This window comes from Primulina eburnea, unplaced genomic scaffold (assembly GCF_022965805.1).
Source record: "Primulina eburnea isolate SZY01 unplaced genomic scaffold, ASM2296580v1 ctg567_ERROPOS1000000, whole genome shotgun sequence".
Lineage (NCBI taxonomy): Eukaryota > Viridiplantae > Streptophyta > Magnoliopsida > Lamiales > Gesneriaceae > Primulina > Primulina eburnea.
Window position 1 is genome coordinate 8,557 of NW_027331354.1, and position 128,858 is coordinate 137,414.

At 33.6% G+C, this 128,858-nt stretch overlaps 11 protein-coding genes, 2 long non-coding RNA genes and 1 pseudogene across 18 annotated transcripts; 3 read left to right on the forward strand and 11 right to left on the reverse strand.

Moving 5' to 3' along the window:
- Positions 1-2,615: 2,615 nt before the first annotated feature.
- Positions 2,616-6,831, reverse strand: LOC140821436 (uncharacterized). Its single transcript, XM_073181927.1, has 6 exons — positions 6,212-6,831; positions 4,565-4,730; positions 3,926-4,102; positions 3,761-3,844; positions 3,395-3,476; positions 2,616-3,304 (listed from the first exon to the last, which is right to left on the reverse strand). The coding sequence occupies exons 1-6, from the start codon at positions 6,619-6,621 to the stop codon at positions 2,853-2,855; spliced, it is 1,371 nt and encodes a 456-aa protein (XP_073038028.1). The 5' UTR covers positions 6,622-6,831; the 3' UTR covers positions 2,616-2,852.
- Positions 6,832-8,338: 1,507 nt separating this feature from the next.
- On the reverse strand, positions 8,339-11,104 carry LOC140821437 (protein WVD2-like 3). Its single transcript, XM_073181929.1, has 7 exons — positions 11,019-11,104; positions 9,905-10,373; positions 9,542-9,627; positions 9,354-9,444; positions 9,217-9,288; positions 8,839-8,949; positions 8,339-8,721 (listed from the first exon to the last, which is right to left on the reverse strand). Exons 2-7 carry the CDS (start codon positions 10,367-10,369, stop codon positions 8,554-8,556), a joined length of 993 nt encoding a protein of 330 aa, XP_073038030.1. The 5' UTR covers positions 10,370-10,373; positions 11,019-11,104; the 3' UTR covers positions 8,339-8,553.
- A 7,143-nt stretch (positions 11,105-18,247) lies between these two features.
- On the reverse strand, positions 18,248-23,696 carry LOC140821422 (ureidoglycolate hydrolase). Of its 2 annotated transcripts, none has more exons than XM_073181909.1 (12): positions 23,439-23,696; positions 22,727-22,812; positions 22,480-22,554; positions 21,970-22,098; positions 20,983-21,069; positions 20,586-20,782; positions 20,247-20,349; positions 19,549-19,640; positions 19,269-19,331; positions 18,937-19,177; positions 18,777-18,817; positions 18,248-18,449 (listed from the first exon to the last, which is right to left on the reverse strand). In XM_073181909.1, the coding sequence occupies exons 1-12, from the start codon at positions 23,631-23,633 to the stop codon at positions 18,352-18,354; spliced, it is 1,407 nt and encodes a 468-aa protein (XP_073038010.1). In that variant the 5' UTR covers positions 23,634-23,696; the 3' UTR covers positions 18,248-18,351. The 2 variants fall into 2 exon arrangements, with proteins under 2 accessions (XP_073038010.1, XP_073038009.1); XM_073181908.1 differs by having other exon boundaries at positions 20,983-21,064; positions 21,962-22,098.
- Positions 23,697-25,759: 2,063 nt separating this feature from the next.
- Positions 25,760-27,124, reverse strand: LOC140821420 (syntaxin-related protein KNOLLE). Its single transcript, XM_073181907.1, has 2 exons — positions 26,392-27,124; positions 25,760-26,297 (listed from the first exon to the last, which is right to left on the reverse strand). The coding sequence occupies exons 1-2, from the start codon at positions 26,995-26,997 to the stop codon at positions 25,968-25,970; spliced, it is 936 nt and encodes a 311-aa protein (XP_073038008.1). The 5' UTR covers positions 26,998-27,124; the 3' UTR covers positions 25,760-25,967.
- Positions 27,125-30,132: 3,008 nt separating this feature from the next.
- On the reverse strand, positions 30,133-31,313 carry LOC140821428 (polygalacturonase inhibitor-like). Its single transcript, XM_073181916.1, has one exon. It carries the CDS (start codon positions 31,287-31,289, stop codon positions 30,291-30,293), a length of 999 nt encoding a protein of 332 aa, XP_073038017.1. The 5' UTR covers positions 31,290-31,313; the 3' UTR covers positions 30,133-30,290.
- Positions 31,314-34,362: 3,049 nt separating this feature from the next.
- LOC140821424 (polygalacturonase inhibitor-like) lies at positions 34,363-35,534 on the reverse strand. Its single transcript, XM_073181914.1, has one exon. It carries the CDS (start codon positions 35,479-35,481, stop codon positions 34,489-34,491), a length of 993 nt encoding a protein of 330 aa, XP_073038015.1. The 5' UTR covers positions 35,482-35,534; the 3' UTR covers positions 34,363-34,488.
- Positions 35,535-40,774: 5,240 nt separating this feature from the next.
- LOC140821423 (protein DETOXIFICATION 21-like) lies at positions 40,775-46,731 on the reverse strand. 3 transcript variants are annotated; one of them, XM_073181913.1, is made up of 10 exons: positions 46,645-46,731; positions 44,425-44,708; positions 43,364-43,905; positions 43,090-43,176; positions 42,959-43,015; positions 42,617-42,855; positions 41,500-41,618; positions 41,323-41,409; positions 41,079-41,160; positions 40,775-40,909 (listed from the first exon to the last, which is right to left on the reverse strand). In XM_073181913.1, exons 2-9 carry the CDS (start codon positions 44,683-44,685, stop codon positions 41,083-41,085), a joined length of 1,470 nt encoding a protein of 489 aa, XP_073038014.1. In that variant the 5' UTR covers positions 44,686-44,708; positions 46,645-46,731; the 3' UTR covers positions 40,775-40,909; positions 41,079-41,082. The 3 variants fall into 3 exon arrangements, with proteins under 3 accessions (XP_073038014.1, XP_073038012.1, XP_073038011.1); XM_073181911.1 differs by having other exon boundaries at positions 40,775-41,002; XM_073181910.1 differs by lacking the exon at positions 40,775-40,909 and having other exon boundaries at positions 41,032-41,160.
- An 8,835-nt stretch (positions 46,732-55,566) lies between these two features.
- Positions 55,567-71,974, reverse strand: LOC140821417 (uncharacterized). Its single transcript, XM_073181904.1, has 10 exons — positions 71,722-71,974; positions 71,540-71,635; positions 71,308-71,453; positions 59,155-59,355; positions 58,913-59,077; positions 58,161-58,559; positions 57,363-57,442; positions 56,905-57,268; positions 56,222-56,434; positions 55,567-56,024 (listed from the first exon to the last, which is right to left on the reverse strand). Exons 1-10 carry the CDS (start codon positions 71,972-71,974, stop codon positions 55,695-55,697), a joined length of 2,247 nt encoding a protein of 748 aa, XP_073038005.1. The 3' UTR covers positions 55,567-55,694.
- On the forward strand, positions 60,599-61,966 carry LOC140821427 (uncharacterized). Its single transcript, XR_012115734.1, has 3 exons — positions 60,599-60,747; positions 61,132-61,185; positions 61,805-61,966. It is a non-coding gene; the product is annotated as an uncharacterized lncRNA (long non-coding RNA).
- LOC140821425 (uncharacterized) lies at positions 64,929-67,906 on the reverse strand. The gene is made up of 3 exons (XM_073181915.1): positions 67,875-67,906; positions 65,784-66,352; positions 64,929-65,374 (listed from the first exon to the last, which is right to left on the reverse strand). Exons 1-3 carry the CDS (start codon positions 67,904-67,906, stop codon positions 65,304-65,306), a joined length of 672 nt encoding a protein of 223 aa, XP_073038016.1. The 3' UTR covers positions 64,929-65,303.
- A 13,816-nt stretch (positions 71,975-85,790) lies between the features above and the next one.
- Positions 85,791-90,312, reverse strand: LOC140821435 (uncharacterized; annotated as a pseudogene).
- Positions 90,313-95,700: 5,388 nt separating this feature from the next.
- On the forward strand, positions 95,701-105,042 carry LOC140821426 (uncharacterized). Its single transcript, XR_012115733.1, has 3 exons — positions 95,701-96,353; positions 103,142-103,325; positions 104,361-105,042. It is a non-coding gene; the product is annotated as an uncharacterized lncRNA (long non-coding RNA).
- A 1,054-nt stretch (positions 105,043-106,096) lies between these two features.
- Positions 106,097-107,352, forward strand: LOC140821418 (uncharacterized). Its single transcript, XM_073181905.1, has 3 exons — positions 106,097-106,458; positions 106,602-106,625; positions 106,710-107,352. The coding sequence occupies exons 1-3, from the start codon at positions 106,097-106,099 to the stop codon at positions 107,350-107,352; spliced, it is 1,029 nt and encodes a 342-aa protein (XP_073038006.1).
- Positions 107,353-113,931: 6,579 nt separating this feature from the next.
- LOC140821434 (uncharacterized) lies at positions 113,932-123,353 on the reverse strand. Of its 3 annotated transcripts, none has more exons than XM_073181926.1 (11): positions 123,163-123,353; positions 119,901-120,033; positions 119,169-119,631; positions 118,937-119,082; positions 117,989-118,186; positions 117,750-117,911; positions 117,000-117,398; positions 115,754-115,833; positions 115,296-115,659; positions 114,613-114,825; positions 113,932-114,415 (listed from the first exon to the last, which is right to left on the reverse strand). In XM_073181926.1, the coding sequence occupies exons 2-11, from the start codon at positions 119,943-119,945 to the stop codon at positions 114,086-114,088; spliced, it is 2,400 nt and encodes a 799-aa protein (XP_073038027.1). In that variant the 5' UTR covers positions 119,946-120,033; positions 123,163-123,353; the 3' UTR covers positions 113,932-114,085. The 3 variants fall into 3 exon arrangements, with proteins under 3 accessions (XP_073038027.1, XP_073038025.1, XP_073038024.1); XM_073181924.1 differs by having other exon boundaries at positions 117,989-118,192; positions 118,940-119,082; positions 123,163-123,352; XM_073181923.1 differs by having other exon boundaries at positions 117,989-118,192; positions 123,163-123,351.
- Positions 123,354-128,858: the final 5,505 nt, after the last annotated feature.

The window sequence follows — 128,858 nt, forward strand, 5'->3', positions numbered from 1 at the left end:
ATAAAATTATCCCTCCTTGTCAAGCTTTTCAATCCGTGGAGACATCCCACGAGGGATGATCAATCTCCACAACTTTGTTTCTTTCACCATAAAGGGATTGATAACGACGGTCTTTTAATTTACAAGTGATAATTATGACTCCGTAGGTATTTGTTTGATGACCACTTCAAGACTTAATTAGTTTGAGGGTTCTTTCTTCATAAAAAAATCGAGCCGACTCGAAAAAATATTTGATTCTTTTAATTGTAGTACAAGAGTAAAAGAAATATAAAGATATAAACAAAAACTTGTGTGAGACAGTTTCATTAGTCGTATTTTGTGAGACAATTATCTTATTTGAGTTATCAATGAAATAATATTACTTTTTATGATAAGATTATTATTTTTTATTGTGAATATCAGTAGGGTTGACCCGTTTTACAGATAAATATTTGTGAGACAGTCTCACAAGAGACTACTCAAAGATATATATACAAAATATATATATATATATATATATATATAATCTAACATACATATAAATATATGACTTCTAATTGTGAATTTTTCAATATACCCTTATTCATTTAATGTAGCAAATTAAATCAATAATTTTTTTGATGAGTTCTTTTATAATTTATTGTCTATCTTAAATGCCTTTGGATATTAATGCATGTTGAATTTATCAATTTACCCATAATTTTTCTTTGTTGCTAACTAAAATTTGTTACTAAAATTAGTGTATATCTTCATGGTTGTTAATGAATATTTAATATTTATATCTTATCTTTTCTTTTATTTTATAAATTGATGCAAGTCATAATTAAATAAATAGTTACTCAATAATTTAGTGATTTCATTTATGATTTATTATGTATTATGATAATATTTTAGATAATACTGTTTTTAAAATTAAAGTTTCTATTATTATATATTTTTTTATCAATTTTCAATTGCGTTCTAAACATAATACAAAGTATGAATATATTAGCATTATTCTATTACGAAATAATCATATATAATATATTGATTTGTTATCTTGTTTGTTCTTTTCAACCTATTAATTAATTTCTAATTGTATATGATGAAATTACGTACATAAAAAACAATTTTTTCTCTTTTCTACATATATTAATTAATTTATCATTATATATGATGAATTTATATATATAACTATTTTTCACATTTCAAAATAACAAAATTGTTATTTAATATTACCCGCTTATTAAATTAAATAAGTTATGTTTACCATTTCATTGTGCATTATATCAGGTGATTAAACGTATATATATATATATATATATATATATATATATATATATATATATATATATATATATATATATATATATATATATATATATATATATATATATATATAGTGAATAATTGCTCGTTACTCGACCAAGAATAAAGTCACTTAAAATAGAAGAATAAATAAAATTTTGGATAAATCTTGGCCATAAAATTTAAGTTGACAAAGAAGAAATACGTGGTCCACTCACTTATCCCTTATCAAAGTAGACACCAGAAAATGAAAGAATAGAAACGTGGCAGGTTGATGAAAATTTTATTAACTTTTCTGATATTGTCGACTTCTCCGGTTGCTTTGGTCTCTCTTGTTAATGATTAGTCCATGATCGAAATTTTGAATGTATGCGTTTGATTGGTTTTTAAACGAATCGAGTCGAGTTCAAAATTTATTTAAAAAATGCATTCATGATTCATTAGTTTATTTGAGTTTTTATCGGTTTTAAACGAGATTAATATATATAAACTCTAATTTATATATTTTAAAAAAATATAATATTTTTATTAAAATTTATAATTTTATTCTAATTAATAAATTTAATAGATTTTTATATATTTTTCATAACAAAAGTAAAGAAATGATTAATCAAAACAATTATTTTCATCTAAGAAATGATTTGTGAGCCTATCAATGAATCTGTTCACGATCTAATAAGATGAATATTGTAAATTTTGAGCTTAATTATTTTATCTTAATGAGTCTTACTAAACGAACTTTTATCAATTCGAAATTCGAATAACTTACGAACGATTTGATTCATTTACTTATTTAATAATAATATTGCAGTCAGTCATAGAGTATTAAAAAGATAAAAATAATATTAGTAGTTTTTGGAGGATAAAATGTTTTATTTTATTTTTAAAAAATTTAAATATAAATTCAAAAAATTCGTAGTATAAAATTTAAAGGTAAAATGATACATTTAAAATAGAAAAAATATTAATTTTGGTACTAAATTGTTGCTTGTTTTAATCATATATGTTGTCACATCTCATTCTTAGTTATGTATCTTGCCATTTTTTGTAATTTCAATCATTTTTCATTGAGAGTTTCGATATAACACTCTATAAGTCATCATCGTGTTAAGGTTATTGAAACTCTGATTAAACGACGACTCGACTAATATATTTTAGAAGGGAAACGACGACTCGAAATCTGAGAACGTCCGAATTACGATGTTCCAAAGATTATGGAAAAAAAATGAAGCATAGATCAGTTCTCGCTGATTAATTTACCAGTTTTAGAGAAAAAAAATTGTGAACAAAATGACATGAGATAACATTGACGACTAATCAACCTGACCAAGGTAAATATATCAGATATATGTATGACAATCATGCATCATCCCTACAATTATATCGATAAGCATCGCGTGGAATTATAGACCTCGTCGGAAACATACATTCTCGTTACGCAGCGAGTATATGCGCCAAATACATGAACAGACCATAAACAAATATGGAACACCATATGGAACATATATGAATAGTAGTAGTACCTATACTTCACTGCTCAAGTCTCGAGCATCATCGGGTGTAAATAAGGCAGAAAATATTACTAATTACCTTCGATTCCCTTGTCTCCGAGCAATTCTATGCCCTGCTCCGACCAGTAAGGCTCTTCCGATCAATCCTGTTTTAAGTCCACAAATGAGAGCCACAGTTCCACCAATAGCCACCCATTTCCAATCAATTCCACCAGAATCTTTTGGTGTTTCCATTATCACAACCTCGTTCTTTCCTTCTTCATCCGATGCTTGTGCCACAGGATCAGTCCCTTCATCGCATGAAATTTTGGTTGTGATTCTTGCCATCAAAGCACATCTGGTTAATGATGTGTCAAATTTTCTAGCGTTTTGATAGGCTCTGAAGCCTGCATGTAGTTTCTTGACCGTTCCCCACATTCCATGACGAACCCCTAATTTGGCAACATCCTTAGGGATTCCCATGTCCTCGTAGTGAATAAGTGTGACCTCGCATGCAGATAACAGCCCATCTGGTTTACGTGATTCAACTGCACAGGTTTGTCCATGTGAGATAAGGATAACATTTTTACATCAGTGTCATCTGAAAAGAAGCCATTGAGTAAATAAGTAATACTCACCTGGCTTGATAACCCAGCTTGAGAAATAAAAATCTACGCGCCTGGGCTTGTCACGTTTTGGAAAAGCTGGATATGGCACCCCCTGCAGCCATTGTGTTCGTAATCAAAATATAATGTTAGTCTAAAATGAAATTGGAATTCTGTGGAAAAATAATAGTTCAACAATGCAGGGGTGCTAGACAAGGAAATAAGTCCGTTTGAGATATGATGTACTAGTTCAAACTCCTGTATTTTGACTCGCGGGGAAAACAAACTCGAACAATATGTAGCAACACAAGATCCTAACAAGTCACTGACTATGTAAATGAAACAAGAACTTGTAATGGTGTAATACAGGTAAAAGTTACAAACTTAGAGCCATCATACCTTTGTAACACAATAATTACTTTTTCCTGATTCCCATATCCTTCGACCAATGATATACTCTCGATCACTGCAGAAGAAAGGGAACTGCACATGAAAGAACAATGAAGTCAACATCAGCTGAAGGTGGTTTGATAAAATACTGTTATGCACCCCAGTGTAACATACCTTTTTAATCCAGTGGACGATCATCATCCCCGTATCATGGCATTCTTCCAATATTTTGACATACACAAGCATAGGATCCCATTTTGGCCGAAATTCATCATCCCAGAAAAAATCTCTGACCAGCTCAGGAGTTGCATCCTCAAAAATTGTTTTGCTGCGATACACTATTGGACCCACCTGAAAAACAAGTTACCCCACAAAATAAATGTCATAACTTTTTACTGAATAAAATGCAACCATGAAGATAATTTATTATCTTAAATTGAGATCAAGAGTATGCAAAGCAAACCACATAAAATACAAAAATAGGAAAATTTTGAAAAATAACCTTGGTCAAAGTTTGTTTTTTAAACTCAAATACACTTGGGAGATTAATTTTGCAGAAACAAAATTTGATCAAGGTTATTTTGCTAGCTATCCCAATGAAAATATTCCCTAGGGGTTCAAAAAGTTAGCACTCATATGTGTTGTCCGTTAGATGCATGAATACAAATATATTACATCAACAATCAGTATGGTGATCACTAACAAAAATTCATTCACTGCATAAAGCTTTTCATTCCTCTGTCTACAAATCTTAGAACTTAGGACTTCTCTGGCCTGTGCAGATGGGACATCCAACTGCCATGCCAGTTGTACCTCAGGCTCATGGCGCCAAGCTTGGTATGTTAAGTTTGATGTCGAGCGCTCCATCATGCTTTGCCACGCCATTTCTCCATCCTTTCCGTCCAGAAGATGCAAAAGGTGTTCCAAATCTTTTTCGGTGACACTACTTAATTCTCGATCTGGAGCCCCGTTGACAATCCTGTAAAAGAAGACCTAAATTATAGTGCACATTTTTTTTATTGGTGAGATCTAAACGAAAAATGAAAATATAAACATCAGAATCATGAAGGGTATGATGTTGATGGTTTGTCCAGCATATAATTCAAAGCATGATGTTTTTCTTGGTCATTCATTAACCATCAAAGAAGCATTGAATTTTGCTTTGGTTCCCGAATGAGGAACTAATGGAATCCACGACAGTTTTAATACAATCTCAGTAACCCACCGTCGATCTTTCATGAACTAGAATACATGAATCATGACATTATCAAGTTTCTTAAAGTTCAGCATTTCAAGATCCCAAACATTTTTTTTATTTACTCTATCATCTTATTACCCCCTTCTTTCACCTTAGAAGTTTCTTATTCCTCACAACCTTTCTTAGTTAAAGCACGTAGACTTAGGAAAACAACATTTTATTTCAGTTTGATTATAAAAGAGAAAACTAAAGAATATAGTTTTTTGAAAGATGTATACAGTAAAAATAATACAACTGAAACATATTTGCTTATCCATTCACATACTCAATTTCTTTTTCACAGCTCTCGAGCTGAAATTGTTATTCTCTACTTAACACTAGTTCTCCACCCGGTAACAAGCCTTCATAGCTTTGGTGGCTAGTTTAACGCTCAAGAGATTTGAGAGAAAACGGAGAGAAACTGTGATCCTCGCAGTTAGAACAAGAAGAAACTGCAGCTAAAGGAATTTCAGTTCATTCATTAGCCACCTCCCCATTTCTGGCTTCACCACTTCAAAGCCTAGGAGCTGAAGTTAAGCTACACTTGGGGAATAAAATAAAGGAAGGTTTGTCAAATAGACAATGTATGAAAAATCAGGTAGACAAGGTTTAGACTGAAACAAACATTGCCAAAATTTCTGTAGGCTCCATGATTCATTCAGGCATGTAAAAAAATCCGCAAAGGAAAACAATATTGCTTCTTTAATTTTTTCCCCTATAGTTGAGAAAACAAAACCTCAAGCTTCTATACAAATCCAGCATTAAACTGATGTACTGTCATTTAAAGTCAATTCCCATTAGAAAAATAACATTTCTTTGACTGCATTTTGTTTCCTGCGCAGACCAACCTAGTTCATACATTTCTTTGGAAACAAATAATATGAAAAATATCAAAATTGACTTGCGGACTATTAACTGTTACTATCTTACATTGGCAAGCATTAAGAAATGATTAATAACTTTAACAGATACCAGGCCTATTAGGCTAATGTTCTGCTTCCCATCAAATGCAAAATTCAAACTTTATGCGTAGTTAAATTAAGATAAACATAAGTCAAACTTTATGCGCAGTTCTTCCCAAAGATATATTCAGTCTATAATGCTCGTACCCTATCAGTATCGGCATTTACTATGCAATAATTCACATTTCACAATTCTAAAGGAAAAAAAATCAAAAGATTCATCAGAAGAAAAATAAATCAGACGTAAAATATAATAGCTACCCGATGTCATCACCGGCTACATCATCCCCAGCCTCCACCTGAGTCGCCACCGACGCCTCCAAAGCCGAAGACGCAGGTTCCTGAGCTGGTATCTTGCGGCTCCTCCCTTGGAAGCTGAACCAAAGCCCACGGCACACGGAAAAGGCCGACAGAGCCGTAAAGGCAAACCAGAACCGCCGCGCACCAAGACCCAGGGGAACCGTCCATAAAAACCGGAACTTGGACCGGAAACCCAGGAAAATCAACCCCGTCCATCTCGGCCGCCATGACCAACCGATCAGAAGCCCAATCATCACCGCCGCCCAAATCGGAACTATACAAACTATTATGTCGACGAATGTTTCCATAATCGCTGGCTTGCTGAGGAACTCCACCATATAATCGTTCAATTCAGCCCAAGCCCCCTCCATTTCGTGGAATTTTCTGCAGCAAATCTGGATTCAGCTACTTTTTGAATAAATTCACATAAAAATCACACAAAACAATAAATCTTCCACGGAAATTGAATTTTTGGAGAAATTTATTAATATATATTTATTATTTCTCTGCTGCTACATGATTGTGGCAACAGATTGGGCGAGAGAGGGAGAGAGAAAATTGATTCGCAAAGTCAAAAAACGAATAAAAGGGGCATCGATTCCAACACAATGTTTTTTTACAGTTCTGTACAGTTGGTGCTAAAAACAATGGTAACAATTCTAACATTAATAGAAAGAAGCGTGGTTTAAACATGGATGAAATACATTTTTTTTTTGAAATTTTGTCCGACCATAATTTTTATCACAAAAACTCCTACGAAAAAACCGTGTCAATTTTGTTCGACGGATCTGACGTATGAAAAATATTATTTTTATATTAAAAATATTACTTTTCATTATATATATGAACCGGAATTCATAGACTCGGTTGAACTTTTCACTTTCACCGTTAAATTTAAAGAAAGCCAAATTTATTGAGCAGCTACAAACATAGTAGGATGCTAGTTGACATAACAAGGGGCACAAGCATGTGGTTTTTGAGATGAATGATTGGGTTTGAACGGTTTCCTATTGGCATATATGGATATATGCTGTCAGAGTATTAGAATCCTTCTTATTCTAATAATAACAAGAAGAAGAGAGTGAATCAAGTTCAAGAATGTAAGAAGCCTACTTGGGATCAGGGGTGAGTATTCGGTCGGTTCGGTTACCGACCGAACCGAATTAGCTATAATCGAACCGAACCGAACCGAACCGAAATATTTATCTATAACTGAACCGACTGAATTAATTTTCATAACCGATGAAAACCGAATCGAATTAAAATCGGTTAGTTCGGTCGGTGACTGAATTAACTGATTAGTTTTTTTTAAAAAAAATTGATTTAACTTTAATTATATATTTAATTTTTCTTGAACACTTACAAAAATGCATAAAAACATAAAATCACACACATCACAAATGTATAAGTTTTGTTTGAACACAATTAATACATATTATATCAATTTTAAAATTAAAAATTAAAATATATATAAAAATTGATAAATAATAAAAACTTGGTAAATAATAATATTTATTATATCGGTTAATTCGGTTAAATGATTTCAAAATTTTGAAAACCGTAACCGAACCGAATTAACCGATATAAGTATAACCGATTTTTTTAATTTGAAAACCGAATTTCCAAAATAACCGAACCAAATTTCCGAATTGGTTTGGTTCGATCGGTTAATTCGATTAAACCAATAAAATCAAAATAGACAATTTTCGACTGACTTGATCTATGAATAACATTATTCTTTATGTCTAAAGTATTGTATTTCGCTGCAAAAGTATCTTTTTTTTGTTAATTATGTTGTTAACAAATATTGCGTAATATATATTGATTTGAATGAAAAGTATTATTTTTTATATCCAAAGTATTATTTTTCACTTGAAACATGTTTACAATCGATGTATATTTGTGGGGTCGGTTTTTCAAGTCAAATTGCGATACGGTTTACCCATTCTGTGTTTTGTATTATGGTTTTTGTGTCTATGGACTATATTCTGATAAACTTATCAAAGACTGATACAAAATCCCTGCTGTATGTTATTGGATTTCTCACTGGATTCTGTTCTTAGACAAGGGAGAGCATTTGCGTGGCAATATTCTCAAGACTTTCCATTCCATTCAAGAATGAAATATTGTTTACATTTCGACAAAATGTACCGAATAAGTTACAGAAAACTTACAGTTGAAACACTAAATTAAAGCAAACCACTCAAAGGGCCTTGCTGTTTTGACATATGCAGTCAAAATACAGCACTTGAAAGGCATAAATTAAAGTCGTTCCACCATAATTACTACTAACCAAGAGCTGATCAAGAATGAACAGCAATGTCACCAACAATCTTCGATGCAAAAGTCTCATCCATCACCTCCTCTCGTTGGATCGTTTCTATGATCTTGCAGGTGGTAGTGCCATTCTGTACAGTGATCTCGAGTTTCCTTCTACCCAACTTTGGCGATTTTGCACGAGTTGGAGGCGGCTGATACAATGATGTGTAGGCAAAAACAGCGAGTTTATGTTTCCTGAGTATGATGTTCTATAACTATAGTTACAGAAAATTTTGAAAGTTTTCATGATCATGGCAATGTTCCGGTACCTTTTTCAGTTCGACCTGTGGTGGAGGTTCCTCGTGGTAGAAGCTTGGCATCGGACTTGCCTTAAACATCAAACTCTTTCGCAGTTGCTTGATTGCGGCTTCAGTCTCTTCCTACAAATATGCAGAAGCCAGAAAAGACAGGTGTTCAAGGATTTTGATGATACTGTTATATTTGTCATGGATTTTTAACTTGTCTTCCGTAAGTTACAAGATTTCAAAAGACACAAATAAAAATGAATCTATTATCATAGACTATATATAGATGTGAAATCAATGATTTTTTTTAATGATGAATAGAAACTAAGGAACTCAATCTATAACAAAATCTTGAACTTGAAAATATCTGTTATTCTGTCTAACATAAGAACATGTAATCACCTTCTTTCTTGCCTCATCTTGAGTTCTCTCAGCTTCCAATGCTTGAGTTTTCTCCTCCAATTTCAAGTAAAACTAACGAAGAATAGCGAAGATAAGTAAGAATCAAAACAAAGTTAAACTAATCGTTTGAATTCTACCTGCTTCCTTCTCTCAGCTCGTTCACTGCTCTTAAACACCGGTGCTGATGCGATAGTCGTCTTTTTGAACTTTCTTGATGATGCACCAATTCTTATGTGATTTGAGAAAAAATAAATTTAGAGAGTCAACGTAAAGAGAAAGAAAACATAAATAAATGTAATGGATAGTTCAATTTGAGATTAGATACGATGAGGTGAATGAAAAATCATCTTCATCAGGATGCTTCTTGTTATCAGGTTGCAATGGCTTCCTTGATTCCATCTGTGCGACTATCTGAACCGACATAGAGAACACAGTATCAGTTGTTGACATTTTTCTCGTCCATTTAAGATTTCTCATGCATCAAAGTGTGCATATGTTGTCTCAAGATCTTGTTGAAGATGGAAATAAAAGTTGAGCAAACTTAGACATGACTACCAAATTCACAAGACCGATCGGAAAAATCCATTTCATTTTTTTAAAAAACAACCTGAGAATTATGGGTCGAAAACAACAGCAGACCTTTTACCGAAATATACAGTGAAGCATAAAGATGGTAAGACAAATTTACAGGTTTATATCCAGCAGTAGCATCCTCAAACTCGGAACCAAATGGACGAGTTCCACAGAAAGCGCGCCTTTCAGTTTCAAGAGCAAAGGGCTGTGGAACTGTACGTTTAGTTTTACGGTTTCCAGCAGCAGATTTGGTGGCCTTTTTGCCACAAGCTCCCATCTTCTTGTCATCATTCGTTACCTTTCGATCTTCAAATGTTGCATCCTCCTTTGACATGAAAGTTTCAGTGTTAAAGATTGGAAAATCTTGTTGATGTTTCATGTTTTCACAAATCTTTGGAATATCCATGGCCTTTTCTTTGTCGCATTCTTTTGTTTCAAAGTCTTTCCCTTCAGAATCACTACTCAATGCTTCTAGCAGACTGGAAATTCCATGTGTTGAGTCATCGGAGGCACCACTTGAGTATATTATGACACCTTCCCCTTCCTTGTTCATGTGAATGTCACGAACTTCCAGCTCCATACCACTGAAACAAAACGCAATCGCAGCCATTCAAATCTTTCGGTCTGAATCAGGACCCACATAACAAATCAGTAAAGGAATCATTTCAAAGTTTTTAGAATATGATTGTCATTTCAATTCAATCATTCCCTTTCTCTTAAGAACCGTAAAAGCAATGATCTCAAATAAAAACAAGAGTCTTGTTCAAGGTAGAATCTAAAATACTTGAGGCAGATAGAGATGGAGCTGATAGAAAGCTATATAAGTAGAGGAACGTGAAGAAATCTCACAGTTCTGTCTACTTTCACCAGAGCACATGTTTTCGCGATATAGAAACTGTGACTCTTTGATTAAGCCAACAAGGCCTCACAATCTCAAACGAATGAAACTCTCATTTTCAGAGCAGGAATTTCACACCCAAATACATAAATTGAAAAGTTCAAAACTTTAACCATCCAACCAACTCCATGGCGACACAATCATATGCAAAACACAACCTCGGCAAAAATGACAACTTTTTAAGCTCCAAAGCGACCTAACAACTGAGCATGGACAATCACTACAAGCTTGAAAAGCGTGGCATACAGCGTCATACACACCACGGAAATGAAAACCCAAATAACACATAAAAACTTGTTTCTCACAAAGAAAACATGTTATTCGACCAGACCCAATAATTTCTTTTCCACGATAAAGGCAACCAACTTGAAAATCCCGACATCACCACCAAATCAAGAATCCAGAGATAATTCTTCGAGACCATTTACTTTTGGTCTTTTGGGGGGAAGTCATCAAAAATATAAAGACATGATTTATTTTAAAAACTTCCTAAATAGATAAATATATCTACCATCCAATTCCATCTCTTTCCGTCGATAATGACGTCATAACCGATCGTTAAACCACTAATTAAAAAGAATTTTTAGGTAAAATTTAGTTATCATTTTAATAGGCACTTATGACTTTACTAATCCGTCTATTGTCTTAATCAAAGGAAAATAATTTCTTTTACTTTTTTCTAAAAAAATCCATTTTTATATGACATCACCTCTTTTTTTATTTTAAAAAAAAATCTATTTTTCGTATTAAATATGAACTTTAAAATTTTAACTTAAATTATTATATAAACAAAAAATTGGTGGATTGGTGAACTGAATCCAGTCATTTGAATTTTGAAAACGCAAAAATTTATGTGAGCTTGTCTTACAAATCGTATTTTGTGAGACATATCTCTTATTTAGGTCATCTATGAAAAATAGTATTTTTATGCTAAGAGGATTACTTTTTATTGTGATATCGGTAAGGTTGACCCGTCTCAAAGATAAAGATTCGTGAGACCATCTTACAAGAGTTATACTCTGTTGAAAATTGGAAAACAACTCACATTGTTTAAAAATTATTTCATTATAGTTATTTAATTTGAGAAACTTGATTTTTTTATAATTAATTTAAATTTTTTAATACCTATTTATTATTCTTTACTATTTTAAGAACATATTCGGAGAAAGATAATGAGCAAAAGAGATTTATTTCGAGGATTTATAATTTTTGTGCTAAAATTGTAATGTTATATTTTTATTGTCATTTATTATATTGTTAAATGCTTTAACATATGTGTGCTTATTGATATTTACATATCCGTAGACTATAAGGACTAATTTAAAAAACTTAAAATTTGTTTTAAAATAATCAGAAGATTTCATTGGAAAAAATTCAAAATTTAAAAATCGGTCATTCAAACAAAACATAACCTAACCAAACAAAAATTTAGGTTTAATTTGGTTTGATTTTTAGTTATTAGTAATTGCTTTGGTTTGATGTTAAGTAAAACCAATAAATTTTTAGTTTGGTTTTTTGTGCGGTATATCCAACTTGCTGGGAGGTCATGCTGAGATATTTTTAGGCTTAAAATATATTTTAAATTCTTTTCCCTACTTGTAATAATAAATATTTACTTACAAGTTAATTTAGTATGATCAGAGTGACATAGCCTCATATTTATGTGCAATTACTTTCTTCCATTTCATTTACTTCTATTATTTGTTGATTTCTGATTTACTGATTTCGAGAAGTTTTGGTTCACTAAGTTCAGTTAGACTTTTTACGTACTGATTATTCCAGTTGTCAACTGCACTCAAAAAATCGAGATTTGATCTTTACTATTGACACCAATTGAGATCTCTTAAGCTCGGGAAAATAAAATTTTGTGGGATGTTTATTCTCCTCGTCTAAACAACTCCATCAAAATGTTTATATAATACCACCCCTTCGGATTATCCATCCCCGGTCAGAGACATGATCTTATTTTTAGAAATCTTTAAATATATAGATTTTATGCAATGCAAATATTTTTGCATATAAATCATATAGACTCCTCTTATATATCCCTTCCTAATAATTGTTTTTGTTGCGTTTCATTACGATTTGTCTGTTTTGTATATGCTTTCGACGTTGGGAGATGGGTTTTGAACATTATAATTTTGACCGATATTGTGAAGATCCGGACGCTAATCATTTTTTAATCATGATTGGGACTAATTAATCAGTTATAGTAAACAGGGTCTAATTTTTTTTTTTTAAAACGCGGAAGGTAATGGAATCAAACTCCTATATATATCAGTATAAAAATATAAATCTGATCAAATATACAAACATACACACTCAGGTTCAACAACTACTATCAAGTGTTTAAACCCTATCTCTAGTCCAAGTCCGGAATCACCACTCTAATCTCGATCTGTCTTCACCTCTGTGACCATGTACCTGTCCCACCTGTTGTCATGCACACATACAAACAAGACAACAGCCGGATAACTCCGGTGAGATATAAATATCTCAGTATAAACAATGTATTAAATGCAATCATATAAAACATATATAAAAGCATAAACAAACATCAAAACATGTATCTAGTCTGACTACATGAATCAATGACTCGTGATCTAATCTTATCTTATCTCAAATCTAGGGATCCCGATCTAATTTAGACTCTGGTATTCTGTATCGAGTGTCTGAGATAGACATCGATCTACATCTAAGGCTCTTCGATACACCGTAAGTCTAGAGTCTTATCGGTTCTGAGAAATACTCGGCGGTCCTGCCCTAGCTAGGCTGATCTGCCCTAGACTTGGACTCTGACTCTGTTCTAAGTCAATACATTAACATATCAATCTGATAATCTGCAAATATCAATGCAATAATTAAAGTATGTGATTTAGGGAAACTCAAGTCAAACCTCACTTGAGTTGTGCAATCCCAACTCAACATTAATTTATACATTTCTTGTTGTCGATCTGATACAATCAAAGTCTGGATTCAAAGTCTGTCATTGTTCAATCTGACAATGACAATATCAATATTCTGTATCAATATTCTAATCAATAACAATCTGATCAATCTGGATTTAATTCAAAATCAACGGTATAACGGTACAAACTCAGTATCCCCGTCAATACCACGTCACCAGATAACAACTCTCTCAATTCATAATCGATACCAACACAATCTGATATCATATCTCAATCAATTAAATTCAGAAAATCACAACAATTCCATAATCAGTCCGTTTCTTAATCTGACTTCGATTCTATGATGTCTAATATGTCAAGAACAACATATATGAGTTCCATTCAATTCTGACAATATCATAATTTCAAAGCATGTCAAAACGTAGTAAAACTTACGTCCAGTTGTAGCCTACGTTGCTAGGAACTCGATACCGAAGTCGGATTCAAAATCAGACGGACGAATTTCTCACAAAAGGCGTAAGGATTTTCGATACAATTTCTCAGACCCTTTTCTCGACTTTCCTTACTGATTTTCGAAGGATTTCGTACATATATATATATCAATGCATGCAACAGCAAGGTGGCCTCATTTTTGCCAAACACGTCGCACCGCGGGTGCGGTAGCAACGGGACCGCGGGTGCGCTGCGTGTATTAATCCATATCCATTTTCCAGAAGTCAAGACTGCGGGTGCGGTCTTGTTTTTACTGCGGGTGCGGTCTCACTTTTTCAAAAATTGCTACCCTACTGGACATGCACCGCGGGTGCGGTCTTGTTTTTACCGCGGGTGCGGTCTCACTTTTTCAAAAATTGCTACCCTACTGGACATGCACCGCGGGTGCGGTATCTTCTCGACCGCGGGTGCGGTATTGCTTCGGCAGTAAATTCCAAATTCAGAATAAATGGTCGCGCATTATCTTAAATCGTGTCTCCGTTGGCCCTTTCGTAATCACGTTAATTATAAATCAATACTCTTTGATTAACAGTGACTAAATCTCGGGCATTACAGATATATTTATTATTTTGTAATTTTAGTTTTTTTTATTGAAGTATATATTTATAATTTGAGATTTTAGTTTTATTTTATGTTGTCATATTTTAATTATTATTGTTTTTCTCCCAATTTTAGTCATACTTTCGGAGTTGCATCGCTGTGGTGCTGACTTATACGTGACAATATCAAAACTCTTTACGAAAGGATTATAATTGTCAAAAGAGTAGGTCTTTTGTGAGACGGTCTCACGATTCTTTATGTGTGAGACGGGTCAACCTTAACGATATTCACAATAAAAAGTCATACTCTTAGCATAAAAAGTAATACTTTTAATGGATGACACAAATAAGATATTCGTCTCACAAAATACGATCCGTGAGACCGTCTCATATAAGTTTTTGCCTTGCCAAAAACTAAAATATAAGTTACTAAGACCAAAATTTGATGAGATTGAATCGATATCATAAAAAGGACATATTTAAACTCACACGAGGCATTAATATTTCGAAAGCCAAACTTTGGATCATGGGTTAGTAATTTTGCATTATTCAAATGTAATATACAGAAATCTTGGATAAATTAAAAGGTTGTGTATTTGGATTAATAAATTGAAATTTTGAAACGATTTTCTTCATTTGATAGAGAAATTTAGTCACATTCATCTCTCAATTATTTATATCATTTAGAAAATCCAAAGATATATAAACCATAAATACATAAATAATAGGTATATAGTCATATCGTTTCACAAATCTTTATCTATGAGACATGCCAATCATGTTCATATTTACAATAATAAGTAATACTTCTGACATATAAAATAATATTTTTTCATGGATAACTCAAATAAGATATCTCTCTCACAAAATTGATCTGTAAGTCCGTCTCACAAATTTTTTTATGATAAATAAATGATTTTGGAAGTCTTGAAAACATATAGGGTTAGTTGCATAATCCTTATAGGAATTTGAATGGTTTAATTTAATGAAACGAATTTATGCAATGATAAGACTTGAAAGACAACCACATGTCAACGAAAAATTATATTTTCATTTGATTTTTGATGTATATGATATAGTTTTATCAAGTTTTATATTTATTTTACAAAATTTTAATATATCCATTTAATACTAAAGGATTATATTTTATATACATTATAACACCAAGTTATAATCTAATTCACTATTTTCGATTAAAAAGTTTTTAAGTTAAACATAATAATTTTAATGTTACTAGGGTCCTCTGCAAGCAATGTACAATCTACTAAATAAATAATTCAGATTTTTAAATTATTATAAGTAGAGAAAAATATAGTAGTAATATTACTTTGATATAATTTAGATAGTAATATATTTTAAACAATCAATCAGTAAGAACATAACGTAAAAGATCCTCAAATAAATAAAGTTTTTGTAAGAATATTTAGTATATTTGTTTAATCGATAGTCATGATTGATATAATGATGTAACTTAAATATTTTAAATTATATAACGTTTTTGTAAGATGGAAGATACTTCTTTAATGATAATGATAGATACAACTTAAATATTTTATATTATAGCAACTCAAACATTACTTTTCTGGTTGTATCTAATTTCTATGAAATTTTTATTATTATGAAGAATTGCAATTTAATTTATGTATATTTGTCCTTTTTGCTATTTTATTCATTTATTTTGTCAAATTTCAGTGTTATTTCAATATCTCTGTTTATCCCCCTTCCAATTTTGACTATGTCTCCAACACAACGCTGATGTGGCACTGACATAGCGTTGACATAACACTTACACGTGCAATGACATGTTAATACCCCGATGAAAATGCCAAAACTTACCAAAAAATTAAAAGATCTGGCACTATGTTACGATTCCAACAACATAAAGGATCAAAATTGTAAAGAATAAGTCTCATATGAGACGATCTCACATATCTATATTTGTTAGAAGGGTTGACTTGATCTATATTTACAAAGAATTTTTTTTATTTTTGACATAAAAAGTAATAATTTTTATGAATCAAGTCGGATATTTGAATGTTGAAAATAAATGATTTGAATATTGAAAAATAACAGTTGAATATTTGAATGTTGAAAATAAGAGTTGTAAAATTAGAAATTTGTTTGTGATGATGTATGTAATGATGTATTTTATTTTTTGGATTATATGTAATGAAACTCTATAAATAGATCTCTCATTTGTGAAAAAAATCACAATTGAGTAGAGAGAAAAATATTATAAAGTGTTTAATTTGGTAAATTTTGAGAGTTTGAGATTTTTACTTTTTAACATAAATTTTTACTTTTTCACAACATAAAGAGATTATTAAAATTACATATTCATATTAATCAGATAAATCGATTCGACTCATATCAATCATAAAAATTAACATATTTTTCATAAAAAATAATATTTTTCATGACTCGGGAGATTTTTTTATCAAAATTGACCCGTGAGATCTCACAAGATTTTTTTTATATATAATTTGTTAAAGCAACAAAACAAAATAAATAACAAAAATCGAAAAAAAATGTTTGAGAGAGTTTTTGGGTCGCATATTTTTCTTGTTCCTCTAAAATGAGTTGGTCTCTTATGAGACGGTCTCACGAATCTTTATATGTGAGACTGGTCAATCCTACCGTTATTCACAATAAAAAATAATACTCTTAACATAAAAAGTAACATTTTTTCATGGATGACCCAAATAAGATATCTATCTCACAAAATACGACTCGTGATACCGTCTCACACAAGTTTTTACATTATCATTATTATTTTCAATACTTGAGAGAAATAATAATCATGCGTGATTTGCAGTTTACATCTAATAATTATTTTGGACACTTTAACGATAAGAGAAGTTGGATTGTCAAATGATGTGAATGTGTGAACTATGAGAGACAAAGGCAGTTGGGGTCCATTATTTCCTCTGATTGATTACTCTTCCCTAACCTTCTTGATAAACCCCACCTTTACTTTATTCACATTAATTTCCCTTCATTTAACACAAATTAACTTAATTTGGACTCATAAGTAATATTTTTTTTTTAAAATTTCATGACTATACCATTTTCAAGGTAAGGTAATGGCTTAAAGATTTCAGATAACTTTAATTAAAATGTAAACTTCTCACACACGCATGTAAGTTTTGTATATTGCACACCCACGGTACACATTTATGTCCTATTGAATATGAATTTTTTTTATATTTCATCACGTCCGATAGGTGAGTGTCACACACATACATACATATACATACATATATATATATATATATATATATATATATATATATGAAAAATACTAACATGATATTATATAATATCATCGTAATCATAATATTTTAAAATTATTTTATACATAGAGCATATTAACATATTCAAGAGCTAAAACATGCAAGCAGAACTTATAGTTTATGCTCGCCAATATACTTGTGAAATAATGCTTAGTAACAGAAGTATTTCTAATTATTTTTTGTATAGAGAGTATTGACATATTCAAGAGCTCGAGATTGCAGGCCAAACTCATGGATTTAAACACATAAGCCAACTCGCGAGTTGGCGAGCTTAAACTCGGTTCTTTAGCTCGAGCTCGATTTTGATTTCTAGAGCTCAAGTTTATGATTGTCTTGCAATTAATGAAATTCATGCGCACACATGTGTTGAATAAGACCAAGATTACATGCGTAGCGTAGATTATACATGCAACATCATAAATAATTAAATATCAGGTGAGGGACAACTTGGCCAGTGTTAGAGCCAACACTCTAACCCCATTTGCGACATCGACAGGAGCTGCAAATTCTTCGGGTTTATGGCTGTATCCTGACCACAACATCAAAGGTAGAAGATCATCGCAGATGCCGAATATGTTCAAACCTCCTACTTTAAACATATGAAATTTGTTTGTCCTAATCTTGGAAAAGTGAACACTAGATACATTGATTGCTATTAGATCTTGTTGGACTTGCATGATTTAAGGTTAATTGACCCTGCTTCCCAATGTGGCACTATGGTACAAGACTTTTAAGTACAATGACAAGTGATCCTCGTAACCATATATCTATGCTTTCGATACAACATAGATTTCATTTACTGTCGTTTATTTGGAACAGCAGCAAATGCTCGATTATATAAAGAGCTTGAAAGTACCTTTATAACATGGAATGAAGATCATGCCCATTGGAGATATTCTGCAACAGCATAAGATGAAGGTAACCAAATATGTTGTAATAAAGTCATTAAGCAAAATTTTTGGGTGAAAAAGGTCAATTGATGCATAGATAATGGTTGAAAAACGAGAGAGTCTGACCTTGCCATGAATAGGGAATCATGATAAGCTCGGCTGATCATCTTCTTGTGCGATAGAGTTAATTCCTTGCAAGCTGATTCAGTAGCTTTAATGATCAAGTCCTCAGACAACGCAGGTGGATCTTGATTTATGATTTTGAACTCGGATAGTTTCACACCACGGTTTCTGGATATGTTAAGAGCCGATTGATGGATTTTTTCTATCACCTTGTTTCTCCGCTTCTCATCGATGTCTCTAGTATCTTGAATGGATAAAGAACATGTGATAAAATATTCAAACGTTGAAGCAGATTATGTATTGTTCAACACAAGATCAAGAATCACATTTTGTACCAATCTCAAGATGTGATTTGCTCGGAATGCTGTTTATTGCTCCAGGGTGCAACTCCAGAATACCTTAAATTCAGCATACATTCAGGCCAAATTCTGATAAAACTTTAGAAGACGTTCAACCTTAGTTCGCACACATATATTTAATTACAAATTACTATTGCTCGAGCTAACTCGGAGAGCTTGAAAACCAGTTCTATTCTTTTGCACCCCCACTGTTACGCTAGGAAACAACCACACCAGACTGACTGACTGACTCACTAACGAATAATAGAAAACTTACCAACTGTTCCAACAGTGTCGATGGATCCTGATTCTAGAACATGTTTCTCCACAGCCAGGGACAACTCTGCAGCTGCCAGTCCTGCGTCATTTCTGCTCCAAATAATTTTAACATGCAACACTCATACTCTAAATTATTCCCATAGAATAATTAAAATGAAACATCGGGCAGAGCCCATAATGGATAAACCCCCTCAAGGATACTTGTGTTTCAGCAGTTGCTTTATTCATTGAAGCTCCGGAAAACTTAGGATATTTAAATCAGATCCACATTTTAGTTGAGAATTGTAAAAAATCGAGCATTTTGTCTAACTTTTCATTCCTATCCTACAAACAGAGACAAAAAATCTCAGTGCCATATATTATCCGTCCAAAGAAAGTGTTTATATATATATATATATATATATATATATATATATATATAAAAAGCATTTTTAGTCAATGAACAAACTACTATTTGTTTGATTGATCATAAAGAAAACGGGAAAATGTGTGTGCACAAAAATGTATCTTTGCTAAAAAAAAATTAATTTACTTATTTATTTTTATCACATCGAGTATATGTTAATGTATTTTAAAAGTTGAATTTGATTTTACTATCACGGACAATGTGATAGGTATCAGTTCCATCCGACTTTCTCTTGATAAAATCTTAGATTCAAACATAGCATATGCAAATCGAACAAGAGATGTCATCACCTCATCGGCATAAGAACAGCTCCAGCATGGCCTCCATTGCCTTCGAAATCCACTTTAATGCTTGCCGGTGATGCAATTGCAGTCACAACACCAATGGATATACCTAAAAAAATACAAACAAGATTAACATGCGACAGCCGGCAATTTACGGGTGGAGCTAGAATTGAGGATAAGGGTGATAAATAAATGATTTGAAAGGCAAGACTTGAAAACTTTTAGAGAATTAGATACTATTTCAATTTTCTTAATTTGAGGGTGCAGATCAACCCTCGCCAGAAGGGATGATGGTACACATTATCAAAATAATGAACATCCTTTTCATTTTTTGACAAGGCTAACCTTCCTCTTCCAGAATGGGACCTTGCTCTATGTGCAATTCAATGAAAGCATGATAGTGCCCTTCATTCAGGAACACGGTAGAAACATCCTCGTGTGCATATCCAGAAAATCTTGCAGCATCAGAAAAGGATATGTCTTGATTATCGACTGTCGTCTCGAGACGTTCTGCCAGTTCTTTACTTCCTGCTAATAACCGGCTGCAAATTTAAGGAGAGTCTCAAAATCAATAAGAATAAAAGAAATATCAAAAACAACAAAAAAAAATTATAAAGATTTAAAAAAGATCATAAATCTACCAGTCTAATGATAGATGGTGACTTGGTGGTTAAAGAGAATGTGAGTGAAAGGTCCTATAACATTTTTGAAAATTGCGATTAAGAAAATCTTTGGTCCTAACCTTCCCAAGCAGCTGATGCCGAACCTCGTAGGCTCTTCTGATGTGAACATGATCACCTCCAGGGACCTCTTTGGCTTAAAACCTAACCTGTTTTAAGTTTCATTAATATTATACAAAATGAAATGAGATCTTAAAACAAACTAGTAATTAGTGACGAGGCCGCGGAATCAGAAAAGTATAAATCAAAAAGCTCGTACAATCTAAATCTTAATAGTCAAATATCCAACTAATTGCTTTTACATGTGTAATTCTCAAATTAAAAAAAAAAATTTACACATTAAAAAAGGTAAAATTTTTAATTGAGGGACTATGGCATTGTCTGCATACATTAGTTCATCCACTGACTTGCATTGTCATTTATTTTTCAGAAACTAATATCAAATATTTAGGTTTATTCTAGCTTTACCAACGGTAGCTGACAAATCCTAATCTACGTAGTACGGATAATCCTAATTTCTTTTCTTGAAGTATCGGATACGAATACGACATGGATATAGATACGACATGCCGATAATAAAATTTGTCGTATCGTCTTATCCATAGCATGTTTATATTTCAAAATTTGTTGTATTGTCGTATACATATCGTATTCGATACGATACTCATACCCGTAACCATGCGACATAGATGCTAACGTCCCAAAGGATAATTTCATAATTTGAAATTGTTGCTGCAAGCCTGCAATAACCAGTGATATCTGTAATTAGGCTCTTATAATAACATAAGAAAAGGTAGAGGACCAGCTACCAAGTCAGGTCAATTTGGTTTCAACTTCTTGTCCAAGAAGAAACATTGTTATAGCTTGGTTTGATTTAAAAAAAAAAGAGATCATTTAATGTATCCATTCACATTATGAAAGAATTTCGCAGCAGCATAACTACAATGAGCCAAAGTAATTAGTTGTTTTTCGAAATCTGCTAGTCACAAACAAAGATATACTAGAAGCAAAAAGTGATGAATCTAAATAGGGATCAATCACCTGCATACCGTTTCAGTGCATTAATTGCTTCTATGGCACCCAAAACACCAACAACTCCATCATATTTCCCTGAGTATGGTATCGCATCTATGTGAGAACCAGTAGACACAGCAGCAATCTCAGGCTCAGAGCCCTCCCTGCATAAAACCAAATAAAGTTGCATTGAAGAGCTAGAGTTTAATGAAGGAATAGGGAACCAAGATCGTTTCTATTTCATGCTGAAGAAGGCAAGTCGACGGTTGGATGCCTTGTCAAATGAACCCAAAGAAAAACTGTCATGTTGTACCAAAAGGTACAAGTGGTAAAGGTGATTGAATTCAAATATTTTAAATTGTATGATGACCAAAATACTACATTTCAATTAGTAAGCCACCTAGTCAGTTGTACACAACAAGAGTGACAATTATTGTTTTCCCAAAAGTTGGTATATTATTGTTTTCCCAAAAGTTGGTATATTATTGTTTTCCCAAAAGTTGGTATAGAGCAACAAGGAATGAAGTAAATGAATTTTGACTTACCAGCGACCGAAAATGTTTCCAACGGCATCCTCTTTGACAGATAGACCAGCAAGGCCCATTAAGTTTTTAATGTACCTGTTCATCATAATTCAGGAAAAGTAACATTTTAGACCACATAGCACAGCGTGTATCAATTGACTGGTCCAACTAAGCATCCTATTGTTGCATGACCAATCCAAGGCATATACATAATGCAGACTATTAAACTAAATTTGTGCACATAATTAGTTATGTTCTATTTTTTTACCTCCTTGCTAGCACATCCTTCTCGCTGTAAAGGACTCTAGTGACCGAAGGTGCAGGCGTATCCGAGAAACTTGCTAGCTCATCGATCTAGAATATTTTAAAATTACAAAGGCAGATTAAGATCCGTATCTTTTAAATAAACTGCAACAGGAAGAAAGGAACACAAAAAAAATACATTTTCATGCTTCAAAAACACAATTTACGGCTCATAAGAGCTACATATTTGTATTAATATGCCAGCATTTAAGGTTATACCAACCAAGAACTACTCTCTCTTTTTCTTTTTTTACTTCAATACATACATTTTGCACTCTAATAGCAAGATAAGATGCATACCATACAACCTTACGTTTTCCAAAAAAATCAATAATCTAGCTATTTAAATGCGCCAGGGATAGAATCTTCATGATTCCACAATCAAAATTCCAAATACCCGAACTGCATACAGTCGCTTCCAACTATTTTAGATCCAAGGCTAGCCAAAATTAATTTTTAAATCCACTTTCAAGCCAAGCATATAAAAAGCTTTACCAAGATCACTAGTTTGACACTAAAATCCAAATTCCCAATTGCCCAAGTGCACCGGTCCATCTCGTTCTCACTTACAATCTGAAATCTTTTCCCGAAGACCAAGATATCGAGAAAGATTAAATCTTTACAATAGAACCCCGCTCAAATAAATAAATTCCATATTCGAAGATTTCAAGGGTAACCTGTCTCTGCAAACTTTGTATGTCCACTGAAAGTGCGGATGACGAATCTTTGAAACCGTGCTCCTGAAAAGGGTACCCAGAAAACTCTTCCATGGTTTTGATCGTCGAGTCATATTCATGTTTCTGAGATAAGATTAGGGGAAAAGAAGCGACGAAGCATAGAGGAAAGAGGAGAGTGGATAGATTGACGAACATTTTCTTTACTGGAATGGGTGGTGCGTGACTGCGTGGCGCGACGGAAATGGATCCTCTACTGTGGGATCTGTGGCAAAAAACACATTTTTAAAAAGTTTTTTTTTTATCTTTATTTAAATCTTTTTAGTTTTAATTTTTTTTTGAGTTTTTTTGTTTTAATATTTCTTTTACTCACTCACAAATTTTCATTTTAACTACTGAATTTATTTATTTTGAGAATAAAATATATAATTATTTTTTTCCATATTGACATATTTAATCAGTTGGTATATTAGTATACAGTATATAAGTTAAGTATAAATTATAACAAAAAAAAACAATACAATAAAAATTGACAAGATAAAAAAAAGAGAATAGAAAATACTTTTTAAAAATTAGAATGTATACACAAAAAGGTCAAAAAAGAAAGTATTAATTAAAATATATAAAAAGACAAAAAAAGAAAAAAAAAGAAAAAATTGTGATTGTTGCTGTAAAACGACATCACAGTCTCTTTTGTGAAGATGTCTACAATAAATTTGAAATTAATTTTTATTTACCACATCATCCTCTACGGTGAGAATGTCAACAGTAAAAGATTCATTCCATGGTGCGACTATTACTCAATTATATAACAATTATCTCAATATTCAATTAGCTATGAATTTTCAATATGGAAAAAGTTTAGTTAAAGTTCTAGTGAAGATCGTGACATAATCGAATACACGCGATGCCTCTTGTATAATTTTTGGTTTTTGAGGAATTTTTTTTATAACTAGTTCGATTAATTTTCCAACTAGATAAGTAGAATTCCACTCTCATCTTTCTTGTTAATATCTGTACTAGTTTATGCATTGTTTGGCTCGTTGATGAATGTTACATAATATAAGGATGATAAATCAATATTTAGATATTATCGTTTTACATGACATTAATTCTTTGTATAACTTGAAGCAAAAATTTGACAAATCAATAATGAGTAATCAATCAATGTTTTATCATTTGTACTATATATAGTTTTGTTATATTATTCACCAACTGTGTTTATTTTTGTGTCCACCAATGAAATGACACTCATTTTGTGGACAAGTGATAATCTAGTCGAAGGTTCTATAGCAGTCGAAATTGGATGGTGTGTTTTTCAATTTTTTGATTTTACATCTTTCTAGTGCTTCGATTTTTTACATTTTTTTGTTCCAAAGGTGAAATCGCTCACCTTAGGCGCCTCTCACTCCCGGCCCGACAGGATTGTGAGAGGAGGTAAATCATGGTGACTCAGCCAACCAACAGCAGCTAGACCTTATGCTACGCTGCGCACAAGGAGCTCCCTCTCATTGGAGAGAACTTAACTCCCACACTGCCGCTTGCGAGACTCGATCCCTGGTCATTGTTCCAAGATTTATTGTTGCTGACCAACTGAGCTAAGCCCATGCGGGCAGATTTTTTTTTTCTTTTTTTACATTTTTTTATTAATTTGTTTGGTGAAACTTTTTAGTTTCTATGATAGAGTGATAAATGAAATTTGCTTGACACTTAAAAAATTAATCATGTCTGATTTTCATTTTTCTTTTCTGTTTGGGTTATTGGATAAATTCTAGATATAGATAAGAAGCGGCTCGAATATGCATTTGTTGCAAAATAACTTCACTTATCTCAGAAAATTGGAGATTTTATAGAGTAAAACAGACATAAATATCGATGGATGTGAAAGGAAAGATGCACTCATTATCCCTAAAATAAAATTCAAGTTGTATTTGAAATTCCACGTTATATGTAATGTGACAAAACCTACAATTCAAAGTTTATTTGTTGCCAAGGAAAAAATATAACTTCAACACCTATGGTGAAAATTGGATAAAAAAAAAGATCAAGTATCTAAATAATGAATTTTTTTTAGACATAAATCAAAAGTAGAAAAGATATCTAACCAAAACCAAATTCATCAATTTTTCTCTTATTATTTTTTGAAAGAAAAAGATGTTCTTTTTTAGATGAATTAGAGAAAATATAATCCATTTTTGATTTGAAAAAATTTGCATCTTTGTTTTGGAAATTATTTCAATTTTGTTGAATTGTTTTTCCAAAAAAAAATATTTAATATAAAAAAACTAAAGTAAATTATTTTTCAAAAAAAAAATTATGATATGTTTTTATATGTTCTCAACCTCAAGTTATAACCCCATTTCACAATAAGCAAGCAATCCATTTACCCTTTCAGCACAAAACCCAAAATGATACAAGGCTCACATAATATAGTGCGAGCCAGCCACAGCCAACAAACAAAGAATGAATCTCGAGTCGAATCCCTTCTCGATTCGACTCGCATCTACGCGAACCTCGAACCCGATATCTCATTTAAGATTTACTAAAACTAGTAGCAATGGGGATGACACCAACAAGAATGAGCACAAGTAGCAGTATGATCCCAAGACACAAGCACCTCCTACTACTCCTCTGGTACTCCTTTGCTGTCTTTAGGTTCTTAGTCCCATCACCTACATATTGTGCTGCATTCGTCACATGGTGCTCGATATCGTCCATCTGCTCGCCCTGCGCCTCCACCATCACCGCCATGTCTAGGAAGATCTGGTGGAGCTCGAGTAGGCTCCTCTCGATTTCCTTGGCCGCGTCGTGCCGGTCTTGTATCTCCACCACTGTCTCGAGCACTTTTCCCCTCCCATGCTCCTAAACAATCGATAAATTCAAGATCATCACGCTTTAAATGAATCAAGATCGATGTAAAGTTCATAAAATTTCATACAAACCCCCAAAAAATTACCTGAATTGCTCTAGATAAGAATTCCTCACCACCATTTCCATTTCCACTTGAAATGATCTTGTCAATAATTTCTTCATCGGGATTTTCCCCAGTGACTGTAAAATACCTCCTCCCCACAGTTTCTTTATACTCGCTCATCATCCTCTGCCTCAGCCCCTGAAACTCCATCATCAACTCCTTCAACTTCTTCCTCAACCCGTTCGTTACGGCCGAACGGGTCCGGTCCACCGGAGAGCCCGCTTTGCAGCCCGAAAGCCTTCTGCTCACGGCATTGGACTTGTCCATTTCCTCCAGCTTGGCCCGAATACCCCGGGCCCGTTTCAGCACCGATACAATGTCAGCATTCACGCGGGAGCGTAGCGATTTGAGGGCTTCAGGCTTGTGGAGGGACTTGCCTTCTTCGCGAGATTCTTGAAGCCGGAGCAAGATTTCTTTGACCGAGTTCATTTCTTTCTGTACTTGATCCGCTTCTTGCAGGAACGCTGTGAGGTTCTGGTCCATTTGGGTCATGCCTAATTCGAGATCCGGGCCGCATTCGAGATCTTTCATGGCTTCTTTCTTAAGATCGACATAGCTTGTGAAGGATTTTGTCATCAAATCGTTCATCTTGAGTTTCTTCTTTTTTTTTTTAAACTCGCTGAGAGCTCAAAGTTTTGCAACAAAACGAATGAAATGGGAAAAGGTTTTGGAGGTAGAATCGATTTGCAGAGAGCAGAAATTGCTGAAAAATATTGGCGATATATTTGTAAGAGAAATAGCCGTTGCTAGTTCGACCAACGGCTAGTTTTCGATTAAATTAATGTTTTCTTGATACAACGTTCTTTTGCTGTGAACAATGATTGATGATGTCAATGAAATTTTAGACAAGTAATATGTAAAATAAAAGTATTTTTTTAATTAATTTTATATTTCAAGAATTGCATAACATAATCTTTATATGCAAAAAAAATATTGAACAAAAATTACTTTGTATATAACATAATCTAGATAACATTTATTTAGAAAATTCGTTAATTTTGATTTAGCATATGAATAAAGAATTATTTGGATATATTTCCAATACAGGAAACAAATAAAACTAGAATAATATTTTTAACTTAATTCAGCGTACATCATATGATATTTCTTCATAACGTGAAACTAACAAAAAAATAGTACAATATTGTAGTATAAAATACTAATCTGGACGTAAAAAATAATAATTTTCATGGGTATGTCGGGGTCGGGTTGGGGAGTCATGTCACAATATCGACTCGTGAAGCGATTTCACTTTAGTTTTTGTGTTTAATTTGTACGAAAATATTCATTTTTTATTGAATTTTAAACTTATGTTCCAAATGACATCGCTCATGATTCCCAAATATGTGTGAAGTCAATAAAATATCCATCTATCTTTTTATTATACAACAAAACTAAAGAGATGTGGTATTATAATTATAATAAAAAAAACTTATTTTTAATTTATAATTACTTCAATTTATTTTATTTTAGATAATTGATATTAATTAGTTGGATGATTTGAAGAGTCGATTTTTTTTTTTTCATTTTTTAATCGTTTATCGATGTTTCGGTATAAGTCGATCAATCAATTCTCCTGAAAAAATTATAAATTCTAGAATATATTCGGTGTAGGAGAAATTAAATTTGAATTCAAATGTCAATATCGGCACGGACAATATAATCCACTAGTCATGTTCTACGCTTCTGATATGACACAAAAAAACTCGTGTTTTATCGTATTGTTTTGTGTTACAATTTTGTGAATCAGATTTTTTATTCGATCGGATCCATAAAAAATATTAATTTTTATGTTACAAGTTTTATTTTTTTTTTACAAGTAAAGATCAACTATGTTCGAAATTATATATTTTTCGATCCGATCTCGCAATAAAATATACAGTTTTTAGAAAAGGAAAAAAAATCAACATATATAAGCTCACTTACCGTAATCAGGTAAAAAACCGTGCAAACGTGTTGCTTGCGAGTACCGAACCAGAATTGCTTCTAGTGATCCGAACGCAGGTTGATCGAGACTAGACCTTCTCGGACCAACTTGGACAATGTTTTGCTCGAGGTTATGTATAAAATTTGTAGAATAACCACTTAAAATTGGTCTCGTTGCTGCTAAAAAATGGGCTTGGTATGCACGAGTTTTGGCACCCCGAACAACTTTACTTTTTGGAGAGGTTTTTGAAAGATTTTGAGTGTCATTTTTGTCCCATATTTGAGGATATTTATAGCCACAAATGGAATATCAAAGATCAGCCTTACACGATTCCTCGAAGTCCAACTCTTATTTTTTATTTTTAGGACAATAATTCAGTGAGTTTCTTTAGCTGAAATCTTGAGTTCATGAGCACGAAGGTTTCATGTTCATGAGTCGCCATCATACGAGTCAAGTTCGTGAAAATTCGAGCTTAGAATTGGATGTTCCATAAGAAATAAGGTTTGAGTTTTATTTTTTTACACGATCAGTGCTTAAAAAATGGGGATCATCACAAAAAGATTGTTCTTGAAAAAGAAATCAATTAGTGATATATATATATATATAAGAAAATAATTTTGCTGGGAAGATTGAATTTGATTTAGTTATTTTTTTAGTAGAGTGAGTGAAATGTTAAAATTTGGGTTTCAGACCAGAGAAGTAATTAATCACAAGCAGTGTTCTAAAAATCCTCGCCTAGGACCGCCTAGGCATTGGGCGGTCCAAAATCGCCCCGATTTTAGGCTAGTCGAAACTTCTAGGCGCCACCATATTAATCGACTGCCTAGGCAGCGTCCGGACCGCCTAGGCGATTTTACAATAAAAAATCCGCCTAGGCGGTTTACACTTAAAAAAAACAAATTATGACGTGGATTAAAAATCCGCCTAGACGGTTTAATTTTCATTGTACAACGGTTGTAGTAAAGTAGTAAACTGATGTGGATGATTCATATATAAAAATTTATTAATATATATATTTATTATTACAATTTTAAATTTTATAATAATATATATTTCATATACAAACATAATACTCATGAACCACTTAATGAATTTAAGCTTTAAAAAAAACCGCCTAGACAACCGCCTAGGCCCCGCCTAGTAACCACTCGCTTATCGCCTACCGCTTTTTAGAACACTGATCACAAGATCGAGATATGAAATGGCATATGAAGTACAAGTCCTCGTGAATTGAACATTATTTAGTATGATTCTACAAGTGTGATCCAACAAAGAAACCAATAGCGCATTAAACTCGTGGTCCAAATGCCATCCATCCGAAAATTTTGCTTATTTAATCTAAAAGTCCAATTAAACCATTACAAAAATTTGTCTTGGTTTGGTGACACGAGTCATATTTTGTGAGACAGATCTCTTATTTGAGTTATCCATGAAAAAATATTATTTTTAAAGCTAAGAGTAATCAGTATTACTTTTTATTGTGAATATCATAAGGATAAACCCTTCTCATAGATAAAAATTTATGAGACAGTCTTACAATAGACCTATTTTTAAACCATATTCGATGTTGGACACAAAGGACAAAGCAAATGTCGTACTCATGTTTGTTTGATTGTTTCACATTAACTATTCTTCACGTGTATGTGTGTTCATAAATTTATGAAAATATACTTTTTTTTTGTTATATAATATTAAGTATTAGAATTTATTTAGTATTAAATTGAAAAAACATATCATGGCGATATTAAATTTAATTAGTATAAATTGTGTACAATTGTTTTTTTAATAAATAGTAATATTTAAAATATATATTTTATTTTCACTAAAATCATAACAACACAACTTTTTATTCATCACATAAGTTCCAAAGGCGAATAATATTTCAAGAAAATACAGTTATTATTTTTCTTGAACCATCAAGAAAAATACAAATTTGAAACCATAATTCCGACTACTAATGCTTGCTGCAGTCGGGCAACGGATCACCACACAAGCATTTGTTATGGAAAAATGCCGAGTACCCCCTTTCTTGGAGCCTCCCGCCCACCGGAATCTTGCCACAAAGCCTGTTGTAACTCACATTCAGATGAGCATTATCCAGTTTCACCAAACTCTGCGGCAGACTCCCGTAAATCTTGTTATGGTTGAAATCCAAGTTAAACAAGCTCTCGGGGAAATCGGCATCCGACATATCGAACTCCAACTGGTTCCTCGAAAAATCGACACGCTGTATATCTTTGTTCTTCTTGAATAAGAATTTCACATCTCCTTCAAGTTTGTTTCGTTGGAGCTCCACAATCAAGAAAGGCAGGTCGCCCCATCCTTTCGGAAGGGTCCCGGAGAGCTGGTTGTGTGAGAGATACAAATACTGCAGACTCGGGGTTAAATTCCCGAAGGATTCAGGTATGCTTTGGCTTAGTTTGTTCCTGTCTAATCGAAGCCCTTCAAGGTTTCTGAGCTCGGCCAGCGACGGCGGGATCGAACCGCTCAAGTTGTTGAACGACAGGTCAAGAAACGTCAGGCTATTGACTTCTCCGAGGTATGATGGGATAGGGCCGGAGATGTTCGTCCAACTGATTATGAGGCTCTTGAGCTTAGTCAGCTTGGTGATGGAATGTGGGATTGTTCCGATGAGACCCGGGATCTTGTGCAAACTCAAGGATTCGAGGTAGGGGAGATCTCCGAAAAGCTCGGTGATGTGGCCGGTGATGTCGGGGGAGTACGAGAAGTCGATACCATCGATCCGGTCGGTCCTTTCACCGCACGAGACGCTGTTCCAGCCGCAGCAACCGGTGCTGGGATCCCACGAGATCGTTTCGTAAGCGTTGTTGTAGTATTTCTTGATTGCAAGTAGAACTTTCTTGTCTTCGGGGTGGCATTTTGCCGAGTGAGAGAGATGGAATTCGGACAAGAAAATGAGAAGGGGAAGAATGTAAAGAACTTGGATGTTCATGTTTGGTTGTATTATTTTTCCTGCTTTTGTTACCTCATTTTATATACAGTAAAGTGAATAGAATATCATTATGATATTTTTGAAAATATAGAAAATTACATGATCGATTATTTTTTCCGTCGGTGGTAATTTTAGCACATTTTTCATCGAATTATTGATTTTGGTAATATAACTATTATTAAAACACATGTTCCATTTTTGTGATGAGTAGGTCTCATGTGAGTCCGTCTCACGGATCTCAATCTGTGAGACGGTCTCATGTCAATCTGTGAGACGGACTCACATGAGACGGGTCAATCCTGCCCATATTCACAATAAAAAGTAATACTCCTAGCATAAAAAGTAATACTTTTTCATGGATTATCCAAATAAAAATCCGTCTCACAAAGTACGACCCGTGAGGCCGTCTCATACAAGTTTTTGCCTTTTGTGATTAATTTGTTTAATAATCTATTATTTATTTTTAAGAGTTGATTTAACATTTGTTCTGTTTTATTTAATTTTTTAATATATTAATTTTTTTAATACTACTTACTTATATCAATAAACATATTTTAATAAAATTATGAACTGTTGGTTTGAATTATTGCATACGAAACCACCAATGTTATAATATTTTGATTACAATTGTTGCTCATCTAAAATAATATAAACAAAATCACCAATCACCATGGTTATGAAACGTAATAATTACATCAATGTGAGTTTACATGAATATAAACAAAAAATCTAATGGTCTCAATTAAATCTCTACTGTATTTCATGCTAACAGTTTATGAATATGCACAACAAACCTTCAAAAAATAAAATGCATAAAAATGACACTCGACAAAAGAATTATCTTAAATTATCACTAAGCTATGTCCAAATGCATGGAATTTATAAGATTATTCGAGAAATTGCGAAAATCAAATAAAAAGTTTGAGATAAAGAAATTGATGGTGAATGAAGTTAAAATAATAGAGGATATCTATGTAAATTTGATATGATAAAAAGACTATTTTGATAAATTAATTTAACTGAAAGCTAAAATTCAGTATGGTAACTGTGTGAAGTCTATTTAAGAAAATCTCGTTTTTTTATGTTTTGCATCAAAATATAATTAAGGGTCGATAAATTTAATTTTCGTCGTAGCAATAGTTACTCTTATTAATTTATTTATTGAGCAATTCTTATATTGGCAACAGGAAATTCAGAAAACGAATGGACGAAGGGTCCCCTTTCCTAATTTTTTTTTTTAATTTATGTGTTTTTCAACTGACAAAAACTTATGTGAGACGGTCTTTTTGTTTGGGTCATCTATGAAAACTATTATTTTTTATGCTAATAGCATTATTTTTTTTATTGTGAATATCGATAGGGTTGACCGGTCTCACATATAAAAATTCATAATATCGACTCACAAAATACCTACTTCTTTCAACCGGTGAACAGATCATCTCTCGCTACCACCTCACCCACTGATTTAATTGAAAATATTGGTTCCATCATCGAATGTCACCCCACTAAGGTTGGTCTCGTCTAGCATATATATATGTATTAGTTATCTAATATTGATTGGATAAAATTCTTGAAAATTCTATATGAACTATAATAATCATCTCTTATTGACTTAATTTTTGGGATTGAACTAAGTCACAGTTTCAATCTTAACACAATATATATATATATATATGTTTATGTAGAAAAATGGTTAAAATTATATATATAAAAAGAGATTCGGGTAGAGTAAAACAAAATTTTGACAACATAAAAGACTAAAATCGCAACGAGTGTTGTAGAATATATGATTTGCGAAGCTATCATTTTGTTCATACTTTTACATGTTATTTGAATCGGAGGAGGTATCAAACGTATTGTGTATGATACTAAAATTTATAAACTCGTCTCTTCTTAGAGCATCTGCATTGGTGTTAAAAGAGGTGTTATAACACCCCTTTAACACCCTCTCTCCAATGTGAATGGTACGCCATAGAGAGAGTGTGGGACGTTCATATGTATGAACGCCCCTGTGTCAGGTTTTTTTTAAAAAAAAATTCGCTCATTAGCGACGGTTTCTATAAAACCGTCGCTATTTGCGACATATTTTTGAAACCCGTCGCTCCACGCGGACCCCACACACGTGATGAATTTTCCTTATTTAATGTATTGGTTTAAATTTCAACTTTGTATGTTTTAAAAAAAATTTCGGAAATTAAAATAAATTAAAAAATAATGTTAAATTTAAAATATATTATTATTAATATAAAATAATAATAATTCAAATTTCTTAAAAAATTAGAAAGTGAATATATTTAATTTAAATTAAGAGTAAGATGAATGAGTGGACAGCGGGACCTACAAATAATGAATGTGAATGTTAAAATGAATGTGGGAGAATAGATGTGTTAATGTAATGTGTATGTGGCATGTGGACCTTACGATTTTTGATGAGGTGGTGGGTGTTATGTAAATGCCCTTAATGAAGAAACCAAAACTTTATAATTATTTACTCTCAAAATAAAAATTTATAATTATTTGGTGGACTGAACACTGAGGCCATTGGTAGTGTCAAGTTGACTTCTCAATCCAAAAACGCGTCTCCAAATATATCAATCGTGTAAATTTATGTTTCTATCAATGAGATGCAATAATATATAGACGAGTGTCACATCATTGATAGACATATATATGAGAGATATTTTTAAAATATTTTTATTTAATTTTTTTTTAAAAAAATTAAAAATCGAGTTAGTCTAGTTTATCGGGTTGATTCGGGTCCAAGGGCCCGAGTTAGAAAACACTCACCCATAATATAAAAAAAATAAACGTAGTAATTCCAGCACATTTTTTTTATTAAAAAAAACAATTTATAAATGACAAAAACTTATGTGAGACGGTCTCACGGGTATTATTTGTGAGACGGATCTTTTATTTGGGTCACCCATGAAAAAGTATCACTTTTTATGCTAAGAGTATTACTTTTTATTGTGAATATGGGTAGGGTTGACCCGTCTTACAGATTATGATCCGTGAGACGGTCTCCCATGAGACTCCCTCTTTATAAATATCAGCAAATAAATTAGGAGATAAATAGTTCACAAATATGATTTATTAATGACATCAACATATTTAGAGTTGAAACAAAACAAACTTCCATGAAGCTTATTTATTTCCATGAGTTCCGTCACACAATTGAGCAGTCAACAACGTTCCACCCTCATTTGCAATCCGGCAGCGGTGCGCCGCACAAACATCTGTTGTGAAAATAAGAAGTGTAATCCAATTCCTGCAGCTGCCCGCCAACCGGAATCTTGCCGCAAAGCCGGTTGTAGCTGACATTCAGAAACAGCCGATCCAGGTTCACCAAATCCTCCGGAAGACTCCCGTAAATCTTGTTGTGGTTCAAATCCAGCGTACCCAAGTCGTCGGGGAACTGCAAGTTAGAGAAATCAAACTGCAGCAGATTCCTCGAGAAATCAGCGACTTGTATAGACTTGTTCTTCCCGAACAAGAACGAAATATCCCCTTCAAGCCTATTTCGTTGCAGGTCGATAGATACGAAAGGCAACTCGCCCCAACCTCTGGGAATTGTCCCCGAGAGCTGATTGTGCGAGAGCCACAGATAAGTCAGACTCGGCGTCAAGTTCCCGAACGAGTCTGGTATGCTGCCGCTGAGCTTGTTCCTGTCTAACCGAAGCCCGCCAAGGTTTCTGAGCTCAGCCAGCGACGGAGGGATCGAACCACTGAAATTGTTGAACGATAGGTCAAGAAACGTCAGGTTCTTGAGTTCACCGAGGAATGATGGGATTGGGCCCGAGACGTTCGTCCAACTGATTGTCAGGCTCGTGAGCTTAGTCAGCTTGGTGATGGAACGTGGTATTGTGCCGGTCAGATTCGCAATCTTGTGAAAGGTCACGGATTCGAGGTACGGTAAATCACCGATGATTTCGGGGATTTGGCCGGAGATGTCGGCGGTGAAGAGGTTGAACTGGGAGATCCGATTGGTCTTCCGGTCGCATTTGACAATGTACCAGTAACAGCAGTCAGTGTCGGGATCCCACGAGGCGAAGTGGTAGGCGTTGCCGAAGGATTCTTTGATCTGGAGGAGCACTTTCTTGTCTTGGGGATTGCATCTTATTGAGTGGCACACATGAGATTCGGTCAAGAAAATTAGGACACAAATTATGTAAAAATATGTTATCTTCTTCATGCTCGGAGATTTGCACCTTTTTTGGGGAATTGCAAGAAAGCTGATTGTTATATACATACATGCATATACATATACATATACATATAGTCATCAAAAGTAAGGTGTGCCCAAATTGGGTTTTTCTATCTCCATCAACCCCCATGATATTTGATCTATTTTACAAAAATGGTGCTATGAAGTAAGATATTTCTGGTTATCTCAAAAATCATTTGAGAATATATATAAATTTAAATGATTAGGTATATTATGAGCAGAGCCGTACCTGTGATTCAGAGGACATGAGGTGATATGTTAAAAAAAAATCTTGTTGTGATTAATAACCGTAAAGTTCAGTTTGTAAATTAAAAATAACCAAACAATATATATAAAGAAAATATAATTTACGAGTTATATATTTATCTCTTTGCGATTTTTTTCTTCATACGCCACAACATCAACATGGTTTTACCGTAAGTGTCATATGAACAATTACATTGGAAAAAGATTGAAATTGACAAAAATAGTAAGATATGTTGCTAAAATTGAAATTTATCAATATAAACTATCAAAATAACAAAATGATAAATATAATGAATCAATATTATAAAAATATATGATTTGTTTTAAATAATAAATATAATATTTTATTCAAGAAAATAGAAAATAAAGATATGTAATATGTAACCATCACAATTTTTTGTTTTTTATTTTTTGAAATGGGTTCAACTACATAAATTCAAGAAAAGAGGCCAAATAATCGACAAGTAAAGTATAAAATTTAAACATGAATTGACACAAGATAATATAATAAATGTATTGGACTAACATTACTATTTTATGCATACAAAATTTTTAAAAAATTAATTAATGAGCCGTGTAACTTTATTTTTTGGGTCTACATAATTTGATTAAATCCCAGTGAACATAATCATCATATTTAATCATGTTTTCAATATGTCAATATCTAATTTTTTTTAAAAAAATGTCCAATATACATATTATTTAGGTGTATGCCTCAACAAAATGAGACCAATGATTTTTTTTTTGTTCCCTGTGAGGGCTGGGCCTTGAGGCGATGGCCTCTCTCGCCTCACAGGAGGTACGGCCCTGATTATGAGACGCCGTGTTAAATCCATATTTATGATAAAAAAAAAATAATATTTTTGACATAAAAAAATAAGATATTTTCATGAATAGTCAAATAGAATATTCGTCTCACATAATTGACCCGTGAGACTGTTTGATATTATTTTTGTGAATTTAAGTATGTTTTAACAAGATGTACTCGAAGAGACTTTGATTAGAATGCCGGTTACATAAGATCACGTGTATTATTTTTTTCCTCTCTGAAAAAATTTGTATTTATTTATTTATTTTTTCAATTAAAAGTTATAATAAATTACAAAAATCTGATGTCATTTTGACGATCATTTGATACTCTACATGAAGGAGATAATCATCCATGGGAGGAAGGTAATTGTTCTTGTCTGAAAAGAATCGTATTCCTTGTCATCTTTCTTTTTTTAATTTTCTTTTTTATATCTTTTTGTTTTGCCTTTCTAGACATTTAGTATATGATCTCATATAGATTCTATATTTGATATGAGATTATGATATATATGACCGATAATATCCTCAAGATATAATATGATCTTTAAGATATGATATCCTTGATTCAAAAGAGTTTGTTTCCTTATAAAATTGTTTTTCGATATTTTTATAGAAATATGAAGACAAGTTAGCATAAAAGAGGGAGAAGGAGATACAGAGGGTTGTGTACACGAGTGAAGAGAATTTCTAACGAAGAGACGTTTTCTGAGTCAAGGAGTCTCGTGTCATCAATAAGAGTGTTGCTGTGAAGTGCTGACCACATCCGTCGATAACACCTAATCACTGTTTTGATTAGTGTGTTGAGTTTTGAAGATTTGACACTTCTCAGTTGATGCATCCTATATAGTTTTGTTATACGGTTTGTTAGAGGGTTAGGATGCAATTTGTTACTCACCTTTATAAGGGAGTTGTTTGATTCTTTCACTAGTATTGGTTTTTATAAACTTACAAGTTTTTCTAGTGAATTATTTTGCCCTGAGGCACCGCACAAGTATTTGATACTTGTGCATAATTTATATCTCGTCTCTCTTATTTTTAGTATAATTCAAGTTGTGTGTTAACTTCGTAAACTGAAACTTCCGCTGCATGTTGTAAGTGGGTGTTACAACACCTACGCACAACACCTACGCACAACACCTACTTTCTGATACACACAACACTCACCCTATTTACACACACTGTGGAAACAGAACTTTCATTGTCAAATGAGAAATTTTAAATATTTATTTAATTTTTTTATATACATTAATCAAATTATAAATCAATATATTAGTTATAATATAATTATATATTGAACTAGGGGAGGTGGGATGTATGTGACTAGGAATATAGACAACTGGATTTTTGGAATTCAAATGCGTGGCTCTAAATTATCGGCTGTCTTTTTTGAAAAGCAAAATCGTTTGACATGTGAATTTCGATTATTACATCCAATTATTGCTTCTAGAATAAAAGTTTTTTGGTTGCTTCTATATCACAAAATTAAAGCCGCAAAATATTAAATTTATAATATTTTTTGTTTATGCTCTAGTCAACTAAATCATTCCGTTGTACAGAAATGAAAAATAAATAAGTATGCATGCACATTATGCATACTCTGTATATATATATAAATATAAACATGTATGAGACGATTTCACGGGTCATATTTTATGAGACATATCTTTTATTTGGGTCATCCATGAAAAAATATTATTTTTTATGCTAAGAGTATTATTTTTTATTGTGAATATCGGTAGGATTGACCCGTATAACAGATAAAGATTCGTGAGATCGTCTCACAAGAAACCTACTCATATATGTGTTGGTTGTATATAGGAAATAATGCGCATTTATAAATTATTGTGCTAATTTTGTATGGAAATAAATACTCTATTTTATATACAAATTATGTTAAGTTAGTGCAATACACATTGTAGCAATCATTCTTTTTACATTTACAATTTTAATATTATGCTTGCATTTATTATCAAGCTTTTTAAAAGCAAATCAAGTTGAAAAATATTTGGCATCTCAGTATTCACATTATAGTGTTAGTCTATATTATACTGTGAGTGTTTATCTCCCTATTCAAACACAATTAGATAAGACAAAAACTTGTGTGAGACGGTCTCACATGCCGTATTTGTTAGACGAATATCTTAGTTGGGTCATCCATGAAAAATTATTACTTTTTATGCTAAGAATATTACTTTTTATTGTGAATATCGGTAGGATTGACCCGTCTCACAGATTAGGATACGTGAGACGGTCTCACAGATTAAGATACGTGAGACGGTCTCACATGAGACTCGCTCATTAGATAATGTGTATCTCACTTATTTTTTATGGAAGTTGACATAGAGAAAGACAAAGAGTGTATTTCTGTTATGATTTGGTGAAAACTATTTTCTAAAATAATTTCGACATACACATATATCATATATATGTACAATTGTATAATAACATAAAATTTTACAAACGCTTTATGTGATACACTTGTCTCACATCTGAAAAATTAAAGATTTAAAATGAGTTTATAAAGGGCTACAATGGACCTTTATAGCAACTTGGGTTAATCATTTTCGTAAAGCGAGGAAGAATACGAAGTAGTTGCTATAGGGGCCCATTGTGCAGTCACGCAGGCGCGGGCTCGGGCTCGGGGCGTGACAGAATGGTATCAGAGCCGGTCACCGGCATGGAACACCGAGAAATAAGTGCTATGCAGGGCAAAGTGCTACGTGCATGAGAGCCACCTATTGAACCTACGGGGCAAAGTGCTACATGACGGGAGCCATCTCTTGAACCTGTAGGAGCCACCTCTAGATTCTCGGTGCTGGTGGATCGAGTGGTCAGGCCGCGACGAGGACGTCGCGTTCTGAAGGAGGGGTGATTATGATACCCTTGTCCCATATCTGAAAAATTAAAAATTTAAAATGAGTTTATAAAGGGCTACAATGGACTTCTATAGCAACTTGAGTTAATCATTTTCGTAAAGCGAGGACGAATACGAAGTAGTTGCTATAGGGGCCCATTATGCAGTCACGCAGGCGCGAGCTCGGGCTCGGGGCGTGACACTTTATACTTCAATTTTAAATAATGGCTTTCATTTTAAAAAATATTTTTTATATTAGAATATTTTTTTGGCTTGATTATCAAAATGAATGGTATTACTTGCACTTTTGTTTTTAAAAAAAATGAAATTCATTATATGAATAAGATTGTTATTTTCGAGGAATGTGAATATGATAAAATGGAATATAAATGTTACCCTTAGGTGTAAAAATATCCATCTTTGAGTGTCATATTTATGTTTGCCTTAAGAAATCTTTTTGACGTACTCAAGTTTGGTTTTGAAAAGAAAAAAAGTATTACTCTTGCCTCTAAATATTATTTGACTCGTGAAATATGATGATAAATATATAATATACAGATGAAAAATCAATATATACATAGAACTTATGACAAACGTTAGATTATAACTCTAAATTTTTCGTACAAATCAGACAAATGTTACATTAAATAAATCAGTATAATCAACTAACGTCTCGTAATTCGCAACAACATTACCTTACAGATTATTTTTGGAGCACTTGATGAATTCGTATTTAATTATTTCAGTTTTATCATTATTATGTAGTGTAATGTTCCAAATCTTCCTGGAAATTCTTGCTCCCATTGGACCATTTGTATCTATATGCATCAGGATCCCCATCCATGGATCTCTCGGTTCGAGAAATCAAGATAAGAGGATCGAACCATTTCTTCTGACTCTTTTTCAAATTCGATAAAGGTTGGTTGATCGTATATTTCATTATAGTTCTATGATTCAGAGTATCCTTTCCTATTTGATCCCTTTGAATTCCATATTCGAAGTTGCGATCGGATCTATTCATTAAAAAGACTCGATTCAATATATTTCTTATGTACCCATAGGTACTATATTGGATTTGAATCAGATTTCGGATCAATCTATATTGATTGACTGCCTCCATTATGTTGGCATGCTAATATATTAATATTTTACAGTAATTATCATATGCACCTTAATCTCAAACCCATTCTCATCAACAATTTTTAAATAAATAATTTTTATAAACTCTGTAATAATTAAATATCTCATCCATACATTTTTTTAATGTTTAAGAAATATTTTAAAAGGTTGCTTAATTTTAGTGACACATGTTTAAACCACTATTCAATATATAAAAAATAAAAAGATACATCATAAATTTAATATTCAACTTCAATATATATCATTTGTCTATCAATAGTTGCGACACAACTTCCTCACAGTGCGCGAGCCATCGGTGAGACATCATTTTGGAAGAACTAGAATTCTAACCTTGTATCAAGGGACCTCCAGGTCAAGAGACAGTCTCAGGTAGAAAGTTCTGTTTCTAAATCCTATTTAGATTGGATATTGCCACTTCGTTTCTTTTTGTCCAAATCACTCCTTTTTTGTCCAAGTAACATTACAAAAAGCTAAATTAATAAAATAGAATGCCGGTAATCAAAGTTAATCTTACTCCTTCAGGCATCTAGCAAGCCATCATCTTTCATTTCCGGTTCCACAAACCACTTGTTAACTCGTGTTTTAGCTATCGATACCTACGAAAAAAGACGAGCAATTAACCGTGGAGGTCATAATCGTTAACAAGTTGAGCCTCTGCTAGTTTTCTAGAGCCTTGTGAAACAACTCAACTCATCTTACACTCGTATGAATCCGACATAAGAAAAAGGAAGAGAAATAGCGTGATAAGTAACCGGTACCTGTTTATCCCAATCAGTTTTACAAGTTATTATGACGAGTATAATAGTTTGGATGAGCGTGCCAGTTAGCATTCCAATCCAAACTCCCTGTAAACAAAATAGAGACTGTCGTGAATCTTGCATGAAATTTTTTTATAGTCGACGGAAAAAAATTCGACGAAAGAAGTGAATGCGAACCTGGACTTGTAGTTCGATCACATAACCAAGAATGGCTCCGAAAGGAATTCCAATAAGGTAATAGGATCCTAAGTTAACATATACTACCGTGCTCTGCCATCCAGCACCAATGGCAACACCTGTGATGGCAGGAAAACATGTAGTTATTCGCATTTATTTACTTGGTTTGATCTGAGGATGTTTCTAGCTTTCAGTTCCTAAAATATCGGAGCGTAAATCAGCGCGAGGCATTTTTTTTATCGTAGAACATGAAATTCAAACCGAGATAGAAATTGTTATCTGAAAGTAGACATGCTTAACGGCCCGAAAAACCCTGAACCGGTTCGTCCGTACTGGTTCCGGAACCAGTCCAAAACCATATTTAAATGGAGTGGACCGGTTCTATATAAAAAAATCGTCCAATGAATAATAACAAATACCAATTGTGTTGAAAATATTGACGATTCAAGATTGACTGCAAAGAAATATAGAATAAGATTGTTGGGTGAACATTATGAAAAACAAGCATATATTTATAGGGGTAGAAAAAAAAAATTACAATTTTACCCCAAAAATATTTGCTATTTGGCCCCAATTGCTATCTCAAAATTATCCGTTGGACAAACGTTGCCCAATGGATATGTTAATTTTTTTTTCGTTTTTTAATTATTTAATTATTATTTTTTAAATTAAAAAAAAAAATTGGTTCCGGTTTGGATTTTAGGATTCACCGGATCCGGAACCGTTTTTGGACGGTTTTGTTTAGATAGAACATGTCCACTCCATTTAAATATAGTTTTAGACTGTTCCGGAACCGGTATGGACGAACCGGTTCCTGTTCCGATTCCGGGTTTCCCGGGTCAGTTCCATGTCTAACCGACCCGTTAAACATGTCTAGCTAGAGCGATCGACGAATTTCGAAGCTCAATCTCCGACGAAGGTCCAGAGCATTCAAAATATATTTTAACAAATTGTGATTAATTTTAGATTTTAATTATATATTAAAATATAATAAATTAAGGTTCGGAATCGGTCCGACCCAACTCGAACCAAACCCGGTTTATTAAAGACCGAACCGGTCTTGGGTTTGGATTGGTTCCTAGGATTTCAAATTGGAACCTGAACCGGTATGCCTTACCTGAAAGAACAGGTTGAACGCTGTTCATAAGAATGGAAATGGCAAGAAGAGGAGACAAGTCGGCCACTTTCGCCGCAACTTCAGGACTATTTGTGAATATGTAAGCCAGACGCTCCCGCAAGAAGAGGAAAACTGTGAAAAGAACGAGTCCAATGGAGAATGACGTTATGACTATCACCGCAATCGAGAACTTTGCAGCTTTAGGATCTCCTTTTCCGAGCTCATTCGAGATACGAACACTAGGATTGAGGAACACACGACGTGTGTTGTAATAAATTGTTACCGAGTTCTTGTAGAGTTAATATAAAATGAATTTTGCGTCATTAAGAAAAACAATAGTACCTTGCTGCAGCAAAGAAACCCAGAGATATCATCATTTCCCACCCATTGATGTTGAGGCTGCAAGAAAAAACACAGTTCTAGTTTTTCCCACCAAACGGATGAAATCGAGAAGAATAGAGGAAAAGAGCTACCATATGGAGAGTGCATCAATTTCAACCTCAGCATTCTTCAAGTTCCCTGTCAAGAGAATCAATATGGAATTGTACCAGACTTCAAGGCTGACAGTGAATAAAATCAAACAAAGAGTTAAACTCCGTGTATCAAGGGCATAGAGAGTTGAATATATAAAAATTGTAGATGACAAGATGGAGATGCCACAACGGAGTTGGCTTCTGAAAGCGTTTACGATACGAACGAACAATGAATAAGGAGTATATTCAAGAACACTGAAAGAAAAAGCCTAACCAGAGCATGGCACCAGCCGACAAAGAAAGCTTGCATACAGGCCAAAGATCTTTGAATGCTAACATCGAGAAACCTTTCCACGTTTCTTTACACCCACCGGAGATTATAAATATAAGTTGACCTATATTGGGGATCCAGTACGCCAAGATAGTGGATATGGCCACACCAGCAATTCCAAACTTGTATTTGACTGTCAAAAGCCACGAGAGAAAAATGTGGATGCATAGTGATAATGCTGCCAAATAAGAGATGATCCTGTTCTTGCTCTGTGCTTGTAGGAACATTTGACAGCTGAAGGAACTGATGAAGGAATATATCACGGGAATGAACCAAAGAGAAATAGTTCCTGCCATGTCCGCAATGCTTTCATCCTGTCCTAAAGCTTTGAAAATGGGGCCAGCAAAAACAAAAAAAGGCAATAACAAAGTCGATGTTAAAACCAAAACCACCCATGATCTTTGAAGATATATCCCAAGCATGTGATATTGTCTTGCACCATATGCTTGCCCACATAGAGTTTCCAGTCCACTAGCAACACCCAGCTGTAAATTACGAATTTTTATAAATAAGACAAAGCCGAAAGATGATCATCAAAGAAGTTGAGGTATATATGGATTTCTCAGCCCTCATAGACGGCCTGATAGCTCGATTTCTAACAATTTTTATCACAAGTTTCGAGCGTCGAATTTGAAATGCAAGCATTTTCCATTCCCAAGGTCTCGCTCATGCTTTTCATCTTATGAAGAATATTACAATTTATCAATAGCTCACTAGGTGCATATCTAGTCATACTGGAGCAAGCATTTTTGACAGGTCCAAACGCTTGATGGATTGCGATCGTGAAGGCAACTTGTTTGTACACTACTGAATATTTATGTATTGAGGTTTATTAGTTTGAAAATTACATAGGGAAGGCGGTGTGCATTTTAACGTGAAGCGCACATTTGATTGGTGTGATCCAGATCACATATAAAGATGCTCAATCACATAAATTGGCCATATTTTTCTTAAGTTTAGAGCTGTTTGCTATTTCGTATGGAAACTCATAGAGGATCATTTACCAACAATCCATTAGCAAATTTGATAAGGACAGTAATAATCAGAGCAAAGGCAGCAAGCTCAGTGGCACCGATGTGTCCAACAAACGCCTGGCTGATGACATTCACCCCAAATGTCGAGAACCGAGTGAATATGGCAGGGCCAGCCACAACCCACATTTTTTTGCTTTCATTCCAGATCTTATGTTTAAGATTCTCATCCTCATTCCCATGATTTTCACCTTCTACCTTCTTTAACAACAGTTCGCTACTACTGCTTTCCATCAACTGTCCTTCGTGCTTCTCTTCTGCAACAAATGGCAGAAATGGATTTATCATCATATTACACGATCACTCAATTCTTATACAACTACAAAGACCGTATGCCAGTACTTGACATAAAATGCGAAAAAATGGCAAAATTCACATAAGATGCAATCCAAGTTCTTGGCACAACAGATTTTCATAATGAAAAACCCCAGAATTAAAATACATCCGAATTTCATCCTCATTGAGTAATGTTGTTTGCTCCTTGAGGATATGGTTTCCATTCAAGATCATATTAGAATATATAAAATTGTGGTTTTCTAGAGGATAATGGTTTTCAATGATAAGCAGTTTATTGGCATCGAGAATAATCGTTTTCTGGTAAGAGGCAGATCAAATTAGACTTTATAAAATCACAATCTTCTTGGCTACTAGTATAGTTTTCCATGAATAGTAGCTTCTTTGGCGTTGACGGTGTTTATTCGACAGACATGACGGCCGGCCACCTAGAGTACTATAGTTTTCCGGTTAGAATTCATAAAATTGTTAAGTAGTAACACTATGAATGTCAGTGTTCTAAAAATCCCCGCCTCGGACCGCCTAGGCAGCGCCTAGGCGTTGGACGGTCCAAAACCGCCCCAATTTTAGGCTAGTCGAAACTTCTAGGCGCCACCATATTAACCGACCGCCTAGGCGGCGCCCGGACCGCCTAGGCGATTTTACAATTAAAAATCCGCCTAGGCGGTTTACACTTAAAAAAAAACAAATTATGATGTGGATTAAAAATCCGCCTAGACGGTTTAATTTTCATTGTACAACGGTTGTAGTAAAATAGTAAACTGATGTGGATGATTCATATATAAAAATTTATTAATATATATTTATTATTACAATTTTAAATTTTATAATAATATATATTTCATATACAAACATAATACTCACGAACCACTTAATGAATTTAAGCTTTAAAAAAAACCGCCTAGACAACCGTCTAGACGCTAGGCGGTAGGTAACCGCTCGCCTACCACCTACCGCTTTTTAGAACACGGATGAATGTTCATTGTTTGTTCAGTTTCTGCATATGCCTGGATATAAATATCTGAGGATCTTGGGGTAACACCTCTTACATCATCTTAGCAACCTAGTGTCCACGAGACATGTCATGTTATGACACAGTTAAAAGTGGAGTTTGATACTGCTGTATCATGTATCACGCTCATATTGGTTAATATATGATTGTGTAGCCGTTTGGCTTGTGTGTATATATATATATATACATATATATATATATATGTTCAAGATTTGAAATCGTGAAAAGTTAACAGATATTTTTTTTCATGGAAGATTTTTAACAATCTCGTAATTTCAGATGGGAGACACTTGCAATTAGGCAAAAACTTGTGTGAGACGATCTCACGGATCGTCTTTATTAGACGGATATCTTATTTGGATCATCCATGAAATAGTATTACTTTTTATGCTAAGAGTATTACTTTTTGTTGTGAATATTAGTAGAGTTGACTCATCTTACAGATTAAGATCCGTGAGACGATCTCACATTAGACCCACTCTTTGCAATTAACCCTCAAACAAACAAAACCAGCAATCGTTATTCTAAAATCTAGAAAACAATAATAGTTTTAAAAAAGTAGAAAAGTATCGATGACATGAAACTTATCTCTACAAACAACATCACCACATGTAAATAAAAGATTAGGGAACAATTCCAAATTAAAATCCTAGCCAGAAGAAACCAAGAAATGGAAAAAGACGACAAAAACAGAAAAAAAGACAATAAAATAAAAAGACCAACAAACCCGTGATTTACTCAAAATGAAAATACTTTTCTTTAACAAGAAACATACATACACAAGCACAAGAACACAGAAATAGAAACAGAGTACAAAGACACTTATAATTGAAGAAACCAATGGCTAATAAAACTCAGAATATAAACCAAGAAAATACAAAACTTACCTCTCTGATGCACCAAAGGACGATTTTGAAATGGCTTTGAGAGATGATCAGATGGGTTTCCGGGCTCTGCCAGAGAGCAGAAAATAGCTGAATACGATTAAAAACGAGAAAAATGACGTCAATTTTATCGATATTTATAATAAAAAATAATATTTTTAATATAAAAAAATATATTTTTTATAGATAATTCAAATACGAGATTTATCTCACAAAATGCTACTCGTTCGTGAGACCACTTCACACAAAATAATATAGTTTCTTCTAGTCATTTGAGGAAAATATATATATATGTTTCGTTGCTCATTGAATGCCACTCAACTGCCTCTTCATTGCTCATTGAATGCCACTCAACTGCCTCTCTGTCGTGTGCTTATCATTCATTTAGTTTCATTCCCTCGTATGAGTAGAAGAAAGATATATATTATATTATATCTGAGTTTGGTTCAAAATCTACAAAACGATATTATATTTTATTTCCCTTTGGCAAGTTGCAAAAAAATATTATATTTTAAGCAAAAAATTGTGTGAGACAGTCTCACGGATAATATTTTGTGAAACATATATCTTATTTGAGTCATCCATGAAAAAGTTTTACTTTTTATGCTAAGAATATTACTTTTTACTCTGAATATCGGTAGGATTAACCTGTCACACAGATAAATATTCGTGAGACCATCTCACAAAAAACATATCCTATATTTTAATATTCTATCTTATTTCTAATATATAATTTTCCGTAAATCAGTTTCATCCGGATATTTCTATAACCACAAAAATAATTTAATAAACATAGTTTTTTTATATAATTTTAGTGTAACTAATTAAAATACTTTTGCATGTTAAGTAATGTTTATTATATAGATTCGCAAGGAAATAAAGAGTATTACATATGGTGACAAACTGAGAAAAAGTCATCAAATTCTTTTCATTTTATAACATTTTATTATAATAAATCCACGGCTTAAATTTTTAATTTTAATCGAGAAACTTTATCAGTATAATATAAATAGTAGTTCTTTTTTTAGATGATGTCACAAATTTTTATTCGTGAGACGAGTCAACCATATTCATATTACAATAAAAAATAATATTTTTGACACAAAAAATAATATTTTTTATGGATGACCAAATAGAATATATGTATCATAAAATTGACTTATGAAACCATCCCACAAGAGTTTTCAACTAATATAATTTTTTTAAAATACTTACAGGAATGAGGATTGCTAATGAGAAACTGCTTATGTTATGGTAAATTAAAGCAAAAGTTAGCAATATAAAGGACCCGAGTTTAGTTCAACATATCTTGAGGACACCTAATCTCAAGATAGGTTCAAATATTGAACCTACATATTTTAATCAGTCGGTTGACATGCATTAAGGACATTATCGAGTAGTCGCTTGATAAGACGAGATTCATCCTTGTGCCAATCCCAAAACCAGACATTCCCAAACTTACTATACACGTGAATCACCCACTTGATTCATATGCTATCTTTCTTCATGTGTATCTTCCATAATGTTTTTGCTAATAACATTTTGTTCCACACTTCCAAGTTCTTTAATCCCAACCCCCCATCCTCAATTGGTTTGCATAACATTTTTCAAGCACCGGTGGGTGTTTTGTTGGTCATACAAACTTCCTGCAAATGGCATAAACATGATGGATGATATTGGACGATAGCGGAAGGATCGAAAGCCAAAAACATTGTGTGTTGTGTAATGCTGCTGATGAAAACATGGCGCATTTGTTCTTCATGTTCCCGATTTCTGCGCGTATTTGGAATGAAATTCGTCACTGGCTTGGCATGAAAAAAATTATCGGTTCAAAAACAGCGGTACTCAAGGCATTTAGAGGTGTGTATCGAGGGAGCTCGACGTTGACAAAGATGAGATGCTCGGCTTTTGTAACTACGGTTTACCATGTCTGAAATGTAAGAAACATAATAATGTTTAAAAAGGAAAAACTGGACATTGACGCAACAATTAAGAAGATCAAGATTCTCTTGCTTCGATATTTTCCACATTCTATTGATGTACCTTAATTGCAGTTTAAATAGTTTGTTTGATTAGGTGTGATTTGTTGGGTTATATTATCTACTGGAGTAGCCCAATGTTATTGTATAATTACTTTTTTTACTTTATTAATGGAAGTAATTTCATTAATAAAAAAAAATCAACTTTCTCGTATTATACTCAATCTATTTTCTTGGTCTCCTAAATTTTGAAAAACACGTGGGAAATAGTTTTTGGAAAATAAAGGAAAAGGAAGGAGTAGCCAAACAAGGAGTAGCATAAACAAGACCAAGTGGTGAATGACCACAACCATATTTTCCTCGGGGACATAAAAAATATAAAATTCCTCGAAAAAAATATGTGGACATGTGACTACCATCACTTTTTCTTGGGGATGACAAAAGATTCCCCGACAAGAGTTAGTGGACATGTGATGAACCCACTAAATAATCAAGAAAATTGGACCCAAATAAGCCTATAAATAAAGAGTAAATAAAAACCAGTAAAATACACAAGAACAAAGTCGAAATCTGAAGAAAATGTATTATACATATTTGAAAGTTTCTAAAAGACGCATCAAGTCAATAAGAAAGCAGCTGATAAACTTCAAAGATTTCTACAAACAACTAAAGGAAGCCGGAAATGAAATATTAGCTGACATAATCCAGACACATATATACTATTTATGCCAGAAGAAAAAAAGAGAAGAACGAGCTGTTTCTAGATTAATAATCTAGAAGATATACTATTTATGCCAGAAGATAAAAAGAGAAGAACGAGCTGTTTCTAGATTAATAATCTAGAAGAAAACAATTTAAGAAAAGTGGAGAGACCATTCAACCACCCACTCAAGAGATAATGCCAAACATAGCTGGAAGGCATTAAAGAAAAGTTATGGCAAGAATTTGAAGTATGTGAATCAAATCCGATAAGGGTTTCTATAAATAAGAAGGTAGAATGAAGATGAAGACATCAATCAACTTCTTCGTTTTTCTTCAAAACAATTTGTAATATTTTCTTTCAAGTTTATGTATGTTTCCATTTCGGCTACTATTAGTAGCTAAACAAGTTTCTGCTCCTCTACAGGAGATTACTATGTAATAATATTATGTATGTTTGAATAAAAGAACCAGGCTTTTGCCCCTCTCATATATTATTTTCAAATTAAGCTTTTTACTATACACCCTGAGGTAAGGAACAAAACATGGTTGTGCTAAGTGCTGCTGAAGGAATCCGTGTCTGAAATTATCGGTTGCGATTGTGTGGTTGGATTGTGAGGAGCAGTCTGTAAAATTCGGTGGATATAACCTGACGATATTTTGGTCAAATAGGTAAATAGTTCAATTTATAATACGGAAGCATGGTGGAACATTTAAATAAAAAAAGGATGTTTTCGAAAACAGAAGGAAAAACTTTATTTAGAACTTAAATAAATCAAATTTTAATTTAAAAATAAAAATTAAGTATAAATATTAAGGGGTTTTTAAATAAATATTAAAAATAAAAATATTTAAAGAAATTGAAGAAATTTTAGTTTTAAAAAAGTTAATTAATATGAGAGAAAAGGCAGAGATCCCATTTCATTTAAAAAGTTCCGTCATTCTGGAAAAAAGTCTGTTCTATATGTATTTTAGCTTATCCCTTCGGAAATAGAAAGATAATTTTTAATGCAAAATTTGAAAATTATTAAAAAAAATTTGTTAATGTAAATCTAATTTTTTAAATTATTATATAATTATTTAATTTTTTAAATTTTTATTAAACTAATAAAAATCGTATAACAGAAAGAATAATTCAAATTTTAATATAAAAATATAATTTATTAATGTTTTCATAATTTTTTATTTGTAATATTTATTTTAAAAAAACCCCAATATGAATCATATTGTTATGTCTGAAACTATTATTTAACACAAAAATTCTTGTGAGACGGTCTCACGGATCAATTTCGTGAGGCGGATCTCCTATTTGGGTAATCTATGAAAAAATATTATTTTTTATGCTAAGAGTATTACTTTTTATTGTGAATATCGGTAGGGTTAAACCGTCTCACGGATAAAGATCCGGAGACCATCTCACAAGAGAGACCTACTAATTATTTAATTAGACGAGAGAAATTTGGGAATGTTCACTCACCCAAAATAATTATTTTTTTCTCTTGTTTAATAATATATTTCGATTGGTAATAAATTTTTAGATGTATAATCTTTGAATAATTGATTTCGATCATTTTAATCAAATTGAGCTAATTTTCCCACAATAAATTTTTAAATTTAAGTCCATACTACATCATGAATTATTAAAATTTTCATATACATTTATCTAAATAAAGTTAAAATATTGAGTGTGTATTTCAAAAATTTCTACATAATTTACTCTGAAATTCATTTCCATGGTTTTTCATAGAATAAATAAATTGTACGTGACTATCAATTTTATTCTGATATAATAATATTTGGTAAATTAATTTTATATAAGGAATTGTGTCAGGGTACTAGGAATTATAAATATATTTTAAAAAAATTGGTAAACAAAATTTTTTACATTTTAAAAACAACAAGCCTCGTAGCACTGTATAAACCGAAACCAATTTATTTCATAAATACCATAAAAATGGAATATTCTTTACAATAGTAACTCTGAAAACGATAAAAATATGCAAAATCGTTTATATTTTGAATTAAAACTCACAATAACATATTCATAATTAAAATTCTCCATGCGTCCACTATCAGTCCAAAAACTGGTGTCTGATTCTTCTTTCTCTATTTCTTCTTCTGATTTATCTGGGGATTGTAGAGTAAGGGGTGAGTATTTTGGGAAATACTCAACAAGTGGGGGCCGTTCAAGCACAACATAAAAATACTTACACAATTTTCGAAAATGACACATAAACATAAACATATCATTGTTTTTCATAACATATCATCATATTCATATCATAACAGCACTGTGATTTTCCATCTTCTATGGTTTACTGATATCAGTCTCTAAGTTTTAATCTCTAAGTTTTAATCCTCTAAGGGGGCGAGGTCATAAAACGATTCTATTCCACCGTGAATGGCTATATGTTGGAATTCCACCTATTTTCAGGGAACCCTCACAGTGCCAACACGTAACGTACCAAATTTCATAAAAAACGTAGAGACAGAAGGATGGTACTCGACCGAAACTTTCGAAAACGAAATAATTCATACGCAACATATTTTAAAACAAGCCCACTTACCTTAATCCTAGAAGAAAAACACGAAGAATTCGAAAATCATAGAAGAATCATGTAACCGACACTTCGAAAACGCAGCAGCACCATCGCCCAAAAAATCAGCCGTCTTGAAAAATTCATTGCTCCTTATTGAACCATTGGATCGGGCTCCAAATTTCACAGTACGTTCAAACATTCGTCCAATAAATTATGTGTGGGGACCCGGACGCTAATATTTCTTCTTAATCATCTTTGGGATTTAATTATCAGTTAAGATAAACAGGGTCTAAAAATTTTTCTTTTTAAAATACAAATGCGGAAGGTAATGGCATCTAATAATATATATATCTGTATAAAGCTACATTTCAGTATCAAAGTACAATAATGTACAACAGTCTTTCAATTAATCTAAGGTTCAACTACTAAGATCAAGTAATAAAACCAAATCTATCCAAGTCCGGAATCACCACGCTAAACTCTTCTTCTCTCATCATCTTCTCGACCCCGATCTTGCCCCACCTGTTGTCATGCACACATACAAAACAAGACAACAGCCGGATACTCCGGTGAGAATAAATCCCAGTATAAAACATGGTAAGCATACATATAAATAATCTAAATCATAACACATGCTATCATGAACATATTCAAAAGTAATAGATCTCATAATCTATGAAATCTACTCAAAATAAACATGCAACTCAATTCAGATAAACATGCAATTTATATCAAATCATATAAACACAGGCTATCATGTCTGAAAGCAATAAACATGGGTTTCATAGTCTATGAAACCACATCTCTAAACACATGCAGTTCTACTCAAATCATGTCTAGACTCGACTCAACTATAACTCTAGGTATCCCGGTGTGAATAAGACGTCAGTGGCTGTCACCTACCCTCCCACTCGGGGTGACTGTACGTCTTATTCCTAGACTTCGGTCTGAGCTGTATCGAATAATCTACAATAGGACGATGTCTGCTCCTATGTAACGATACACCGAACGTCTAGAAGTCTGACTGTTTCTGTCAAACTTTCCTATCTTAAATGTAATGATTAACAATCTGTAAACAATGCATAATCATCTCAACATATAAATAAAGCATATTCAGATCAGAATATAAAAATAATCTAGTATGTGATTTTATTGGGAAACTCAAATAAGATCTTATTTGAGTTATGTCTTCTCGAATATCACATGAATTATACCTTTGTCGTCCCTGTCTGACGAAGACGATGACCTGTACTCAACTCTGTCCATATCAATCTGAAATGACAATATCGAATACAATATGTCAATGAATAACTCAATATACACTCTGTTCTGATCAATACTCAATTCAGTATATAATCTGATCAATATCTGAACAAGATACAATCCGATTCATATCATCGATATCACAATCTAATCGAAATCATATCTGAATCTGATCAATCTACTCAACTGATGTTTCGACGGCATAACAATACAATCTGTATAACCCCATCAATTCTGAACATCACAAATATAATACTGGAATTCATAATCAATACTGATATAACTCCCAATCTCAATGATAACACAAATCTGATATCAAATCTTAGTAAATATCTTTCAAAAATCATAACAATTGCATAACCAGTCTATTCTGAAATCTGACTTCAATTATGCCATGTCTACTGTAGCAGAAACATCATATCTGATTCATATTCAATTCTGACAATATCATAAATTCAAATCATATCTAAACGTAACAAAACTTACGTCCAGTTGTAGCCTGCGTTGATAGGAACACAGCACCGAAGTCGGATTCAAAATCTGACTGACGGATTTCTCACAAAAGGCGTAAGGATTTTTCACTCTTTTTCAGAAACCTTTCTCGATTCTTTTGTTTCTGATTTCTGAAGGAATTCGTGCATCTATATATATACATATATATACTCGCACATGCAAGAAGGCAAGTGGCGCGATTTCGTTTTGCATGATTCGCGCTCGAGCGGTCAATCTTTACCGCTCGGGCGCGAAACCTTCTGTCCAAGCTTCGGCAGTTTACACCCTGGCGCTCGGGCGGTCATTTTCTACCGCTCGGGCGCCAGACATTCTGTCCAAAACCAAATCTGGTGGTGCATTGGCGCTCGGGCGGTCTTTTTCTACAGCTCGAGCGCCGAAGGTTCTGTCCAATTTCTTGGCTAACCATGCAACGACGCCCGGCCTCATCATTTGAGTTCTTATAACCTCAATCATGTTAATGATCAACGTCTGATTATAATAATTAATTTTCGGGCATTACATTATGAATGGTGCAGATCGGGTTTGGAGTCGTTTTAACCTGTTTATGGATGAAAAACGTAGGTATACTGTTTCCCGCCTAGAATCGGAGCAGTTTTCTTGCGAAGGCTATAACAAAAAACTAACTGTTGGATATGACCGAAATTTGGATATGTTATTTGAAACATATGGAAGCACATTCTGAACGGTGGAGATCGGATTCCGACTACCCGAGCAAGAGAAACGAATTTCTGAACTCGTACAAAATTTTGATGACTCGTGCCGAATTTTTGAAGAGAAATTTCGAAAAATATGAGAGCAAAACTCGGAATTTGATGTGTAAATTATGAATGAGAGCTTCTCCTGTTTATATGGGTTGACTGCTATCGTGATCGAGTGATATCAAGCGTTTGAATTCTATATCAAATCTTTATCTAGAATCGATATCATATTGAATCTTATATCATTATCTGGTATCAATATCCTATCAAATCTTAGATTTTGGTTTATTTATCCCAAAATGAGGCTTATCATAAAAATTCTTATCTCCACAAAATATCGGGGTTTCACAATTTCCCTATGCGAAGTTGGAAAAAAAAATTATATGACGAAGGCCTTTATATTTTAATATTATATCTTATTTCTAATGTATATTTTTCCGTAAAACAATTTTCATCCGTGTATTTCCACAAAAATAATTTAGTAAATATAAATTTTTTAAATTTTATATATCCATTAGATATAACTGTCAAAAAATATGATAATAAATTATTATTTAAGACATCAATAATTAATTGTGTAAAAACACATAAGTCAATAAATCATCAACATTCCCTAAATAACAACCCGTCGTCTTCCTAATGATTGCTATTTTTTATTATTCTTGGTTTGTAGGTGATGTGTTAAATTCATTTCCTTTTGCTCATGTATATAATAATCAAAATAACTATAATGTCTAACCACAAAAAAGACATAAATATATATATATATATATAATCAACATTTTTACACTATGATAATTTTGGAAAATCCTAGAACTTTTGGTGTGTATTATGAGGGAATGTTGCATTGTTCATCGAGTATTTGCGATTCCGATCATTATGTTATTAAATTTTATTATCAGCTTACAACCAACAAACAAAAATTACAAATATTTTGTTTTATAACTCAATCTATTTTCATGGTCTGAAAAACATGTGGGAAATAGTTTTTGGAGAATAAAGGAAAAGGAAGGAGTAGCCAAACAAGTTTTTAATATTTATTATTGACTAAAAGTAGGAAAATATGACTTGAGCCAATCAACCAAACGATAAGATGGTTCAATATATAATAAATTTCTATATATTATTTTTATTTAATATCATTTGGATAAAAACAAACAATCAAGGCATAAACAAACAATAAATTTGAGGGTAAGAACAAAGAAAAAGATGATAATTTGGGTATTATTAGATAAGTATCAATGTCGAATAAAATTTATATGATCAAATCTCTTTACTCGAACATGTAAAATGCAGGCTGGTTTTCTAATTTTTTCAATTTAATAACCACAAAAATACAACTTAAAGTGCTGGAAATATAATTAGTCGAGCTGCTTTGTCCAGTCAAAAGGTTCCCAGTCGCTGGCAAAACTAGCGACAGCTTGTTTTTGCCTGTCCAAAGACTCGTGCCTCCAGCGTCGATGCATGTCTTCTGCTGGCAATTGTAACATACCTCTTATAATGTCGAGACCGAAGCTACTTTTGAAACCCTTTTCATCATCGATAACATGAACAAATCCCTTGTCGAGGCCGAATTCGACATGAAAATAAGGGAAATTCTTGGGAACTGAATTTCGTAGACCTTTGACGCTCGTGTCGATGAGCTTTTTGGCGTTGTGTTGGCTCCATTCATCTTCAGCTTCATCAATTGCCTGCAAAAAACAAGAATCTACAAGATTATACTCTCTGGACACACTTTTCCACGATATCCTTAGGCGTATAAATCTCAAGAATTATACAGTGCGAAAACGGGAAAACAAAAATCTTAAGAAATGATCCTTTTATTCCTTTCATATTATTATTGCAAGGAAAATCAGCGTTCACGAAAGTTCATGCCAGACGAGCTGACCTTCTTGAAGTAAACAGGTGCCTGCTTTGCGATTTCCCGAGGCAAAGGAACACACTCTACCAAACAGTGGCGCCTTTGACGCGCCAAACCCAATACTGTCTCAAGAAAAACAACATCCCTTTCCTGCTTTGAGAACATCATTATTAAGCATTTCTTGAAGTTTCGAATTTCGTCCCACACATTGTCGTCAAGAGTCCTTGTGGAAGATTCATGCTGCACAGGTGAAAAGGCCGGAAAACAACAATTTAAGTCGTCTCCATTTATCACATTTTATCACAAAACAATAGAACATGTAACCATCTCCTTTCTCGGGTAAAAGAGTGGTTAACTACTTACAATAGCAGAAATTTATAGAATTATGCAAAAGAGAAAGCAACTCAACACTTGATATTGTATTCTGATTAATATAACACTAAACACACTCTTCAACATTAGTTGAAAGTGTATTTGAAGTCCTCTGACTATATGAATGCGCAAACAATAGTTAAGAATGAAGCCAACAGATCCAGAACACGAAAGAAAAAGAAGAGACACGGCTTAACACACAGAAAAAATTGCACTAAAACGACAATATCTCGGGATAGGTCAGAACCCAATTAGTACAAATATAATAAGTTGAACACTTCTGATTGGAAAGAGAGTAAAAAAGAACACATATTTTCTACACAAACATACGAGTATACCTGCAAGGTCACGATGTAACAATGACCTGCGACAATAGGTTGCATTTGAGGCAGTGACAAGTAGGTAAAGTTTGCAATGGCAATGGCCAGATGCTTGGGTCTTGTTGGATTTTCAAAACAGAACTGGCAGCGGTCCTGTTGAGTCATTAAGCGCTTTGCGGAATTAGTTATCTCAGAGGATTTACAGTTATCACCCCCTCCTTTCTTCCGAGTCTTTGTCCTAGGACCATCATCATAATCATATTCGTCATCTGCCTGACCAGATATGCTGAATCGCTGATTATGCATTATTTTTTTAGCTAGATTCAAATCGGCATCCTCCTCTTTTTTCTTTTGCCTTGAAGAGACATCGTGCAGGATGCGCCTAAACATAATACCCAGGTGGAGAGAGCAATATAAGATTTTGAATTACAAGATATAAAACCGCAATATTAGACATTATTTTTAGGGTACATTACCGGCTTGTGGTTCCATCAATTGGCATTTTATAAGACGAATTTTCAGTATCATGCTTCACTTTCATCTTCTCAGCTTCTTTCTGATTAAGAATGAAATAGAAACAAATTAGATTGCTTAACACCCGGGTTCTAGAAATCACATTCAAGTTTCTTAAAAAAGGGAGGATGCAAACGCTAAAAAGCTGCATTACTTACTCACCGACATTTTTGTATTACTACTGCAAGGGCGTATGCAACACTGTATAATTATCTAACAACTCTTTCTAAATCAATCAAACGGATATAAAATATACTTCCAATTACAACTGCAATATATCTTTCTCCTTGTTCATCCTAACCTATAGCACATGTAAATAAGAAGGGGATCCTTCATTATTAGCATTTTAACTTATTCCCACAGTTTGAGTTTGTTCATTTGAAAGGAATGAAATAAGTAAATCTTCCAAATACGCCAGTGTTCAAACAATGCATGTAAATCTGCACAACACACCGCCTTTAGAAATGTCGGAAGATCTCTACATTCATGACCGTGAGAATTCAATGAGCACCGGAATCATAGATGATAAAAACAACATATAAGGAAGCAAGTTGACAAAAGTTTCTTAATGTGAGCCATATTGGAGTCAAGCATTGACTGAACATCAACAACACTTAAAGACACATGTTTGTCTCCCTGTACAAATTTGAGAAGTATCATATGTGAATAACCTTCAGGAAATTTTTCAGGGGAATGCCATGGAATTTGTAAAGCATTCAATGAAGACAAGAAAATACAATAGTAAAAGCATCAATTTATACCAGCAGCTCTTCTGCTTCCTCGTGTTTTCCTTTCATTCGAAGCTGCAAGGCTTTGGCAGCCAACTGATTAGCACTAATTGATGGCTTCACTGATACATCTTCTGTTGTTATCTCGTCTTCAAATTTAACAGATTTATGTTCTACTCTGTGTTCAAACGCTTGAGATGAAGAATTGCCACGACCACCAGAATCAGCATCTTTCTGGGGCATAAATTTATCCATGAAACTTCCATCATTGGAGAATTTATTTAATTCCGACATAGCAGCAGAGACAAGAGCAGTATCCTCAGTTGATAGATTTTTATGTCCCCGCTTCCCCCAAGATAAAGAATCGTGAACTTTGGGAACTCTCATTTTATGTCGAGGGAGAATATCTTCCCCATTTCTCCTCTCAGAATCCTGATGCAATCCAAAGACTTAAAGTCAGTGTGAAGAAATCATCTTTCTTCAGGGCCTTGGCTAATAATGAAAACAATATTTTAATGTAGTTTCAACTTTCAAAAGGCGAAAAGACTATTTTCATTTGACTTATACTGGTAAGAGAATGTAACAAGTTATTTTGCCGATTCATGCAACATAGTTGAGAGTGAACACCCATTTTAGGTTGGACAAAAAGAAGGAAACAAAATCATAATAACTTGGTTCCAAATACCATAACTTTGCTGTGATGAAAATATTAAATGTGATTTGAATGATTATACAACATGTACAAACTAGCTTCAATGATATCTTGAGATCTGGTGGACCATTACCTTCTGCGAGGTTCTACCAATTTCTTCAGCTATATTACCCCGTTCCTCCTTTACCAACCCTTTCCTTTTCTTTATAGCATGCAGATGAGCAAGAGTCGGTGCAACATTACGAGAAGCCACTGATGCGGCCAATTGACCCATAGAACCCCAACGATCTTCAACAACCTGTTGACGAACTAATAGATTAAGAAGAAACGATAATAGTCAATAAATTGTTATGAAATCAGGTCATACTACAATACCTCCTGGAGTTTCTTTCCTTCACGAGCTGCTTGCTCTTGGGCTCTTTTCAAAGCTTTAAGCCTCCAGCTGGCACCTCCATCGCCAACAATTGAAGAAGATAAAATTTGTTTGCCTTTAGTCTTTATCCTTTCCGTTTCTTCTGGATAACCACTCTCATTATCTTTCAGATAAGGATTTAGTTCCATGGGATTGTCCTTTATCTTTAAGAGAGTCAAAACGTGAATATTATCATAAATCATAAACTACAAAAATACAAAAATCTTGGCATCCTTCACACAAAAAACTACAATGTTGATGATACAAGCGACAAAATTGCACCCGCGAAAGAAACACAAATGAGCAGTTATTTATATGGACAAACTAAAAGGTCGAGGCATTAGTTTAAAAAATATTTCAAAATGTCAAAAACTCTACTCTTATTTCTTTCCAGCACATAAAACATGGTACGTAAAAAGGAAAAACAACAAACAAATCTTTAGAAGAGGTAGGGCCAAAAGCAAACATAACATAACTAGTGTAAAATTCAAGATTTTTGCATGATCGTGATAATATTTTGTAATTTAATGGTACTCGGATTTACACAATTTTCGGGTATCTATCTCATTATAAGGTATATGATTTGATATGATATTGATACTAGATAAATATATAAGATTTGAGATGATATTGATGTTTGGGTAAGGATAATGAGATAGATAAGAGATAATAATATATCTTAAATTCAAGTTTGATTCGAAAGTTCAAACGCAAGAATAATACACGATCAGGATAACAGCTACCTCCCTATAAATAGGAGAAGTTCTCATTCAGAATTTACACCTCATTTACACTTAAATTTTCGAGTTTTTGCTCTCATAATTTCGAAATTCCTCTCCAAAAATTCTGCACAAGTCATCAAAATTCATTCCAAGTTCAGAAATTCGTTTCTCTCGCTCGGGTACTCGGAATCCGATCTCCACGGTTCAAAATGTGCTTCCATATGTTTCGAATAACATATCCAAATTTCGGCCAAATCCAACGGGTAGTTTTACATTTATAGTTTTCGCAAAAAAACTGTGAGACCCCGAGACTAAAATAGCTTTGATGGCATTTTGGTAAATAAGTTGAAAAATATTCAATTTATTTTGATGGAATTTTCGTAGATAAGTTGAAAAATAATGAATTAATTTTATGGGCAAAATGGTAAATAATGACATATCTTTTTCATATGAATCCCAAATGATTTGAGATTTGAATATGATGTAGAAAACTCAAAGATAGAGAAGTTTCATGTTTTGAGTTTTGGAAAATTTGATTGTTTGACTTATCCGAAAGGATATACCGAAGTTAAAATGTTAAATAGTATATATTATATTATATTATATTATTAATATAATAATAATATAATATTAATATTTAAAAAAAAAATTTAAAAAAAAGATAACGATGAGACTCACGTTTGTGAGTCTCATTCTTTCAAAATGGATAACAGAGGTAGAAATTGGGGATAAATGAGTTTTTGATTTTCTTTTCGATCGTGCGATTTATCGGTGTATTCAATCGACGAACCGACTTCAGATCTGGGATCGTTGACACGAGGTCTTCGATTTGAGGTATAAATTTTATATTTTTGGTGATGTTTGAAATTCGTCGATTTTTGGAATAAATCCGATAAATTGTTAAATCATACTGGAATTGAAGATTGTTGAATAATGTATGATTTTAACGAAGAAGAGATGATTATAGTGATGTTATTTTGAATTATTCTCAATTTATTATAATTAGATAATTTTAATTGTTGGATTGAGATTGCAGAATTATGTGTCGGTTATATATGCAGTAGAATAACCGACAATAAACTCGTATTCGAAGTCGGAATTGATTTATGATATGATTATGATTTGATATGAATTTTTGAAGTTTCAAATAATATTTGAAACTCATATTAATGATTTTGGAGTATGATATTGATTGGAATGAATATGTTATTGATGTAGATAGATTATTATACTGCAATCTAAAGCTACATCAACTGGAAACGAAGAATTGAGGTATGTTGCGACCGGGTAACATACGACAGGTATTTGTATTATATGATATATGTCGGTTTGATTGGATTGATTGGATTGGAATACGTGTCTATGTGCCTATTTGATGATTTGATGTGTCATACATGACATTGAGATTTGGGTATCGATGTACAAAATAAATGTTTTGTTAACACACATTATTTTATGCATACATCGATACATGACATGCACGTTGAGCTATGATCCTTGGATACCCTGATATGATTTGATTGGATTCCGGGGTTTGTGAACACAATCGCTATGCTGGTATTATATGACCCGTAAAGCATAGACAATTGTGGCCCCATATGATTGGATATGAGATGTGGGATTGATGGCGCTTCGTCGACGCTATCATATGTGTATTCCCATATCGGCCGGTGTGCCAGCTCGAGCATTGATTTGATTTGATAGCGATTCGATTGATTCTGACATGTGTTCAGTGGATGGGCATTTGACCTGATACCTCCACGACATACATGCATTGCATACCATATATCATTGTTTAGATATCTGTGGTATATATGATTGGTTGTTCCATACGGAGCTTTGCTCACCCCCAAGGGGGGCTGTTGTTGTCTTTGTGTGTGGACAATGGCAGGTACTCCAGGATATCAGGAGACCAGAGAGGGTACTTCTGGAGGGAGCCACAGCTTGGGCTGAGGTTTTATGTTTATGTCTTGTTCCCAGTATATATGTATATGTATCTATATACCGGGGCATGTCCCGAGGATATGAGTTGTTTGTATATGATTGGTTTTGATTTCGTGTGGGCATGTTTTATGATTTGAGATTAAATACTATTTTTAGTATTACAAATCTAGGAGAGATGTTTTGGGCTCGTCGTAAAAGAAATTTTAAACCTGTTTTCCGCTGTGATTAATTGAATCCTAATCTGATTGCATTGTAATAACGATTAGGAGCTAAGGGCCCCACACAGAGTGGTATCAGAGCATAGCTGGGAATGCTCTATTGAGTCTTGTGTACACTTGAATAGGTACAAATGAATTGTGCGTATGTGTTTGACTTATTTGTATTACTTGCTTTTATGTGATTTGATTTGAGTAAGTATCTGATGAGATTGATGATATGAGATGATGAGATTATGAAATTGATATGAAATTGTGATATTCATCTTTTGATTTGTAGATGGATCACACAAATGAAACTGCGAGTAGCAGTACTGAGAGGATTGTTGGGCAATTTGAAGGGTTGTCCATAGATGTTGTGATGGCTCGATTCCAGGATCTGAAACCACCGAGGTTCTTTGGCACCGAGAGTGCTGAAAGAGCCGAGGCATGGCTAAAGGATATCGAGCACTTGTTTAATATTGTCTCATGTCGAACGGTCTCCTTGATTTTTATATGTGATATCGGTTGATTCGGTCCATTCTTAGAGTGAAAAATAATATCTATGACATAAAAAAATAATTTTTTCCATGCATCGAGTTGTATAAAAGAATTTTATCATAAAATTGACTCATAGAACAATCGCATATAAATTTTTGTTTTTAATTTTATTGTCCCATTATGCACAAAAGATCCCACATCATGAGGTCACAGCATCCATCCATTTCCCAATCTCTTAATTGGAGTACAATTTTTCCCACTTGCTAAGAATTAATTCAATTTCATGTTATAAAAATACGAGAGACTCATATTCTCTGATGTTGAAAACATGGGAAGAAGATCGCATTAACTCGAATTTGAGTGTTTTTAAAATCGAGTTTGCATAAGTATATAACTTCAGATTTGAGTGTTTTTAAAATCGAAACTCTAATATGTTCAAAAAAAAAAATTAAAAATTATATAAATTAGATTTATAAAATAATCATTTTAGCTGGCTGGTGAAATGATTGGAAATAGTTTTGGATAATGGCGAGAGCACTTGCAAATGGTTAATCCGCATGGAAGTCACTTGGACCCCCGACCATTATCAATGCAACAACGATTCTAGATTTAACTTTGTAGTCTTGTTCCGAGATTTGGGCACTAGCGGGGAGCTGCTGGTCTTGTAGCAGAGCTGTGCTCTAGTTGGGAGCTAGCGGCATCAGCGGGCTAGCGACGGACGAAGGTTTGGAATTTTATCAGTATTTATCTCAGGATTATCTAGTTAAGTCTGGTAGATAAGTTTAGTGATGGTTTTCACTTGATGAATAGGCTTGGTTTAGACCTGTTGTCTGGTTGTTGTTCCAGTGGATTAGGATTGCTGTGATAGAGGTACGAAAGTACTATCCGAGATATCCTGGTTGAGTATACATTCTTATATGTGTTGCATGATTATGTGGTGCATTGATATATGTCATATGATGCATGCTATTATGTCACGTTTATTACTGCACGTTGCATTTCATGTTGAGCCGTATTCTCCTTCGAGATAGCCTTTGCTGTTGAGCTGTATCTCTTTCGAGATAAGCTATATCTTGGGGCCGCTCAGCCCTGTCTTGTGGACTATAGAGTGGGTTCATGTGAGACCGTGGATACTAATCTGTGAGACGGGTCAATCCTACCCATATTCATAATAAAAAGTAATACTCTTAGCATAAAAAATTATACTTTTTCATGGATAACCCAAATAAGATATTCGTCTCACAAATTCGACCCGTGAGACCGTCTCACACAAGTTTTTGCCTTGTTTATATTGGAAATTTTGTTTTCTCGAATCATATTGTCCCTAATTAGTTAATTAACCATTCTTTAAAGTGCTTTTGTATTATTGCTGACTACTACCCAAAATCAGCAATAATTACTGTGAAGGCGGAGACTGATTGAAACGTAATATTTTGGCTGTTATAAAATTTATAACGATTTGAGTTGTATTGTCTCTGTCAACTATATATTTTTTGTGAAAACAACGACGTTCGATCCTATCGTCGGTGTATTATAGCAAAAAAATGAGAGATAAAAGTATAAATTTGTACGTGATAATTTAATGCTCTACGGCCAAAATTAAAGTGATGAAAAATATGACGAAAAACATATACAACAGAACAAAATTATCAATAGCCTATCTTGCGTAATATATAACTAGTGTATTGTGCATGTGTTGTGTGATATTGTAGTCTTTTTTGTAATCCATTTAATTTATATTTAAATATGGACAATATCATAATTTAAAAATGAATTGAGAGGTAATATTGCAATTTTAACTGATATAAAAAGAAAAGATAGTAAGAAAACAACAAAAAAATCAGACCAAGACATCAAATTTGTCTTTATTATCCAGATTCTTAATAATAATATAATAATAATAAATAAAAGAGAAAACAATAATTTTAATCTTAGATATTATTTTCATTGCAAACTTGGTCATTTATATTCTTAAATTTTAGTTTTAGTTCGTTACCATAGTATTTATCATATCAACACTCTCATGAGAAATTAGATAAAATTGTTCAAAATTTGAAATATGTATAATTAAAACTAATATTTAACAACATAAATGACCAAATTCAAAATAAATAAATATACTGAATTTTTCCCTGAATGTAAATATAGATATTAAATTCAAATATAATGAATCAAGCTCCATTCAAAACTGAAATCTGAGATAAACTGGAGCTTATATCTTTCGAGCTTCGAAACGACCACGAGAATTCGAGCTCAAGATCAAGTACAGAAACATTGACTATTATTCAGCTCGATTTGGTTAATTTTTCCCCCGTATCAGGACCGTGTATTATAAAATTCAGGATGCTCAAAAGAAACAGTAAGCCATTTAGGACAGAAAAATTATGGGTTGAAGGCTTGTCAAGGATTAGGAACGAAAGGATGGCGTTTTGCATTTGCTTACATTTATGTAGAATAAGTAAAGTATGATACACAACTCAGGGAATGCATGTCATTTTATGGCCTGTCACCTCTGTGACTTTGACCTTAATGCACTTGCCCTCTTTTAATTTTTGAACAACTATTTACAACCATAAGACAACATGTATGCACTCACTCAAAGGTGAGGCGTGCACTTTTCGCATCGGCCTCACCAGCAAAATTCCTGCAGTTTGATCTGTTCGTCAGAAGAGAGCGAAGAACAGACGCGCTTTTTGAAGTTTTAGGACAGTATGGCCCGGGCTGAATGATGTGTTTCCACATCTCCAGTTGCTACAAAAACAATCCAAGAGATATCAAAAGTGGCAGGGCCAGTATATTCGGGGAGAAGATACCTGCACAAGCTGCAAAGAAACCGCATATACATGATCAAAAACAACCCAACCACGGGGTAATTCTTGTTGAGCGTGATGTTACATCTATATCTGGATATTGAATTCCACTGGATCATTCATTTTATTGTATTAAACTTTGTTTAACAATTTTAGAAACACTAAGATTGATTTTGTTTGTATGAAACTCTTATGGATATTTGGTTTTTCATTCTCATGTTCATCCTTGACATCTAAGACGCGCGAGCATGGCTTGCAGTGTTGTCCACTTAAAATACTTTCTTAATTTATAAGAGAAATAAAAACACAAACCTATGTGAAGACCACCGATCCGGATCCATGATTTGACCCCTATCTCGTGCAACATTCTTGCACACATTTAGACATGCTCAGACAACTCTAGAGAGAAGTATATACTCACATGGCGATGGTGATGGTGAAAATAAAGGCATTGCATTCGGCTGCCTGCCATGAAATTCACCCTTTGATGGGGGCTGGCTATGAGCAGAACCTACATTTGGCAACGGACTACTTGCTGAAACAGGATTCGAATTGGGTGTCAAGGGATCTTCTTGCTTAGGTTGTGGTGAAGCAGCATGTGGTGCAAGAGCCGGTGGCGTGGAAGGTGCTGTACCAGAATGCTTATTGTGCTTCCAAGGAAACCAATTCCTATAGCGAAAATGACAAGCAGGAGGTTCTGCTGCTTTTTTCTTTCCTGGTGCTGGTGCAGACACGGGAGCAGATGTAGGCGACCTTTTCCCAATTACATATCCACCGTTCCTCGGGGATAGTGAAGGAGCAATAGCAGGAATCAGAGTGGCTCCATGCCGTTGGTGGGGGTGGCGATGCGGGAATCGTGACAGAGGAGACGGTGAAAGTGAAGGTGACGGCGATGGACTACTTCCATCACTTCCGAGGGAGTGCTGCAATATTGATGAAAGGGTATCAGGAGACCGGAGAGGGTACTTCTGATGGAAGCCACAGCTTGGGCTGAGGTTTATGTTATGTCTTGTTCCCAGTATATATGTATATGTATCTATATACCGGGGCATGTCCCGAGGATATGAGTTGTTTGTATGTGATTGATTTTGATTACGTGTGGGCGTGTTTTATGAGTTTAGATTAAATACTATTTTTAGTATTATAAATCTAGAAGAAATGTTTTGGGCTCGTTGTAAAGAAATTTTAAACTCGTTTTCCGCTGTAATTAGTTAATCCTAATCAGATTGTATTGTAATAACGATTAGGAGCTAAGGGCCCCACACTAGATGGTGAGAGGGTCCTTAGGCGAAATCCCACATCGCCAAACAACGGGAGAGATGCTGGGCATTTAAATGAGCGAGTAGCAACCCTTTGTGACGCGTTTTAAAGCCGTGAGGCCCTTGGGCCAAAGCGGACAATATCACAAGTGAGCTGGGCCGTGACACATGGTCTTGAGGAAAGTAAGGTTTAGTGCAAATAAGATTTAACAAAAAAATTAATTGAGGATTAATTTCATTTGTAAAAGGTTGAATAAGATTTTATTTTATGAAGACTGAGTTATAATTTTTGGGATTTAAATCAAGAGGGTATAGATTGATATTGAGTTAAGTTCCAAGATTTTATATGAGTTTTAAGTTTTGAGATAATAATTGTGATAATTTCAAGATAAAATAAAATCAGTATTTATTCGCATATATTCCGTGCCGACTTGATTCCAAGTACTTTGTAGATTTCGATGTTATCATATGGATGGTGTGGTTATCTAATAGCAGTGCAATAGCAGATTGCCGGAGTAAGAATTTCAATATCCAAACCGCGAACCAAGAAGAAATCATGTATCATGGCAATGCCAAGAGATAAAAATACATTCTTTCTGCTTCCCAGGCTCGGAAATCCATAAAATTCGGGAAAGAATTTACCTGACAATGGTGAACAAAGTGCAGGAAGAAATTGAGCTCAAGCTGGAAGATACTCTAATAATGCGAGAATGCCCGAAATTTTTTCTGGAAGAATTCTCGGGATATTCTCGGACCACGAGGTTGAGTTCAAATCAATGTGCCTCTCAGTGCTGCATCAATTTCAATAGCACCATACCGAATGATGCCAACTGAACTCCAAAAGCTAAAAGAACAACTCCAAGAGTTGATAGACAAAAAGCAGAGCTCCGGTCCTATTAGTAAATAAGAAATATGGAAGTATGAGATTGTGTATAGATTTTAGATAACTCAATAAGATCACAATCAAGAATAAATATCTTCTTCCAATGATAGACGATTTTTTCGATCAACTTAAAGAAGCTACAACTTCTCCAAACTTGGCCTGAGAACATACTACTACCAATTGAATGTCAGGGCTGAAGATTTTACCAAAACAGCCTTCCGAAAAAGGTACATGCATTATGAGTTCACAATAATGCATTTTTTCTTGAAGAACGTGTCGACAGCCTTCATTGATCTAATGAACAGGGGTTCAAGCCATTACTTGACAAACTTTTTAGCGGTGTTCATCGAGGAGATCCTCATTTACTCACCAAATGAAGAAGACCACAAAGAACATCTCCATCTCACTTTTCATAGGTCAATGGAGAGAGAATTTTATTCCAGTTCAATAAAGGTAAGTTCCGGCTACAGAACGTCACTTTCTTAGGTCACATAATATGTGAGGCATGAGTATTTGCAAATCCTAAGAAAGTAGAGGCAATCAAAGACCGGCAAAGACCAAGGACAATGGCAGAAATTCAGAGCTTCTTATAATTGACGAGCTATTATCGGGAATTTGTCCAAGATCTTCCCTCAATAGCAATACAGCTTAAAAAACTCATAAAAGAACTCTAAATTCAATCGGAGCAAAGAATGTGAGAAAAGTTTTGAAACCTTCAAGATGAAACTTGCAACCACAATGGTGGTAGTGCTGCATTATGAAGGCAGTGATTTTTTTTCAATTACAGAGATCCGTCAAATAAATGTCATTGTCCGCTTTGGCCCTGTATATAGTGCATGATTAAAAAAAAAAGAAATATCTAAGATATGTGTTTATGCAAGAAGGAAGAGTAATTTCCTTTGCATCAAGGCAATTGGAACTATATAAGCAAAACTACCCAACTTGCGACCTTGAGTTAGCCGCAATAGTTTTTGCATTAATGAAGCATTACGTTTACGATGCCAAGTGTGAGATCTTCACTGACCATCAGAGCCTCGAGTATTTGTTCACGCGGAAAGAATTGAACATGAGGCATAGATGATGGATTGAATTATTTTGACATAATGATAAGCTAAATTTCAGGCAAGGCGAATGAGGTAGCCGACGCTTTAAATCGGAGAAAAAACACGGGTAAGAGGATTCTAGCCTCACTATCAACGCAAATGTGCTTTGAGAAATGGTTAAGCAAAACCAGTTTCATGGTCTTGATGGGAAATTAAGATTTAGTATTAGAAAAAGAAAAGAAAAATTGCGATTAGAGTTTATGTGAAATAATCAATTGGAATTTTGATTTTTATATTTTAAGATAATACTTTTTAGGCTTACTTTAAGTTGACCGTCTTGGGTTATAGTTTGATTTTTGGAAATTTTACATTACTACAAGCATTGGGATATGAAACAATAATAATTGGGATCCAGCTTATGCATTTCATGGTTGATATAAAAGTTAAGAAATGATTTTTGAGACTTATATTAGATTGATTATGAGATTAATCTTTATATTAAATTTTCAATGGAAATGTTGATATTGATTTTTTTGATTTCAGTTAGAGTGACATTATTGAGCTACATTTGGATTCAAAAGGTTTTTATTTGGGTTTTCCTCTCTCATAAGACAATTAGTTAATCAAATTATGATTATGAGATGTGCGACTATTGGTTACAGTAAGTTTTTGTAGAATCAATGATTCTAATAATTATGGTTCAATAGAAGTCATATTATTGGATGCAGTAATAGAAGTAATAATAAGAAATTATAATGTTACAAGTATAATTCAAAGTATGAGTAAGTCAAAACTTTAGTTATTAAGATGTCTGGCAAGAATCATTGGATATGATTTAAGAAATTTTAGACGATTTTCTAATCATACTGAAAGAGAAGTCACTTGGGAACTAGAATAGAAAATGCGCGAGCAATACATGTACTCTTTCTAGACCAAATCAATCCAAGTTTCAAGGACGAAACTTCCCATAAGGGGGAGGAATGTAAAATCCAAGATTTTTGCATAATCGTGATAATATTTTGTAATTTAATGGTATTAGGATTTGCGCAATCTTCGGGTATCTATCTCATTATAAGATATAAGATTTGATACGATATTGATACTGGATATTGATACTAGATAAAGATATAAGATTTGAGATGATATTGATATTTGTGTAAGTATAATGAGATAGATAAGAGATAATAATCTATCCTAAATTCAATTTGATTCGAAAGTTCAAACACAAGGATAATACACGATCAGGATAGCAGCTACCTCCGTATAAATAGGAGAAGCTCTCATTCAGAATTTACACCTCATTTACACTTAAATTTTCGAGTTTTTGCTCTCATATTTTAGAAATTCCTCTCTAAAAATTCATTCCAAGTTCAGAAATTCTTTCTCTCGCTTGGGTACTCGGAATCCGATCTCCATCGTTCAGAATGTGCTTCCATATGTTTCGAATAACATATCCAAATGTCGGCCAAATCCAATAGTTAGTTTTCGTTTATAGTTTTCGCAAGAAAACTGCTCTGATTCTATGCGGGAAACAGTATACCTACGGGTTTTCATCCATAATTAGGTTAAAACAACTCCAAACCCGATCTCCACTGTTCATAATTTATTTGACAAATGTTTGAACGTACTGTGAAATTTTGAGCCCGATCCAACGGCTCAATAATGCGCAAAGAATTTTTCAATATGGCTGATTTTTCGGGCGACGTGCTGTCGTGTTTTCGAAGTTTCGGTTGGCTAATTCTTCTAGGATTTTCGAATTCTTCGTGTTTTTCTTCAAGGATTAAGGTAAGTGGGCTTGTTTTAAATGTGTAAATCTCGGTTATGCATTTCGTGTGTTCTAAAATTCGGTCGAGTGCAAATTCTTCTTCTACTCCTTCTGGTTATGATTTTTGGCATGAATCTCAGTGTCTAGTTAATGATGTGCACGTGGTATGAGTCATGTTATGAAAGACACGTGTTTCGAATTTTTATGCATTTTGTTATGTTGTGCTCGAACGACCTCCACTTGCTGAGTATTTCTCAAAATACTCATTCCTTACTCTACTCTCCCAATATAAATCAGAAGAAGAAATAGAGAAAGAAGATTCGGACATCAGTTTTTGGACTGATAGTGGACGCATGAAGAATTTTAATTAAGAATATGTTCTTGTGAGTTTTAATTCAAGTTATAAACGCTTCCGCAGATTTTTATCGTTTTCAGAGTTATTATTTGTAAATACGATTCCATTTTTATGGTATTTATGATATATAAACTGATTTTGGTTTATATTGTACTACGAGGCTTGTTGTTTAGCAATTATGTGATTGTTGAATAACGCCGGTGTCGACTAACCCCGGTCTCGGGACGTGACAACTAGGACCGACCACTGCGAAATTTTATGAAAATAGAAGATGAAGCTTCTTGTTTTGGTAAATTTACATAGCCATACCCAGAACAATATTTTGCCACCGTGAACACTTCCAATTCAATCAAAAAACTATAACCCAGAGATCCACATGAGATGTAAGCATTTTATCTTTTGATTCCTTTGTTGTGGGGGTGGGGTGTTTTTGGGGGGCTAGATTACATATTTTAGAAAACAAACATATAACATGATAGGATTGAACTAGGCGTGTTACCATAAAGAGAAGGCAAGTGGTTACAAGTTAGGCTATTTCTGGGTTTTACAAACAACAATATATACAAAAGTTCCAACACAATGTAACACCTTATTTTGTGGTAGAGTCACGACAGAGACCTGCAAAGTTTTATAAGCTCACCACTTTAGCTGGAGCTTCCTCTGCCTCAATTCGAGTTGCTTTCTTACAAGTCTTCTCTATACTGTCTTTTGGCTGGAGTAGCATCCATTCCAATCCCATTTCTTTTCTCACAGTATCATTGCCTAATTGAGAACTTCTGTTGTCATCTGATTTAACATATCAAAGCAGACTCATGTTTAAAATCATAAATATTAGACATTATGACAGTGTTAAAGAATTGAGTAAAACTTACCATTCAAGTCATGGTCCAAGGGATTATCATCACTTCCGCAATTCTCAACCTCCTGTAGCCTACTGTTACTCCACTTTTTTTTGTTTCTCTTTGTTACTTAACCTACCCAAAGATTCATCATGAGATGAATATTCTTTGCTTACAATTATTGACTTATTCCTCAAACCGACATTTGTGCTCACTCTCTGATCTGTCATTGTGCATCTTCTTTTCTCTTTTCCTAATCCTATATTTCTTCTGATCACATTCCGATTCACTCTGACTACAACTGTACTCGGACTTAGAAGACAAGTCCTCATATGAATCATACCATTTCTTTTTCTTTCTAGATCCACTTTTTATTCTTTCTAGGTCTTCGTCAGAACTACTGCAGGAGTAATGCTTATTTTTCCTCTTTTTTTCATGCCTCTGGGTAAATTTTCCTCTCTTCTTCATAGAATCAACCAAGGCTCCATTTTTTGACTAAATGTCAACACAGTTGTTAACAATTAAAGTTCTGGTAAACTCGGTGAATGACATAAGTAGTAGGAAACATCATGACACACTCTCGAAACCACTTTAACACAACAGAAAATTAGCAGTATTTCCACTATGTTAAGCTTGCAACAAACATCATGACACACTCTCGAAACCACATTAACACAAAAAAAAATTAGCAGTATTTCCACTATGTTAAGCTTGCAACAAGGATTACAGTAAATATGACTCGATTTATATACTAGGCATATGCGTAAACTGTCACCACAAATATACAATCAATCAAAACAATTACTTTAATTTAAGACATAACAAATGAAAAGTTTAACTTACTTCGTCGATCTGATCCCGAGGTAGGAACTTAAGTCCAGAAAACTTTTCTGCCAAAATTGCAATCTCAAAAAGGCTTCCCAATATTAAGGATCCCGTAAAAACTTCTCTCGAGGAATGTGTGGAGTAAATTTCACAATTCAAAAAACCCAGAAATCGTAATTTAAGTCATGTCAATATAGTTTTGAAAAAGAGATGGGAGAAGTTAGTTGTAGCAACTGAATGGGCAAGGATAGCTTGCTTCTTCACAAGATTGTCAACGGTAACAACCTCACAATCCTATGATCGAATATACCATTCCAGAATTGAGGAGGAGAATTTTCTCAAAAATTAACATGAATCCGGACACGGGTTCAAGATTAATTATTTACAGGATTCATTCCAGATTTCTGGAAAATTTACAACATGAAGATATAACCAATGTTAGTTATCGAGAAGGAACTTATCAGAGTCGTGAGGTAAACCTATGACTCAAAATAATAGGTTTTTAGAAATAGTACTGGATTCCTCTAAGATCTCAGGAGATCTAAGAGAAATTCAAAAGACGGTACCAAATTATGGAAATATGTCCCAAAATGTGGAGCAAATCCTTGAAAACTAGGAAAAAATTCTTAGAATATTAAAGGATAACCGAACAAGAATTCAAATCATAGAACAACTACCAAGTTCTAGTAAAAGAACTTCGGAAGGAATGTTACCACCATATTTTGGTACTGAACCATTATTACATCAAAGAGGGAAGGCCAAAGTGATGCCAAAACCTTTAATTAAAGAAGAAAAAATGATCAATCTAATTAAATCTGTCTCAGAAAAGAAATTAATCTGATGACAACTTTAGAAAGGATTGGTTTAGAGAATCTACAAGAGATTGCGGAATCTTTTTCAAACCTCAAGGTTGTAGATATAAAGATGAACACGTCTGGAGGTAAACAACCTACCATAACCTGGTCTTCTTCTCAAGAACCACCAAGGAAAAGTGTAGGATCTCAAAATATAAATATGAGAGAATCTCAACCCGATTTTTATACTGGTGGAGAATCACACCCGCATGAACAAGGACAAGGAGGAATCAAATTCTCTTGCACCAAACACCCTACGGGAAATCGTTTTAGAACCTATACATCCTTATTTGGTTATGCTTAACCTAGATGTATTAGATTTCAAAAACAGAGAAGATCTCATAGATGACTGAATATCAGCTATGAGAGTTGCAGCAGGTATACTTGATCTCAACAGAGAAGAATTCATTAAAATTTTAGAAATGAATCTTATGAGATCAGTTAAAATTGCTTGGGATATGACATCGATGGAAACCAAAGAGTCAGTCCTAGCTGGAGAATCTCTTAGTGAGATTGCTGAAAAAATGGCTACCCTATTTAAGACACAATTTATAGGGGTAGACTATTTTAACGATCAAGATACAAAGAAGAGGAATAAATACACTCAAGCTTTGTATAGCCTTGAATCACATGATATGTTTAGTGGGAGAATACATTAGGTTATTCACTAAATATAGATGGAATTCCGATGTCGAAGAAAATATAGCAATGCTACTTTTCTTCGCCAAGATGCCAAGTCCCTGAAGAGAAATGCTAATAAAGGAATATGTCCCTGGCAATCCAGATACATTGGCAAGAAGAGCATCTTTCCTCAAAGGAAAATTGGCAGAATAATGTCATATGACAGCATTACAAAAGAATTACAAACGGTTAATGGGTATCAACAAACGAATTCCTTTGTGTTGTAAAGAAAATGATCTTCCAACAATAATTGGAAGTAAACCACAAAGGCAAAAGAGGAAGAGTTTTAGATCTCATCCTTATGCCAGAAGTGGAAGAAGTTCTTGTAAACTGAGAACAATTTGGTCCAAACAAAAAGACAGATCTTATAAATCTGGGCAAAGAAGTGGACCATCAAGAAGTAGGACATCTTCTCAAGCATCGAGTACATCTCGAAGCACATGAAGAACACCTACAAAAAAGACTTTCAGAAGAGCTCATACAAGAATTAATGAAAGTTTTAAGGATTGCAATTGCTGGACACGTGGATCAAGAGGCCATATTTCGACCAACTGTCTAGAAAATGAAAAAAAGGGAATAAAGTGCTTCGATCCAACCCTGGATATTGAAGAAGCAGTTTATATAAGGATCTTATTCAAGTATGCCGATTTGAGGATATTAACTCAGAAGAAAGTATATATGAAGAAGAAGTCTTAAGTCAGGGAGAATCTGATGGAAGTGAATCGGAATCTGACTAAAGACGAGGTGTTTTGACACGAAACATATGAAAATTTGTCTGGTTTCTTTAGTCAGACAACAATCTCCAATAACATGGTTCAAAGAATCATGAGAGAAAATCCTAGTTTACAGAGATATCAAGGATTCTTTGCAGGACATGTAGAAAAGTTCTTAGGAAGTTTTGGCCTAAAAAACAGAAAGCATCATCTAATCTATAAAGTTTTCAGAAGGGAAATGACAATCCCAATGGAAATTACAGGAAACAGAATGGAGATGCAATTAATTCGTCATGAAGAAATTAAGGAGGAGTTAATAAAACTCAAGATAGAAGTAGCAAGAAACATGTCTTGGATTCATATCGGAGCAATCCAGATCATGATAAAAGCTACATTCAAAGAAAAGATAGATTCACCCATTGATATTGCTATATACGATAAACAAATGGGTAATCTTCAAGACTTAGTACTAAGAACAATACCAGGAAATCTCTGTGCAGGAAAAATTGTAGGAGTAATTTATCGAAGAATTACCTACAACCTGAAAGATCGAGATTTCAGCCGAGTCTCGATGTTACATCAGAACTTCAAGAAAAAAAGCTGATGAAAGAAGGTAATAGACCATGCTCTATTACCTATCAGATTTTATATGATCTATTTAATACACATCATTCAAAATTGTTTATTAGAAATGAGTTTATTGAAATCTCTGAGATATTTGGAAAATTTGCTTTTGTAATTTATCCAGAAAGAGTTGAATTTCCTTTAATACAAGAAACAAATATCCAAATACAAGACAAATAGATTCTGCAGAGGAATCAAAGTCTTAGATTGGAACAAAGAAGACTATCTTTTCAAGGAGATAGAATTACAAGTTATATATAGGGAGAAACTCCTATTCAAGAAACCAAACAAAATCAAAAAGTTTTTCAACAATAGGAAAGCTTAGATTTTCAGAAGGGTGGAAAGAAGTTGAAATAGTATTTGATATTACAAAACAAAGGAATCAATTCCCTTGTAATACCATATACTATTTAGAACAACCTATGATAGGAACTTACCAATGAATGATCAATATCGGAGAATTAGAAGTTCATATAAAAGGAATACCAAGAAAAGAACTAGACAAATTAGTTCTTGGATTAGAGTTTCTCGAAGAACATAAACTTTGAAAACGTTTAGTACATGGAATGGAGTTTATGGCCAAAGACAGAATGTGGAAAATTCAATGACCACAAGTCTATTCTCAATAAATAGGGATGCTATACGAACAATATAAAGCAGAATACTTTACTGTTTATATTGATTCAGGTGCGGGAATCTGCACAGCAAAGAGATGATTTTTTTCAATAATTTGAAAGAAGAATTACCCAAGATTGATAGAAGAGATTTCTCTAGAAAAATCTTAATATTATGTAAAAGGATTAAGATGATTGAAATCATTATCGGCGATGATAGAAAAACACCTTGGTACAAGGTAAAAACACCCCCGATTTATTTTCATGATACATGAGCTGACATTCTGCTAGGAAATAATTTCCTACAAATGTTTAAATCATATACACAAGAAAATGAGACTAGAAGATTGGTGTTCACAACACCTTGTGATCATAAAATCATAGTCCGACGATTACGAGAGGCATTTTATAGACAATTGCCAATTCAATTTCGTAACAAGCGTGGTGATAAAGAAAAACTTATATACCCAAAAATGAAAGATTCTAGACAGTTTAGAGAAACGATGCTCCAATTAATAGCAGATAAATAGCTCCAACCAAAAGAAATAGAATGCCTAAAGATAGCTCTACCGAAAAATGAGGTAGAGTTTGAATCTAAGGTATCATTAGAAGATGTCAAGAGAAGTATAAAAGAAAATTACAATGAAGATCACTTGGAATGGTGGGATAAAAATCAACTCAAAGCTTGCCTTTAAATTAAGAAAGGCAAATAATATGAATTTGTCCGACGCAAGCCTATCCTAATGAACATAATTGATCAAATGGATATGCAGATTATAATCAAGGAACATTTGGACTTTGGTTTAATCAAAGCAGGAATTTCATCATACATCAGTCCAAGATTTATGGTAAGAAATCGTGGTGAAATTAAAAGGAACAAACCGAGATTAGTTAATAATTATCAAGAAATTAATAAGATTTTGAAGTTTGATGGATATTTTATTCCTAGTGGAGAACATCTGATTAGTTGCATATGAAACGCGAAGATATTCTCTAAATTCGATTGTAAGTCTGGTTTTATCAGATCCAGATGCAGGAAGAAAGCAAGAAATTTACAGTTTTTCCATACTACAAGGGCACTATATCTGGGAGGTATTACTAATGGGACTGGCTAATTCACCTCAGATATTTCAATGGAAAATGAGTAATATTTTTAAAGATCATTTCAAATTTATGTTGGTCAATATTGACGATGTTTTAAAAGCATCTAAAAATATAGAAGAGCATATTAAGCATTTAGAGATTTTCTCTAATGTTTGTAAAAATAAAGGACTGGTTCTATCAGAAAAGAAAGTAGTCATTGCTACAAGAAAGACTAAATTCCTCGGAATTGAAATCGATGAGTCTGGAATAATTTTGCAAAATCATATTGTAGAAAATTGCAAAATTTTCCAAACGAGCTAAAAGAAATGAAACAAATTCAAAGTTTTCTAAGAGTTGTTAATTTTGCTGGGATGTTTATTAAAAACCTAGCAAAACACATAAAAGTGTTTAGGCCATTATAAAGAAAGATGCAAGATTTCTATGGATTAAAGAACACACAGAAGGACTAGTTCATTTAAAGGAGATTTGCAAATATCTTTCGAAAATGGCTATTCCTCAAGACGAAGATGATCTGATATTATATACAGATGCCAGTGATTATTGGTGGGCGGCAGTTTTAACAAAGCTCACTCCAGAAGGAGAACATCCATGCAGATATTGTAGTCGATCTTCTCATATACAAAAGCCATAAGAGATGACATATCAATGAAAAAGAATTTTATGCAGAAAGAAGAGCTTTTGAAAAATGACCATTATTTTTACTTACAAAAAAATTCACTTTTAAAGTTAATAATACACAGGTAAAAGCTTTCTTAAGGAATAGAATAGAATATAAACCTGAGAAAGCTAGATTGTTAAGGTGACAAGCATTATGTCAAAATTATAGTTTTGATATTGTGATAATTAAATCTCATAAAAATATTCTTGCAGATTTTTTAACAAGAGATGGACATCGGTGATATCGATGTCATCACCGATGTCATCGTGAAAATGCAGATGCATTTGATGGAACACCTTGAAATGCTTCAAACCGAGTTCAACAAGTTGGCCTTAAACACAAAAGTTTCGAGAAGGCTACAACAAGCAGATAAGAGAGTTGTCTCTGATCGAATCACAAGATGTTTACAGGCTTATACTCAATTATGGTCTGTAATATAAATGCCTATCCTCCAAGGCATTGATAAACAACTGGTTTCCCAAATGGAGAGTTTTCGAGTACAAGACTTTATACCTGGAGCATGGGATTCAAATAACCTTAGCACAAGTGTTAAATCGATATCATCTCCATGTGAGTCGGCTGAAACAAAAATTGAGAATCCAGATCCTTATCTCGAGTCTTCAAGTCAATCCTTCACCTCAGGGATTGAAGAAGGAAAGATCAATCTTAGACTCAATACTGACAAGGGTAAATTTAAGGTTGGTACTAATGAAGTTACAATTTCTCCATTTCAGGTTTATCAACAAATGTCGGAGAAATTAAAAACAAGAGTATGCATTAACCCCGCTACAAACAAGATTGATGTTTCAGAGAAATATCCAAGGGTATGGATGAAACCAAATTAATATACAAAGTAGATCAAATCATGGTATGAATTTGGGGCTCTTGTCTCAGTTTATACTACATCACTTAGCTTCTCGGAAATTTCAGGACTACTGAAATGGATTCAGGAAGCAATTCACGAGACATGGGCGAATAACGATTATTAGTCCAGATAAGATATTCTGGAGTTATATTTTTTCAGTACAACACCAGAACCAACAGGAAAAGGCTCTCATGAAGCCTTTCATTTTAGCAAGTTAAGGAGGCCAGATACAAATGTCCAGAAATTTATCAAGGATCCTCCGTTAGAAGAAACACCCCTTGTTGCTTCAATAACTGAAGACGTCATTTCCACCAGAAGAGCATGGGGTCTTTTGGTATGTCTAATTCAGATGGACAAAATCAAGTTTCCGTTTAAGTTTTTATCATAATTCATTAAATTGATAATTTCTGTTAAACACTATGACATGAAAAGCAACAAGTTTTGCATAAGATTTATTCGGGAAAAAAAAAATAAATCTTTTGTAGAATAGCAAGCTGCTGAGAAGTAAAGAAACTCGTCGAAAATTCTGCAACATGGCTCATGTGGGAAGATGGTCAGAACATATCTGCCGAGAGCGCCCAAATCAAAAGGGGCCAGAATTCGGCAAGGGCTTCAGACCTCGATCAGACAGGAAGCATCTTGCAGAAACAAGACCAAGTGGTGAATGACCACAACCATATTTTCCTCGGGGACATAAAAAATATAAAATTCCTCGAAAAAAATATGTGGACATGTGACTACCATCACTTTTTCTTGGGGATGACAAAAGATTCCCCGACAAGAGTTAGTGGACATGTGATGAACCCACTAAATAATCAAGAAAATTGGACCCAAATAAGCCTATAAATAAAGAGTAAATAAAAACCAGTAAAATACACAAGAACAAAGTCGAAATCTGAAGAAAATGTATTATACATATTTGAAAGTTTCTAAAAGACGCATCAAGTCAATAAGAAAGCAGCTGATAAACTTCAAAGATTTCTACAAACAACTAAAGGAAGCCGGAAATGAAATATTAGCTGACATAATCCAGACACATATATACTATTTATGCCAGAAGAAAAAAAGAGAAGAACGAGCTGTTTCTAGATTAATAATCTAGAAGATATACTATTTATGCCAGAAGATAAAAAGAGAAGAACGAGCTGTTTCTAGATTAATAATCTAGAAGAAAACAATTTAAGAAAAGTGGAGAGACCATTCAACCACCCACTCAAGAGATAATGCCAAACATAGCTGGAAGGCATTAAAGAAAAGTTATGGCAAGAATTTGAAGTATGTGAATCAAATCCGATAAGGGTTTCTATAAATAAGAAGGTAGAATGAAGATGAAGACATCAATCAACTTCTTCGTTTTTCTTCAAAACAATTTGTAATATTTTCTTTCAAGTTTATGTATGTTTCCATTTCGGCTACTATTAGTAGCTAAACAAGTTTCTGCTCCTCTACAGGAGATTACTATGTAATAATATTATGTATGTTTGAATAAAAGAACCAGGCTTTTGCCCCTCTCATATATTATTTTCAAATTAAGCTTTTTACTATACACCCTGAGGTAAGGAACAAAACATGGTTGTGCTAAGTGCTGCTGAAGGAATCCGTGTCTGAAATTATCGGTTGCGATTGTGTGGTTGGATTGTGAGGAGCAGTCTGTAAAATTCGGTGGATATAACCCGACGATATTTTGGTCAAATAGGTAAATAGTTCAATTTATTATACGGAAGCATGGTGGAACATTTATATAAAAAAAGGATGTTTTCGAAAACAGAAGGAAAAACTTTATTTAGAACTTAAATAAATCAAATTTTAATTTAAAAATAAAAATTAAGTATAAATATTAAGGGGTTTTTAAATAAATATTAAAAATAAAAATATTTAAAGAAATTGAAGAAATTTTAGTTTTAAAAAAGTTAATTAATATGAGAGAAAAGGCAGAGATCCCATTTCATTTAAAAAGTTTTAAAATAAATATTAAAAATAAAATATTTAAAGAAATTGAAGAAATTTTAGTTTTAAAAAAGTTAATTAATATGAGAGAAAAGGCAGAGATCCCATTTCATTTAAAAGTTCCGTCATTCTGGAAAAAAGTCTGTTCTATATGTATTTTAGCTTATCCCTTCTGAAATAGAAAGATAATTTTTAATGCAAAATTTGAAAATTATTAAAAAAAATTTGTTAATGTAAATCTAATTTTTTAAATTATTATATAATTATTTAATTTTTTAAATTTTTATTAAACTAATAAAAATCGTATAACAGAAAGAATAATTCAAATTTTAATATAAAAATATAATTTATTAATGTTTTCATAATTTTTTATTTGTAATATTTATTTAAAAAAACCCCAACATGAATCATATTGTTATGTCTGAAACTATTATTTAACACAAAAATTCTTGTGAGACGGTCTCACGGATCAATTTCGTGAGGCGGATCTCCTATTTGGGTAATCTATGAAAAAATATTATTTTTTATGCTAAGAGTATTACTTTTTATTGTGAATATCGGTAGGGTTAAACCGTCTCACGGATAAAGATCCGGAGACCATCTCACAAGAGAGACCTACTAATTATTTAATTAGACGAGAGAAATTTGGGAATGTTCACTCACCCAAAATAATTATTTTTTTCTCTTGTTTAATAATATATTTCGATTGGTAATAAATTTTTAGATGTATAATCTTTGAATAATTGATTTCGATCATTTTAATCAAATTGAGCTAATTTTCCCACAATAAATTTTTAAATTTAAGTCCATACTACATCATGAATTATTAAAATTTTCATATACATTTATCTAAATAAAGTTAAAATATTGAGTGTGTATTTCAAAAATTTCTACATAATTTACTCTGAAATTCATTTCCATGGTTTTTCATAGAATAAATAAATTGTACGTGACTATCAATTTTATTCTGATGTAATAATATTTGGTAAATTAATTTTATATAAGGAATTGTGTCAGGGTACTAGGAATTATAAATATATTTTAAAAAAATTGGTAAACAAAATTTTTTACATTTTAAAAACAACAAGCCTCGTAGCACTGTATAAACCGAAACCAATTTATTTCATAAATACCATAAAAATGGAATATTCTTTACAATAGTAACTCTGAAAACGATAAAAATATGCAAAATCGTTTATATTTTGAATTAAAACTCACAATAACATATTCATAATTAAAATTCTCCATGCGTCCACTATCAGTCCAAAAACTGGTGTCTGATTCTTCTTTCTCTATTTCTTCTTCTGATTTATCTGGGATTGTAGAGTAAGGGGTGAGTATTTTGGGAAATACTCAACAAGTGGGGGCCGTTCAAGCACAACATAAAAATACTTACACAATTTTCGAAAATGACACATAAACATAAACATATCATTGTTTTTCATAACATATCATCATATTCATATCATAACAGCACTGTGATTTTCCATCTTCTATGGTTTACTGATATCAGTCTCTAAGTTTTAATCTCTAAGTTTTAATCCTCTAAGGGGGCGAGGCCATAAAACGATTCTATTCCACCGTGAATGGCTATATGTTGGAATTCCACCTATTTTCAGGGAACCCTCACAGTGCCAACACGTAACGTACCAAATTTCATAAAAAACGTAGAGACAGAAGGATGGTACTCGACCGAAACTTTCGAAAACGAAATAATTCATACGCAACATATTTTAAAACAAGCCCACTTAACTTAATCCTAGAAGAAAAACACGAAGAATTCGAAAATCATAGAAGAATCATGTAACCGACACTTCGAAAACGCAGCAGCACCATCGCCCAAAAAATCAGCCGTCTTGAAAAATTCATTGCACCTTATTGAACCATTGGATCGGGCTCCAAATTTCACAGTACGTTCAAACATTCGTCCAATAAATTATGTGTGGGGACCCGGACGCTAATATTTCTTCTTAATCATCTTTGGGATTTAATTATCAGTTAAGATAAACAGGGTCTAAAAATTTTTCTTTTTAAAATACAAATGCGGAAGGTAATGGCATCTAAATAATATACATATCTGTATAAAGCTACATTTCAGTATCAAAGTACAATAATGTACAACAGTCTTTCAATTAATCTAAGGTTCAACTACTAAGATCAAGTAATAAAACCAAATCTATCCAAGTCCGGAATCACCACGCTAAACTCTTCTTCTCTCATCATCTTCTCGACCCCGATCTTGCCCCACCTGTTGTCATGCACACATACAAAACAAGACAACAGCCGGATACTCCGGTGAGAATAAATCCCAGTATAAAACATGGTAAGCATGCATATAAATAATCTAAATCATAACACATGCTATCATGAACATATTCAAAAGTAATAGATCTCATAATCTATGAAATCTACTCAAAATAAACATGCAACTCAATTCAGATAAACATGCAATTTATATCAAATCATATAAACACAGGCTATCATGTCTGAAAGCAATAAACATGGGTTTCATAGTCTATGAAACCACATCTCTAAACACATGCAGTTCTACTCAAATCATGTCTAGACTCGACTCAACTATAACTCTAGGGATCCCGGTGTGAATAAGACGTCAGTGGCTGTCACCTACCCTCCCACTCGGGGTGACTGTACGTCTTATTCCTAGACTTCGGTCTGAGCTGTATCGAATAATCTACAATAGGACGATGTCTGCTCCTATGTAATGATACACCGAACGTCTAGAAGTCTGACTGTTTCTGTCAAACTTTCCTATCTTAAATGTAATGATTAACAATCTGTAAACAATGCATAATCATCTCAACATATAAATAAAGCATATTCAGATCAGAATATAAAAATAATCTAGTATGTGATTTTATTGGGAAACTCAAATAAGATCTTATTTGAGTTATGTCTTCTCGAATATCACATGAATTATACCTTTGTCGTCCCTGTCTGACGAAGACGATGACCTGTACTCAACTCTGTCCATATCAATCTGAAATGACAATATCGAATACAATATGTCAATGAATAACTCAATATACACTCTGTTCTGATCAATACTCAATTCAGTATATAATCTGATCAATATCTGAACAAGATACAATCCGATTCATATCATCGATATCACAATCTAATCGAAATCATATCTGAATCTGATCAATCTACTCAACTGATGTTTCGACGGCATAACAATACAATCTGTATAACCCCATCAATTCTGAACATCACAAATATAATACTGGAATTCATAATCAATACTGATATAACTCCCAATCTCAATGATAACACAAATCTGATATCAAATCTTAGTAAATATCTTTCAAAAATCATAACAATTGCATAACCAGTCTATTCTGAAATCTGACTTCAATTATGCCATGTCTACTGTAGCAGAAACATCATATCTGATTCATATTCAATTCTGACAATATCATAAATTCAAATCATGTCTAAACGTAACAAAACTTACGTCCAGTTGTAGCCTGCGTTGATAGGAACACAGCACCGAAGTCGGATTCAAAATCTGACGGACGGATTTCTCACAAAAGGCGTAAGGATTTTTCACTCTTTTTCAGAAACCTTTCTCGATTCTTTTGTTTCTGATTTCTGAAGGAATTCGTGCATCTATATATATACATATATATACTCGCACATGCAAGAAGGCAAGTGGCGCGATTTCGTTTTGCATGATTCGCGCTCGAGCGGTCAATCTTTACCGCTCGGGCGCGAAACCTTCTGTCCAAGCTTCGGCAGTTTACACCCTGGCGCTCGGGCGGTCATTTTCTACCGCTCGGGCGCCAGACATTCTGTCCAAAACCAAATCTGGTGGTGCATTGGCGCTCGGGCGGTCTTTTTCTACAGCTCGAGCGCCGAAGGTTCTGTCCAATTTCTTGGCTAACCATGCAACGACGCCCGGCCTCATCATTTGAGTTCTTATAACCTCAATCATGTTAATGATCAACGTCTGATTATAATAATTAATTTTCGGGCATTACATTATGAATGGTGCAGATCGGGTTTGGAGTCGTTTTAACCTGTTTATGGATGAAAAACGTAGGTATACTGTTTCCCGCCTAGAATCGGAGCAGTTTTCTTGCGAAGGCTATAACAAAAAACTAACTGTTGGATATGACCGAAATTTGGATATGTTATTTGAAACATATGGAAGCACATTCTGAACGGTGGAGATCGGATTCCGACTACCCGAGCAAGAGAAACGAATTTCTGAACTCGTACAAAATTTTGATGACTCGTGCCGAATTTTTGAAGAGAAATTTCGAAAATATGAGAGCAAAACTCGGAATTTGATGTGTAAATTATGAATGAGAGCTTCTCCTGTTTATATGGGTTGACTGCTATCGTGATCGAGTGATATCAAGCGTTTGAATTCTATATCAAATCTTTATCTAGAATCGATATCATATTGAATCTTATATCATTATCTGGTATCAATATCCTATCAAATCTTAGATTTTGGTTTATTTATCCCAAAATGAGGCTTATCATAAAAATTCTTATCTCCACAAAATATCGGGGTTTCACAATTTCCCTATGCGAAGTTGGAAAAAAAAATTATATGACGAAGGCCTTTATATTTTAATATTATATCTTATTTCTAATGTATATTTTTCCGTAAAACAATTTTCATCCGTGTATTTCCACAAAAATAATTTAGTAAATATAAATTTTTTAAATTTTATATATCCATTAGATATAACTGTCAAAAAATATGATAATAAATTATTATTTAAGACATCAATAATTAATTGTGTAAAAACACATAAGTCAATAAATCATCAACATTCCCTAAATAACAACCCGTCGTCTTCCTAATGATTGCTATTTTTTATTATTCTTGGTTTGTAGGTGATGTGTTAAATTCATTTCCTTTTGCTCATGTATATAATAATCAAAATAACTATAATGTCTAACACCAAAAAAGACATAAATATATATATAATCAACATTTTTACACTATGATAATTTTGGAAAATCCTAGAACTTTTGGTGTGTATTATGAGGTAATGTTGCATTGTTCATCGAGTATTTGCGATTCCGATCATTATGTTATTAAATTTTATTATCAGCTTACAACCAACAAACAAAAATTACAAATATTTTGTTTTATAACTCAATCTATTTTCATGGTCTGAAAAACATGTGGGAAATAGTTTTTGGAGAATAAAGGAAAAGGAAGGAGTAGCCAAACAAGTTTTTTATATTTATTATTGACTAAAAGTAGAAAAATATGACTTGAGCCAATCAACCAAACGATAAGATGGTTCAATAAATAATAAATTTCTATATATTATTTTTATTTAATATCATTTGGATAAAAAACAAACAATCAAGGCATAAACAAACAAAAAATTTGAAGGTAAGAACAAAGAAAATGATGATAATTTGGGTATTATTAGATAAGTATCAATGTCGAATAAAATTTATATGATCAAATCTCTTTACTCGAACATGTAAAATGCAGGCTGGTTTTCTAATTTTTTCAATTTAATAACCACAAAAATACAACTTAAAGTGCTGGAAATATAATTAGTCGAGCTGCTTTGTCCAGTCAAAAGGTTCCCAGTCGCTGGCAAAACTAGCGACAGCTTGTTTTTGCCTGTCCAAAGACTCGTGCCTCCAGCGTCGATGCATGTCTTCTGCTGGCAATTGTAACATACCTCTTATAATGTCGAGACCGAAGCTACTTTTGAAACCCTTTTCATCATCGATAACATGAACAAATCCCTTGTCGAGGCCGAATTCGACATGAAAATAAGGGAAATTCTTGGGAACTGAATTTCGTAGACCTTTGACGCTCGTGTCGATGAGCTTTTTGGCGTTGTGTTGGCTCCATTCATCTTCAGCTTCATCAATTGCCTGCGAAAAACAAGAATCTACAAGATTATACTCTCTGGAGACACTTTTCCACGATATCCTTAGGCGTATAAATCTCAAGAATTATACAGTGCGAAAACGGGAAAACAAAAATCTTAAGAAATGATCCTTTTATTCCTTTCATATTATTATTGCAAGGAAAATCAGCGTTCACGAAAGTTCATGCCAGACGAGCTGACCTTCTTGAAGTAAACAGGTGCCTGCTTTGCGATTTCCCGAGGCAAAGGAACACACTCTACCAAACAGTGGCGCCTTTGACGCGCCAAACCCAATACTGTCTCAAGAAAAACAACATCCCTTTCCTGCTTTGAGAACATCATTATTAAGCATTTCTTGAAGTTTCGAATTTCATCCCACACATTATCGTCAACAGTTCTTGTGGAAGATTCATGCTGCACAGGTGAAAAGGCCAGAAAACAACAATTTAAGCCGTCTCCATTTATCACATTTTATCACAAAACAATAGAACATGTAACCATCTCCTTTCTCAGGTAAAAGAGCGGTTAACTACTTACAATAGCGGAAATTTATAGAATTATGCAAAAGGGAAAGCAACTGGACACTTGATATTTTATTCTGATTAACATAACACTAAACACATTCTTCAACATTAGTTGAAAGTGTATTTGAAGTCCTCTGACTATATGAATGCGCAAACAATAGTTAAGAAAGATGCCAACAGATCCAGAACACAAGAAAAAGAAGAGACCCGGCTTAACACACAGAAAAATTGCACTAAAACGACAACAACTCGGGATAGGTCAGAACCCAATTAGTACGAGTACAATAAGTTGAACACTTCCGATTGGAAAGAGAGTAAAAAAAACATATATTTTCCACACAAACATACGAGCATACCTGCAAGGTCACTATGTAACAATGACCTGCGACAATAGGTTGCATTTGAGGCAGGGATAAGTAGGTAAAGTTTGCAATGGCAATGGCCAGATGCTTGGGTCTTGTTGGATTGTCAAAACAGAACTGGCAGCGGTCCTGTTGAGTCATGAAGCGCTTTGCAGAATTAGTTATCTCAGAGGATTTACGGTTATCACCCCTTCCTTTCTTCTGAGTCTTTGTCCTAGGACCATCATCATAATCATATTCGTCATCTGCCTGACCGGATATGCTGAACCGGTGATTATGCATAATGTTTTTAGCTAGATTCAAATCGGCATCCTCCTCTTTTTTATTTTGCCTTGAAGTGACATCGTGCAGGATGCACCTAAACATAATACCCAGGTGGAGAGAGGAAGATAAGATTTTGAATTACAAAATATAAGACCGCAATATTAGACATTATTGTTAGGGTACAGTACCGGCTTGTGGTTCCATCAATTGACATTTTATAAGACGAATTTTCAGTATCGTGCTTCACTTTCATCTTCTCAGCTTCTTTCTGATTAAGAATGAAATAGAAACAAATCATATTGCTCAACACACGGGTTCTAGAAATCACATTCAAGTTTCTTGAAAAAGGGAGGATGCAAACACTAAAAAGCTGCATTACCAACTATCTTGACAAAAGCAAACACTAAAAATCTGCACAACACACCACCTTTAGAAATGTCGGAAGATCTACATTCATGAGTCATGACCGTGAGAATTCAATGAGCACCGGAATCATAGATAATAAAACCAACTATATAAGGAAGCAAGTTGACAAAAATTTCTTAATGTGAGCCATATTGGAGTCAAGCATTGACTGAACATCAACAACACTTAAAGACACATGTTTGTCTCCCTGTACAAATTTGAGAAGTATCATATGTGAATAACCTTCAGGAAATTTTTCAGGGGAATGCCATGGAATTTGTAAAGCATTCAATGAAGACAAGAAAATACAATAGTAAAAGCATCAAATTTATACCAGCAGCTCTTCTGCTTCCTCGTGTTTTCCTTTCATTCGAAGCTGCAAGGCTTTGGCAGCCAACTGATTAGCACTAATTGATGGCTTCACTGATACATCTTCTGTTGTTATCTCGTCTTCAAATTTAACAGATTTATGTTCTACTCTGTGTTCAAACATTTGAGATGAAGAATTACCACGACCACCAGAATCTGCATCTTTCTGGGGCATAAATTTATGCATGAAACTTCCATCATTGGAGAATTTATTTAATTCCGACATAGCAGCAGAGACAAGAGCAGTATCCTCAGGTGATAGATTTTTATGTCCCCGCTTCCCCCAAGATAAAGAATCGTGAGCTTTGGGAATTCTCATTTTATGTCGAGGGAGAATATCTTCCCCATTTCTCCTATCAGAATCCTGATGCAATCCAAAGACTTAAAGTCAGTGTGAAAAAATCATCTTTCTTCAGGGCCTTGGCTAATAATGAAAACAATATTTTAATGTAGTTTCAACTTTCAAAAGGCGAAAAGACTATTTTAATTTGACTTATACTGGTAAGAGAATGTAACAAGTTATTTTGAGTGAACACCCATTTTAGGTTGGACAAAAAGAAGGAAACAAAATCATAATAACTTGGTTCCAAATAACATAACTTTGCTATTGTGAAAATATTAAATGTTTGAATGATTATGCAACATCTACATACTAGCTTTAATAATATGTTGACATCTGGTGGACCATTACCTTCTGGGTGGATCTTCCAATTTCTTCAGCTATATTACCCCGTTCCTCCTTTACCAACCCTTTCCTTTCCTTTATGGCATGCAGATGAGCAAAAGTCGGTGCAACATTACAAGAAGCCACTGATGCGGCCAATTGACCCATAGAACCCCAACGATCTTCAACAACCTGTTGACGAACTAATAGATTAAGAAGAAACGATAATAGTCGATAAATTGTTATGTAATCAGGTCATACTACAATACCTCCTGGAGTTTCTTTCCTTCACGAGCTGCTTGCTCTTGGGCTCTTTTCAAAGCTTTAAGCCTCCAGCTGGCACCTCCATCGCCAACAATTGAAGAAGATAAAATTTGTTTGCCTTCAGTCTTTATCCTTTCCATTTCTTCTGGATAACCACTCTCATTATCTTTCAGATAAGGATTTAGTTCCATGGGATTGTCCTTTATCTTTAAGAGAGTGAAAAACTTTAGTTAGAAGAAGAGTCAAAACGTGAATATTATCATAAATCATAAACTAGAAAAAGTCTCTACAAAAATACAAAAATCTTGGCATCCTTCACACAAAAAACTACAATGTTGATGATACAAGCGACAAAATTGCACCCGCGAAAGAAACACAAATGACCAGTTATTTATATGGACAAAGTAAAAGGTCAAGGCATTAGTTTAAAAAATATTTCAAAATGTCAAAAACTCTATTCTTTCCGGCACATAAAACATGATACGTAAAAAGGAAAAAAACAAACAAATGTTGCCTAATTGAGAACTTCCTCTGCCTCAATTCGAGTTGCTTTATTACAAGTCTTCTCTATACTGTCTTTTGGCTGGAGTAGCATCCATTCCAATCCCATTTCTTTTCTCACAGTATCATTGCCTAATTGAGAACTTCTGTTGCCATCTGATTTAACATATCAAAGCAGACTCATGTTTAAAATCATAAATATTAGACATTATGACAGTGTTAAAGAATTGAGTAAAACTTACCATTCAAGTCATGGTCAAAGGGATTATCATCACTTCCGGAATTCTCAACCTCCTGTAGCCTACTGTTACTCCACTTTTTTTGTTTCTCTTTGTTACTTAATTTAACCAAAGATTCATCATCAGATGAATATTCTTTGCTTACAATTATTGACTTCTTCCTCAAACCGACATTTGTGCTCACTCTCTGATCTGTCATTGTGAAACTTTTTTCTCTTTTCCTAATCCTATATTTCTTCTGATCACATTCTGATTCACTCTGACTACCACTGTACTCGGACTTAGAAGAAGAGTCTTCATCTGAATCATACCATTTCTTTTTCTTTCTAGATCCACTTTTTATTCTTTCTAGGTCTTCGTCAGAACTACTGCAGGAGGAATGCTTATTTTTCCTCTTTTTTCATGCCTATGAGTAGATTTTCCTCTCTTCTTCATAGAATCAACTAAGGCTCCATCTTTTGACTAAATGTCAACACAGTTGTTAACAATTAAAGTTCTGGTAAACTCGGTGAATGACATAAGCAGTAGGAAACATCACGACACACTCTCGAAACCACATTAACACAACAGAAAATTAGCAATATTTCCACTATGTTAAGCTTGCAACAAGGATTACAGTAAATACGACTCGATTTAGATACTAGGCATATGCGTAAACTGTCATATGTGGTGACAGTTGTGGTGACAGTTTACGCATATGCCTAGTATCTAAATCGAGTCGTATTTACTGTAATCCTTGTTTCAAGCTCAACATAGTGGAAATACTGCTAATTTTTTGTTGTGTTAATGGGGTTTCGAGAGTGTGTCATGATGTTTCCTACTACTTATGTCATTCACCGAGTTTACCAGAACTTTAATTGTTAACAACTGTGTTGACATTTAGTCAAAAGATGGAGCCTTGGTTGATTCTATGAAGAAGAGAGGAAAATCTACCCATAGGCATGAAAAAAGAGGAAAAATAAGCATTACTCCAGCAGTAGTTCTGACGAAGACCTAGAAAGAATAAAAAGTGGATCTAGAAAGAAAAAGAAATGGTATGATTCAGATGAAGACTTGTCTTCTAAGTCCGAGTACAGTGGTAGTCAGAGTGAATCAGAATGTGATCAGAAAAAATATAAGATCAGGAAAAAAGAAAAGAAGAGGCACAATGACAGATCAGAGAGTGAACACAAATGTCGGTCAAGGAAGAAGTCCATAATTGTAAGAAAAAAGAATATTCATCTGATGATGAATCTTTGGGTAAGTTAAGTAACAAATAGAAACAAAACGAATGGAGTAACAGTAGGCAGAATTGCGGAAGTGACGATAATCCCGTGGACCATGACTTGAATGGTAAGCTTTACTCCATTATTTAATACTGTCATAATGTCTAATGTTTACGATTTTAAACATGAGTCTGCTTTGATATGTTAAATCAGATGGCAACAGAAGTTCTCAATTAGGCAATGATACTGTGAGAAAAGAAATGGGATTGGAATGGATGCTACTCCAGCCAAAAGACAGTATAGAGAAGACTTGTAATAAAGCAACTCGAATTGAGGTAGAGGAAGCTCCAGCTAAAGTGGTGAGCTTATAAAACTTTGCAGGTCTCTGTTGTGACTCTACCACAAAATAAGGTGTTACATTGCGTTGGAACCTTTGTATATATTGTTGTTTGTAAAACCCAGAAATAGACTAACTTGTAATCACTTGCCTTCTCTTTATGGTAACACGCTTAGTTCAATTCTATCATGTTACATGTTTGTTTTCTAATATATGTAATCTAACCCCCCCAAAAAAACCCCACCCCCACAACAAATGAATCAAAAGATAAAATGCTTACATCTCATGTGGATCTCCGAGTTATAATTGTTTGATTGAATTGGAGGTGTTCACGGTTGAAAAATATTGTTCTGGGTATGGTTATGTAAATTTACCAAAAACAAGCTTGCAACTAGGACTCGGAGGAACACAACTCTGTGACATGCTTGCAACTAGGACTCGGATCTACTCATCTAGTGACGCCATGCAATCTCTCAGCATGGCGTTCTCCGCCTCTGTAGCCTGCATCTTCTTGCAAAGCTCATCGTAAAAAATCTATTATCAAAAACTATAAAACGAAAAGTTAAATAAGTATCTATAAAAATAACATTAACTTAATTATCTAGTAAAAAAAAACTCATGCATTATTTATAGAATAAATAATCAACTACGCTAAAATTCATAAATAAACTACTATGCAGAAATTAAAATTAAAATTAAATATTAAATTTACAGTAAAGAAAACGCTTTAAACCTGACGTGCGCGAAGATATGCAGATCCACGTAACACTGGAAGATCACACCGACGAGCAAATCTACAAAATTAATACGAAAAAATGTTAGTACAAAGTAAAAAAACCGAAACTGCGAAAAAAAGTGATAAGAGTTTCGCTACTACCAGAGAAGAAAGGCGAAAATCGCTGAAGATAATGTTCGCGAACCTCGGTATATATAGACATCTTGCGACGGTTTTATCAGAACCGTCGCCTTTAGCAACGGTTTTACGTTAAACAGTCGCCACTAGCGACGAGGTAACATAAACCGTCGCCGATCTTGATCGGCGACGGTAGTTTTATATTCGTCGCCCATGGCGACGGTATATTAAAACCGTCGCTAATAGCTTGGCTGCTTCACCTAGCAGCACGACGCTTGTATCAATTTTTCGCGTCAGCCCGATTCAGATGTCATTGAAAGCTCTTTCGATCTTTGAGTAGGTTATTTCGCCTGTCATATAAGATAATCTTAGGACAATGTTGCAGGAATTTTCTACGATAGGTCTCACAAGACTAAGTCAATTTCATCTCACTATTAATCGAGACGGGATGAGTCGATGTCAGGTGCCATGCTTATCCGTTGTTAGCGCTTTTTTTCTTCTAATCTCATATGTCGCCTTGAGAGTTCCATTCTCACCCGGTCCTTGGCTCATTCCTGATTTTGCGACGGGCTTGTCCCGTCGCCTAATATGGCAACGGAGTTATTTTCGTATTTTTTCATTAATTTAATTGACTGATCAATTTATTAACTCAACCTTGCAACGATGGTCTACACACCCAACATAGAATAATATTCAAACTTTGTTTATCCAACATTATTCCTAGTAAGAATTTATTATTAGCTTGGACTTTGCCTCCAATCAATTACATGGGTGTATTCAACCTAGAGATTTAACGACTTTTAATGACTTTTTTTAATAAGAGACTTTTGTGGATTTGACAGACATTTGTAGAATCTCACAGATTTCTAAACAGAATTCCATTAGACTCCTGTAGACTTTTTGCAAGACTTTTGTAGATTTCTGTTAACTTTTTCATATGAAAATCCATGACTCTTGTAATATTTTTATGGGGATATATTCAATCTAGACTCTTCATTTGAAATATTATTATTATTAATGTAAATAAGATTTATTTAAAATGTAAATAGATTTTATTTGTGAAAACAAATAATGAATCACTAGTCAATTTAGAACTCAAAATTGAACTTCTCGATCCTAACCAATTCAACATAAATTATTAATTAATCAAAAAATTTAGAATATATAACAATTTCTTTTTGTGAATATTAGATTAAAAAATCAAAATAGTATGACAATTTGATAAAATTTCAACAATAGTTTATGAAATAAAATCTAACTTATATTGACAATATGATCAACATCGCTCCACATTTGATTTGCTATAGCATCTCTCCATGCATTAGCATTTGTCCGTTGTTGTTCTTGTGTATCGAATAATTCACCAAAGTTGTCATCTTCGTAAACTTGTTCTTGAGTATCATCAATAGCTCCAATGCAATCCTATAACAACAATATAATAATAATAATAATTACAACAACATCAATAACAAAAACAACAAAAAAAATTTCATTACTTACTTTGAAATAAGGATAAAATCTTGTACTCTCTCTTATTTTTTCGGACACTGCAGATCCAGGTTTGACCATCATATCTGCTGCAATGCTATTTAATGCTTTCAACACCTTGTTGAAGTTTTGGCTTGTATTGTAGTGTGATCGTTCAAAGGTTTTACGAATTAAGCAATATCGGGTATTATGACCAACATCGAGTAAAAATACGGCAAATTAATAAAATACTTGCAAATTAATAAAATACTTGCAAATTATTGATTATACTCATAACAAACCTAAAACGATGCAATATACATATATTAAAAACATGATATTAAATGACAATAAAAAACTTACAAATTATATATGGATCAAGTATGTTCATTATTAAATAACTACTACTACTGTTCCAAACTGACCATTATAAATTTAGTGAGACATTTGATACAATTGTGAAATTAGATTTGTGTGCATCAAATTATTCTCAATAGGATTTGTGTGAATGTGTAGACAAAATCGTGAAATTATATAGATTTATGATAAATAATCATGATCAAGCTGGCAAAGAAAAAAGAAAAATGAAACACCATAATAATTGAGAAGTCAACTTGAATTTGTACAACAACAAAAAAATCGTGACTGAAGAAGGGAATAATACCTTTGAAGGAAATTGTGCAGGAGGAAGAAGAGCGGCCGCCGATATGGGGTGCAAAAATTTGTTGATAAAAGTCTACCAAAATCTCTAGGGTGAGTAGAAGAGAATTTTTTATTTCTAATTGTTGTACCTAGTGTTTTAAATTTTGTACATAAAGAAATCTATAAGAATCATGGAAAATCTATGGAATTTTGGATACTTATAGATTTTCATAGAGTTTTCAAAAATCAAATTTGAATACCACTTTTACTTTTAACAACTCTACAAATCCTAATTTGGATACCCCAAAACTTTTATAGAGTCTACAAAAATCCATGTTGAATACCTCTAGATTTCTAAAATCCATTAAAGTCATCAAAAGTAATTAAATTTCCTAAATTGAATATACCCCCATTAATGTCTCATTAATTTGTTTCCCTCTTCAAATATCAAATGTAATGCAAAAGCAAAACATTGGCAATTAGTTTAACTAATATATCAATTATATTTAATGACATTTATTTATAATTAAGTTTTCAAACCTCAGTACATATTATTTAATATCATTTATATCTTTAAGATTAACTTGATTTTTCAAAATTTATTCTTTAGAAATAATCAAATGGACTTAATGATTGTAATGTTTTGATATTTGAAAATAAAATTTTAAAACTTGAACTAGTATATTTTGAATTATTCCAAAATTTATTATTTTGATTACAGTCGGAATAGCGATTTCAAAATATGTAATATATTTCAAAAGGTAAATTTTAAAACTTTTTAAAAATTATATATATAATTCAAAGTTTTTACTATTATATGCCCTTGGTTTTTCAATACTAGTATTAGGTCATGCATTGGAACGTCAGGCCTAATTTTTGGAAATAATTGCAACTGGATTCAATTATTATTATTATTATTATTGAAGTGCAATAATTGTTTTATTACGAAGAGATCGGCATGTGATGCAAATGGATTCGATTATTATATGTTGGTTAAGCGTGCATGAGTGAGAGTAGTATTGAGATGAATGATCTCCTGGGAAGTTCTCACGCGTCAAACTGTTGACGTTGTGTCGCTTGATCTGGTTGGCTAAATGGGCCGTAAAATAGTGACATCAGATCTTAGTGGGTAATAATGTCTCTGTTTGGGACATGGCCGACGGTAGGAAAATGATAAGACTGATCTTTAAGTGATATGAGATAGAACCAGTAGATAGATACGTACCTCCTCGGTACACATGGAATTTACACATTTCGTGCCCATGGAAATGGAAATACAACTTTGGATCATATCACTTCTCTTATTGAATTGCAAGAGTTGTATGCTGCGGATAATGAGGAAGGCAGACATTTTCGTCAGTTCATCAGGGCATACAATCATGTTTTCTCTTTTACATCGATGAGAGTCAACTTAGATGAGTCCTTAACAACCGGTACACATGGAATTTACACATTTCGTGCCCATGGATCAATATATCACTCGATTGGAAGTCTTCTACCAAATGAGAATTGTAGGCCACCATACATGCAGATGTGGATTGTAGACACAGATTATGATATAGACAATAGACTTCATTAAAATCCAGAGCTAAGGCGAGAATTACTGCTTGAGATACAAAACATTCTTGATCAACACAATCCATTTGTGCACGTGTTTTGACAAATTGGCAAATGTCAAGACATACCTAACTGTAGGCTCATCATCAGGCAACAAAAACCTAATGAACATCAATATAGTTTACCAACAACATCTCAAGTAGCAGCTGTAATTTTTGACAACGAATTTCAAGAAACTTTGAGCGGTCGAGATATTACTATACAAGGTATCGGTGGTAATCTTATCAGCATTCAAGATGTAGTTGGCTATTATGATCCTCTGCAATATCAACTCCTTCTGCGATATGGTACATATGGTTGGGACATAAATATCCGAAATATCAATGGTACCCGGTTAACATGCTTAAATTACTATGCATATATGCTATAGGTCAGTGAAAAAACATTTTACGTCATGCTTCATTTTTTTATTAAAAACAATTAAAAACTTACATATAAACCTATACTCATATAGTGTAAATTATCTTCTTATTCAGACACGCGAAAATTCGCCATCTTTGCTACTTAGAGAAGGCCGTCTACTTCAACAATACGTAGTTGACAATTACGTAAAGATTGAAACACAAACATTACGATGGATACGTTCAAATCAACGTGATATACGTTCTGAACTTTACCAATGATGGCAAGATTGTTTACATGGAGGTGAAAATAATGCAGGTATTATAACTTAATTATTATAATATTATTTTTCACAACATATATTACAACTCATAAATTATACATATCTTCCAAATGCATTACAGGAAATGTGGGTACCAGAATCGTTTTGCCATCATCTTTCGGTGGAAGCCCACGTGATATGTACCAACGGTATCAAGATGCCATGACTTTGGTACAGAAATATGGAAAACCAGATATAATGTAACGTCCCGAAAATCGGAAAGTCCACGTGAACCACATGCATGCAAATTATTAAATTCTTTGGTATTTCATTAAATTATTTTAAAGCATAAAATGTATTTTTATTTTATTAAATTGTGTTTAAATATTTTTATGCATTATTATTGCATGATATGATTTAATTTACGAAATTTTAAAAGTTCATGCACTATGATTTTTAAGTTTCATTTCGCGCTCGAACGAGGAGCGGAGACTGGGAGAATTTTCAGAAAAATTATTTTAATTACACGATTCATTTTATTAATTAATATAAGATATTTTAAAGGTATTTTTCAAGAATTGAGATTTATTGGGTATTTTTACCCGCATGATTTTAATTTTTAACGGTGCGCAAATTTTATCGAATCGGGGAACTTTTTGAGAGTTCGGATAATATTTTTAAAAACTTTCAAACACGAAATATTTTTCGGGAGTGTGTTTGGATTTAATGAGCCTACTTTTAAGCTTATTGGACTTAAACTCTTTTAATATAAAATAAAAGCTAATTAACCTAATTAACCCTACACCTTTTATTTCACAACCCACCAACCGACACCCCTTCATTACACAACCTCCACTCTGTTTTCCTTCCATTTCCAGCCTCCCCCAGCTGATTTCTTTCCTCGGCTTTCACAGCAGGAAATTCAAGAAGGTTTCGGCCACTTCTTTTCATGCAAAGGAAAATTCTTTCGGGTCTCCATCATCGTTCTTTTTCTTCAATCATCAAGGCACGCATGTATCACCCTTTTCTCTTCATACACTCTGATATTATACTGATCTTTATGAAAATGCATGAAAGTTTATCGATCCAGCCTTGTACATGCACGATTTTTCGGTTTTTCTTTGAATGCTAGCATTTTTCGGTTTGCTATTCATAAACTTGATGATATGTGGTGCAAAGGGCTGCTGTATAAGGTTTTCAAGGGCCTTTACAGACCATGGTTGTAGAGTTTTAGGTGCTGGTGTGAGCAGCTTGTTTGGGTTTTGATGATAAAGGGTGAGGGCCGATCGGTTGTGAGATGTTAGGAGTTTCGATCCATGTTTTCCTGCTACACCAGCTGTGCGAGGGCTTTCTCCAGCCCTGGACCAGACCCTGGTGGGTTTGAGTCGGGGCCTGGAATGGCTCGAACCATGCTGGAAACGACAGAAGGAGCGATCGAGCAAGGGTGATATGGGTTAGCCGCGGTAGGAGCTTCTTGTTGATTATCGGTTCTTAGCAATTGGCGGCTTGCGTGGGACTTGTGGCGTGGGTCTGGTAGATCCATTAGTGTCTGGTCTTGGTCCCTAGTGGGTTGGTTCATAGCTGGGAAGAGTTTGGGCGAGCCGGGAAGCGCTAGGAGGCGAGTGGTGTCATTTTTGGGTTTGGGTTAGGGAAGTTGCAATTTTCCAGCAACTTTCCAGCAGCTGTAAGTGGTTGGTCTCATGAGTTTAGGGGCTGGAATTGTTGTGTTTTAGGACCTTTAAGTGTTTGTAAGATATGGTAAAAAGTTGGGAGAAATTTGGTTAAGTTTCGAGTAGATTCGGGTTAAAACCGGGACCTCAGTCCAAGTTTTAAAACAATTCGGTTAAGTTATGAAATGAGCTCAAGTTTACGTCTAGGAATATTTTTAAATATGTTTTGAGACATTTTTAGGAGTTTGGTAAGTTTCGGATCAAAATAATGAGTTTTCGATTTATCCGGGATTTAGTCGCCGCACGAAACGTTAATTAAAGGATTAATTGAAATGCCTAGATTTAAGCTTAATAAAATTATGGAAAATTATATTTAAGCTCAAATAATTATTAGAAGTCTAAGTTTTTAATTTGGGAATTTTATGCTAAGGTTTGGTTTAATTCGGGATTAAAGCGCATTAATATGTTATATTTAAAGTTTAATTTAAAATTCATCAATTTAAGCCAAATAAAAATATGGGAAAATTCTTGTAGGCTTAAATAATTATTTGGGACGTGTTAGAGTCAATGGAATTAATAAAATGTCAAAAACGTGGAATTTTACGTCTAGGGGTGAAACGATAATTTTTGGGTTTCCGGGGGCAAAATGGTCATTTTGCACCCGAGGTGAGATTTTGGACATGGCAGCGCCCAGAGCACAAATTTATGATATTTTAAATTTTTATGCATCATGATCACGATTTTAAGATTTTATAAAGATATACGTCGCATGCTTGGATTTAAGATTTTATCATGATTTAAATGTTTATGCATCGTGTTCATGATTTTTTTTATGAAATAATGATAAATATGATGCATGCTTGGTTTAAAGGGAAAAAATTACGTATATGGATTCTTTTATTAAGTGATGAATATGATGACACGTTTTGAAGGAAGGGATTTAGTTGTGACTAACACGATGACACGATGACATGTAAGACCCGGGCTCAGTGGGCGGGTAATGCCGTTGCTGATGTCCCTCGCCGCCGGATACCGCGGTTACACGTAGGTGAATCCATCGACTGACATGATGACATGATGATACGAAAGTCACAGCTAATGAACGGAATTCAAATTAAGATTTTAACACGTATATGCTGATACGATGATACATGCTATGATTATTAACATGTTTTGACAGGACACGTTTACGCATTCGATATGATAATATGATGGGACAGGTTTTGACACGTTATGATTTTTACACGATACGCTTATGTTCATGTTTTTAAGCTCATGAAATGTATGTTGATTATGTTATTTTTCACTGTTGTGTGCTACGTATATGTACTTGTTATTACTGGTACATGTGTGTTGAGTCTTTAGACTCACTAAGCGTGTGTGATGCAGATGAGCATTTTGATCAGGGGACCGGAGGTGCCGAAGACTGAGTAGGCAGGCGAAATGTGTGGTGACACGACCCGAGGACCGTTATTTTTCCGCATATTGATTCATGTGTTTTGAGAGGAGAGGAATATTTTAACACGTTGATGATTTTAAGATTTTTCTACGTTTACGTTTACATTGATTTTGGATGACGTTAGGTATTTTTAAACTGCGTCATTCTTGTTGGCAATTAAATAAGATTATTTTAAATGTTATTTTGTAATTGCGAGAAAAAAAAATATTTCCGCATTTTTAAAGAGGAGACGCTACATATAATGCTTACAATGACATGCAATCCGAATTGGAATGAGATAAAATATCAACTACTTCCTGGTCAATCATCTCAAGACCGCCCAGAATTGATTACAAGGATATTTAAATCTAAATTTGAAGAGTTTAAAAAAGACATTGTGGATAGGGGGGTTTTGGGTAAGGTCTGCTCTTATTTGTACGTCATTGAGTTTCAAAAAAGAGGGCTTTCTCATGTTCATATGTTAGTCATATTTGAAAATAATGACAAGTTGTGTACTCCCGATCACTTTGACTCAATTGTGCGTGCTGAAATACCTTCACAAACAGAAGAACCCAATCTACACAAAGCAGTTGTCCGCCATATGATACATGGGCCATGTGGATCAATCAATCCAAATTGTCCATGCATGGTAAATGGTAAATGTCAGAAGAACTTTCCAAAGCCATTTGCGAAATACACATCTAGAGGAAATGATTCATATCTTTTGTATCGAAGACGTGAAGGTGGCCAAGTATCAATTACCAACAATGAAAATGTATTCATTGATAATGGTTGGGTTGTCCCATACAATCCATGGCTTTTATTAAAATATGATTGTCATATTAATGTTGAAGTATGTGGAGGGATTAAATGTGTCAATTACATATACAAGTACATCCATAAAGGTCCTGATCGGTTCGCACTAGAGTTACGAAATGGGCAAAATTGTGATGAAATCCAACAGTACGTGGATGGAAGGTGGATTTGTGCGCCTGAAGCATTTTGGCGAATTTTCTCATTTGAGTCAGTATGATGTATCCTTCAGTCATTAGGTTTCAACTACATACACCAAACCAACATTTGGTTTATTTTGACCACCAACAACATGTACGTGATCTACTAGCAGATGATGACAACTCGAAGACTATGCTTACAGAATTTTTCAAAATAAATTGTGATCTTGACTTGACTGAAAAATATTTATATCGAGAATTTCCACAATATTACACATGGATAAAATCTGGAAAAAAATGGATTCGTTGAAGAAGCAACAATAAAGTGGTTGGGAGAGTATATGTTGTGTCGCCATCTGAAGGTAAGAGGTTTTATCTCAGTATTCTTTTAAACCATGTTAGGCGCCCAACATCTTTTGAAGATCTGATCATTGTGAATGGGGTAACATATTCAACATTTAAGGAGTCTGCTCAAATGAGAGGACTTCTTGAACATGATGATTATATAAAACAATGTCTGGAAGAAGCACGTTCTATTAAAATGCCATCTTCATTTAGAAGGTTATTTGTATCCATAATGATGTTCTGTCAACCAACACCAGTTCGAGAACTCTGGGATGAGTTCTGTCCTTGCATGTGTGAAGATTATGGTCGAGAAATTTCATCAAATAACTTAATCATCAATAAGTTATTGCTTGAGATACGAAGGTTGTTGCATCAGTACAAAAAGAAACTTGATGATTTTGATTTGCCATCAATAAGTGCCGAGTTTTTAGAAGCCACAACACTACCCAGAATAAATGAGGATGAGCTTTCTTATCAGATTTCTGATGATTATTTGAGATCTATTGAACGTTTGAATGCTCATCAGAGGATTGCGTTTGACACCATCATAGATAGTATTATGCATAACCGATCAAAACTTTTCTTCATTGATGGTCCAGGAGGTACTGGTAAGACTTTTTTATACCGCTCAATGTTGGCACATTTGAGAAAAATGGGTAAAATTATAATTGCGGTAGCAACATCTGGAATAGCTGCAACATTGTTGCAAGGTGGAAGAACTGCACACTCACGTTTTCTAATTCCACTTAGACCAACAGCATCAACACTGTGCCAAATAAAAAAACAGTCAGAACTTGCAGATCTAATAAGGCGTGCATCAGCTATAGTATGGGACGAGGCTCCAATGGCAAATCGCTATGCTTTTGAATCCATTAGTAAGAGTTTTCAAGATATTATGGACAATCATATAGCGTTTGGAGGGAAAACAATGGTTTTTGGTGGCTATTTTTGACAAGTGTTACCGGTTGTTAAACGAGGGTCAAAGGCAGAACAAATTGTTGCAAGTATTTCAAGGTCAACATTCTGGCATTGCGTAAAGATAATACACCTTCAGCAAAATATGAGATCTGCTCAAGATATTGACTTTTCGAAATTTCTCTTGCGCATAGGTGATGGATCGCAACATACTGTGAATTGTGATTTCATAAAATTACCAGATTCAATTATCATACCATGAAAAGGAGAACAATCAATTCAGAATTTGATTGATTCTGTTTTTCCTAACATGATAAATCATGTTAACGATGAAAACTATATGGTTGATAGAGCCATCATCACACCAAAAAATGTTGATGTCGACAATATTAATCAAATGCTCATTATGAAGTTTCCTGGAGAGGAAAAAGAGTATACCTCTTGGGATAGTGTAGAAGACGACAATCACAACCTCTTTCAAGAAGAATTTTGAATTCCCTTTATCCAAGTGGTTTGCCACCACATAAAATCGTATGGAAAGTAGGAAGTCCTATCATGCTCTTGAGAAATGTTGCTCCTGAACATGGACTATGCAATGGAACAAGATTAATATGCCGCAGTCTTGGTAGAAATTTTATAGATGCTGAGATCATAACAGGTCCTCACACTGGTACCGGATTCTTTCTACATAGAATGCCCTTGAAAAGAGAAGATAATTCTGGATTACAATTTGAGTTGACACGTCGACAGTTTCCCATAAGGCTTAGTTTTGCTCTGAAAATAAACAAAGCACAAGGTCAAACAATCCCAAATATTGGCATATTTTTGCGTAACCATGTGTTAAGCCATGGTCAGCTATATGTGGCACTTTCAAGAGGAGTCTCACAAAATTCTACCAAAATTTTGGTAAAAGATTGGAATTTAGAGCGTCAATCTGGAGTATTCACTAGAAATGTGGTTTTCAAAGACGTATTGCTACCTAATAGAGAATAATTAATTGTGAGTAAGTCAACTCTCTTTATTCTAATTTTTTCTATAAAAAACATTATGTACAAATAATTACAATAAAAATTTGTACATGTTACATGTTTCAACGCTAGAATTTGGGGGATGCTAATATACTGCAGGTTAGTGGAGACAAACATTGTACTTTATGCTTTATCTTTTTAATTAAAAATATTATATTTAAGTTTACAACTATACTCTTATAGTGTAAATTATCTTCTTAATCAGATACGAGAAAATTCATCATCTTTGCTACTTAGAAGAGGCCGTCTACTACAACAATATGCAGTTGACAATTACGTAAAGATTGAAACACAAAGACTAAGATGGATATGTTCAAATCAACGTGATATACATTCAGAACTGTACCAAGGATTGCAAGATTGTTTACATGAAGGTGAAAACAATGCAGGTACGATAACTTATACATCTCTACCAAATACATTATATACATCAACCTCTTATAGTAACTACCTTGATAATTTTAATAGACTATATAATAATGCACCGGCCCTTAAAGTGAATACTTTGGTCATTTTATTCTAGGGAAAAAATTGTCTTTTCTTTCATATTTCATTAAATTTATTATTTACCACTTATAAGTTATAACTACAACCTTTCATATTTTTTTCACTTGATAAATAATTACTATTTTATTTATCTTTAGATATACATATACCGAACCATAACATGCATATAACAACTTCAACTTCAACATAAAGTATAAACAATCACATGTCAACTTGAACTACCAACTTCGAATCCTCGGCATATATATTTTAAATAAATCACATATCTGATTTAAACATATAACCCAAAATCAATAACTCAAATAATTCAACTACTATTTCTTTAATTTAAATTTAATTAGTTTCCCAAAATTCCAAGCTAAACGATATTTATATTCTGGAATTCGCTCTAAAACTCCTAAATAATCAATATATTCAACAATATAATACCAACTAGCCACCGAGGTACACGCGTTACATGTGTCATGAATATATGTACCTAATATTTTAAACATTCATTATATACACAAAAATATTTTGTATAATGAATATATTCATGACATACAATGGATTTCAAAGCTTAAATAAATTTAACAAACTCGATTTTTTACCTTACATGATATAGTTTTTTCTATCATAACAATAATATTATTTTGAATCCGTAATAGCATCTCCTATGGAAAACACTAAAATTCAATTTACATGATATAGTTTTTTATCATAGAAAAAATATTATTATGGTTAAATTCACACATAATAACCACAATTTTCAAACTTAAAATTTAAAGATTCTGACCATATATTTACTCATTAATGTTAACAAAGACAATCTGAATAACTATTCATTAATAAAAAATCTAACATTCTTCACACACGCACTCTTTTGGGATCTTATTACATATCACATCTTATACATCTCTACTGAATGCATCATACAGGAAATGTTGGTACCAGAATTGTTTTGCCTTCATCTTTTGGTGGAAGCCCACGTGATATGTACCAAAGGTATTAAGATGCAATTACTTTGGTACAAACATATGGAAAACCAGATATAATGCTTACAATGACATGCAATCTGAATTGGAATGAAATAAAATATGAACTATTTCCTAGGCAATCACCTCAAGACCGTCCAGATTTGATTACAAGAATATTTCGGTCAAAAAAAGGGGTTTTAGGTAAGGTCTGCTCTTATTCGTACGTCATTGAGTATCAAAAAAGAGGGCTTTCTCATGTTCATATGTTAGTCATATTTGAAAATAATGAGAAGTTGTGTACTCCCGATCACTTTGACTCAATTGTGCGTGCTGAAATACCTTTACAAACAGAAGAACCCAATCTACATAAAGCAGTTGTCCACCATATGATACATGGGCCATGTGGTTCAATCAATCCTAACTGTCCATGCATGGTTAATGGTAAATGTAAGAAGAACTTTCCAAATCCATTTGTGGAATACACATATCGAGGAAATGATTCATACCCTTTGTATCGAAGACGTGGAGGTGTCCAAGTATCAATTCCCAACAATGACAATGTTTTAATTGATAATGGTTGGGTTGTACCGTACAATCCATGGCTTTTGTTGAAATATGATTGTCATATTAATGTTGAAATATGTGGAGGGATTAAATGTGTAAAATACATATACAAGTACATCCATAAGGTCCCAATCGAGTCGCACTAAAGTTACAAAATCGGCAAAATTGTGATGAAATCCAACAATATGTGGCTGGAAGGTGGATTTGTGCGCCCGAGGCATTATGGAGAATTTTATCATTTGAGTTCAGTAGGATGTATCCTTCAGTCATTAGGTTACAAATACATACACCAAACCAACATTTGATTTATTTCGACCCACAACAACATGTAAATGATATACTTGCAGATGATGACAACTCGAAGACTATGCTTACAGAATTTTTCAAAATAAATTGTGATCCTGAATTGACTGGAAAGTATTTCTATCGAGAATTTCCACAATATTACACATGGATAAAATCTAGAAAAAAAATGGATCCATCGAAGAAGCAGCAATAAAGTGGTTGGAAGAGTATATGTTGTGTCGCCATCTGAAGGTGAGATGTTTTATCTTCGTATCCTTTTAAATCATGTTAGGGGCCCAACATCTTTTGAAAATCTGATGACTGTGAATGGGGTAACATATTCAACATTTAAGGAGTCTTCTCAATGAGAGGGCTTCTCCAACAGGATGATTATGTAAAACAATGTCTGCAAGAAGCATGCTCTGTTAGAATGTCATCTTCATTGAGAAGGTTATTTGTATCCATACTGGTGTTCTGTCAACCAACAATACTTCGAGAACTCTAGGATGAGTTCCATCCTTACATGTGTGAAGATTATGGTAAAGAAATTTCTTCAAGTAACTTAATCATCAATAAGTTATTGCTTGAGATACGAAGGTTGTTGCATCAGTACAAAAAAAAACTTGATGATTTTGATTTGCCATCAGTAAGTGCTGAGTTTTTAGAAGACATCAAATTTCTGATGATGATTTGAGATCTATTGAACGTTTGAATGCTCAACAGAGGATTGCATTTGACACCATCATAGAAAGTATTATGCATAACCAATCAAAACTTTCTTCATTGATGGTCCTGGGGGTACTGGTAAGATTTTTTTATACCGCTCAATGTTGGCACATATAAGAAAAATGAGTAAAATTATAATTGCAGTAGCAACATCTGGGATAGCTGCGACATTGATGCAAGGTGGAAGAACCTCACATTCACATTTTCAGATTCCACTTCGACCAACTGCATCAACCCTTTGCAGAATAAAAAAACAGACCGAACTTGCAGAACTAATAAGGCGTTCATCAGCTATAGTATGGGACGAGGCTCCAATGGCAAATCACTACGCTTTTGAATCCGTTAGTAAGAGTTTCCAAGATATTATGGAAAATCAAATAGCATTTGGAGGGAAGACAATGGTTTTTGGTGGTGATTTTCGACAAGTTTTACCAGTTGTTAAACGAGGGTCAAAGGCAGAACAAATTGCTGCAAGTATTTCGAGGTCAACATTTTGGCATCGCGTAAAGATAGTATAGCTTCAACAAAATATGAGATCTGCTCAAGATATTGAGTTCTCGCAATTTCTCTTGCGCATAGGTGATGGATTGCAACATATTGTTAATCATGATTTCATTAAATTACCAGATTCAAGGATCATACCATGGGAAGGTGAACAATCAATTCAGATGTTGATTGATGTTGTTTTCCCTAATATGATAAATCATGTTAACGATGAAAATATATGGTCCATAGAGCCATCATCACACCGAAAAATGTTGATGTCGACAATATTAATCAAATGCTCATTCTCAAGTTTCCTGGAGAGGAAAAAGAGTATACATTTTGGGATAGTGTAGAAGATGACAATCACAACCCTTTTCAAGAAGAATTTTTGAATTCCCTTAGTCCAAGTGGTTTGCCACGGCATAGAATCATATTGAAAGTAGGAAGTCCGATCATGCTCTTGAGAAATGTTGTGCCCGAACTTGGTCTATGTAATGGAACGAGATTAATATGTCGCGGTCTTGGTAGAAATTTCATAGATGCCGAGATCATAACAGGTCCTCATAAGAGCACCAGATTCTTTCTACATAGAATGCCCTTAAAAAGTGAAGATAACTCTGGATTACCATTTGAGTTGGCACGTCGACAGTTTCCCATAAGACTTAGTTTTGCTTTGACAATAAACAAAGCACAGGGTCAAACAATCCAAAATATTGACATATTTTTTCGTAACCATGTGTCCAGCCACGGTCAGCTATATGTGGCACTTTCAAGAAGAGTCTCACAAAATTCTACAAAAATTTTGGTAAAAGACGAGAATTTACATCGTCGATCTGGTGTATTCACAAGAAACGTGATTCTCAGAGACGTCTTGCTACCTAATAGAGAATGATAAAGTGTAAGTAAATCTACTCTCTATATTTTAAATTTTAAAAAATGCATTATGAACAAGTAGTTACATTAATTGTTAAATACATGCTATATGTGACACCCTGTATTCTGTACGGGGTTTTAGTATAATTTGAATTTCTTTGCTGTTTTCGAGTTTTCATTGTGTTTTTTTTCTCAAAAGCTAAAAGAAACATGTTGCAAACAAAGTATTTGTATAAATGACATACTCAATTCAATGGATCATACCTATTCGTCCGCATCTTCATCTGGTTTGTTTTTAATAATGAATAATTTTATATAGTCTATGAAATATTATGTTGATTTAAATTAGTGATCATATCAAATTAGTTTTGTTCGTTTTGATCTATTCACCCACATCTCCAACTCATCTATCTCCCTCCCTCCTTCACGCAGAGCTTGAAAGAAAATCCATCCCCATTTCACCTTTTCGATTGTTTGCATGATCTATGTTACTCGATTCCATTCCCAGTTTAATTCACAACTAATTCGTTGCGTTTGATTCTTTTGTAAGTGTTTTTTTTTTTTGGTGTCGAGTAATTTTTTTGTGGTGGATTGTTGATTTTGCTTCTTTGCTTGGGCAGGTATTTTTGTTCAATCAACGAAGATGGTGTTCTGGATTTTTCGTTATGGGTCATTGGGTTTATCAAAAACTACAGGCGTGTATTTGATCTGGGTATGTTTTCTTTCGTATTTTATGGAATTTTTTAGTCTTTTAATTCTTTAGATTCTTATTTTTTTTGTCAAACCCCTTGGATTACATTTGTGAGTAATTTTAATTATTTTCTGCTAAAATAGAACATTTTTCAGCTGTATTTGGAGTGGTATAATTAGTTTCTTAAAACTTACTTTGATAATTTTCAAAACAATATGTAGAGATTACTGTTAGCAGAGTTACTATCTAAAAATATGAACTTTTTACCATTCTTTGTTTTTTTTTTATTCTTTCATCTTCTTCACATATTGTTATATGCCGGGATTTCACAAATTGTGCAAGAAGCTCAAAAATCCGTTGGGGGGTTTCAAGAGGATAAGAAATCTCTATCTGCCAGGAGCTTTCTTTTTGTGTAACGTCCTGTGACATGTTCGTTTCATTCTTTTTGCAATTTTGTCCATGAAATGATAATGCATAATGGTTTGTATCATCATAGTCTGTCTTTTTATGTTGGTGAAAAAATCATTCGTGTTACATTCTAAACAATGTATAGGTCGAAAAAATCTTTGGTTTGTATAGCTAAAATTAATATAAATGTGAGGTTATACTTATAAATCCCGCATAGTCCAAATGCAGTAAATACCCCGCACACCTTTCACGCAGTTGAGGGTATTATCTTAGATAAAGAATAAGAAGTCACTGCCTTCATTTATTTTTGATTTGTTGTTGGTTGGTTTGCCTCGCAAAAAGCTCTCTATAAATCGGCTACAATTGGTCATGCAGTTAAATAGAGACATAAAGAGGAAATTGCTCCTATAAATCTGAAGCTTAGCCATGGGATTTCAGAGATTTTATGTGTTTTTTTACTGATGCTATTTTGCATCCCACACGATGTGACGGCCGATGACATCGTCCATGATAACGATCTGTCTCCCAAAAAGCCCGGATGCATGAATGATTTTGAACTGGTAAATTTCTACTTTTACTGCAATTTTTGTGCCTAGCCCAGCAGATGTTTTGGTGGTTTACGTACATGGTTGCCATATTTTTTATATTCCTTTATTAAATATTGAATCTTGATGTTTCATGTTATGGTTGTTTTTGACCATCATTTGTTAATGAAACTTTTATTCTTTTGATTATGAAATGTTTATATCTTTGTTATTCTCTTTTGTGTATTGTGTTTCTGTTTATGTCAGTGAGCATATTTTTTGGCAATTACTGATAAAGAATTTCTCCTTTAAATTTTAGCAACGGAGACTCAACTTGAGTTTCCCTTTTCAGTTCATTAATTCACAAGTCTTTTTTATGTTTTGGTTTGTGTCTTTACTTTTATTTTATATATATCTTCTAGTCATTTAAGGAATGAAACTAAATGAAAGATAAGCGCACGACAGAGAGGCTGTGTGTTGGTAGGTGTGTTGGCATTCAATGAATAAGGAGACATCTGAGTTTGGTTCAAAATATACAAAAAAATATTATATTTTATTTCCCTCTGGCAAGTTGCAAAAAATTATTACATTTTAATATTCTATCTTATTTCTAATATATATTTTTCCGTAAATCAATTTTCATCCGTATATTTCTATAACCCACAAATATAATTTAATAAATCTAATTTATTTTTTTATCATTTTAGTGTAAATAATTAAAATATTTTTGCATGTTAAGTCATGTTTATTATATAGCTTCGCAAGGAAATAAAGTGAAACGTCGCTACTCGTTTTCTTAAAACGTGCTAGAAATTTTTTTTTAATCCTCATAATTAAAAATTTACATATATATAAATACTTTAAAATATCTTGTCACCATTTTAAAAATAAACATCCAACGACCATTTAAAAATCTAAAGGAAAATATTTTAAAGCATAAAATCGACAAACGTTTTACCAACCTAAAAACATTATTTGAAAAGTATAGCTCATACTATAAACTCTCCAAAAATCTCTCAAACATAAATAAAAGTCATAAAAATATCTTTAACATAATTTAATATCATAAATCATAAACTAGTGCGGAAAACTAGAGTCGGTCCTCGGTCCTCGGGTTATGTGCGCCTTCAGTCCAGCAAAGTCAACCATCAAGACCTGCATAAACATTATTATCAAAATCACCTGCATCAATCACACCTAGTGAGTCTAAAGACTCAACACGTCATATCCTTGATAACAACTAATACATAATACAGTTAACATATAACAATGAAAAATAATTGTACTTAAAATATCATTTTCATGATGATGCATGAACATAAACATTTTCGTAAACATTTTCATGATACATAAAACTTTTAAATAAAAATATTTTCATAATCTTATGCATAAACATTTTCATATAAAGATAAACATATTCATATTCATATCCATATTCATATCAACATATTCATATTCATATCATGTTCATATCAACATAATCATATTTATATTCGTGTTCATGTTCGTGTATGTTGAATTAAGATCGTTGATTGTGAATCGTATTCTTAAATATATAGGGCGATGGATCCATCTACATGTAACCACAGTACTGGACGGCGGGGGACACCAGCAACACTCTCACCGGTCAACTGAGCCCTGGCCTTACGTATTAACATATTCGTGTCATTGGAAATACGATCGTCGGGGCTTCCTCTGGGGCCTTTTCCCATAAATGGGCTCCCTCTGGGGCCTTCTCCCCTCACGACATCTCCAATCATATCATCGTATTCGTATCCACGGAAACACGATCGTCGGGCTCTCACTAGGACCATAACCCTCACGATATTTCCAACATGTAGTAGTCACAATCCCTTCACGTCCTTCAACATTTTATCATCACTTAATAAAAACATGCATAATATCATTTTTATTTTGAAACCAAACATGCAACATGTCTTTTAAATGTCCATATTTAAATCATAAAAATCATAGACATTTAAAAATCATAACTTCACATATTAAAAATCATAAACATCCATAAAAATTTTTAAAATAAACATTTTAACATCTTAAACGTTTAAAATAAACATTTAAATCATAAACATTTAAAATAAACGTTTTTAGCATATTAAATCATAAAACATTAAACATATCAACATCTTAAAAATCCATAAACATTTAAAATTGACATATTAACATATAAACATCCATAATCATTGAAAATAATCATATTAACATATAAAACAACATTTAGAGCATTGCCATGACGTTTACTAATTTTTAGGTGTAAAAAGATCGTTTTACCCCTAGACGTAAAATTTCCCGTTTTTGACATTTTTTCTTAATCCCATTGACTCTAACATGTCCCAAATAATTATATAAGCTTACATGAATTTTCTCATATTTTTATTTAGATCAATTCGATGACTTTTAAATTAATCTTTAAATGTGACGTATTAATGCGTTTTAATAACGGATTATTAAAACAAACCTTAATATAAAATTCCAAAATTGAAAACTTAGACTTATAATAATTATTTAAGCTTAAATATAGTTTTTCATAATTTTATGAAGCTTAAAACTAGGCTATTCAATTAATTTGTTAATTAGCGTTTCGTGCGGCGATTAAATCCAAAACTCGTTATTTTGATCCCAAAATTTAAACATAACCTTTTTATGATTTATTCTACCCTTCCAAGTCATGAGCCACACCCGTTGACCCGTGGATTCAATTTTAGCCTTTTAAATTTTCGTTTTTGACTTCCTACCGAACACACCGAGCCATCTCCTAATTTACTCGAGTCACGCCCGAGCCACCTTGAACCAAAACCTAGCCAACCCACCTAGGGACCCTACTGAACAAGCCCAGCCCGAAACAACAGCCCTGGCCCGCTCAAAAACCTCCTGGAACTCGACACAAAAATCTGCATATGTGTGTGAGTGTGCTTCCTTGTATGTCTAGGACTCCTAACCCAACTAAGACTCTCCCAGCCGAGCCACCACCGAGCCCACTTGTCCCTAACCTTCCCTGGACCACGCCCAGACCATACGCAGACCAGCCCAAGCCCTTGAGCCCACCTGCAGTTAGCCACTGAACAAGACAGCAGCTGCGCACAACCCTTGATGCCATACACCTACCTCACGTTTCTCGCCCAAGCAGACAGCCCAGCCGTCCCAGACCCTGGCCCGACCCTTGTGCACCCTCCTAAGATCCTAAGGACCTAGCCTAGCCCAGCCCAAAGCCCCTGGCCCAGCCTCTTTCTTCCCTGCACAGAAGCACTACCTGCGCACCACTCATTATGCTCTCGGGTAAGAGTCCTTCTTGGATAGGACTCCTCCCAGCCCACTTGTCTCGAGTCCTAGCATGGCTAGGACTCTTCCCTTGACTCACCCTTGGTCTTAGCTCGGTCCAGGCCCCAACCGAACCTAAGCCAAGCCATCCTCTCAAGAAAGCCGAACCATAAGATCACCTATGTTCCAGAATTGTTCCATTCGTTTCCAGCTTGTTTCTGTTATCGTGTGAAGCTTTTTTGTTGAGTTTTATGACCCTAAAACTTGTGTAAATTCATGCTTGATCAAGTCCTAATAATGACAGTCCTTTACACACATAAAAACATGATTTTTGGAATTAAAAACACAAGTTTAAAGCATGTATGCACATAGTTACGAAAATAGAACTTGTGTGACTTGTTTTTATGCAAATTCATAAACAATTACATGATATGGTGTGATGATGAGTAAAAAGAGAATATGGCGTACCTTTGCGTATTAAACGCGCGATTTTACGTTGACAAATCGAAGAACGACGACGAGGAACGACAGCTTGAAAAACTTTAGCAAACTTGATGCTCTTCCCTTTGAAATTTCGAAACCTTTACTATCAAATTGGGAGGTGTTGTGCCGTGTGAAAATTGTAAGGGAGAGTTTGATTTGTTGAGGTAAAGTGGGTTTGGATTGAGTTTACCATATTTTATAGTTAATTAATCCTTAATTAAGCTTAGGCTCATTAAGTAGGTAATTTAGGTTTATTAGTGCTTTATTAGAATTAATTAAAATATTATAATAATTTTGTTTAAATAAATTTGTGAATTTAATATCCGTGTTGCCAAAAAAGTTCGTATTTTTGTTGAAAAATCAACACCGATAAAATTTACGTCTCGGCGTATAAATCACCTCAAAACCTTTTTTTGAATCTTTTTTTTGAAAAATAAGAAAAACCCACAATCATATTTTAAATAATTATTTTAAATTATTTAATAAAAACATTTTCTATTTTTTTCAGCCCTCGGTCTCCGTTCCTCGATCACAACTCGAATAAACTTTAAAAATACATTTTAATGCAACCATGTAGAAAATATAACACCACATAATTAATTAATGCAATTAAAACAAACAATTAAATTACACAAAGAATTTAATAATTGCACGCATGTGGTTCGCGTTGACCTTTAAATTTTCGGGGCGTTACATAAAGAGTATTACATATGGTGACAAATTGAGAAAAAGTCTCCAAATTCTTTTCATTTATAACATTTTATTATAATAAATCCACGGTTTAAATTTTTAACTTTAATTGAGAAACTTTATCAACATAATATAAATAGTAGTTCTTTTTAGATTCCAATAAAAAAATATTTTTTTTATTGAAAACTCAAATAAAATATCAATCTCATAAAGTAGATTCATAAACCCGTCTCAAATGATTTTTTATTTTTTGCAAAATTTAGCAATATAAAAGATCATAGTTTAGTTCAATATACCTTGAAAAACATGTGGGAAATAGTTTTTGGAAAATAAAGGAAAAGGAAGGAATAGCCAAACAAGTTTTTAATATTTATTATTGACTAAAAGTAGGAAAATATGACTTGAGCCAATCAACCAAACGATAAGATGGTTCAATAAATAATAAATTATTTTTATTAATATCATTTGGATAAAAACAAACAATCAAGGCATAAACAAACAAAAAATTTGAGGGTAAGAACAAAGAAAATGATGATAATTTGGGTATTATTAGATAAGTATCAATGTCGAATAAAATTTATATGATCAAATCTCTTTACTCGAACATGTAAAATGCAGGCTGGTTTTCTAATTTTTTCAATTTAATAACCACAAAAATACAACTTAAAGTGCTGGAAATATAATTAGTCGAGCTGCTTTGTCCAGTCAAAAGGTTCCCAGTCGCTGGCAAAACTAGCGACAGCTTGTTTTTGCCTGTCCAAAGACTCGTGCCTCCAGCGTCGATGCATGTCTTCTGCTGGCAATTGTAACATACCTCTTATAATGTCGAGACCGAAGCTACTTTTGAAACCCTTTTCATCATCGATAACATGAACAAATCCCTTGTCGAGGCCGAATTCGACATGAAAATAAGGGAAATTCTTGGGAACTGAATTTCGTAGACCTTTGACGCTCGTGTCGATGAGCTTTTTGGCGTTGTGTTGGCTCCATTCATCTTCAGCTTCATCAATTGCCTGCAAAAAACAAGAATCTACAAGATTATACTCTCTGGACACACTTTTCCACGATATCCTTAGGCGTATAAATCTCAAGAATTATACAGTGCGAAAACGGGAAAACAAAAATCTTAAGAAATGATCCTTTTATTCCTTTCATATTATTATTGCAAGGAAAATCAGCGTTCACGAAAGTTCATGCCAGACGAGCTGACCTTCTTGAAGTAAACAGGTGCCTGCTTTGCGATTTCCCGAGGCAAAGGAACACACTCTACCAAACAGTGGCGCCTTTGACGCGCCAAACCCAATACTGTCTCAAGAAAAACAACATCCCTTTCCTGCTTTGAGAACATCATTATTAAGCATTTCTTGAAGTTTCGAATTTCATCCCACACATTATCGTCAACAGTTCTTGTGGAAGATTCATGCTGCACAGGTGAAAAGGCCAGAAAACAACAATTTAAGTCGTCTCCATTTATCACATTTTATCACAAAACAATAGAACATGTAACCATCTCCTTTCTCAGGTAAAAGAGCGGTTAACTACTTACAATAGCGGAAATTTATAGAATTATGCAAAAGGGAAAGCAACTGGACACTTGATATTTTATTCTGATTAACATAACACTAAACACATTCTTCAACATTAGTTGAAAGTGTATTTGAAGTCCTCTGACTATATGAATGCGCAAACAATAGTTAAGAATGAAGCCAACAGATCCAGAACATGAAAGAAAAAGAAGAGACACGGCTTAACACACAGAAAAAATTGCACTAAAACGACAATATCTCGGGATAGGTCAGAACCCAATTAGTACAAGTATAATAAGTTGAACACTTCTGATTGGAAAGAGAGTAAAAAAGAACACATATTTTCTACACAAACATACGAGTATACCTGCAAGGTCACGATGTAACAATGACCTGCGACAATAGGTTGCATTTGAGGCAGTGACAAGTAGGTAAAGTTTGCAATGGCAATGGCCAGATGCTTGGGTCTTGTTGGATTTTCAAAACAGAACTGGCAGCGGTCCTGTTGAGTCATTAAGCGCTTTGCGGAATTAGTTATCTCAGAGGATTTACAGTTATCACCCCCTCCTTTCTTCCGAGTCTTTGTCCTAGGACCATCATCATAATCATATTCGTCATCTGCCTGACCAGATATGCTGAATCGCTGATTATGCATTATTTTTTTAGCTAGATTCAAATCGGCATCCTCCTCTTTTTTCTTTTGCCTTGAAGAGACATCGTGCAGGATGCGCCTAAACATAATACCCAGGTGGAGAGAGCAATATAAGATTTTGAATTACAAGATATAAAACCGCAATATTAGACATTATTTTTAGGGTACATTACCGGCTTGTGGTTCCATCAATTGGCATTTTATAAGACGAATTTTCAGTATCATGCTTCACTTTCATCTTCTCAGCTTCTTTCTGATTAAGAATGAAATAGAAACAAATTAGATTGCTTAACACCCGGGGTTCTAGAAATCACATTCAAGTTTCTTAAAAAAGGGAGGATGCAAACGCTAAAAAGCTGCATTACTTACTCACCGACATTTTTGTATTACTATTGCAAGGGCGTATGCAAGATAAGCACCCTTCAAATCATTCCCAAAAATATGAAAACGGAGAGTTGATATATCTCACAATATGGGGAAGATAAGCTAAGGCAACATATCTTACTGCCCACAATGGAGTATGTAACATCAATGACACGGACACGGTGACATAACAAGACACAGATGCAGATAAGGCCAAACCAACAAATTTTCACGATTAGGGAAACACATGGCAATGACATGCTGAATATTTTATTTTATTTTATTTTATTTATAACAAAATTGAATCAACATTTTAATATTATTAGCTAAGAACGAAAATAATAAAAAATACAGGCATCACTAATTAGATCAAACTAAATAGTCATCAAATTGTCATCTTATATTATACCACGTATTCAATTTTTTCCCAAAAAAAAAAAACAAACAAAAACCTACATATTGAAATAGCCCACTAATACTAATTTTAGAATTGCTTATTGGTCCAGTAACCTACAAATACCACCTAACTACTAGAGTCCATAAGAATAAGAAACACTGTATAATTATCTAACACCTAACTACTAGAGTCCATAAGAATAAGAAACACTGTATAATTATATAACAACTCTTTCTAAATCAATCAAACGGATATAAAATATACTTCCAATTACAACTGCAATATATCTTTCTCCTTGTTCATCCTAACCTATAGCACATGTAAATCTGCACAACACACCGCCTTTAGAAATGTCGGAAGATCTCTACATTCATGACCGTGAGAATTCAATGAGCACCGGAATCATAGATGATAAAAACAACTATACAAGGAAGCAAGTTGACAAAAATTTCTTAATGTGAGCCATATTGGAGTCGAGCATTGACTGCAGCAGAGGAAAACATCAACAACGCTTAAAGACACATGTTTGTCTCCCTGTACAAATTTGAGAAGTATCATATGTGAATAACCTTCAGGAAATTTTTCAGGGGAATGCCATGGAATTTGTAAAGCATTCAATGAAGACAAGAAAATACAATAGTAAAAGCATCAATTTATACCAGCAGCTCTTCTGCTTCCTCGTGTTTTCCTTTCATTCGAAGCTGCAAGGCTTTGGCAGCCAACTGATTAGCACTAATTGATGGCTTCACTGATACATCTTCTGTTGTTATCTCGTCTTCAAATTTAACAGATTTATGTTCTACTCTGTGTTCAAACGCTAGAGATGAAGAATTGCCACGACCACCAGAATCAGCATCTTTCTGGGGCATAAATTTATCCATGAAACTTCCATCATTGGAGAATTTATTCAATTCCGACATAGCAGCAGAGACAAGAGCAGTATCCTCAGTTGATAGATTTTTATGTCCCCGCTTCCCCCAAGATAAAGAATCTTGAACTTTGGGAACTCTCATTTTATGTCGAGGGAGAATATCTTCCCCATTTCTCCTCTCAGAATCCTGATGCAATCCAAAGACAGAGTCAGTGTGAAGAAATCATCTTTCTTCAGGGCCTTGGCTAATAATGAAAACAATATTTTAATGTAGTTTCAACTTTCAAAAGGCGAAAAGACTATTTTCATTTGACTTATACTGGTAAGAGAATGTAACAAGTTATTTTGCCGATTCATGCAACATAGTTGAGAGTGAACACCCATTTTAGGTTGGACAAAAAGAAGGAAACAAAATCATAATAACTTGGTTACAAATACCATAACTTTGCTGCGATGAAAATATTAAATGTGATTTGAATGATTATATAACATGTACAAACTAGCTTCAATGATATCTTGAGATCTGGTGGACCATTACCTGCGAGGTTCTACCAATTTCTTCAGCTATATTACCCCGTTCCTCCTTTACCAACCCTTTCCTTTTCTTTATAGCATGCAGATGAGCAAGAGTCGGTGCAACATTACGAGAAGCCACTGATGCGGCCAATTGACCCATAGAACCCCAACGATCTTCAACAACCTGTTGACGAACTAATAGATTAAGAAGAAACGATAATAGTCGATAAATTGTTATGTAATCAGGTCATACTACAATACCTCCTGGAGTTTCTTTCCTTCACGAGCTGCTTGCTCTTGGGCTCTTTTCAAAGCTTTAAGCCTCCAGCTGGCACCTCCATCGCCAACAGTTGAAGAAGATAAAAGTTGTTTGCCTTCAGTCTTTATCCTTTCCATTTCTTCGGGATAACCACTCTCATTATCTTTCAGATAAGGATTTAGTTCCCTGGGATTGTCCTTCTTTATCTTAAGAGAGTGAAAAACTTTAGTATGAAGCCAAAAGAGTCAAAACGTGAACATTATCATAAACTAGACAAAGTCTCTACAAAAATATAAAAAATCTTGGCGTCCACACAAAAAACTACAATGTTGATGATACAAGTGACAAAATTGCACCCGCCAAAGAAACAAGAATGAGCAGTTATTTATATGGACAAAGTAAAAGGTCAAGGCATTAGCTTAAAAAATATTTAAAAATGTCAAAAACTATTCTATTCTTTCCCGCAGATAAAACATGGTACGTAAAAAGGAAAAAAAAACAAATCCTTAGAAGAGGTAGGGCCAAAAGCAAACATAACAGAACTAGGACCGACCACTGCGAAATTTTATGGAAATAGAAGAGGAAGCTTCTTGTTTTGGTAAATTTACATAACCATAACCCAGAACAATATTTTTCAACCGTGAACACCTCCAATTCAACCAAACAATTATAACCGGAGATCCACATGAGATGTAAGCATTTTACCTTTTGATTCCTTTGTTGTGGGGGTGGGGTTTTTTGGGGGGGTTAGATTACATATTTTAGAAAACAAACATGTAACATGATGGGATTGGACTAGGCATGTTGCCATAAAGAGAAGGCAAGTGCTTACAAGTTAGGCTATTTCTCGGTTTTACAAACAACAATATATACAAAGGTTTCCAACGCAATGTAACACCTTATTTTGTGGCAGAGTCACAACAGAGACCAGCAAAATTTTATAAGCTCACCACTTTAGCCGGAGCTTCCTCTGCCTCAATTCGAGTTGCTTTATTACAAGTTTTCTCTATACCGTCTTTTGGCTGAAGTAGCATCCATTCCAATCCCATTTCTTTTCTCACAGTATCATTGCCTGATTGAGAACTTCTGTTGCCATCTGATTTAACATATCAAAGATGACACATGTTTAAAATCATAAATATTAGACACTATGACAGTATTAAATAAATGAGTAAAACTTACCATTCAAGTCATGATCCACGGGATTGTGATCACTTCCACAATTCTCAACCTCCTGCAGCCCACTGTTACTCCACTTTTTTTTATTCTCTTTGTTACTTAACTTACCCAAAGATTCATCCTCTGATGAATATTCTTTTCTTACAGTGATTGACTTCTTCCTCGACCGACATTTGTGCTCACTCTCTGATCTGTCATTGTGTCTCTTCTTTTCTCTTTTCCTAACCCTATATTTCTCCTGATCACATTCTGATTCACTCTGACTACCACTGTACTCGGACTTAGCAGACAAGTCCTCATCTGAATCATACCATTTCTTTTTCTTTCTAGATCCACTTTTTATTCTTTCTAGGTCTTCGTCAGAACTACTGCAAGAGTAATGCTTATTTTTCCTTTTTTTTTCATGCATATGGGTAGATTTTCCACTCTTCTTCATAGAATCAACCAAGGTGGCTCCATCTTTTGACTAAATGTCAACACAGTTGTTAACAATTAAAGTTCTGGTAAACTCAGTGAATGGCATAAGTAGTAGGAAATATCATGACACACTCTCGAAACCACATTAACACGACAGAAAATAAGCAGTATTTCCACTATGTTAAGCTTGCAACAAGGATTACAGTAAATACGACTCGATTTAGATACTAGACATACGCGTAAACTGTCACCACAAATATACAATTAATCAAAACAATTCTTTAATTTAAGACACAACAAATGAAAAGTTTAACTTACTTCGTCGATCTGATCCCGAGGTATGAACTTAAGTCCAGAAAACATTTCCGCCCAAAATCGCAATCTCAAAAAGATTTCCCAATATTAAGGATCCCGTAAAAACTTCTTTTGACGAATGTGTGGAGTAAATTTCCTAATTCAAAAAACCCAGAAAGCATAATTTAAGTCAGGTCAATACAGTTTTGAAAAAGAGATGGGGGAAGTTAGTAGTAGCGCGTGGGCAGAGATAGCTTGCTTCTTCACAAGATTATCAACAGTAACAACCTAACAATCCTAAGATCGAATATGCCATTCCAGATACAGATACAAGATAAACACAAACATCCAAGTCATATACTGCGACAAATTTAAACTCAAAATAGTTCCTGGACAATCACACACTGATTAAGCGCCAATATAAACTTAAAGATAACGACAACAAGAAATTACATTACACCGGCACCATACATGACCTAAACAGCAAAAATAGCAGAAATCATATTGTACTTAGCAATTAATAACAAAAGAAGTTTCATCTGGCAGATCAATAGCGATTTAGAAATCCAAAATCTAAACTTTATCAACAAAAACACAAGCGGAATCAAACTCATGTTCATGACCTACAAAATTTACAATCGATTAAGAAAGAAAACAAAACGGCAACTACAAAATGAGGAATCAGAAACTACATACAATCGATTTCGAAGGGGAAATCGCGTTTCCGTTCAATGAAATTTGATATTTTTCTTAGCCTAGGTTTTTCCCCCTTTTTCTTGGTTTTATTTATTTATTTATAGCTCAATTTTAGTTCGGTCGGATTGATATAATCCAACCGGTTCACGATTGGTTCGAACTAGGCCGTATCCAATTTGCCCTAATTCATTTTTTATTATAGTTTTATTTTTAAAATAACAATGAAATTTTAATAAATTAATGAAAATGTGGTAAAAATTGAGAATTATATATGAGTAAGTATTTTTTTTTTCATTTTCGAGTACAGAAATTTCTAGAAAATAGGTTGGGAATATAATAAATAATTCTTTTAATATGATATCGAATAAAATATTTTTTTGAAATTTCGGGCTAACACTCGAAAATTATAATTTTTTTGTGGAGAAAAAAGAATGACTAAAAATTGAAGAATTTTAAATAAATAAAAAAAAATGGCTTTTGAAGATCGCATGAAACATACAGATGATCACAACTATTCAAATTTTACGCAAATTCTAAAACTCATATTATTTTATTGAATCTGAATCGGATCACGAAATACTCAACTCAAATTTGACCCATCAAACATCATTGGGAGGATCGTTACTTCAATTGAGATGGTGAAAAATAATTTCACTTTTTAGGTGGAACTTTAGGTAGTTCTCGAGAAAAGATAGCGAAAAAAATTATCCCTAGAGTCGTGATTAAAAGGAATGTACAAACCAATGCTTCCATAGATTCGATCCTGATTTACAATTATAGTTTCCATACCTATTTATTTTTTATTTTTCTTTTTGGGAATAATCTCGAAAGAGTAAGAGCCTAAAGAGCGTTGATTCCAATCCACTCTCGTACTCTATGTTAAATTCCCTTCAAAAATAAAATAAAGCTGAAAGATACCAAAGCAGTTTTGTATCAGACTACCTATCTTCTTGTAGTTGGATCCCCAAGTTTTTGGAATGCTCCAAACACTACTTGGATGATTTGACCTGTTATCTAAACCCATATCACAATATCTCTCCTGAGACATTCTCACATGTCAACTTTATGAAACAGATTTCCAACATGACTCATAAATAATATTATTTTTTATATTCAAACTATAATTTTTCGCTGCAAAAGTAATTTTTACTAGTTATGTTATGAAGGAATAATGTATAATAAATGATGTTTTGAGTTAAAAGTCTATCAAAAGTGTGTTGTGTTATATATATACTTATTTGAATTACAAAGTATTATTTTTGTGTCAAAAAATTATTTTCATTGCATGTATGAAACGGCAGACTCAATCTTCAAGACCGGATATACTCTTAGAGAGAAGAAGAATAGGTGAAGAAGCTAGAGTTGATAAGAAAATTTGTCTTTTGGTGGACCGATAGTAGATCCCCAGGCTTATCGTCTGGATGATCGATGTCAGTTCGGGCGTGTCGTGCTGACTTACTAAGCAAGCTATGAGTTTTTAACTGAGGTTGTGGCTTAGTTGAAAACTGGTCAATTTATTAACTCAACCTTGAAACGATGGTCTACACACCCAACATAGAATAAATATTCAAATTTTGTTTATCCAACATTATTCCTAATCAGAATTTATTATTAGCTTGGACTTTGCCTCGAATCAATTAATGTCTCATTAATTTGTTTCTGTCTTCTGTAACGCAAAAGCAAAACATTGGCAATTAGTTTAACTAATATATCAATTATATTTAATGACATTTATTTATAATAAAGTTTCCAAACCTCAGTACATATTATTTTAATATCATTTATATCTTTAAGATTAATTCGATTTTTCAAAATTTATTCTTTAGAAATAATCAAATTGACTTAATGATTGTAATGTTTTGATATTTGAAAATAAATTTAAATTTTTAAAACTTTAATTTCAACTAGTATATTTTGAATTATTCCAAAATTTATTATTTTGATTAGAGTCGGAGTAGCGATTTCAAAATATGTAATATATTTCAAAGGTAAATTTTAAAACATTTTAGAAATTATATATATAATTCAAAGTTTTTATCTAGACGATCAATCAACTATTATATGCCCTTGGTTTTTCAACACTAGTATTAGGTCATGCATTGGAACGTCGGCCTAATTTTTTAAAATAATTGAAAATGTATTCAATTATATATATATATACACACACACACATATACATATAGAGGTGCAATAATGGTCTCATTACGAAAGAGATCGATATGTGATGCAAATGGATTCAATTATTATATGTTCGGTTAACCGTGCATGAGTGAGAGGCATGAGTGAGAGTAGTACTGTGATTGATGACCTCCTGGGAAGTTCTCATGCGTCAAACTGCTGACGTTGTGCCGGTTGATTTGGTTGACTAAGTGAACCGTAAAATAGTGACACCAGATCTTAGGACTTAGGGCACTCCAAAAAAAACAGAGGCTAGCGACGGTTATGTAAATTTACCAAAACAAAAAGCTTCCTCTTCTATTTCCATAAAATTTCTCAATGGTCGGTCCTACTACACTAAAATTCATAAATAAAATACTACGCTAAAATTAAAATTAAATATTAAATTTACGGTAAAGAAAACGCTTTAAACCTGACGTGTGCGAAGATATGCAGATCCACGTAACACTGGATGATCAGACCGACGAGCAAATCTACGAAATTAATTTGAAAAACTGTTCCTACAAAGTAAAAAAACCGAAACTGCGAAAAAAATGAAAGAGTTTCGCTACTACCAGAGAAGAAAGGCGAAAATCGCTGAAGATGATGTTCGCGAACCTCGGTATAAAAAGACATCTTGCGACGGTTTTGAGAAAACCCGTCGCCATTAGCGACGGCGTGAAAACAAACCGTCGCTAATAGCGACGGGTTACATTAAACCGTCGCCAAACAGGATCGGCAACGGTATTTTTATAAACCGTTGCTAATGGCAACGGCTTCTGTAAACCGTCGCTACTAGCGACGGGGTAAAATACCGTCGCCTGACTTACTAAGCATGCTTGGAATTTTAATTGAGGTTGTGGAGTGAGTTAGTAGAACATGTTTTTATAAAACCAAGTCTTATAGTGTAGTATTCAAACACTTTCCTTAATATATTTTTATGCATTCTTATCAATTTGAACAAAACATTTATTGCATCATCTCGAGTTATTTTCGCATTTTTGTATAAATTAATTGTGTGATACTCTTATTCCACATCTTAAAAATGAAATATTTAAAATGAGTTTATTATGGCTTACAATGGACTTCTGTAGCAACTTGGGTTAATCATTTTCGTAAAGCGAGGACGAATACGAAGTAGTTGCTATAGAGCCCATTGTGCAGTCACGCAGGCTCGGGCTCGAGGCGTGACAGAATGATATCAGAGCCGGTCACCGGCATGGAACACCAAGAAATAAGTGCTATGCGTGGCAAAGTGTTACGTGCATGAGAGCCACCTCTTGAACCTGCTGGGCAAAGTGCTACATGACGGAAGCCACCTCTAAATTCTCGGTGCTGGTGGATCGAGGGGTTAGGCCGCGACGAGGACGTCGTGTTCTGAAGGATGAGTGATTGTGATACCCTTGTCCCACATCTTAAAAATGAGTTTATTATGGCTTACAATTGACTTCTGTAGCAACTTGAGTTAATGATTTTCGTAAAGCGAGGACGAATACGAAATAGTTGCTATAGAGCCCATTGTGCAGTCACGCAAGCGCGGGCTCGGGCTCGGAGCGTGACAAATTGAATGATCAATTTATTAACTCAACCTTGAAACCATGGTCTACACACCCAACATAGAATAAATATTCAAATTTTGTTTATCCAACATTATTCCTAGTCAGAATTTATTATTAGCTTGGACTTTGCCTCCAATCAATTAATGTCTCTTTAATTTGTTTCCCTCTTCAAATATTAAATGTAATGCAAAAGCAAAACATTGACAATTAGTTTAACTAATATATCAATTATATTTAATGACATTTATTTATAATAAAGTTTTCAAACCTCAGTACATATTATTTAATATCATTTATATCTTTAAGATTAACTTGATTTTTCAAAATTTATTCTTTAGAAATAATCAAACTGACTTAATGATTGTAATGTTTTGATATTTGAAAATAAAAATTTTAAAACTTCAACTAATATATTTTGAATTATTCCAAAATTTATTATTTTGATTACAGTCGGAATAGCAATTTCAAAATACGTAATATATTTCAAAAGGTAAATTTTAAAACTTTTTTAAAAATTATATATATAATTCAAAGTTTTTTATTAGACAATCAATCAACTATTATATGCCCCTTGGTTTTTCAACACTAGTATTAGGTCATGCATTGGAACGTCAGCCTAATTTTTGGAAATAATTGCAAATTGATTCAATTATTATTATTATTATTATTATTATTATTATTATTATTATTATTATATATATATATATATATATATTTTGAGGTGCAATAATTATTTTATTACGATAGAGATCGACATGTGATGCAAATGGATTCGATTATTCTATGTTGGGTTAAGCGTGCATGAGTGAGAGTAGTATTGAGATGAATGACTTCCTGAGAAGTTCTCGCACGCCAAGCTGTTGACGTTGTGTTGCTTGATTTGGTTGGATAAATGAACCGTAAAAAAGTGACATCAGATCTTAGTGGGTAATATTGCTCTGTTTGGGACATGGCCGACGATAGGAAAAAGATAAGACCGATCTTTAAGTGATATGAGATAAAATCAGTAGATAGACACGTACCTCCCCGGACTCACGAGCCTAACAATCCGATCCATTAGCACCCAAATAGGTACACTCTGCGCTGGAACAAGTATAAGGAAATAAAGTTTCGCCTTGACTAACAGCCATAGTTTTTGCCCTAATGATAAACGCTTGATCCTAACATTATATATATTATGTGTTGAAATGCAATAATATAATTGTCTTTCTACGAAAGACATCCACGTTTGTAACACATGAATCACGTGTATTTCGATTTTTTTAAAAAAAATTATATAAAAAAAGAATAGGATGGTTATAGGGATCATGAGAGCAAAATGGCATTCAAAGTTCAAACAGAAGTATCTCTTGAATCTCGAACCAAAACCATTTTTTTGGTTTCAAAGAAATAACTATAATCAAAATCAAAACCAAAGACTTAAATTATTATTAAGTTGTAAAAACTTCGTTACACATAGATAACTTAATTCATATAGTTTAAACTACTTGGTTTGTACGAATTAAAAATTTCCCCTATTTTTTTCCATCATATTGGTCATATCATTAATTTTTTTCCATCATATTGTAACCAAATCGGAATCAAAATCGGAATCGATCAAAATGATTTGATCTTAGTTCGATTTTTTTAAATTGAAATCGAAATTTTCAATTCCGAAATCGAAGGCTAATTACCTATCTTCCTCTGGAATAGGATGTCCACTTCGTAATTTGATGGACACTAAGGGATGTTTGGATTCAAATTTGTACGTACTGTGGTCTAAGGTCAGAATATCAATTTAAGGAATAATGAATAAAACAAATAGGTCAAGTCAAATCCTCGTAATATGATGTAACAAGGTAAAAAATTGTATGTGACGGTCTCAGGTTGTGAAACGAATATCTTATTTGAGTCATCCATGAAAAAATATTACTTTTTTTTATGTTAAGAGTATTATTTTTTATTGTGAATATCAATAGGGTTGACTCGTCTCACAGATAAAGATTCGTGAGACTCTCTCACAAGAGACCTACTCATATAACAATTCATATAAACTAAAAAAAATTTAAAAATTAAAAAACAATATATAAAATAAAAAACTAACGTATACTATAGAAAATAATTTTATAAATACATTAAAATTAAAATACTTAAATTTAAAAAATAAAAAAAATTATCCCATGCCTATATATAAACAACATGCACCCACTCATTTTCTTTTCATTGGCATCCTTCTCCACTTCCAACTTAGGGTTTTCATGTAACCCCAAGAAAGATGATTTTGTGTAGGAAGTGCGATGCAATGTACGCCGCGGATAATCTTGAACTTTTAACAGCTTTTAACTTTGTAGTGTGCGATGCGCGCTGCGGAAAGCTCATATGCGCGCTGCGGAAAGCCAAGTAGTGCTTCATTGTTCATTTTCTATCTTTGTTTCTTTATGATGATCATTACTTTGCACCAAGCAAATGGTATGAAGCCTTTGGGGGGCATGCATCAATGGCTACCGGTTTCGTTACGAGGGTCTCTTCCGCGAGGTCCCGTGCCACCATCCGGAGCTTCTCTATGCACATATATAGGTCGCAGAGGCTCCGGTAAGTGCACGTAGAAACACTTTTCCGGTGGTGGTGGTGGTGGTGGTGCCCGTGTGAACGTCGTCGTATTCTACACGTATCATGGAGTTTGTGGTGGCTTCTTCATCGTCCTCATGACTTTATATATAAATCATATCAATTGTAATAGTAGGTAAAAGAATTTATTGGGCAATATTTATGAAAAGCACTTTGAGTTGGTGTTTATATATTTGTTTATTTTGTATTTCAAATTATTGAACTCAAATAATGCTTATATTTCCCGGATTTGGCGAGATTTAATGTAAGTATTATTATTATTATTATTATATAAAGAATCTGTCACCTAGAGGACATCATCTTTTGTTTTCCAAATTACTCTTACATCGATATTTTATTTCAAAAAATTTCACAATTTATTTTCAATATTATCCATCTCAAATTGCACTATGACTCATCACTGATTTCTATAACTTATTATTAAATTAAACATAAAATTAAGCATTTAATAAAATAATTAAAAAAACGTGTATAAATTATTATTATTGTTGTGAAAAAGTAAAAATTTACGGTAAAAAGTAAAAATCTCAAACTCTCAAAATTATCAAACTACACACTTTATAATATTTTTCTCTCAACTCAATTGTTATTTCATTCACAAATGAGTGCTCTATTTATAGAGTTTCATATACAAATATTCCAAAATAAATTACCTCATTACATACATCATCACACACTAATTTTCAATATTCAACACCTAATTTTACCTAATTTTCAACATTCAACATTCAACATACATATTTTAATATTATATTTTCAACACTCCCCCTTGTGATGATGATCATAATGATTGTCTTCATTACGTGTTTTTATACTGCCTCGTTAAAAACCTTACTTGGAAAAACCCATTGGGATAAAAACCATAGTAAGGGAAAAAGAGTGCAGTCACGTAAACTCCCCCTGATGTTGACATGAACAGTTCTTCACAAATTTCGTAGATTGCGCATCCCAATATTATATATGTGCTTTCTGAATATTGACGTAGGAAGTGCCTTTGTGAAGAGATCTGATGAGTTTTCACTTGATCGAATGTGACGAACATCAATACATTTATTCTTCTCAAGCTCTTTGGTGAATGCGAAGAACTTAGGAGGAATATGTTTAGTTCTGTCGCTTTTTATGTATCCTTCTTTCATTTGAGCAACACATGCAGCATTATCTTCATATAATATCACAGGTTTCTCGTCGAATGATAATCCGCATGAGATTTGGATATGTTGGGTCATTGATTTTAACCACACACATTCACGGCTTGCTTCATGTAGTGCAATAATCTCGGCATGATTTGATGAAGTTGTTACTAGTGTTTGTTTCTGTGAACGCCAAGAAATTGCAGTGCCTCCACGAGTAAATACATATCCAGTTTGGGAACGTGCCTTGTGTGGATCAGATAAGTATCCAGCATCAGCATAACCAATTATACTTGGATTAGCATCTTTTGAATACAAAAGTCCCAAGTCTGTCGTTCCTCGTAGATAACGGTATATATGTTTAATTCCATTCCAGTGTCTCTTTGTTGGATATGTGCTAAATCTTGCCAACAGATTCACGGCAAAAGATATATCAGGCCTTGTACAATTTGTAAGGTACATAAGGGCACCGATGACACTTAGATATGGTACTTCTGGACCAAGAATATCTTCATCATCTTCACATGGACGGAATGGATCCTTTTCTATGTTTAATGATCTAACAACCATTGGAATACTTAAAGGATTTGATTTATCCATATTAAAACGTTTAAGGATCTTTTCTGTATAATTTGTCTGGTGAACAAACATTTCACATTCTTTTTGTTCAATTTGCAAACCCAGACAATACTTGGTTTTTCCAAGATCCTTCATTTCAAATTCTTCCTTCAAGTATGACACAACTTCTTGAATTTCCTTACTCGTTCCAATGATGTATAAATCGTCAACATATACAGCAATAATTACGCATCCGGATGTTGTTTTCTTAATGA

What these genes read in the sequence shown, in the direction of transcription:
- LOC140821418 (XM_073181905.1), top strand. Translation starts at nt 106,097, where the DNA reads ATGAGTAAAATTATAATTGCAGTAGCAACATCTGGGATAGCTGCGACA. An exon ending in ATTGCTGCAAGTATTTCGAG is followed by an intron (nt 106,459 to 106,601) that starts GTCAACATTTTG and finishes TTAAATTACCAG; the next exon opens with ATTCAAGGATCATACCATGG. An exon ending in AAGGATCATACCATGGGAAG is followed by an intron (nt 106,626 to 106,709) that starts GTGAACAATCAA and finishes TATGGTCCATAG; the next exon opens with AGCCATCATCACACCGAAAA.
- LOC140821417 (XM_073181904.1), bottom strand. Translation starts at nt 71,974, where the DNA reads ATGAAGAAGAGAGGAAAATTTACCCAGAGGCATGAAAAAAAGAGGAAA. An exon ending in AGGAAGCAGAAGAGCTGCTG is followed by an intron (nt 57,443 to 58,160) that starts GTATAAATTGAT and finishes ATTCTTAATCAG; the next exon opens with AAAGAAGCTGAGAAGATGAA. An exon ending in ATTGATGGAACCACAAGCCG is followed by an intron (nt 57,269 to 57,362) that starts GTAATGTACCCT and finishes TATTATGTTTAG; the next exon opens with GCGCATCCTGCACGATGTCT.
- LOC140821436 (XM_073181927.1), bottom strand. Translation starts at nt 6,621, where the DNA reads ATGGAGGGGGCTTGGGCTGAATTGAACGATTATATGGTGGAGTTCCTC. An exon ending in GTAGCCGGTGATGACATCGG is followed by an intron (nt 4,731 to 6,211) that starts GTAGCTATTATA and finishes CTTCTTTTACAG; the next exon opens with GATTGTCAACGGGGCTCCAG. An exon ending in TCGTCCACTGGATTAAAAAG is followed by an intron (nt 3,845 to 3,925) that starts GTATGTTACACT and finishes TTTCATGTGCAG; the next exon opens with TTCCCTTTCTTCTGCAGTGA.
- LOC140821425 (XM_073181915.1), bottom strand. Translation starts at nt 67,906, where the DNA reads ATGGAGATGTTCTTTGTGGTCTTCTTCATTTG. An exon ending in TTTGTGGTCTTCTTCATTTG is followed by an intron (nt 66,353 to 67,874) that starts GTGAGTAAATGA and finishes CATAAACCTCAG; the next exon opens with CCCAAGCTGTGGCTTCCATC. An exon ending in TTCACCATCACCATCGCCAT is followed by an intron (nt 65,375 to 65,783) that starts GTGAGTATATAC and finishes GTTTCTTTGCAG; the next exon opens with CTTGTGCAGGTATCTTCTCC.
- LOC140821434 (XM_073181923.1), bottom strand. Translation starts at nt 119,945, where the DNA reads ATGTTTTCTGGACTTAAGTTCATACCTCGGGATCAGATCGACGAA. An exon ending in AAGGAAAGAAACTCCAGGAG is followed by an intron (nt 117,912 to 117,988) that starts GTATTGTAGTAT and finishes GTTCGTCAACAG; the next exon opens with GTTGTTGAAGATCGTTGGGG. An exon ending in GTTACATCGTGACCTTGCAG is followed by an intron (nt 114,826 to 115,295) that starts GTATACTCGTAT and finishes TCACCTGTGCAG; the next exon opens with CATGAATCTTCCACAAGAAC.
- LOC140821423 (XM_073181913.1), bottom strand. Translation starts at nt 44,685, where the DNA reads ATGGAAAGCAGTAGTAGCGAACTGTTGTTAAAGAAGGTAGAAGGTGAA. An exon ending in AATTTGCTAATGGATTGTTG is followed by an intron (nt 43,906 to 44,424) that starts GTAAATGATCCT and finishes CGTAATTTACAG; the next exon opens with CTGGGTGTTGCTAGTGGACT. An exon ending in TGATCGAACTACAAGTCCAG is followed by an intron (nt 41,410 to 41,499) that starts GTTCGCATTCAC and finishes TTTTGTTTACAG; the next exon opens with GGAGTTTGGATTGGAATGCT.
- LOC140821420 (XM_073181907.1), bottom strand. Translation starts at nt 26,997, where the DNA reads ATGAACGATTTGATGACAAAATCCTTCACAAGCTATGTCGATCTTAAG. An exon ending in TCTTATCTAGAGCAATTCAG is followed by an intron (nt 26,298 to 26,391) that starts GTAATTTTTTGG and finishes TCGATTGTTTAG; the next exon opens with GAGCATGGGAGGGGAAAAGT.
- LOC140821437 (XM_073181929.1), bottom strand. Translation starts at nt 10,369, where the DNA reads ATGGAGCTGGAAGTTCGTGACATTCACATGAACAAGGAAGGGGAAGGT. An exon ending in GAGCTGAGAGAAGGAAGCAG is followed by an intron (nt 9,289 to 9,353) that starts GTAGAATTCAAA and finishes ATTCTTCGTTAG; the next exon opens with TTTTACTTGAAATTGGAGGA. An exon ending in CACAGGTCGAACTGAAAAAG is followed by an intron (nt 8,722 to 8,838) that starts GTACCGGAACAT and finishes TCATTGTATCAG; the next exon opens with CCGCCTCCAACTCGTGCAAA.
- LOC140821422 (XM_073181908.1), bottom strand. Translation starts at nt 23,633, where the DNA reads ATGTTCGTCAATCTATCCACTCTCCTCTTTCCTCTATGCTTCGTCGCT. An exon ending in TGCACTGAAACGGTATGCAG is followed by an intron (nt 21,065 to 21,961) that starts GTGATTGATCCC and finishes AAAACAGGTTAG; the next exon opens with GTTTTAAGCCAAAGAGGTCC. An exon ending in CTTCATTCCATGTTATAAAG is followed by an intron (nt 18,450 to 18,776) that starts GTACTTTCAAGC and finishes TGTTGTGGTCAG; the next exon opens with GATACAGCCATAAACCCGAA.
- LOC140821424 (XM_073181914.1), bottom strand. Translation starts at nt 35,481, where the DNA reads ATGAAGAAGATAACATATTTTTACATAATTTGTGTCCTAATTTTCTTG.
- LOC140821428 (XM_073181916.1), bottom strand. Translation starts at nt 31,289, where the DNA reads ATGAACATCCAAGTTCTTTACATTCTTCCCCTTCTCATTTTCTTGTCC.